Source organism: Meleagris gallopavo, chromosome 7 (genome assembly GCF_905368555.1).
Source record: "Meleagris gallopavo chromosome 7, MGAL_WU_HG_1.1, whole genome shotgun sequence".
Lineage (NCBI taxonomy): Eukaryota > Metazoa > Chordata > Aves > Galliformes > Phasianidae > Meleagris > Meleagris gallopavo.
The window spans coordinates 28,387,419-28,531,597 of record NC_139410.1 but is presented as its reverse complement, the minus strand read 5'-3'; the positions used below and the strand labels follow the sequence as shown (position 1 = coordinate 28,531,597).

The following is a 144,179-nucleotide window of genomic DNA, read 5'->3' as shown; positions in this document are numbered from 1 at the left end:
AGACTATAAAAATCACTTGTTTTGTTCATGCTCCAAGCACCGACATGAGCCTCAAGCAAAAGAAGGAACAAGGGAATAAAATTCCAGATACTTCTGTTGAATTTACGAAAAATATTGCTCATTCATATCCTTCCTGCTTTCACAATAATACTTTTACGGACTATAAGGTTTTCGTTTATCTTCATTTCATGAAATAAGCTGTACTTCATTGAAAAAAGGTGTGCACATACAGGCTAAAATCCAGCATGGAAAGACATGTTCTAAAGCACCAAGTAAACGTCTTCAAGCTTTCTCAAAACCCATTTTACCTTAAATGAACATTTAACTTTCTTTCAGTTCCAAAGAAAAAAGAGGACCTGTAAAGACGACTTCAAGAATACAGATGAGTGAGAGTCCCAGCGTATCTTTTAGATTGGCATATGAACTGCATATTAATACATGAAGATTTGACAAGGGTGCAGTTTTCACAGTACCTCAATGGGCATTTTTGCTTTCTTTTACCTGCTATTTTGATGTCTTCAGAGGATTTCAACAAATAGCATTTTCAGATTTGAACTACAGACAATGAAAAGAACAGTAAACAAAATGGATGACTATTCTGTAGGAGAAAAAAATATCCTATTTTTACTCTGCAAGCAATTCATGCCAAGACTTTTTTTTTTTTTAAATGTACTTCTCACTGTTTAAAAAATAACAAAATTAACTACTGCTTCAGTAAAACAACAAAAACAGCTTTGGATATAAATCTTATTCACAGATGTATGCAATTTTCAGGCACAGCCACTTGTGCGCTCTGTTTCACCAGTCTGTGAGTAAAATCAATTTATTGCTTCTTTTATGAAGGAAGTCAAGTATTACCTCCCTGTAGCTTTCAGTTTGGAAAGCTTGAAAGAAAAGTTTTTCCCACTTGGTTTAATTCCTAATCTATAGCAGACACAGCCTACTCACGCAAACAGAAGCCTAGTCATGCAATCTCACATTATTGAACATCATGTAATGAGTCAAAATCCCAGTTGTTTTCCTATTAGGAAGGGATTCTATATGTACTCTAGAATTATTTTTCATGGTGATTGAATCTTCCCACCTATTTCCTTTCTTGCTACAGGAAGGTAACTGCTAGGTAGAGTGAGGTTATTTGCTCTTACCTCCAAAATTGCTGACTTAACCCAAAAGCTCAGCAAGTACAGAAAACATAGCTTGAAGTTTCCATTAAGGAAGGCATGATATTTTATCTTTTCTGTTTGGCTCTCTATTCAGAAGCACCATCTCCTTAAAAAAGGGGAAAGACTCTGGATTGCAGTTGCTAGAGGAAAACTCTGGCTTCAGCTAACTTATTCCCATTAAGCTATGTCTTTAAATCGGATGAAACTCAATGAAATTGACAGAATGTCTTTAAGAAGTGACTCAACTGAAATGTTCATTGCGAAATTTGAATTCAGATTCATAAATTTGTTAAGTGCTAACATTTAAAACAGAATAAGCAATACAGTTGAGCAGGCTTGAAAAAGAAAATCCACCAAACAACACTATGAGCCAAAGACAAATATTCCAATACAGCAATCCTCATTTTCAACCAGCTTTATTCATTAACTGCATCTTTTATTACAGTTGTTAAGACCACACCAGCTTCAGAAATAACTCCCGTTCCCAACTACAGCAGCTGTGAAGGCAGATACAAAATGGAATAAGAAAGGAGATATTATATATACTTGATGGAAATACACCATTTTGCAGGCTATATCTGACTAAACAGTGCGAGACAGGTAATCAAATAATATAGTCACATGACAAATAAAATGCATCACAAAACATAAGATTATATTGCACATATTTAATAAACAGCTCTACATGCTCACACTACATACAGCTACCACAGTATTGCTCTGGAACAGACTGACAGGGAAAACAAAGCAGGCTATAGTCAACCCCTGCCTTTTATTCTTGAAACTGTCACAAAAGGTGGGAAAAGCCTGAAGCTTAAAAGATAAGAATCACAAAACAACTTTACTTAAAATGATCGCCTGATTCATCCAATGGCATTTCTACAATCCTCCATGTAATTGAAAAGCTTTTCTTCCACCAGTCTCACAACAAGCCTTTAATTGTAACACTAAAAGGAAATAAATTTCTGGCTGCTTTTTACAAAATGCATTATGTTGCAGCAACCTACTGCCATTTAACTCCGCAATGCAGCTGTAAAATGGCTGGTTTGGTTTAGTGCCTTATTTCTGCAATACCTCACAAACTGAACACAGGACAGACCACAAGAGTGGTCCATACTGCAGGAAGAAGGCAGTCTCAAATAAGCTGCCTGTAATGAGAAGTTGAGGAACTTTGCTGCTGTTGTTTTGGGAATAGGAGGCAAAGTCACTTTGCGAACCCACAGAGAAGTTTGCTTTTCACTAGTCCTAAGTGCAGTCAGCACCACTTTAGCAAGCCATCAATGCACAAACTGGAAGATGCTGAAATACCAGTGATTTTTATATTTTCTCACCTCAGTCTTTTCCAAGGGATGGTTTTTCTTTCCACTTTTCACCCCAAAACATTCAGAGCCAGACAAAGCATTCAGAGCCAGGAGACTCTTCTCCTCACAGTTCAGCCACGTGCCTGCTGGATTGCATTCTTAAGAAGGGCTCATCCCTGTTTCCCTTCTGCACAGTTCTCTGCAAACTGACCATTGCCATCATAGAACTGCCTGCGTTGAAAAGGACCTCAAGTATCATCTAGTTTCAACCCCACTGCCATGGATTGCCAACCACCAGGCCAGGTTGCCCAGAGCCACATCCAGAGAGGCCTTGAATGCATCCAGGCTTGGGGCACCGACAGCCTCCTTAGGCAACCTGCTCCAGTGTGCTACTGCCCTCAGTCATCTTCACAGAACATCCCACTTCAGCTACCCAACAACTACAACAGGCTGGGGGATTCACCCATACAACTGTTCCCTTATTGACTCACTCCACACAAGTTGATGACCTAGATGCTCATTTACATTGAAGCTAATTGGTCTGAAATTTCATTTACTCTAAAACCCACATCCTGGCAGCATAAAGAGCCTTTAAAATGAGTTACAGCCTAATTCATTCCCCCTTTTCAACGCCAAAGTAGCTTAAAGCAGCCTAAGCATAGAAAAGACCACAGCCAAATCATTTCTGCCATTGATTACATCAGAGTAGAATTCAACTTGTTTTTAGCATTTACTGAACTGAGCTTGAAATCTATCTCAGCTGTGCTGGCAGTGAAATTGCATTCATCTTAGCTAGGAATGAACTCCAGAATATGCAATCATTTCCAATTGTTTCATGGACGGCATAACAGAGAAGGGAGCCAATTCAGGGCAGGCACTGAATGTGTTGTAACTTGAGCCCTCATAAGATGAATACCAGAAGAAGATGACTCAAAGAAGTTCATTTGTTCCTGACCTAATTCCTCTGCAAATTTCCAGTTACCATTATTACGCAATATTAGACAGCTAAACATTTGTCTTGGTACCACAATACTATGTTATGGAGTTGCACAGAAATGAGAAATACACGTCAGATGCATTTCTGTAGCTATAATGTCACATATAATAACATTTGTCTCTCAGTTACAGGTAGGTATATTACAAATAGATTACACCAAATGATTTAAATGAGAGTAACTCTATTTTTAGCACAGATTACTTGCAATGCAGCATCTAAGACACTGCTAAATAAATAACTTTTCAGGCATTCATCTCCCAGACAGTAATGAGAAGTGTTATCTTCATTTTCAGCATGTATTCATATCATTTGTATTTTCTATGCAGCAATTACTGTTGACATATAACATGAAATCACTATTGCTATCACCACACAGAATTAGTAGAATATGTGCAACATCTGGCTAGACTAGCATACAAACTTTGGAAGGCATTCAATTGATGTCAAGCTCAACTTCATTAGAGGATGCATAAAATTCTCAAAAAATGTTTGTTGTACTACTGGCAAACAGAAATCAGTGTCTGAAGTAGTCTTTTTTCTCTAACAGTAAGATAAAAACACCAATAAGGAAAAAGTCTGATATTTATATATATTCTAATCTACTTTCCAAAAGTAGAACTGTTCCTTCATTAGGAACAAGGTGTTCTATGTAGTACTCAAGGGAAGCTTTTTTTGTTTGTTTAGAGTAATGTTTTTTTATGTTAAAATGTTAACACTTCCCAACTAGTACAAGGGCATAAAATATTAGCAATAGGAATAAAGAAATGAAAAGTCTCATATCCATTCAATCTCTAAAGTCATCATCAACCTACACTGCTCTCCTTCCGAATGCCATTTTTGCCTTCAGCTTTTCTTCACTTATTTCTTCACTGCAGTCACTTAGAATCAACATACATGTTTTAATCTCTTCCTACACAAATATGCCCATTAACTGACTCAATCAAACACAAGCTACATGGGCCAGCTCACTCTGCTCCTGCCAATATCACATAGACCCCTTTATAACCTCTAATTTTAGCTCCCAGTTCTCCTATCTGAAAACATTTCAAAAGCCATTTTTCTCAATCTCATTTTAAAACCTACCCACATGTACTCCCAGCTATTTTAGAACTTCATTCAGTATTTTAGTTACCCATTAATAATTTCGCATCCATTTGTACCTTAGTTTTGTTCTATAAGCAGCAGTGAAAATACGTATTTAGGCACACAAATAAGTTTGTCTTGGATACATGGGAAACAGTGGATTCTCAAAGGCAAGTTACATATGTTCTTGCAGCAGTCCCACACTGGTCATCAGGTACCAGGATGTCTCCAACCCTCATGGAAACACCTGTTCTAATTAATTACATCCAGTTAAGTTTACCAGCATCCATCGGTGCCTAGTTGTTGTACTGGAGCCTCTAACTCAAAACAGCAATTTTTTCTTCTAATAATGCAGTACATACAGCTTTGCATTTGATATTGCTGAATTCAATCCCATTCTTACTGCTCTATTCTCAGTAAGTTCAGTCATTTTTCTGCGTGAGATAATCTTCTCTATTTAATTCCTTTACCTTTTCATCTGCCAGGAGTTTTCATTAAGCCAAGATCCCTTTCTTGGTGCCAAGTTCATTTCACTAGATATGCTATGCAACCAAAGGGTTACTTCCATATCTATCACAGTTTTGTACAAAAAAGAAAAAAATTGAGCCCTGGATAGCCAGGTTCACATACAAAGTTACACTGACTGTTAGGATAGTTCCTCCAAGTCATACAGCACGCCATTCAGTCCTTAAAAAGATCAAAATATGCACCACCTGCACATACATTTAGATAACTGACAGAAAGGTTATATCACAAAGGGCAAACCCAATATCTAAGAATCAAAATAATTAGTGGCCTCCCATTGGCAGAGAACTCATTATATACACTACTAATAAAGGACAAATTACAAGGCATATTTTACATGCCCCATTAAACTGGTGGGACTAAGTTTGCACAAAATGTAATTGCCTTTTGAGGTGAATAAAGCAAGAAAAGTCCAATCAGATGCAGCACAACCTAACTTATGACACAACGCTAGAATTTTTTGGTGATTAGTGTCACAGCATCACAGGTTAAATTTATTACAGTGTTAAGAGGTACACAGCCAAGCTGTAAGTTATTTCCTTTTCTCTCCTGTACATCTGTGGTGACAGGACGAAGGTAAATTTCTCCCTGTTTAGACAGCTCATTATTTCCCCAGAAAATTCCTGTGCCATCACTAATCTCTGCACTGGGTCATCATTCATTTAAAATACCAATTCACCAAAACCAATGCTAAACAGAATATTTTTGTTTCCTGGTTTTTCACTATTTTCAAGGACAAGGTTTTGTCTGAATTCTTCAAGAGTTGTCTAGTTGGAAGCTCTCCAAAATATGAGAATAAGACCCCTGTATGGGGGGGGGGGGGGATTTCCACTGGCTTACTGCAGTACAGGTGATAACTCCACAGGGACGCAGACATATTTAGTATGCATTTTTATAAGCAACAACTAATAATAAACTGTAGTTTTAATGAGGCCAACAAGAAGCCATAGAGAGAGAATAAGTAATCAGGGTCAGAGCAACTGAGACCTTCCAGGAGTCCTAGGAAGTGGGAATGTTATGCAAGAGAAATACCAAATAGAATGTCCTCTAATAACCTTTTTGTTAATTTAAGTAAAAATATTAACATGAGAATACAGCCCTGCCTGGAAATGCCATCACTACACTGTGTCACACTGAATAGAAGAGAGGAAATAATGGAAGTTAGCAGTACAATTGTTCCTGATGAGCTTGTCTAATAGACTTCAGTTACTTCAGCCAGATAAAGGTTCCCGAAACACTTATGAAGTAGGCATAGCAGTGCACATAGAAATGAAATATGTCCCTCTAATCTGAATAAATATTAAGTATTTGAAGAGCAGGAGTTGAACTGCAATGATGCAAATCAAATATAACTACTTATGAATTAAAAAGATCTTGAAGAACTCAGCTTGCATTTGAACTTCAGGACAGAATAAACAAGTAACAAACCACAGTGAAAACCTTAACAAAAGATACATACATATTTAACAATGGAACAATGAAATCCGTCAGGTCAAGCTATAATTGATGGAGGCTGTCAGATGTTTTGGCACTATAGGCATAATAGAATAACAAACTGCAGAGAAACGTACTTGAGGCCTGAAATACAATAGAGCTGGGTCAAGGAACAACATTGTTGGGCAAACCCAACTGATCAGCAGCATGCCCAATAGAAGGATTGCTTCTGCAACAATCTGTTACGTCACCTGGAAAAACATCAAGTTACGTCTAGAGTGGACTTGGTGCAAACAAGGGTAGCTTGGGGACTTTTCCTGCAACCTGTCTAATTCAGTGGAAACCAGAGCAGTTTTTCCACACCAGTGACACTTAAGAGCGTTCTTTCCTCTAAGGAACTCTACACAAGGAAATTTGGTTTTAATCTTTTCTTTTTGATGAAGAGACATTAAAAAAAATAGAAAAGCTGCCAGCTCACAAACATCAAACACTCCTGTTCCAGCACAGAGCATTCACAGTTGTCAGATTCTGGTCAGCATAAGAGTTATGCCTCCTGACTGCTTTCAAATTGGATTCATAATTCCCCTGCAAGAGACATTACATGTTTCTCAATAGTGGATATGGCAGATAAAGTGGAAACATTCTGCAAAACCGAACTTTTTTCCTTCTGGCACAGTATAATCAGGCTGCTCGCACATCAGACTGAACTTCCATTGCATTTCAGACTTCCAAAACATCTTCAGAAAAGAAAAATGTTTATCGAGAGCAGCAATAACATATGTCTGCTCTAAGCCACAAAGCCCCAGAAGAGTTCAGCTGATACAAAGGCACATAGCACCACCTGCTAGACAATGCAGTAGTGCAGGATTCCTGCTCCAAGCTGAGGCAATAAAGGGTTTTTTGCATGGCCTGAGTGTAGCACTGAAAAAGAGGACTGAATTCCAGCTTAAAATATATTCCTGGTCCTTGTGTAAATTCAGCCCATATGCTTGTGTTGCAACTCTTACACATCTAAAGTTACACAAGAGAGATTAATTTCAGCACTCATAGGTTTTAATTCCTTACTGTAAATAAGCCATGAACAGCATCACTGGTGCTCCTACTCAACAGGAAGGATAAAGGCATTCACCAAGCTATCAAAGTCATGCTTTTAGACTTGTGAAGGAATTATTTGATTACTAGAGCACAGAATTAGGTTTTCTACTCGGGAACTACCCATAAGGCTTAAGTTCACTGGGATATAAAAGTGAGCAAGTTAGATTTTAACAGAAACAGACTGCATTTAAGCTGAAAAGAACAAACAGCAAGTCACAGCAGGAAGTGAAGGAAGCAGCCTAGGAAGCCTCAGGGCAGGGCTTGTAACCATGATGTTGACAAGCCCTCAGGAAAAGTAGCATCAATAAAGGCTTGATATTGCATCCTTGCAAAACCAATCCTCCTCTAAAGGCACATTTTACTAGTAGAGCCAAGGTCTCTTGGATATTTTGCTATGACAGCCATATAAGCATATAGATAGCATTTAAGCAAGCACACTGAAAGGAAAAAGAATGACCAAGTTAGAAATGTTTCCTCTGAAGAAAATACAGGTTCACTAGATATCAGAGCATACTAGCAGCACACCCAGACTGAGATGTTAGACCCTTGTTCTGCTCAAATTAGTTTGCTCCACGAGTCAGTGCAGAGTTCTTAAAAAACTGTCTACAGGAGTAGAAAGATAATCCCTTAAGATAACAGTTTGAATTAAATTGATATGTGCTTTTTACCTATGCTTCTAAGAACGGTAAATACTTGGTATCTTGCACACTACTGAAGTTTCGTTCTGCAGCTTGAATTGCAAGAACTGAGCACTACCTACAAGCTACTGCTTAGCAATTAGCACTCCTGTGCTCAATTAATCTCCTGGCACTTGAACAAAAGGGAAGGTGGGAGCATTCTATGTTTATGGAGGGGAACAGCATACAATGAAGGCTGTTCAGAACAGGCTCTAGTCATTGCCAGACTTGACCTTCTCGTCAACTACTACAGTAAGCAATAAATGCTACTTCAAATTTCATTCCTCGTGCATGTCATAGCTCTCTACAGCCCTTAAGCACATACAATGGGATCTAGAAATATCAAGGCCATGTAGTGTCCAGCTCAGTTGATTGTCCTTTGAGTTGTGGCCCTCACATAGAGCCATAAAAATCCTTAGTGTTGAAAAGGACCTCTAAAGGTCATCTGGTCCAACTCCCCATAAATAGGGACATCTACAGCAAGATCAGATTGCCCAGGCCCTCACCCACACTGGCCACGAAAACCTCCAGACACAGGGCTTCCTCCACATCTCTATGCCCTTTTCTCCAAAGCTGCACAGCTGAAGAACGTACACACTACACCAGTCTAACACTTCAGTTCCAAGAAGAAATACTCATTTTGGGTTTAGTGAGTCCTAGAAATGGTAAGTAACCTAAGGCCCACAGTTTTCTGAAGGACAGATGGGAAAAATGCATTTTGTCACATCTAGCAATCAATTCTTCGCATTGCTGTATTTGGTACTCAGTCAGGTCAGTGGAGAAAACGCAAGAGAGATTCATTGGCACCTTAATACTTAGCACAAATTAGCTCCTGCACTGACAGCATACAGTAATAATACAGATTTGATTTAAACAATTGCACACAAAGCAATTCAATCAATAGCATTTACTCACTGTCAGTTCATGATTACACCAGCAGCTGCATAGGCAGCAGCTCAGGTCTGCAGTGTTAGAAATAGGAGTCAGACTTGCGAGTCCCTTCCAACTCAAGATATTCTATGATTCTATAAAATGCCAGCCTACCTCTGACATGACAACACTCTGCAAGCTGGTTCCCTTTTTTGCATCTCTCTGAAGAGGTGAAACTCAACACACTAGTTACAAGACAATTTCTGGGGGCAGAGGCCCTACAAAGTCCTAGAAGGCCCTCAGCAGCCTGCAGTACAGTGGTGCCCAGAAGGAACACAGGAGCTGCAGAGAACCCAGCTCTAAATGCTTTGCCATGGCTTTGGCTAGAGCCTATCCCCTAACGCAGGAGGGGGCACAGGAAAGTTCCCTCCCTCCTTACCAGTGATGTTTCAGATGCTAAATCCCACATTACATCACATTTTTTCTTAGTTGAAGTTGAACAATGGTTCAAGTGAAATCACCTTAGAAAGGACCTGAATAAAGAAAGCCCATAGTGAGTTACATGAGAGTTGGAAGTTGTTTTCATGTGCTGCAGTGTGAAAATTACACTTTCAGCAACAAATTCACTACAAGAAAAGGTTAGATGTAATTTTAGGCAATTTCTTTCACAATGTCTCAGAAAATGCCAAAAAACCTCAACACAAGTCTTCGCTTAAGCAAAGACAACATAACTGTTTAAAAAGAAAAGAAATCTAGCCTCAGGTTTTTTTTTACAGTTTCTATCAATAGAAGCAAGAAATCCTGTGAGAGGACAAATAAGCAATAGGTGATTTAAGAGGTGTAACACCTCTTATTTCAACCAAGAAAAGCATTTTATTAGTTTCACTATTGAGCAATTTTTAGAGGCAAGAGGAAAGAACCAGAAACGAACCAGAGTAATATTTTTGAAAGAAAAGTCAAGTTCAATAACATAACGTGATATAGAACAGACAGAAGAAAAGCATTCAAGACCATAGGCCCACATCCATTTTTGACAAGACAAGGTGGGAAGATTACACGTTGCGTTTTGCTTCTGTTTCTGTTAAGTGGCTCAAATGAAATTGTGTTGTTTCCTACTGCCTCTTTTTAGTGTGCCTTTAGATGGCAGCAACTGTTTTTACTCAACAAACAGTGCTATAAAGTAACATTATAACATGGGCAACAGATATTCCTCCACTAATCTGGTTACAGGGTCCAAAGAGAGAAGCACATTTTAAGACACACCAAAAGAAAGAACTGTTTGCACAAAGCAGCTGTATTTCCACATGAGACTTAATGCATTGTAGTATGTTAGCAAGGTATTGCTACGTGCAAATCAGTGGAAGGATTTAAATGGTACTTCTCCAAGTCACCTGCCAAGTAACAGCCCCCTTATTGCCCTTATTTCCTTGCTCTCATCTGGTCCCTTGGTGCACCAAGTACAACTTGGACTCTGTTTCGGTATTAGTGCCCAAATAAGTAGCTATATGGGAGGAAAAAAACAAACAAAGTGCAACATGAACCGAGGCTATACCTCTAAACCAGCAATTCAAAAATCCACAAAGATGCTCTCAAGTTTCATTCCATCAGATCAAGTCTAAAGCTTTTAGATTTTCCTATCCTACTTATCTTAACTCAATCTGAATCCCCACCCTACTGCCTAAAAGCCACCCACCACCTGAGCCTTCATTCACCAGCTTATTATATAATTGTGAACCACGCTGGCTTTCCTGATAAAGCACTCAGTTCCAGTATTGTAAGCTTTGTATCTCACGTCTGCACATGCAAGCTTTTAGCTCCCTTCAGATAAACTCCGCACACTCATACAAGTAAATCACTAACAAATACACAACCTACTTTAATCCCCTTTAAGGTGCAAAAATACAAATAAGTACCAAGAAAGACTTTTACAAATAGACAAGGTACCTCAGCATAAGCCTGCAACATCCAGAAGAAGGCACATCCCTTCATCATCTCACAGCTCAGCAAAAGTTATCTCCTCTCACCCGGGAGAATTGTTGAAGAGTACAGTTTATACAGAACACTGTAGGTTTGATCCTTTTCATACTCCCAGTCCCTCCTTCTGCATTAAACATTCTCCACCTGCTCCACCCCACCCTCCAAAGTACAGGTGGCACCAATTATCTCTGGGGGCCTCTGGGGTTGGTCCTGAGAGCCGCTCACGTGCCCATATTATAGATATAAAAAATTCCACATTTATTTAGGAGTGCTATATATTCTATGCTTAGGAAATACATAAAGGAGCAGATGTAAGCCACAAGAATAAAGTTTACCTACTTGCAAAAAGAGATTCTTTGTATAATAGGTAAGAACCATCTCACTGAAAGGCTATAGATGGACAGCAAGTCCACCGATAACCGGCTACTCCATCCTTTTTCTGTTTCACAGTTGTGTGCTGGTTAGCACACTACCTAGCAACAGACTATCTCTGTACCTGTACCTAACACACAGAAAGGTTGAGAAATTTACTGATTGGTTAAAACAGGAGTTTAAATTCAACTTCTGCAACAGGCGAAGGGCAGCAGATCCTTTCTCTTTTTTCTTCCATATGCTTGGATATAATTTAATTTCATCCACTTTGGGAAGGAAAAAAAGTAATTAATATCTAGTCTGTAGATAGTTTGTATTTTGAAACCTGTAAAATGTCTAAAGATGCTGCTCTGGCTATTCTTGTGGGACAAGCATTAATTCAGCTCGAGTAACATGCTGGTATTGCCAGTGCAAAGGGTTCAACTACACTGAGATGGAAGTTCAGAACCATAAGTTTTACAAACAGAAACATCAGCACAGTGGAATGGAGATGCAAGAGATGTAATGACAAAAGGACTAGCAAAATAGAAAGGTGTTAAAAAAGAAAAGGTGCTCACCAGTCTCTGAAGATATACTCTCACAGGGAAAACTCCACCAGGAAAGGATCTCCAACCAGAGATCCTTCCCCAGTGGCAGGCAGCCCTTAAATGAGGTCTAAGAGAGGCGCAGCCAGGCTCCACCCCCTCCGGCTGCACACATCAATTGCCTTCACCTGTGCTCCCAGGGCTGATTGGGTCCTTTCCCCAGGTGCTCAATCAGTGGTTTAGGCCATGATTCAGCAGTTCCCATACACATGAGACTTCAATTAAAAACCGCAATCATTTTTTTTTTACTCTTTGCTTTCTGATTCTTGTTCTCATATTCATACTTCAGTCAACACCTCTTTTCAGGTTTCTTCTCCACAAGGCCAAGAGCTCTGCTGAAACTGAAATCTTCTTACAATTGCTAAGAGCTGGAAATGGAGACTCTAAGCAGAACATTAAATACTGTTGCAAAGACTAAAGAGACTTGTGAAGTCTAACAATTCAAACTTTCAAAACAAGATTGTGGTTACGCTTTCAGAATATCTTAATAATTCTAAGTTCAAACTCTCATAGGTGTCCCAGAACTATTCTTAAGCTTACTGCTCTCTGCAGACTTTAAGATCCACACTTAATGTAACTGGGAACTCCTGGAGTGGCTTCAGTGGAGCCGTGCTAATTAATAACAGAAGTCGGTCTCAAAGTTCACCAGAAAGAGAGATTATCTTCAGCAAAGCTTCTCTTCAGAGCTAATAAGAAACCTTGAAGTTCTCATTTTTACCCATAAAGCAGAATCTAGATACACCTGATTCTGTTTGCCTCAGAATATTTATGCTTCATTTGATAGTATTAAGTTCCAGTACTTCAGAAATACATTTCTCAATCTTTCTGGGATCCTACTTTGGTGACAAGATTTTTCCTTTGATCTCAGTATAAGAATTTTCTCCGGCATGTTCTTTGCTCCCATCTTTTTCTGATCTGCTTCCAAGAACTCAACATTTTTAGTTCTCACATTAGATTTTAGCTTTGGTGTATTTTGTTTTATTAGAGCTGGCACCAGGGTGCTATTTAAACACTGCTCCATCTGTCTGAATCAAGTCCTGCAGGTAGGGTGTCATGTTTGATTTCATGTTATCATTTCTTGTGCAGTCAGAGCTAAAGAAAAAACTGATTATTATAAAAGCTACTTTTGTAAATTCCTTTGCAAGATCTTTTGCTGTTGCTGTAGGACTACTTGTGTACTTATAAGTACAAACCCTTTCTACACTGCCAAAAGGAATATAATTGGGGTGCAAGACAGCCTGGCCTTGGTCATGGCATTTCCCTCCTCTGCTGTTCACGGTGACTGCATGTCAGCATTACAGTGAATGAAATATACCGTAGGCCTAAATTAACACTGACGTTTTGGAGACTGAGTTTTCAGGTTTGGAAATGGATGTTGTATAGCATGAGGCTCCATCTGACGCTGGGATAAGAGAAATGCTGAACTATTACACCAGCATGATAACACTTCACAGACAGCACTTCCCAGCCAGCAAATGATAAAACATAGAGAAATGACTAATAAACAACATTTACAGAGGCCTTTCTGGTGGGCATATCAAATACTTGCAGATCTGTTGAACGTAACTATTTCCTTCTCGCACATTGTTTCTTCTGTTCTTTTTTATTCTCAAAAAGATATTTCCTCTGAAAACCTCAAAATTATGAAGCTGACAGAGAAATGGAGATATTCACGTCACTATATGTAGAAATACTTACAGACCATTAGAGTACTTGTCTTCTCTTGTTCCTCTCATGGACAACATGCACATCTCATCTCATGGGTATTACTGATTGCATTTAATCGGGAAAAAGCATTACATACGTGTTTTATTTTTGTTTTATCTTTGGTACTGCATTAGCAGTGCTTTTCTGCAGCCATCCAGAAAAGGCCATTCAGGTATGAAATATTTCCTGAATTTCTTCCTTCTCCCTTAGGTGGGGAAGCAGGCTCAGCTGGAGGAATCAGAGAGCTGAACCTCAGTCTTGTAGTGACCCTGGGGTCTGGTCATGCCCCTCAAACACTGGGGAAAGGACACATACTGTCAGAGCGTCCCTGCTCCGTAAATGTAAGCCATAAATTTGAGGGCTGACAATGACACCAGCATAGCTGACCAGTGCTATTGTGAGTCCAGTGCTTTTAGTGCAAATAAAGCGTCATGTCAGGGTGAAGAATCAGTGAATTCCTCTGCCGTTAGCTCTGTAGTCATTGTAAGCACTTGGAGTTTGTGCTTCTGAAAGCAGCTATTTCAGTTCATTCCAGATTTTTTTCTAGAGATGTGGCCTATTGTCCCCTCTTGATGGAGCATAGCCCACCAAAGCACCCATATCACAAGACATATACAGAATCTCTCATTAATGGCTGCACTGAATGTGAGATTTGGAGACATTGATGTCCTAGACAAAAAAAATATATTTTCACAGTATAAAACAAGGAAAAATTACAAACGGGCAGCTTGCATCTTCAAGAAAAGTGTTCGTGTTCCAGCCTGAGCAGTGTTACACCACAGTACAGGCTGTGTCCAGGAGGGCAGCTGGGCTTCCAGAAACCATTGTCTAGGACACTAATTTTCTGTCTAGGAAAATAATCTACAGGAGCCTTCCTTCTAAGGCAGTTAGCAGCTGTTCTGTACACACACAAGGAATTGCAGACAGCTAGAAAGCCCTCACCCTGCAATACACTACCAGAGCCACAACAGTCCTAGCCTGCAATAGCTCCGTAGCCCAAACCTGATCTGAATTTCCCACTTCTGAAAACAAAAAGAGATGGCAGCACACTGAGTGTTGTACAGCCCATGCAACAAGCACTCAAGCTGACTGCACGGCCATGGAATCAAAGCAATCTTATGTTGACCTTCCTCTCTTTCACATCTGCAAACACCAAAGGCTGATTCACATATAGACCAACATTTACCTACCAAGGTATGCTAGAACATCTGCTGCCTGAATAGAAGAACCATCCTTTAGGGCTATTGTTATTAAAAATTCTGTAATTTATATTGATGGTCATTCAGGGGAATCGTCTAGCTGTTGTTCAGGATGGTACTCTTCAGCTGGACAGCTCTTCTGTGCCCAGGAGTTCTATGTATCCCCCTCCAGCTTAGGGAAGGATGAAGAAAAAAAATGGAAAGTGACATCTGGAAAACAGCTGGGATTGCTGTGGTGACAGTAGAAACAGAATTTGGTCTGAAACATTTGTCTGTAATGGCTTGTGAACTGGTGCATCCAATGTCGCTGACAAATGCTGTAACATACATGGGAATAGGCCCCAAATGGCCTGAGTATCCTCATCACCACGTGTGGGTCTGTGTGCAGAGGTATATCTGCAGACTGTGGCTCTCACTGGGGAAGTAATTTCCACTGTGGAGTGTACCAAGTACTAAAAGTTTCCTTTTAAGAATTTCTGATGTTCACCTTTGCGTTTCTCTTGCTCAGTCTTATCTTGTTTTCACTGTCACTTTTTCCCATATTAGCATTTATAACTTCTATTATTTTAGACACACGCTTGTTTCCAGACTGTGATGAACACCATCTCATTGGCACCCTACTCAAGTGGCAAGTCTAAGCTTTTCTGAACGCATTCCTCTTACTTTCTTGCATACAATAAAACAGACAACTACTTGCATTCTCATCAGCGTGAATCTTTAATTCTTCTGTCATCAGTTTTGAACACCTGGGTATGATTTTGATGTGATAAAGTTCTGGAATCATAATATATAGATCTGTTTGTGATTTGTAAATGTCACTGCATGAGGTACTCAGGCATTTGATTACTGAATGCCTTAAGCATACAGACGAGTATTTTAAAACCTTAGCATTCTTTCAGAATTAACTAATCTTAATGCTTCTAAAAACATCCCTCCCATGCAGGAGTAATTTATTTCAGGACTTATTTATTTCAGGACTTCTAAAATATTCTTTCATTTAAGCTACTCCCCTTATCCCTGTAAATGCCAGAACTTGTTTCAGTTGACAATACACTCACATCCTCAAAGTAACTCACTTCTGCCATATTCAGGGACAAATAGCATAGAATCTCAGAACCGTTTGATTTGAAAGGGGCCTTTAAAGGCCATTTATTCCAACCTGCCTCCCCCTCCTCCCCCCCCCCCCCCCCCCCCCCACACACACACACACAAAAACAGGACATCTACAGCTCCATCATGTGCTCACATCCCCATCCAACCTGACCTCAGGTGTCTCCTTCAGGGATGGGGCATCCACACCTCTCTGGGCAACTTCTGCCACTGCCTCACCACCCTTTTTATAAAGACACATTCTTTATATACAATATAAGAAATAAACAGAAACCCGAAACAAGCAGAAGTCTAAAAATCTTCCCCCCAAAAATCCAGTCACAGTTACATACAGCATTGAATCCAGCTCACACATCTTTGGATATAAATAGATATTCAGGATGAAGCTGTGAAAGAAAAAGTGAACTTCTCTTCTTCACATGTGACAAAATTTCAAGTCTTCACAGAAACCTAACAAATAAATATCATCTAGTCTCTGCTGGCAAAAGAACATGCTCTCTGCTAAGGTCATCCATTCTTGTTCATCTTGTCATCTGTTGGAGCCCTCCTCATTCTTCCTACTGAGGTTTTTCTTAGTGGAATTCACCTTTTCCTCCTTGCTGCTATCACTGAATGTCTTCTCTAGCAAATCTTTTTATTTCAGTTCAGGCAGAAAATAAACATCTTCAAATCCCCAAGCTTGCAATTCAAAATAACCTCAATGCAATTTTAGTTCTTTCCATTCTGTACGTTCAAAAAAAATGACACTTCCACTAAGAGTTGCAGAGCACTGCAAATTTCATTCCCCATTTCACAGAAGTGCAACCTGGGAGGAACAGTTCAAGCAACTTCCCACCTCCCTGTGTTCCCATCTGTTCTCTCTTACCATACTTTGCATTGAAAAACATAAACACAGGTATGTACTATACTTTCAAGCAGGCTTGATTTATCTTTTCTTGTCTCAACGGGACTACATGATTAGAGTTGAATATTTTTCCCAAGGCTAACCTAGTTGTAGCACCGCAAAGCTGAAAGCAGATTTGTTGACACTAGATAACAGCATCTCCAGTAAAACAAGTCACTCTTGGATGAATGCAGAAGAATTATTTAACAAACTGTATTAAAAGCTGGGGGGAAAAAGAAAACACTCCTATAATTCCCAGGAAAAATCTCATTTTTATTTTGTATTTCCTTTTTTCTTTTTCCCCCTTTGTTCCTAAATTTTTAGTTTGAGCAGTAGCAAAGTATTCCCTTTTTCATCTAATCTGTAACTGACAGCATGACACCTCTCTGGAGAAACCTGGCTACTGAATATTCTCCTTCACTTTAAGAGGATTTTGGGATAGCTAAGCATATTACATTGCATTAAAATTGTCTCAATTTCTGCAATTCTGCCTTCACTGGAACCCAAAAGATGAATAGTAACAGTCCCTCATACTCACATACAATTAAATGAGAAAAAACACAGGAATACTACAGTTCTGCAACAGTATCATGGAAGGCTTCCATGGTCAGTGCCATATGTAATTAGTGAAAAGCATTACACTGAAGTACATTGTCAGCACCCTGTAGGGAATTAGATGTTCACAGCTGCCAGTATGCTTAGTTTCTCATGTGCTGTTTGTAAAGTTTGCTCCACTGCAGCTTGAGAAAGAACAATGAATAAGAGTGAATTTACATGTGCATATTTTTATTCTGTTTTTCTGATGGCATTGCAGCACAATGCAGTGTTAACAGAAAAAAATCTGTCTCTGTTTCAATAGAATGGATATAATATATCCATATAAAGCATGACATCCTTGGTCTCCAGGGCCCACAGAGCAGCGCGGTATCTCCACGGCTACAATGCTCTCTTCCAGAGTGAGGGAGAAAACGTTTCCTACTTAGCAAATATATCTCAGAGTGCTGAGACCTCTGCATACTGTGACACAACCCTCTTGTATTATCTCCTTCCTTGGCTGTCGTAGCACAAGCTCAGCTTGGACAAACTGGCCCCAAGTAGAAGGAATAGGTGGGACAGTGAGGTGGCTGTTCTGAACATTCATGTTGAAGCAATGAGAAGCCAGCTAAGGAAAAATAGTGATGTTTCATTACTGCTCTGTGGATGTAACTAGTGCATGGTAAATCCAACCTGGATGAGCATTAAACACCCACAGAGTCTTGGATTCAGTCCTCACACTTGGACATATTTTTATATCTAAAGGAACAGGAAATCCTCACAAAAAATAAAAGGAGTTGGAGTACATTTCTATAACCTAGATGCATTTGGTAACATAAATCTGACTGCATTCAGCAGACAGTCTTGCTCATTTGGTAAGGAAGTATTGATTCTTTTATTTCCCTTTTTTCCTTCTGCCATAAGACATACCCATGCTGGGATGAAATAACCAGAAACTTTTCCTCTCAAATTCAGAAAGATTATTTAAAAGAAACCAGTTATCAGCTATTTTCTATTTTTGAAAAATAAAAATGATCAAAAGTAAAGAAACAAACTTTTACACTTAATGGCTACTTCTACAGTATCCATTTATGATTCAGTTGTCATTACATAACAAAATGAGTTGTTCAACCTCACTAGTGAAATCCTACGTTAGTGCATCCTGTAATTATGGCTACCTTAAATTAATGGCATCCAGATTCCTGATTATTAACAATTTAACAGCCATTTGATTAGCATTTTCAATTAAATTCATTAATCTGATCAAGGCAGCAACCCTCTCTGTTATGCACATGCTGTATCTATGAGCTTGTGTAATTACCTGTTATACAGAAGAAGGACTTACTGGATAAGGAATTAGCCTCTGCCCCTTGCCTCAGGTATGTAATTGAAGCCACACACTAGACTTCTCTGTGAATACTTTTTAAAATTGCTGCAGATAGATAATAAATGGATTCCTAGTTATTACAGGTTGATGCACATTCAGCACAAAAAAAAACCCCACCCTCCTAACACTGCACTGAAAATGCTTAGAAACTGAATATCAGCCATTGGCCAACATTTTAAATCCCTTAAAATCCATGTAGCCTCAGGGGGCTCGGTCTGGTCTTGTATTATGGAAAGCCCACAGATCTGTTTTAGGTTACATGTTCTTTGTAGTTCATTAAGAGATAACAAGCTTTGTGCTTCCAATAATAAATCTGCAGGTTTAGTCTTCATACTTCATATGAGTTTGAATGACAGTAACTTCTCTTTAAACATCACAGATAGTGAAACTCCCCAAAATGAATATTTCACTTCAATACTGAGGACTGAATTTCCTGGACTTTACAAATCCACAATCCATCATCGATTTATGTATTTTCTTACTGCCCTCATACTGTATCAAAGATAATTTTGATGACCTGCATGCCATAAACTTCCACTGGACTCTGATGACATCAACCATTTTTTTTGGACAGCCAAAATCAGCTGAAGACATGCTAACTGCTTCCTATACTAGATAGAGATTGTACTAAAAAAAAAAAAACACACAAAATGGAAGCACTCTCTGACAGGACATCTAATCAAAATGAGTTCCTACCTGTTTTTTTAGCCTTCATCTGTGATCTTTCTCTTTTTTACATCAGAATTGACTTACCCATTATTTGCACAAGTAGAACCAGCACAAGCAAGGTCTATTCAGATGAAATATGAGCATTTCACCATAAACATCAGGAACATTCACAGAGATTACTGATCTTTGATTTAGCCCTGCCCCCATGTGGACTCTTGCTTAGTTTTCTTTTAATAGAAGCAAGCTGCCAAACTCTGCCAACTTCTATCCTTATTTTACAGTTTCAGACTTGGTCTGACTATCTGATCCATTCTTGCTTATTTCTCATTGTTTCATTCTGGCAAATTCTAATTAGATGCGTACAAATCTTCCCATGAGTTATGACTGAGACTGCCTTTTGGTAAGATTCAGGTTTGTAATTCAGTGGAAATGTATCACAGTCATAGTGTGGGACTGCCACTAGAGATAGGATGAATTCTAGATACTTCCCTTTCCAATCCATGTGTAATTTAAGTCAGAAAGGCCTGCTCATACCAGTACTGAACAGGGAGTCCAAGGGATTCCCAACAGAGGAGAGAAAGGTAATTGCACGTAGTTCAGAAAGCGCAAGTAAATGCTATTTTGCCTGTCCTATATTCCAACACACATACACATCCTCCAATGAAAATCACTGTATTTCATATTGGAATAGGACAATTGTTCAAGTACATACATATATACGTATTTATGTATGGAGTGTATACAAATATACGTATGAAATTAAAATTGAAAGTTGAGGTAAGACTATGCAATGATTGCTCTTCTAGTAGAATATACAGACTCTGAATCAGAGTTTCATAGTGCCAGGTGAACATCTGCAGAAGACAAGTAAAGCAATGGGACAAGGCAATACTATTTATATAAGTATGGACAGGTTGTATGTCATGAAAGTTCATCTATGATTTTTTAGATTAGCTCCCAAGTGCAATATTATGTTGTACCTGGGAAGAAAAAAAAAAAGATGTCATTCACTAAAAAATTGTATGGATTTGTAAATGCCAAGTTACAATCAAAAATCAATATCTGAAGATACTTTTTATCCCCTGCTGTCACACCAGATTTTCCAGATAACACTCAACCTTGACTAACTATAACTACACATCCTAACAGCTCACTTTTCAAAAGGCACGTTTTGAAATGAGGCTTTCCACATCTGTTTCAACATGAAGCCCTCTATTATATTACTGCATTCAGAAACAACTGTGAGAGGAACTCCAAAGCTGTAGGTATAACACTGAAGGCTCTGACAGCCAGGAGCACAATGCTGGAGGGATCCCACTTTGTATTTTTGTAGAAAGATTCTGTTGCCCATATTTTGGTTCAGCTACATAACGCTGGTCCATCTCCAGAGGACTCTTATAGCCAAAGATCCATGAATATCCTTCAGAGTCCATTTCTTCATACTATGAACAGAAAATCTCCGTGATGTCTTGAAATAAGCGAAGCAGAAAATTTTCCCATCCAAAATAGAGATTATTGCTTTTCCCTTCAAGAAGCTGCTGATGTTATGCCCCGGAGTAACCTTAGTACTAATCAAAGCTAGTTATGACTACAGATGCTGACTTCTGGTAATAAATCATGATCTAATGGTCTCTTACAGTCAGCTCTACCAGTGCCAGTCTGCTGGCTCAAGCTGCCCTATATGCCCTTGTGTTAATTACTTTGACTAACTACAGGAGAGACTTATTCAATTTACTGATTGCTGTGTCCATAAACCAATATTTTCTAAGAATTCTGCATCAATAAGCAAAGTATTGGTCTCTTTAGCACTGATTATTTTATATTGGCTTATATTGTCTTTATGCAAACTCTGTAAAATTATCCTTTGTTTACAGGACTAACACAGGGCACACAAAGATTCAGTGGTTACAGTTTCTGTGCACTTTTTATGGCCCTCACCAGGGGGTAGTTTTTCTTTCAACTTCAAAGTTTTAACATTTTGCCATCAATAAAATAGGTAAATACTAGATAGTTTCAACATCCAAATGTATTGAACCACTAAAATATCTATACCGTTTCATTTACATGTTCTTCCAACATCACTGAACTATTCTTACAACCTAGAGATGCTGTAACACTTCAGACATTATTTAGTAATACCACTTTCTATTACTGGGTATCAGTATCCCTTTGAACTCTTAATTTTAGAGAGAACATTAGTAAATCAGATATATCTTCAGTATTTTAATACCAGTGTACCTGTTATTTGGCAGGCGTAAACCAGGAAAGAAATTCTTTCACTCTGCTTCTTCCTTATTATGCTTTCTATCTTCTCCTGTCACTGATTAATTTCTGAAATTCCTGCCTTTACTCTTCAATTAACCATAAGTGATTGCGTTTTGGTCTTCTAAGAGCACAACTTCAGACATCCTCTTTACTTTGCTTATCTAGAAGCATACTCCTAATGTCATCCTTCCTCTAGGTGCATTAAACTTTGGTCTCTGAGGTCCAGAGTTAGTGACTGCTTTTCTCTACTTTTAATTAGTATAATTACTTATTTCTGTGCTTCACCAGATACTGCTGGCAGAATCCAGAGAAGGGAGCTTTATGGCACCTCTTTCATTACCACAAGGAAACAAACCCAAGGTTTCACATTTATTTGAAAGACAGTGTAACAGAACTCTAATTTCTGTGCTTCTAATGCATTATCTTCCATTCATGTAATTCCCTACAGCTCTTGAGATAGTTATCTTGAATACGAGTCTGTGCTGTGCTACCACACAGACTGCTCAGTACAGGAGTATTAAGAGGTCATTAAATACATTGGTAGTCAATCAGAGGGGAAACACAGCATAATTAGGTTAAGGACCCAATGCTTCCTATGGTTCACTAAGTTCCCCAGGCTGCTTTATAACATTACAGCCTTGCCCTGAATTTTAGCAGAGCTCCATCCCCATCTCTAACTACCTTTTGCAATTCAACTCCTTCTGTGCAGTATGATTAAAGGTTAGATTAAATGATACATTTTAGAAGTTATATAATATATAATATATATATTTTCAGTATAAAACTGAAGATATTTGCAACGTATTCCAAACATGAAGCTGTTTTAGAAGAACAAATTGAGAGCAAAATTACTGCACTACATTTTTGTTACTGAGCTGCTATTGTAGCAGGTGCAGGAATATGATAGTTACCTTGTCTATCATCACACAGCACAGAGTTTTGTGGGCCCCTAGTGTTTTGGAAGTAAGTCAGGCAATAAAATAATGAGGGATTTGGACATGAGTCAGGAATAAATTATTCAGAATATTAAGAAGAATGATAGTTGGCAAAATATACATGTATGTAAATATAATTGGCCATGCTAGAAAAAAAAGTAGTTTTACAAATGACTGGTCAGATACAATCAGCTCTCAGTTTTATTAGCTTAATTTCCCTGAACTCCACATTAAAATGCTTGCAAGTATCCCATGATTTTCAGCTCCTTAGCTGTTCTTTTACTGTTGACAAATCATGTTCAAATAGAGGTATGGATTAGTCACATCATTGAAATAGCACAAGAACAGGACAACATTATTACTACAAAATTATTATGTATATATTTATCAATTAAAAAAAACACAGAGGAAAAAGAAATGCAAGTCTCTCCATAAATGAAAATTCTAATAGGAAGAGCTGTGGCAAAACATTCTTCACCACTTAAATGCAGAATTTTAATGAGGTTAACTCAAAACTGAAGTGAAAATTATGAAACGTTTTAGCTACAAACACAAGTAGAAGATATGACCCATGCCCTCAACTCATCCATTCATACTTAATACCCCCAGCATGTTTACACTCCCAAAATTCAAATTTTGAGTCCTAGGTAGGAAAAGCTCTCCAGATCAGAGTTCTGGAAATCACACACACACACAAAAAAAAAAAGCAGCTAAACTTTCGAATTCTGAGCAGGAACTTCTATGTCTACGGGATATCTACCTCTGAAAGTCTAACTTACGTAAGTAATCCCCTACCTATTCTGTAATCTACCTTGGCCAAAAGAAGGAAAAAATCCACGTCCTAACTTCCAGACATTTTGCTTTACTCACTTTGCTTTACACCAACCACCATCTCCTCAACTATCCAATTAAAATCATTTGCTCAAAAGACAACTCAGAGGTTATTGACTTCTGAAACCTTTCCTCTAAAAGTGGATCAATAAAGTCACCGTTGGCCAAGAAAATCACTCATTCTTTTCACTACTTTTAGATTTACATCCATCAAGACAGATGAAAGAAACAGACACCCTGCTGATCTAGTAAGTTTCCCAGGACATGTGCTAGAAGGAACAGCACAGGCATAGATTTATACCTGCACCTCAGACATCTCCAGAAGTATGACAAAAAAACTCTAATAGATGCCAAAGTAGGAGAGATAGTCCTTTTTTTTTTTTTTTTTTTTTTTTTTTACATAAATTTAAGCCATAAGGATGAATTTCTAGATGTTGCTTAAAATGTTATCTGTGGCTTTCCTTCTTCTGCTTTTCAGTAGTCAGCATTGATTGGTTGGGCTTAATATAGCCCTGTGCATGCAAAACTAAGTACAAAATCTTTGTTAGCACTAGAAAATCACCTGCTGTTAAACTGCATGCTATGGTTGCAAATTTAGCATGCTCACAAATGGAAAGCTTGGGAGGAGTACAGAATATCTCCAGAACTACAGCACAGAATATTAGTAAGCTTTAAAAATACGTAGACTGAATGAGATGGGATTAATAATGTCCCCAGGTTAAGCAATGTTTTTTTTCTTTAGATGATCAATCAAGGTTTTACTTTATTACTGTTTTATAGGCGTCTGGGGGACCACCTGAAAGAAATGGGCAGTTCTAAAGTTTCCTAGCAAGCAGTTTTGCCCATATTTCAAGATATTTCATCTCAAGCAGTTTTTGTAGCTGTTTCAGCTGAGCAGCAAAGGACTGAATGGGCCAAAGCAGTTCAGGGTGTGATTTCCAAAAGCTGGCTCGTGACATTTTCTCGGACTCTGAAAGACCCTTTAAAGGCCCATTAAAAGCTGGAGGTCTCCTTACTGACTAAACAAGGATAGGTCTTCCTCACCAGCACTGCCAAATTCTCTACTGCATAATGACATGGCTCCTAAAGGAGAGGTTGAGAGGAAGGGTACCACCAGAGCCCAGAGGTAACAGTGCTATCCTGGAATATGGAGATACAGATTTAAAATATTTCTTCGTGTGTGAAGTACAATTTACTAAGCCATCTTCCCTGATGCATGCAGCCTGTGCTAGAGGTCAGTGGGATCATATCCTCTTCTTTCTGGAAAATAAGTACTAAAATGAGGTCAAAGGAAGTGCAAAACATAATGCAGTACTATTGCTGTGAATCAACCTGAACTAAGAACTTCTTGCATCAAAAGGCTAAAATCCAGCTCTGTCATCTCCCATATGTTGACTATACACTTCACATGCTCTGGCTCTAACACTCAGTCCTCAGAAAACCAGGGCAACTGGTTGAATACGAATGGACAGAGTGGGAATTCTGTCGGTTTAGTATGCAAAATGGTCTCAGTAATGGGGACTAGATGATCACCACAGACAGCAAAAGGGAAGCATGGGAAGATAAATTTTGGACTAAGAGGCAAATGGGACATCTCCTCTAGGCACCAAGTCAGTTTAGCAATTTCATGAAACCTTCCCTAAGATCCTTTTAAAAGTCTGAGTCCAAAATAAAAAATACTGCATTTTAAGTGTTCATCTAGACTTAAGAAACTCTCTGAATATAATCTTTATGTTTTCTCCTTCATGTGCTTAAATCAGCATTCATGAGTCCCCCACAGGCACCAAATTACATGTTTTAAAAGCAGCTTTGCTGTACCTGAGACTCAGATCTCTAAGGACATTTAAATGGATGCTTCCCACTGGTTTAATTTAAGTAGTCAGGAGCATAAAAATTTGAGCAAGTCCTCTTTCTGCAGCCTCAGCCTTTAAGGTTTTAGTTCCTATGCTAGGGACTATCATTGTAGTTACAAAAGGCTTATATTCAGACTCTACCAGTGGCATAAATACAAGACTTCAGTTCCTGAAGTGATTTTGAAATGAGATAAATATGCCACAGTTCCTATGCAGCAGTTTCCAACTTATTTTACTGCTGACTATCATCCTAAAATGAGATTTTATACAACTCAACCTAAAAATGTAAGCTTATCACAGGACTGCTGATAGACTCTTTATAGCATGTTATATGCTAATGCCTTTAAAAGTCCTTATTACCAGTCAAATTTAAAAAATAAAGGAGAAACAGAAGAATGAAAAGCGACCACTAATACTGTATTTTCACTTGGAAAGATCTTACTGTATCTCCACTTAAATACATTACCTGAAGGTAATTCACCTTTCTTTTACCAGTAAAAAAAAAAAAATTATGTCCTTAAAAGAAATGCCTCAGGGAACGTGACAAAAGTTGATTGAAAGTACTAATTAGATTTTTAATGAGCTACCCAGTGAAGATGACAGAATTACACCAGGACTACTATTTTTCCCTTTACAACTACTGTTGAATCACAATGGGCTACACACACTTCCACAAGTGTATCTGTATTTCTTCACGGTTTTACAGTATGGCTTAGTTAGGCCTAATACTTTTGTTGGAATTCTTCGGTATTAATTAAAAAAAAAAACAACTTTCTTCTTTCCTCTCAAGAGGAATAATTGTCACCGAGAACACCGAGTCAACAAAGAGAATGCATCCTACAGGTTCCAGGTGTCAGTACTGTTGACAAAAACTTCAGATTCTCTGTCCTCAAAAAAAAATCAAGGCAATGCACAGCTTTGCATTTAGTTACAATACAGCCTTTCTCCCCAAAAAGTGAAAGGGATCAGCTTCTCACCTCTTCTCACCATTCTATCCCAAGCTCTCAGCATATTTTGTCAGTTTGCTCTTCTGAGGCTAGACATTGGTAGATGCAGCACATTAAGCAATCAGAGATAGCATGAAGAATCATAGAATGGCTTAGGTTGGATGAGAGCTTAAAGATCATCCAGTTCCAACACCATGGGCAGGGCCACCAGCCACTCACTCAGGCTGCTCAGGACCCCATCCAGCCTGGCCTCGATGCCTCCAGAGATGGGTCATCCACAACCTGTCTGGGCAACCTATTCTAGTGCCTCACCACACTAAGTAAAAAATTTCTTCCTCACATCTAACATAAATATTCCTTCTTTTAGTTTAAAGCCACTCTCCCTTATCCTATCACTGTTAAACTGTGTAAAATGACAGCATCTCTCCTGCCAGTAAGCTCCCTTCAAGTACTGGAACACAGCAGTGAGGTCTCCCCAGAGCCTTCTCTTCTCCAAGAGAAGCAATCCCTGGGGCCCAGACCTGGATACAGTACTCCACCTGGGACTTCATGAGGGCAGAGCAGAGGGTGACAATCACCTCCCTCTCCCTTATACCACCCTCTGTTGATGTAGTCTAAGATACTGTTGGCCTTCTGGGCTGCAAAAGAATTCTGCTGGCTTGTGTGCAGCTTTTCATCCACCAGCACTCCTAAATCCTTCTCCTGCTCTAGATGAATTCTTCTCCCAGTCTGTATTCACATCTGAATTACCCCCAACCCAAGTGCAACACCTTGCATTTGGCCTTGTTAAATCTCATTAGATCCTCGTGTGCCCACTTTTCAAGGGTCCTCTGGATTGCATCCCTTTTTTCTACGATATTGACTGCACCGCTCAGCTCACTTGGTCAATGTGTCTCATAATCAGGATTATGTTTATACAGATTTGGATTCAGAAAGAAATTTTATTTGGCAAGGACTGACAAGGATCTCAGAATTCTAAGGGAAGAAAGAAAAAGAAAAATTCCCCCCAGTGCAAGTATTTAAATCATTCACATTTATTTACTGGAGATCTCTGCTCCCTGCCTTATAGAAGCATTACATACATAAAATTTTTCTCACTCCATCTAAAGCCTTTGGGTTTAGGAAGGGGGTCAACAACCCTGTGAAGCAAGTAAAAAAAATTTCATTTGGTGCTCTAATGGGCTCTTTTGAGTTCCTGTGAGAGCTGGACTTGAAACATCTAACCTTGACCTTATCACATGGCACCAAGCACAACACTTGCTAACTGTTCTGTAAATGTTACTGTATTGTATTTGACTTGATGTCTCAAAGCTTTGTTCCTTCTTGCTAGAACTCAACCAACATTTTTCAGTAATGAACAGTAGCACTGAACATCTCTGAACAGGGAAAATAATTCTTTTCCTCTTTATTCATGTTTTTGATAAAGCTCATTTTTCTTAGCTACATTTACTAAGATTACACAAATAATAACACTACTGAGAATGGAAACGAACAGCAATGAATACCCTTAGTTTAAGGCAATTTTAGATATGCAGTATTAATCAGCTCCACAATTTCATACATTTAAAATATTATTTTCCTTCAAAAAAATGTTTGTCACTTCCTGTTAAACATTAATATTTGTATTATGAAATATTTTTTAAGAAAAATCTGGGTATAAATAGAAACAGGCATATTGTGATATTGTGATATCTCTGGAAATTCCCAAGTACCTGTTTCTTAAAATAGGTATTTAACTTGTGTCTTTTCTAAGGAAATTTTTTTTTTTTTTTTTTTAATTATCAGTTGGTATCAGCCAGAGTACTGACTGAATATCATAGGCACATAAATCAATAAGCACAGATGTATAGAAGCAAAGTAATGCATTTTCCAGAGATATTTGAAAGTGAAAAAATCCATCAATACCCTGAAGGCATCTGGAAAATCCAGAAATATCAACATAATGCATTCAACAACAACAACAAGAAAACCACATTTGGATAGAAAGCAGAACAAGCAAAAAGTTTTAAATTGTCCCCTTCCCTCTACTGTTAGCACAGCTGTTTCACGAGCATATCTTGATCCAGCGTTATTTCTCATTCAAGTTTTCTACACTACAACATCAATAAAAAAGTGATTCTCCCTGCTAATAACATGATTTGAAGTTTAGAAGACCTTTGTGTATCATTGATATTGATGCCTGTAGTATCTCAGAGGGCAATGGGATGAACAACTGTTTTTTGTAACTTCTCAGGAGAGTGCACCAGGCTTTACTTCTAGAAAGTGTTAAACATATACTTAAATGTGTTGATATCAGTGAGAACTGAATAGCTAAAGTCAATTTAATGGTAATTTACCAGTTCTTGCTTTCTGCCAGTAAGCTTGTGGTGGGCAAGATACCAACACAGCCAATATCTGTTTTACATCATCCTCTATCCATCTCAAATGAAAAAAATTAAATAGACAGACATAAATATGTAGATAGATCAACAACCAGTGCCATTTGTCACCCTCCATTCCACTTCCTAGAGCAGTAATTTAAAATATCTTCAAAGGACTGAAAATATTTCAGCTAGTACCCAGGATCTAGATCTTATGTTATCTTGATTTGTTGCCTATTAACTCACATACAAACTCCACTGGGTGCTTTATTCCAGACTTATTCTGCACCATGCAGGTCTCATTACTACGTTACCCTCAGACTTCCCCATATGCCAAGTGCGGTTATTAGCATTCCTTGTCTGCAGTTTGTTCTCTTCACATCCTCTCCCCAGGAAGGAAGATGGGTGCATAGGGGGAATGGCCTGATGTGGATACCCACACTGACAGTAGGTGGCACAGACACAAGTAATTCTTACCCAGGACTTACTACATTTCCCCTAAAAACAATAGGAATCTCACTTTTCACTCCAATAGGATAGAAAAATATGTAGTTTTTAAATATATTTAAATATCAAGGGAAAAGAAGAAAGCAACATTTCTTTAATCTACGGTACTTTTAGTCATCTACGGCTTTCACGTACTTTTAATCTGAGATCCTCTTTTCTCCCATGATTTTTTAAAATAAATATTAACAAGAGTTAAAAAATAAAAGCCATGTATTAGTCACATACACATAATTCAGAAGGAAATTGAATTACTATGATCAATTACGTGGAAAAATATGCAATGTAGTATTTCTTCAGAATATTAAAGTAAAAGCCATGAACAAACAAAAGGAATATTTGTTTGAACTCATGCGTTGCCTGCCTTTAATTAGAAACTAACAGGCAGGCAAACTCAGCTGACCATATCAAATAGATCAGAAAGGATTTTCTTCAGGTCTCTTCAGAGAATATTTACAACAGCAAATCTGACTTAGGACCACACACTGGAGTAACAGTAGTCTCCTCCAGTCTGAATGAAATCCAGCTCTATGACAGTATTGAAGTTATTCTAGGTATTTTGATTTAGTACCCCTTCTCACAGCAAAATCAGCAGAAAATGTGATTTAGGTATTCATTTCTGCTAAATGTCTTAACATGCCATTTTCAAGGACGCTTAGAAATAATCTGTTATTTCCATCTTTTTGCAGAAGGTGACAGCACAGATAGATGTGGTGTTACCCAAGGTCAGGAAGGTTGGCAGCAGAGCTGGAACAACATCCAGCAGAGCATCAGTGGTCCCCTAATCCACAGGGGATCAAGACACAGAGGCCCCACTGCCCACTGAGAACTAGTTTGCCCTGAAGAGAGAATTCATACATCTGAAAATACCCTTGATCAGCTCATCCGGATGCCAGGCAGTGAGGAATCAGAGCCAAACATTTAAAATTCTTATCCTGAGCATCTAAGTAAACAATAAACCTGTTCCTCTGCACATTTGTTTTCCTCTACACTCATCCGTAGATGCACCTTCACCATTCTCCATCTCAGTCATTGCATACGTATTATTCAGAAAAAAAAAAATCCACCAAGACCACAAACAGTAAAATCCATGAGTGGAAATAACTTTTCATAAACTACACAAAAAAATCAACCCCTCTTTAAGATGACACTGTGTTCCCAGTGTTTGTCTTCTTCACTTTCACACACATTATATATAGCCCTAAATGACACAGGGACTCTGTTGGATATGATTTATTGCCTTGATTTATTGAACTGAGTAACGACAGAGCTCCTGCTTGACAAGTTTCCATTTCTTCATGGCAAGTAATTAGCCTTCATATTGCCAAAGGGCTCTTCAACTGCCCTGTCAGTGCTGTTCCAACCTAATGAAAATACAGCATCTTATCATAGGAAGACATTTACGTCATTCACATATTGCTTTCTAGTTGCCTCTCATTAGCTCCAGACAGCCTAACTTCGGTGGCTGCAACAGAACAGAAAAATGCAATGCTCAGGAAGAAGTAGCATCACCTTGCCTTGCTGCTGGGTTAAAACAAGGTCTTCTGACACTAGCCAATGTTTTTAAATAGACTGTGTGAGCATACGTAGCCTAGAACACTATTTTGGGCTATATATTTACTATTCAGCTTTCACTTATCACAGTATCTTGCCATTCAGCACAGCCTCCAATAGCAGGCATTGTAATAATCCACACCTTATCAGAGTCATCAGCTCACTCTAATTTATCCTCCTGATGGGCAGTTCACAGCTATCTGATCCCACACCTTAATTCCCCTCCTGCCAAGCTGCCAACTCTCTAGCCAACAGGCAACACAGCGCTATGGTTATAGGTTTTCATTTCAGCCCACCACAAGAGAGGAGCAAAAAAAAAAAAAAAGGGATGAATCCTTCTAGGAAGCCAGCACCCGGCAAGTACACTGCTAAGGAAGCTATTTCCTTTTTAGAAAGTCTTTGTTATTGGCCAGTTGAGCAAGCATTCCAGGTGTTGAAATTCATGACACTAACTTGCATCTGGTGTATTGGAGACTTACTTAGTTTATGCCACAAAAGAGACCTACAGAAGTTCAATGCAAAAGGGTAAAATGAGGAAAAAGGCCCTCACAAATGTGTTACTTGTTGGCCTTCCTCAGTTCCTGCTTATCACAGGAGGAATGAGGAGTTGAAAGAAAATATCACTGCTCCCTGCTTAATCCTAGCAGAAAAGACAGCAGGAAGCAAAATAGACTTTGTCTCCTCTATCCCTCTGGATCACACAACTGAGAAATACAGATGACAATATTCATGAACTGGGCATAAGACTCCCAGCACATTCCCCAACACAAAATGAGAGATAATGGAAAATATTGCTCCCTAAATCTCGTATTCTTCCCCACAGCTCAACTGGGGATGCTAAAGTCACACGTAACTCCTATTTTTTGTCTATCAAAGGGTCTTTACTTCTGCCTTTCACCACTGATGGTAGGAGTGTCTCATCATTAGCCTGCCTGTTGTACCATTCCAGCTTTCAAAAAATGCTGTGAGGCAAAACTATTGCCCAGAAGTGAAGCACAAGATGGATACAGTCTTCTTTCTGCCTGGGTTTATTTTTACTGGTATTGACTTTGATTCTAACACTGTTCCATCCTTTCAATCTGAAAAGCACCTAAAATATTTTCTACTGCACACTTAAATAAAATGTTCCTTGAGAAACAGTGAACAAAAACCAGCACTGTCCTACAGCCATATATTCCTATAAAAAAAAGTGTTCTGTGATTAAATTCCTACTACGCTGCTCTGACTTGTGAGCAACTAGATGCTACATATTGAGCGTGCTTTTCAGTGCTGTACTAATGCCTTAGGAGGGTCTTTAGTCATAGTTCTTTGCTTATTTCAGAAATTTCCTCATGCTGTGCTGTCATGCATAGAGAAACTGGAAACTGTCAGAAAGCAGATATTGGGCATCTAATGCTCAGGCCAAAGCCTGCAGATAATTAAGGTTGAGATTACTCAAGTGAACATGCTATACTTGCTTTCCTCATTTTCCACCTGAATATTTAGCAACAAAATGCCTACTGAAATTTCAGGGTAGGGGAAGGAGGAAGGATAACAATAGATAGGTAATCACCTCCCATTGCCTTTTCCAAGTAAGCTTAAGTGCTAAGGCAGATTCAGAGGCAACGTCTTGGAAAATAAAAAAACATAGGTCCTGCTTCTCCATCTGAAAGATGGACTAGGAAAACATAAATACGCTAAGCTTGCCAATACTTAAATCCTTAATACAAAAAAAGCACTCTTCTTGGGATATGATAAAGATGAGGGTGTATCCTGTGTGCTCTCTTATTAATCTGCTGAGCTTTGCTAGGAAATATCTGGCTTCCTCCAAGCTTTTGATGGGGTCGGTAGATGCCTAGTGTAGCTTAGGTCACAATGTCCTGGATGAAGCTGTTAGTAGGAATTTCAAAGCTGCTACAAATCAACTGCAAAGCTAAGCTAAACATAATAGTGTATGTCCAACCAGACAAATGTTACTCAGGACAAAACAAGTGAATACACATACGTAATTCTAGAAATTGTTCTTAGAATTATATTGATTTCCTATGCTACTCACGCAACAGCTAACTGTAGCACAGCTAATGCATTCATACGTGGTAATAACTAAAGAAGTATTAAAAAAATACCTTAAATCATAGAAAGTTTAGGAATACAAACAAGTGCATCCATGCAGGGAGAAAATGGTCAGTAGTTATATTAGTTTATTATATGGGAACCTATAATATGAGGTTCTGAATGAGGGAATGAAGAAAGAGTTGCTGCCTTATTACCCTACTCCATGTAGGCGTTCATGTCAAGATAGCCAGTTTGGTGCTTTTACCAACTAAAACACAGTTTAAAACAGTGTAGAAAACACTGCTAGCAAGTGAGAAGCAAATTGCTCAGAAAAAAAAAAGGTTGAACAATCATCTTGAACCTTCACTCAGCTCCAGCTATCATCTCTTTTAAGTGAACTGCAAGTTATATGTGAATTATTGACATACAATAAGAGAAGAATATGTTTACAAGCAGGTAACATGGAAGAACTTAGTTTACAACAACATGGTTTATGAAAATCTTTAAAGAATAGAACAAAAAGACTCATGGAATAAGAACACAAAACACTGTAGGAAGAGAGAGGGAGAAGGAAAAATACAGAAATCTTAATGATAGAACTCCATATAAAAACTTTAACTCCAACAAAGGGAAAAAGTACTTTAAATAAAATTTTAAAAAGAAAAAAAATGATATTTTCATCTCCAGATAAAAGCTACTAAAGGAAAAAGAAAATATGAAATGAGAAAGGATATTTTCTTTAAAAAAAAAAGTACTTCACACATTTGTTAGTTCTTGTATTTCCCTTGGGGTTTGCATATTTCTGTCACAGTTATCCCAATTAAAATGAAAAGTCTGCATTATCCTTTAGGCGAGGATAGCTGCCAACTGCTAAGTTTTATAAAGTCTTTATTCTTGTCCATAAATATTTAAAAAGAATTGGTTGGTACACAAGCCAAAGTAAAGTAAGAAATCAAATGCATGAACTCCACAGTAACCTCTGAATTGTCTGAACAGAGATGAAATACTAGAATAAAGTTATGACTTTGTTCATGTTAAAATTATGGTTAAAATATATGCAGGTAACTTTTCTGATCCTTTTCCCATTTTCTTCTCATGGAGAGTAGTGAAGAGAAACAAAGAACTGAAAAGACTTGAAAACTATGATAACTTTTCGAGACCAATTTTACAGCACAGCAAAGAAATAATCTTTGCCACCTTATTCTATGCTTTGGATTTTAATCAGTTGCTTTTAAAGCACAGCCTTCAGTAAAAATTAATATCTTTTCACAATACACTGGGTGTATAGAGACTGCGTGCTCAGTATCCATAGGCATAAATATACTTCAACATGTAATGACATCAACATCCTGACATGATATGCCACTTAAAGGCATATCTTCTCATTTAGATCAACAGGAGTTTGACAACAGAGTTGGCAGCCTAAATCACAACCAGGAGCAAGGAGGAGTCTTATGATGTGGTCTGTTTCTGCAGGCTACGTGCACAGGAACATATCTAGGAAAAGGCAACATTCAAACACATCTGAGGAAAACACTGATGCAAAAGCTCCACATCCCATCAGAGAAAACTGGCAGCTCTTGCTTGGATATAGGATATTCTGGCTGATGCTCAACTGAAAAACTTGTAGACCTATATGTAGATTGCTCTGAAAGTAATATCTCCTATTTGTTTCTGTGGAAACTACAACAGATACAAAGACCACACTGACAGTTTTTAATAGAGCAAATTCTTAGCTACAGAATAATATTTTTTCAATATAGTCACTGCTATCAACATGCTCATGCTTTAGAAACTCAGGATTGAAAGCAGTGATCACCGTCAGTCTCATGAACAATCACACAACGGCAAGGATTGCTCTTAATCCTGCCAGCTTCTCTTTAAGTATTATACCATCTAAATGGATAGAATACTGAATAATGTAAGTACAAATTCTCTAGGCACAGGGACTGCACGAGGATAGGATCAGCTAGGTACTGCAGCAAAAGTAGGAACCTTTGTCAGCTGAAACCAGCTCAAGTGAGCTCCTTTTGAAGTGGTTTTCACTAGGTCATCTCATACAGAAACAAACTTCGATTTTCAGAATTTTCAGAATTTTAGCATCACTAATAAATATATAAAATAAACATGTAAGGATGCCAACTTAGATGTAAAAAGACATACTAAAGCTGCACTTAGTAAGCTGAAGTTGCATATACTATAGACTGGTTATAATGAACAAGCACATACTAGAGCTTAATCCACCTGCTTTCTAAAATCAATAGAAATATTCTTTGCAATTTAACAGGGTAGGATGAAAACACTAGAATCAGATTCAGAGAAGTGGCAGGTTAATTGTGAGAGATGCTGGAGATGATCAGCAGATCTAATCAAAGAGGTTTTTTTTATCAGGGCCATTTTGAGCAGCAAGTGGTTTTCAGAACTTCTCAGCTGTGATCTGAAACCCAGGAATATAGGAATCTGACTTTTTGAAGGAAGAACTTTAGCAACATCTTTAAGGCAAGGGGTTGGGGGTGGGGAAAGAATCAAAGGAAGAGAGTTCTTGTGAGATTTTTTGAAATTAAAGCCTTAACATATTCAAAATTGCTTGTCATTAGTGAAGCCAAGGCTCTTCCTCCCAGTCCTGTAATAAGTGAGTTAAGTAAAACGTGGTTAAGTCAGTGTGGCTGCAAGCCCCTCCAAAGTTAATGAAAGCTGCAGACATTGAGCACTTTCAGAAAGGTCACATTATTAATACCTCTGCACAAAAGTTTCATACGTTTAAGTGTAACTCCGAAGCAGTATTGGCTCCTCTTTCTCTTCTTTAAGAAAATATGGTCTCCAAATATACCCATGACAAAAAAAAACATTGGTTCAAATTACTCTGAAGTAAGATTCCCGAGTCGGAGCCAAACACATTCCACCCAGTTCCTGACTGAATACTAAATTCATATAGCACCTCAGACTGAAGAGGAATTTGTCCTGAGTTCTGTTAGCTCTAATAGATTATAGCGTAATCCTTTACAGGACTGTGAATAATTGAACAAAGGAATTCATTGACAAGTTGAATTTGATAAATAATTTTATGGAAGAACTCATAAGACAATATTGTAGCATAGATTCATCTCTGAGATGTATTCATTATAGATGAGGGAGTTCAGTGCAAAGGTAAGTCATGATAGGTGCTATGAGAGCCTCAGAAAGTCTGCATTTAGCATGTCCAGCAAGGCCACTTGTGTCAAAGAACTTCTCATGCCTCTAGGGCAGAGCTAATTAAAGTTCAGAAGGATAAGGAAGAATTTATGAGCATGGCAATTCCTCCGCTAGAGAAAATAATCCAGGAGAAACTTGTGGGAGACTGAGAACAACCACCTTACAGTGAAATGTGTCAAAATTAAGGAAGGCCAAATGAAAACTAGTGATATATGGGAGAGAAGAGCTGAAGTAAGCAGCAGTATCTTGGAGTGCAGAGGATAAATGATACAGGAGCAGTGATACATTTTTTCTGATTGATACAAACAACTTTTTTCCAACAGAAACAAAAACTGGGTGTGCTGAAGGACACAGTGACTGAGACCAAATTATGGTCTCAACTATTTCCAAATACTTAGTGCTTGAGCCAGAATTAGCTGTACTTAGTGATATATAATTCTACTTGGATAAGGCCATGCCCACTGCCAGCAATTCTGCGAGCAAATAAAAACATGTAATTCAGCTGTGCAGATTGCAGGGACACACGGCTTCTATGAACAGAATCATGGCCCACAACCACAGTTGGACAGGAAGGCAAAGGAGAGCACCTCATCTCACATAATGCCCAAAGTAGCAAATTTGTCAGCACTGCGGTATTAAGAAACTCTGGTGAGAGCCACAGACAACATCACTCTCCCATTTTATGTCTCAGTAGTGGAAAGTACACATAAGATGTAGCAGAAGACACATAAACAACTCAAAGGGCAGAACATATTGCAGATCTACTTTCACCTGATGTGGTACCAGAAGACATTGCTGTTACACTACTAGAAACTTCTAAAATACCAACTGCCTTTAACAGATACTATTACTGTAACTGATTTCTTCAGCAAATAGTAATAGCCTTTATTTCTTAGATTACTTCCCCACAACAGTAATCGAATTCTTGTTAGCAATTTTCAGCTGTGAAGGAAATCTGAGCAAACTAATCTCTGATAAAGCACCTCTGTTCACAGCTGTGCAATGTGAAGTATTTCTGAAGGAGAGACATATTGAGCCTTGAAATTATCCTATTTATTACCCTCATGCCAATGAGAAAATGGAGCATTTTAATTGAGTTTTGAAAGACTGTTTGTAAACTGCTGACCTAGAGAAAAAGCCCTCCAAATCATTTGCCATAGATCTCTTGCTGAACTATTAAGAATCTTGACATGAAGCAAAAACAGCTGTCTGTCACTGTACTGGTGAGCAGAGCATACAGATCAAGTACTGGTTTTTGTTTTTTTTTTTTTACAGGCCTCAGCCAGAGCTACATGAAGCTTTGATTCAGAAGCACAAATATATCATCTGTACCATTTCAAGTCTCTTAAATGTAAAAAAAAAAAAAAAAAAACTTAAGAAAATAGGAAAATATAAGCAAATACAGATTCTCTGGTTGATATTGCCAAATGCATTAATATCTGCAAAGATCCACTAGAGACCCTCATGAAGTTTGTGACAGAACATGCAGCTCAAGCTGAAACCTGTGCTGCTACCTACATTAATTCCAGCTACCGCAAATAGGCTTGCTTTCATGCACTTCAAGCACACCTCCAACAACGGAGTACACACACCATTGATCTCTGCTGAAAAAAATACTACAGTCCTAATGAAGCCTTTTTTTTTTTTTAAAGTACTTAGTATACATTTGTTATTAAAATAGCCTCCAGTTCTAAATTCATGTAATTACATGTGGCAGTAAAGCCACATTTGTTCAAGAGTCGTGAGGTTTTTCCCCCCACCCAAAAGTCACTACTTCCATTCTTCTAACTTGGGCCAAGCGAAATCTTAGTTATGCCTCTTATCAAAGTAAGCATTTTCAAGGAAAAATTCTTTTTGCTAAGTGTGTTGTTTGAACTGTCTCTGTGCACTTTCCCTAAAAGGCAGAGTCACCCCCTCTTGCCATACTCTTCTGCAATTGCCATCACCCCAAGCTCCCCTCCAGCCTTACACTGAATAGCTACATGGAGTCCTGGGCACAATGCAATCACAGATCTAGTTTCATCTGCATAAACTCACACAAAATTTGTGAGATAGGAGGGAGAAGAATTTTTTTTTTTTTTAACACCACATGCATGCATTGCAGTAGAAAAGAATCTGTAATGAAGATACAAGTTTAGACTTTAGTTTCACATAGTGTTATCATGAAAAGTCTCTTCCACTTCAGACTCCTTTCCTGATAATATTGCTGGATATGTCAACAGATATCACTTTGAAAATTCTCTTAGTAATATGTACACAGACATACAGCTGTTTGACTCATTCCATTCTTTTTTTCCAGAGTTCCTATCTGAAATTCTAAAACTGTCATAAAATATAAACTCAGCAGTTTGCAGCAGACCTATTGAAAGTGACTGTAGATTTGACTTCCATTTGTATTGGAAATTAAAAGCAATAATCCAGGCATAAGACAAGAGAAAGATTTGGTATTCACATTGAAGCTCAGTAGCTTATATATCGATCATTTTTCTGGTTTGAACCTTGGATGTCTATAGATCTGATCAAGTCATTTCATATTTGTGTATCTATTCTCCATAAAATGAAGTATTCAATTTGAATAAGACTTGCAAATGCAAGGTAACATTTATAAAAAACTTGATTTCTTTAGGAGGAAGTGCAGTCTGGTATCACTAAGTTGATGGCAAGATATCCATTATGGTTAATAGAAACTGAGTTAAATAAGAGCTATTAAAACAAAGGCAAGTACACAGCAATAAGTCAAAGCCAGCTCAGTTGCCCCAGTTCCCCTCCTTTTGTACACTGAGGAAAGAGAACTCTGTTGAGATGTAGAATACTGTAATTTAAGACATTGGATGTATAGTTAATGTTCTATGGTCAACCATAAAGCTGGCATTTTTCAGCCTCAAAATATCTAAATTTGCAATCTAAGAAACTTCTTAATGTACTGCATTGCCTGGAATAAGCAGCAGACTGTTAATCTGGACAAGCATCACTTTGAAGGGGGAATAAATGCAAATTACACAGCTTTATGTAGTTTTTACTTGATCCTGCAACTTTTGCCCTCACAGTAAATTTTTCATTTAGGCTGTAAACACAACTGCTAATCAAATAGCCCCTATCCATGGAAGCCTTGTTGCATTTGCCTTTAGCCACTACTGGATTCAGAGGGTACTACAGAGCCCTTTGAACTCTCAGTCTCGTGAACAAGAAAGCTAGAATGGATATCACAGTTGTTGTCCTTTACTGTGTGCTGTCTCTGCACCATCCCTGACTTTGTTTTTTTCCCTGAAAGGAGTGCTGGAATGCATATGCTGGCATCTACAACCTCTATCACACAACAGCTGTTAACACCTAAAAAAGTCACAGCCACTTCATCCAGCCACTTTGACTCTTATTTGAACCAAATCACATCTTTCTGTGAAAGAATATTTTTACTACCTAGAAAAGCAGCAAGATCTAAGCCTTATACTGTCTTTTTATTTCTTGTACATTATCAAGAAGGAAGGCTGTGTAGGTCAGATGAGGTGCCCAGTTTCACCTGTGTAGCACCTTCACTGTCAGTGTGTTTGCACAAGAGCAACTTAGCTAATGGGCCTAGTGCTGAAGACAGACAAGGAAATAAGTATTTTCCTTTGTGCTTCTGGCCGAGCAAACCTTGCAGGTGCTCCGCTAACATGGGAAAAATCATTCAAAGCTGCCTCTTGTCACACTAGTAAGCAAGTATCATTCCCTGAAAGCGGCTTTGTTGAAGGAAGAGGCTATCCTTACACAGATACCTGATCTACAAATGCAATTTAAGGTTGAGGTATATATGCTTTTAAGGAAGAACACAGGCACCAGTTGGAGAAAAATGAAAATGCAGCACATACTAAAATGGAACAAAAAAATGGCAAAACAGACAGGATTACAATTACACAATATTTCAGCATGCCCTTCATAAAACCTTGTGGGTTGACGCACTCTGTTGAAATGAACTGCAGACATCCACACAGAGTATTTCTAGTTGTAATCTGACTAGACTGCAGATAATACATTTCTTGCAAAAGGCACAGTATTCTGTACCCACTGATTATCAGCCACCAGCATCGCCCAAGCTGTGGGTGACTGACTGCTTATCTATTACACATATAGAAGAGGTAGAACTAACTAGGCTGTGACATGGCTGCTTTGACATACCTGCTTATCTTTGCAACAGTGCTGCACGACTGACATCTGAAAAATGGGAAGGATCCTACCCTCAAGACTGCTTTTGTCATGGTCTCTGTTATAATTATGCAGCTCTTGCAGGTAACGAGAAAACACAGGCAGGAATATCCCTGCTGGTCCCTAGAATGGGTTATACCTACACTTGTCCTTTAGTTTCTCTTTTACAGCTAGTAAAAAGAGCATTTAAGCTTCTTATTCTATAAGAGTCACAGGAATCAGATAGGCAACACTCCATTGGCAGTAGCAGTGAGTGATAGAAAACCTTTTAAACCTATTTTAGTTTTAAGCTTCCTCAATTTAAATATGAAAACTGAAAAAGTAGCTGGAAAAGTATATATGAACCAGGCAAAAGATTGATCTTCAATTCACAGAGCCATGTTCTCATCTCAGTCCAGCTCAGCCTTATCTTGTTAAGAGTCACCACAGTGTCAAGGATAAAAAGATCACTGGAGTTCCAATCTGCAATATGCAATTTCATATTGCAACAAAAGCAATTTTGAACTTCATACGTGAAAAACAAACAAACCAAAAGAAGCAGTGTACTCGCTTTTCCAGAAGAATCAATTCATTTGTGCCAGAATTTCTATGCTAGTAGAGATAGCACATGCATTAATTTGGGGGTATTCATCTTTTAACACTTCAATAAAACTCAATTCATTTCCAGGCAAATATTGCTGTCAATGGGACACACCAATCAAGGCACCAGCTAACTCCTTGTTTTGGAAACTATGACTCATGAGCATTTTTTGGTCAGACATGACTTACAGGAAAATATCAGTTTCTCCCCTCTAGACACAAAAAAACCCAACGCCCTGTCTGATAAGGTAGTATGAAGGGTGACAGTACAGAAAGGGAAGAGGTGTGCATCTAGTGTCATCTCCACACCAATGGGCAACAGAAGTGTTCAGGCCCCCCTCCTCTCTATACACTCTGTGATGAGTTAAAACACCGTGATACAACTCAAGATGTCTGTAAAGTCTTCAACAAAAATTACTTCTTAAGCTTGCTTATGAAATTACAGCCAAATCCAAAATGGACTACTAAGCATCATTTTCCATATTTTAAAAGAAATACACATACAAAACAAATACAAAGCCAGAGGGTGCTCTTTTAATTTACAACCCCTCCTGGTTAGGGTGGTTTCTATGGCAACAAAATCAGTAGGTTCTTGTTATTTCCCATTGTATAATCAATGAATATACAATGTTATAATTAAGAAATACACAAGAAAGTTGACTAAACAGGTGATCACACTAAAGAAGAATGGATGGAAAGCTTACCCTTGTCCTAGGCTCACTGAGAAGACTAAGAGAAACCATATCCAAAAGAGATCCTTCCCCACTGGTAGTCAGCTCATAAATGGGGTCTAGGAGAGGTGGAGCCAGGCTCCACCCTTTCCAGTAGCACAGGAGAATTGCCTTCACCTGTGATCCCAGGGCTGACTCATCATTCACCTCAAGTGGTCAATCAGAGGTTCAGGCCATGATTCAGCAGTTCCCATACACCCATACACACATTCCAGAGGAGCAGGTCATCTATTGAATTCAGGAAGATTTAACTAAGCATTTTCTTTGATGATAAGCCAGAAGTAATAGAAGATCAGCTACTTACATCACATCTCAGTTAAAATATTTCCTTGTGTCTATCTAAAACTATTTACTCACTGGTGTCGTGTGTTAAAAGAGCATCTAGACAGACAGCAAGAGCATTTGATTATTCAGCACCAGATGAAATGGTAAAAATCACACTGACTAATGGCATTTAGCTGATGACAGTCACAAAATTAGTAAAAGTCTGATATGAAGTTATTACAAAGAGGTAGCATTCAAAAGAATTATATTTCAAATAAACAGCTATATGATTGATGATAAATATATATACTTTGCATACAAGGAATTAAGTCTTTCTCGTTTTGTTTCTGACTGCAAAAGCTAGAATTACTGATGCATGGTACAGATATGGAAAGTTTTGTTCTAAGATGATTGGGTTAAGTAAAACATTGGGTGAAAAAGAAGGACAAACCATCTTAACTTACCACCTGAAAGCCTGGCATTAGTCATCAACTAATGGTCTCTTCAGATTGCATATGAACGAACAGCATAGTCTCAAATGGTACAATGTGTAGACCCATGGTTATTAAAAAAACCACACAGCCTATAACTCAACAGTGGCAAAAAACTGCAAGTACAAATTAAGGACAGGATCATTTAGGCTGTTATGCTCTTGAGATAGATCTTATTCCACTGAAGTAAAAAAAAAAATAAAAAAAAAATCACACTCCTGCTCACATCTATGGCAGATATTTGAAACTTCCACTAAATAGTTTCCCTGTTGCTTCATAGGTTTTTTTTTTTTAAATGATAAAACATGTCAAGCTGCACTGTTTGCCAGCATCAGAGAAGTCTATATAACCAGCATTCAATAAAAATTTTGTTCAGTCTTAATTACTACCATGTCCACATCATGTAGACAAAATTATGGCATAAAACCTCCACGTACATGCAGTACAATATGCAGTTCAGCTGCTCACATACCTAAATATTTGTGGGCACAAAGTCTGAGTGTTTACAAAAGCTATTTAAATTGGGACACTCTTTATCGCACCATTGCATGCAACATGTAGCATTTCTTTTTATTCCAAAGCGCCTTATTGTTGAAACACATTCCATGTTTGTTTCGATAACCCAAAACCGAGAGGTAGGGTTTTCATCTGGATCACCAGCAAAGACCTTCAGATATAACTAATTCAGTGGAAGGTTCTTCAGACACAAAGAAGAGTGACAGCTTGCTCCCCTTGACAGCAGTATGAATTACATTTCATTCCTTTGCAAATTTCACTCCTCCCTCATTCAAATGGAAACTGATCAGTTTCTAAAGGAGTGAGGAAAATAAAGAAACATTTAAAAAAGCTAGGAAGTGTTAATGATAGCCTTTTCCCTTTTCTAGTGAATACTGTCCCTAAAAAGTTCTACTCGAGTCAGATGAAACTTAACATATTCTAATATCACTGCAAGCTAAGTTTGACCTTTAAATATTAACATTTAAATATCAATGAAATAGCAGTAGAAACAGAGACTGACAGATGTAATACAAGTCAGACTAAATAGCACAGTAAAATTATATGCTACTTGGAAATTCTCGTTAGCAATAATAAGATACGCACATATAATCCATGATCTAAAAATGTACTCCTGAAAATCCAGGTAGAATAAATAATCAGAAAATCTCACTAATAGTAATTATTCTTACTTTATAACTTCAGGGGAAAATCTTTGAGAGGAAAAGCCAGATATCTGCACTTATGCATGTAATTGGACTTTTTTCCCCCCTAATTGGTCTCTAACTGGATTTGTTACCTAAAATATTTTACCTAGAAGTCTATTTCCATTCTACCAGTGTAGGAAAACCTTAATCTTCACACAGTTCTTCATTGCACTTCAGCAGCCTGTTCCTTATTAGAACCATAGAATCATTAATCACAGTGTCTCTCTCAAATGTACCCTGAATACTTCTTATACTATTAAAACTGTCAAAGAATAGTAAAAAAAAAAAATACATGCTGAAATAGTAAAAATTTCCCCCCCAAAATGCATTATAACAAGGTAGAGATACATTTTTGAAGTAGGATCAGTTGTTCCTTCAGTACCTTCACTGCAATATAAAAAGGCAAAATCACAGAAGTCAGGTAGGGATCCTGGGAGCTTTCAAATCATCTGCACTTAAAAATCATGTGTATAAATGGTTTTGAAAATGTGATGAGAATCAAAGAATCTTAAAGCCAATTCAAAAAAGAAATTAATAATGGAGAGCTTCACAGATCCACAGCTGCCACATCACATCTATACGTTCCTGATCAAACTGCATTGTTAAATGGAAAAATAAAATGTTAGAAATTGTGTAATGAGAAATCATTTACAATTCATTTGTTTATCATTTTTTTCAAGGTTTAATCTTCCTGAAAGTAGTAAATATTCAACATTACTACCAGGCTGGTAAATTCATCATCACCTACAGGGCCAAACTTATTCAACATTTTTCTTCTATCAGGAAAAAAAAGTGACTAATTCTATGGCACAGCACAAATGCCTTCATTTTGGCAGGTAAATGTTTAGATCAATCAGACACTAGTATAAGTCCCACAGCGACTGACATATAGCTCTACAACATCAGACGATATGAGAGAACGGCTAGATTTTCAAAGCAGAAAACAACTGGGTGTTACATCCACTGTGGAGGACAGAATCTGTGCGCGTCCTAAATCAGAGCTGCCAGCAAAACAAGTTTCATTTTAAATAAATGGAGAATAGAAAGACATTTGTTTGTGAAGCATCAAGCTCTCCTTAAAGAGGAACAGAATTATGATCAACTCTCTCTTAGGAAACTAATAACATAATTAAAATTATGAAACCTTAATGTTGTCTCTTTATGCCTGACTATTTCAGAATGTAGTAAGATGTCAGAGTGTGGAGGAGTGTCAAAACTTCACTGTTTGCAACGGCTGAATACTGTTTTACTCCCTGTGCACTGTTTTTCCTTCCTTTTCTGAGACACATCATATGAAGTTCTGATAATTCTCTTCAGCGGAATTCCAGTTATCCAATATACTGGTGGATGCTTGGCAAATTACTGGTGTTTTACAGTCATTAAGTAGAGATGGAACACCTCTCTTTGCATAACTCAATGATTTAGTAATTATTAGTGAGACGTTACGCATTTAAACATTTCTGGCAGATGATGAAGAGCACTTTCAATGTTTAACAAACCTTTTAGAGGCTTGTGTTATGCTGTTGCATAGCAACTGAAACTTCTTATGTGCAGGTGAGATAAATCCCATTGTAGTTACCTGGAATTGTTGCTGAGGCTTTGTGAAGCAAACATAATAAGCAGCTTCGGTTAATTTATTCAGTGTCATCATATCAAGGAGTTTGGCCACACTGAGGGGTTTTGCATTTTCTGTGTATCCATATTCCAAGCCTACACCCAAACACACATTACCTAATAAATGATTCTCTCTGGCAAAATCCTGGAACACAAATCCAAAATGTTTGTTTTCTAGGTATGAACACCTACCCTACATGCATGCCAGGGAAAGATGAGTGCTCCACTGTAAGAACTAGTTCTCTCCAGTACATCACAGGCATAAAAGCCCAAGAAAGCAACACCAAGACATTGAGTAACATGCATCAATTAGAGCTGCAGAAAACAGTTTGAGTACCTCTAAACACAAAGGTGACAATGAGATCTGTTACAACAGTGTCCAGGAGAATAAATATACAGATCAATAACACGTGAATCATGTTTTTTTTTCCCCAAGACAATTAACCCTGAAATTGTCTTACTAATAACCCCTGAGTTTTACCAAGGGAACTGACTTGACTTAACAGCATTAGGAGAGAAGAAATAATTGTAGTTCAAGTATGCTCAAACAGGAAGGTAACACTTCAGGCTGCACAGAAGTCAGCCTGCAGGCTGGAAAAATCATAAATACACCAAGACGTGATGCCCAAAAGAACAGGCACTGGAAGATACCATAGGAATCATAGGTACAATGACTTGTGCTGGCAAAACAAGAGATGAGTCTTTTCACTTCTTCTCACACTTTTGCCTGCTTTAAGGTACAAGAGCAGAAACTGTAATTGCCAGTAGAATTTAGCTCCAGTATGTTAAGAAAGACTGCCATCTTCTGGTTTCTTCAATAACAGTATTCCATAAGAACAAATAATAAAACAGGTTTAGTTAAAGCTTAGAATTGATCATAAAGTCACGCTTGCTCTGAACCTTTAAAGGAAAATGTCACTGATAATAAAGGACAGGCAAGGGAAAGTTAGAAAGGCTAATGTATTATGACTACACTGTATAGGTTAAATCAACATGTGCAATAATTATAACTATCACAGCTTGACACAGTTTATAAAGGTCTGGACCATAAAAACTCTCATCTTTTTAAGACACGCACTCTCTTGTGCGGTGCTGACTGTTCTAACTCCTACGGAGTTTCAGTCAAAAAGTACAGCATTATATAACAGACTAGAAACTAATTACCCTCAATCTCAGAAACAGAAAAACTCCTTTTAGCGATGGAGGAATTGGACAGATCAGTATGATGAGAAAAGCATCACAGCAAAGGAGTGATAACTGAAGAACTAGACCAATAGAACCGTGCTATAAAGGAAGAGAAGAAGACTGCTCACCTGTATCAGAAAATGCTAGGTTTGGAAAAGAAAGATTCAACAAAGAAGGATCTCCAGAAAGAAATCCTCCCCCAGTGGCAGTCAGCCCTTAAATGAGGTCTAAGAGAAGTGCAGCCTCTCTTTCTGGTATTACAGGTGAATTGCCTGCAGCTGTGCTCCCAGGGCTGACCCGGTCCTTTCCCCAGGTGCTCAATCAGTGGTTCAGGCCGTGACTCAACAGTTCCATACAAATGGGAATCTGAAATGGTCTTAAAAGTAAAAGTAGCTTACGCAGATTCTAAGGACACGCCACTGCCTCTTTCTGTAACCTTATAGAATACAAGGTACATGTATAAACATTAATCAGACTGAAGATAACTCAAAAATATTGTACTCTTTTCCATCATCTTTTTCACTAACAGGTACAATAAACATAGGGTTACTGTTCAGTGAAGTAAAATTTTATTTCAAATTTCAGGTACTTACTCTAAAGTAAAAACTAACAAAGGAACTCATGAACAGCATGATAGCATTGAATTAGAAACATTCAGTGATTTGTGGATTTTTTGGTTGTTCTGAAATAGCGTTCTGTATTAGTTGAATGATTTTACCAATTTAGATTTCCTGTAAGTGAAGGAATGTGATGATCATCTTGTAAAAAATAACCTCAATCCTTCATTTGCTTTCCTCTTCAGCTAATGACTTTTTTTGTGTTGGAGAAATCTCACAGCTAGGGTGACATCTTGTGTTCTTTGCACTACAAAATGCCACATCTCTATCTCCATCCAGCTGCCAAGCACACGGAATGTCCTGAAATCTATCTCACCAACTCAAATTTTATCTTCAAGGTAGTTGCAAAGAATCTTGGCTGACCCTATGTATATATGTAAAAGACAAAGTAACGTAAAAGGCACACCACCCCTTCTGAAAGTTAAACTTTTACTAAGACTCTTCACATTAACAAGGGCAGCGTAAAAGGAAAGTACCCGAGGAAAGAATTGTTTTAAAGATATAAATCTGTCATTCTGTAAGCTATAAATCAGTGGCTACAAATGCATTTTGATAAGTTTGTTAATAACTCCTCTGATCCCGCTTGTAGTCTTCACAGTATTTTGAAGAACCTTCAATGAGTTGGGGCTTTTTTGAACAGAAAGTGCTAAAAAATAATAGATCTTCAAATATAAGAAATAATAAAATGAGTTCAAATGCTATGTTATTAAAAGTGGCTAACTACAAAAAGTGAAAAGATGTTTTTGCACTGCCATGGGCAGAAGAGGCTACTTATCAACATTTAATGTATGTATAAATACTCAATGAGAAAAAGAAAAGATGATGAAGTCAGACTCTTCTCAATGACAGAACAGGAGGCAACAAACACAAGATGAAAAGCAGCAAATTCCATATAAACGCAGAAAAAAAGCTTTTTCACTGCAAGAGTAGTCAAACATTGAAACATGTTGTCCCAGTAGGTTGCACATCTCCATCCATGGAAATACTAGAAATCTGACAGGACAGAGAGTCAAGCAATCTGCTCTAGCTAATCCTACTTGAGCACGTGTATGGGAACTGTTCAGCCACCGCCTGAACTACTGATTGAGCACCTGGGGAAAGGATCCGGTCAGCCCTGGGAGCACAGGTGAAGGCAATTCAGGTGTGTGATGGGAAGGGGTGCAGCCTGGCTCCGCCTCTCTTAGACCTCATTTAAGAGCTGACTGCCTTAGGGTGAGGTTCTTTTTCTGAGCATCCCTTTTTTGTGGAGCTTTCTCCTGTGAGTCTAGATCTTCAGAGTTTGGTGAGCAGTCCTTTTTTTCCTTCCTTTGTAACATTTTTCTTTTGTGTTAGTCTCTTTATGATTATGCTTTTGTATCACTATTTTAGCACTTTGGTCTTTGAGATTGTTATAGTAGGTGGCTTGGAAAAGGCAATTTTTAGAGGTGCTTTCCATACTAGCTGCCCTGAGATTTTATGATTCCAACTGCTTTTTTTCTCATTTCAGAGGTTTAAGTGATGTTTTAAAGAAGCTGGACTTTAGTCATGGTGTATTTTAGAGAGGAGATCCAAAATATTGACATTAGCTTAAGTTTCTGAGGGAAGCTAATGCATGAATCCTGTTAGTGCAGGAAATAACTTAGTTTTTAATACAAGATAATGCTTCCTAAGCATTGGAGGTGTTTTTTACCCAGAAGCATCACGAAGGTTAACTTGCCTTTTTATAATTAAGCTCGTATCGCACAATTAGCTACAGTGGAGTTGATGATGCACAGAGAATAACAAATATACATAGGTATTACCTGCAAATTGCTAATATCTGAGTCTGATTTTCCTTGCTGGAAGAAGAGACAAGAGGAAACTGATTCTGTGAATTTCCAGTAGCTAAGGTTAAAATAGGTAGGCATACAGCTGGTTGCTGTTATCAGTTGTGTGCACCATTTCAATAAGGGCCCAGACCAGTACAGTAACCTGGACTCCTGTAACCTGGACTCCTGCTATCCAGATCATGTGAGACAGCAGGATTCCATGCACAGCCATGCTAAAATCTGCAAGGATGAGATCAGACCTTGATCTTCTGTGTATGGAAAAAGAGAATTCATTAGAAGAATTATTTCAGTTTCTCATCTTTGTGTGATCCATATTACTATAACTCTAAAATATTGTCTTCCTTTTAATCAACTAATAACACTAATCATTCTGGCCTAACATTCTGAAATACTAAATTGCTTCTCAGAAGTGCTTGAGCAGTTTTAAGTTCCAGAAAATCCATGAGAGCTATGTAAAAATTTACAAGCTATTTTATGAAATACAATACGATCCATCTCCATTTTTCACTCTCACTGTAGGTTTGTTCTGGTTTGGAACATATTCAGGGCCATGCCAGTCTGCACTTACAACTGATGCACAGCACAGCTCAAGTTCTAAAATATGGGATAAATGAGAAATTTCTCCCATTAAAAATAAAAAAAACTCTCAAATTTGGTATGGACCCAATTGTATGCTTTGTGCTGCACTGTGCTGATGATGTCAGTTAAAATTGAGACAATAACTCCATATACGAACCATGAGGGAGACATTATTTGGAAGCAATACTAAACTAAAATCCTAAAAAAAGTTACTTGACTGCCAATTCTGCTTTTTATGAACACAGATATGCTAATTCTGTCTTAAATTCAGAGGTGTGTTTTAAGTTTCCTCCCAAATTCAGTGATATTCAATGATAACCTATAGAAATGTAGTTTGCATTAGAAACTTCTAACCAGCAATTTTCAAGCTCTCACTACCATTCTGTTAATCATGACATCTATTTCTTATATAAAGTATCTTTATATACCCTGATATACCTCTATCAAAACAATTTAGATCAGTTCCAGTGGGTAACTTTTCCAAAGCTCAGGTTTTAGAATTAAATGTGTTAAGTGGGAAACTGATAATTTCTGGAGACACACTTGCATACTTATGTTATGCAGATTTCCATGCAAAACAGACACATTTGCAGAAAATACAACCTTCTACCTGTTCTATGATGCTTGATTTTAAACTCAGTGCCTATCCAGAACTTATTAGTCTGAAAGATAAATTTGATCTCAGAGCAGAAACTATCATTTGTAAAAAAAGAAACAATGCTTCTGAAAGGTTTTTCATTTTATGGGTGCAGAACATAGAAGAACTGATTTTCTAGTTCAACTCTTCTAGCTTAATGGTGCAGATGTTCACAAACGCCATTGCTGATGGTTTTTTCATAGCTAACTAGACAATAAAAAGATTCTTTTCAGAAATATTTTTGAAAACTGACCCTGTTTGCCATATTTAAGCAATAAGAACTACATGCTTTTGTTTTGTGATCTTTCCTGCATGAGATTGATACCTTTCACATGCGTCATGATGATTTATATGGGATGATACAGCTTAACTCAGTGATCACTTTCATGTTGCACTTTCAACTAGCATAAGTAACTTAAGAGTGAGAATAAACATTCCAAATCTGCCTTCAAAATAGTGCCATTGACAACACAGTAGGATACTGAAAACATTTGTCTTCAGAGATCCAGAGTCTCTAATTTGGAATTCTTCAGCTTCACAAAGCTTAGGTAAACAAAGCATGATCTCCTACAATTCTGCCTGCAAGATCATGTGTAGAAAATCTGATGTGTTCTGACAGCAACTCAATAACCATTTTAAAAAATCCTATTGTTAGTAAGGACTGCCTGGTAAGCCAAGCAGTTATTAACGAATCTACTGGGCAGAAATGAAACTTACGTACCACAGGGAATTCATGCTAAATCTAGGAAATGCCAAACTTCAGAAAATAGTAAGATAAATTAATCATTTCAAGTATTGTCTGGACTTGTCCCTATGAAATGTACATTATTGCCTTCTGACTTTTTTTGTGGTTTTCCACAGTTTCTGCTTAAAGGACAGAGCTCAAAACAAGTTTTGAACTCTCTAATGAAGTATAGTAAACTCTAAGCAATATCTTTTACAAGATATGGTGACAATGCTGTGTTGGAGCACATGATACTTAGCCACCTACTGGAATCTAATTTCCAAAGTCCCATATCCCGTACATAATGCCACGATATCTGTCTACACAGATGCAAAACTATCATTCCCCTGCAAATGCATCAAAGTTTTCCTTCTGCTTCCTGCCAACTAAAGTAAATTTGTAAAATTGCGTTGACACATGATTGGTGTACATCCCATATATCCTGCTCAGAGGGATCTAACATACCTCTCAGAAGCACTTGTCAGTTTGGGCCTTGTGCCACACTAATGTACTTTCACAAACTCTTGCCAAGTCAGCCTGCACCCAGTGGGGACACTGAGATGTGTTCCTCATACAGGGTTTTAACAGAACATGTTTTCCAAGTCTCAAATCTTGGCAGATCTGAGAGTGTGGTGATGTGGATGAAAGCTAAATGGTGATGACCCTGGCAGTGCTGGTTGAGATAGGAACACGTGGATCATTCTGTTCTTGAAGGAGATAATTTTCTCTGCCCTCAGTGTAAGTATTGGTGTCAGCTCTCTCCTGCCCAGATTTTTAATTCACTCTATTTGCCCAGTGAGCATATTTCAGAAGGATCCAAATAGTGAATTTAACCACGTAACTATAAATCAGCACAGTGTAGAAAGAACAAATATTTAGCTAATTAAAAGTATATTCTGTAGGCACAATGTAAGGTAGACAGGGAGGAATTATAGAAATATATTTCCAGAACCTAAACTACACTGACTTTGCAGCAAGGAGCTGCTTAAAATTCAGCCTTGGCATGACTTTCCCTAGAGTTTTGTACTAAAAGCCTTTCTTGATGAGTGAGGATGGCTCAATAATATTTTCAAAACACATCTGATGGAGACTGATGTGCTTTCACAGAGATATCCTCATTATTTAATAAGCCAGTGGCCAGTTTGGACCTGGTCACCTTTTCTGCTTTGCAGTTTCAGTGTTGCATCTGTAAGCAGAGCAGTTCAACAGCCAAGTTAGAGGCCGTGCTTTTCAAACTGCCGAGAATGTTCACAGTGAATGCCCGTGAAGTCTGCTGCAAGTGAGGTGCACTGCATTCTGCCCCACAGCAACTACTTGCATTTATGAAATTGAGTTCTGAAAGTAATTAAGTGAGAGATGGACTAAAACAGCGAAAATGTGCTGCTATAGGGTTCCTGGAGTCCAGGTTACTATTCAGCATTGCTTAATGAGAGCCTGGGAAAGAAAATAACTTGCAGCAAGAATTAGCCAAGGGGATCTGCTGTTTCAGTTTCTGTTTAAACTGAAAAACAAAAGATTGGTAGTTTTGTTTCTTTGTTTCTTGTGAAGCCTTTGTTCACCTGCAAGGTTCCATTTTCAAGTATAAAGCATAAAGGTGTTAAAATATCAATTTGGTTCAGTCTTAGTGATGTACAAATAGGGACATTTTTTCTTGCTACAGCAATACCTGCTGAGATTAAACTATCTTCAGTGTTAATTCTTCCTCCTCTTTCCATATGCTTTTCATAAACAATATTTTTTGGAATTGTCTTAATTTCTTATGATTGTTGAAGAACTGTGGCATCTCCTGTCTTTCTCTTGTACATGTCTAGTAGATATTGCTAATTTGAATGTATGTATATATAATGCAATGGAAAGTACAGCAATGACAACGGAGCAGCAAGGTCTCAGGCTGCAGCAAGTGAGAGCTTGCACAAACACAACAGCAGTAGGCACAGAAATAAAGACACTACTTACCTTCAGAAGACCTCAAGTATAAGGGACCTCCCAGAAAACACATTCACCTCTGCTGCCAGCCCTTAAATGAGATTTGGGAAGGGATGGATCCTGGCTCCTTCTCTTCTAGTCACTCAGGTACATTGTGTGCACCTGAACTCCTCTGAGTTGGCCCTGTCTTCCCATCACATGCTCAATAACTGGTTCAGACAGTGGCCTAACATTTCCACTATAGTGTATTAATAAATGAAAGAAATTTTAAAATGTTATTTATCTTTCAGCAGTTTGAAATTCTGGTAAAAAAAAAAAGTCTCATCTGGATAATGTGTGTGAAAGCTGCACACCAACAATTACAGATGATGAAAAGCAAGACAGCATCCTGAGATGCTGGAGGATTTCATTCTGAGGCACATGGCTGGATTTGGAGATGGGACCAGCAGTTAATCTTGATGCCCCTTGGCTGCTCTGCAGCTTCTCTCCTCCTCCTATCCTGTGAGTTTCATGGTCCAACATGGACCACGTGGGGACACACAGAGGCAGCAGTGCTGCTAGGAGGTGTGGGCATCAGCAGCACTGGGGGCAATTCAGAGTCTTTCAGGGGCTGCTATTCCCCCTTTGCTCTTTGCCAAGACCAGAGGCACAACAAGAAGTGATGGCCTTGAGCTGTCCTAGGGTGATGTTCAGCTTGCAAATCGGGAACAAGTTCTTCTCCAAAAGAGTGAGGCAGTGGCACAGGCTGCCCAGGGAGGTGGTGGAATCACCATCCATGGGGGTCTTCAAGAACCATGGAGATGTGGCACTGGAAGACATGGTTAGTGGGTGTGGTGTGGGTGGGTTGGGGCGGGTGATCTTAGAGGTCTTTTCTAACCTAAATAGTTCTATGATTATATTAATGAATTTTGTTTCATTTTTGGTGTATCTTTCTAAAAAAAAAAAGTTATATGCAATGAACACTTTGAAGTTAGTAGAGTCATAATTCTGAGCTTAATGTGCCTTGCAGCAGGTAATTGTGGCTGAGCGTTACCCAATTCGTAGCAATTCATATTTCTAGAAGACTGCATTTCCTGGTTTAAGAAACCCAAGCAAATTACTGTAAATTCTTTTGCTATTTCTGCCACCTGCTGGTCGAGAGAGATCTAAAGGAGACTGCAGGAACCACTCTAGATGAGGATGAAGAGGCAAGAAAGAGGACACGAGGAGGAAAGGCTATCCTGCCTCTCGCTGAGCTGAGGAGCAGCTGGGAACAAAGCTCTAAGAAGCCATGCCCTGGAGCCGGCGTCCATCGATAGCACGGCTGGGCTGTGCTATAGCGGGAGCCCCGCACTGCCTCCGCCGCGCCACTGGGGGGCGCCAGCCGAGCGGCGAGGTTCCGGCGCGGCCCGGATGCGCGTCGCTGGGTTGGGGCCGCCGTCCCCACGTGTGATCGAGGGAGGCAGGCAGCGCGCAGCCGGGATGTCGGTGTCGGTGGCTGCGGGCAACCTGCCCATGCGGCTGCTCCGCAAGAAGATCCACAAGAGGAATCTGAAGCTGCGGCAGCGCAATCTGAAGCTGCGGGTTGCGGAGCAGGAAGGTACGGCGGGGCCGGGGCGGGCGGGCGGTCCCGGAGCCTCTGAGTGCCGCGTCTTACGGCTCTTCTTCATCTTCCCTCTCCGTGCCCAGGCCGGGCCTCGCTGGGCCCCCCGGAGGAGGACGAGGAGGTGAAGGAGGCGGCGGCCCCCGAGGCGGAGGCAGAGACAGAGGCGGGTGAGCGGGCAGCGCCGGGCCTTGAGGCCGCTGGGGCGAAGAGGAGGAAGAAGAAGAAGAGGAAAGCTGCGGCTGGCCCCGAGGGAGGTACGTTTGGAACGTGCGTTTGTGCTGTCTGCGTCTGAAAGCTGCACAGAAACCTTGTCTCCCCTTCTCCTGATCCCTCCCAGCACGCAATAGGGTCACAGCTTTGGATGAGAAACGTATTTCTTGTACTTCTCACTGAGAATGGCTTGTCTTCTGTAAAACACTGTCCTAGGTACAGAAACTAAGAAAGCAAAGGCTGAAGAAGACGTATCTGTGGAGGCAGGAGGTGAAGATGGGCAGGATTCTGAAGAGAAAGAAGCAGAAGAGGAGGATGAAGTGCCCAGTTTACCTCTGGGTCTAACAGGTATATTGTGTTCTCTTTTTTCATAGGTGTACAAGAATCCCAGTTCTTAAGCTTTCTTCCAGAGCAAGTTCTCAAGTTTGCATTAAAAACCTGGTGTTTGAACATAGGTGACGTGATATTGGCAGCTGCAGTGTTATAATTCAGTTACTGTTCTTTGAAATTTGCATTATACGTACATGACTTTTGGTCTTAAAATGACTTTTGAAAAACAGTTTTGAAATGTATGTGCACATGTTTAAATATGGGGGAAAAAAAGGCCAGTTAAATAGAGTTGTATTGCTGATTGGCATGAGAAGCAGTGTAATCGTTCGTTTTTAACAGGTCTCTGTGGCATCCTTGGGAATACATTCATGCAGAGTATATTTTTTAGCATCTTAAAATTTTACAGTAGGAAGGACTGTGAGAAGTTGTTTGTAAGGTAAATTTCTTACTGGGCAGTCTTGGGATGGACAGAGTTGAAGATAGTGAATGTTTTTCTCCCTCTCTCTCTTCAGGTGCCTTTGAAGACAATTCTTTTACTTCCCTTGCTGGTCTTGTAAGTGAGAATACATTGAAAGGCATCAGTGATATGGGTTTTACACACATGACAGAAATTCAGCATAAAAGTATTAAACCTCTTCTGGAAGGCAGGTAAGAAATATATCTTTTTAATTACTTTACTGACCTCAAATGTTGTGTAAGTGTTGGTAACAAATTAGGTACAAGAAATGTGGCTTTTTGGAGCTATGCTCTTTTTGAAACATTATTTTGTAATTTAAATATTTCGTTTGTAGTTGTAAATACAAATTAGTGAAGAGTATATGTTATGTGTGAACAAATACTTAGGGTAAGTTGTATGGGAACTGTTGAGTCATGGCTTGAACCACTGATTGAGCACCTGGAGAAAGGACCCAGTCACCCCTGGGAGCACAGGTGAAGGCAATTCAAGTGTGGGATGGAGTACAGCCTGGCTCCACCTCTCTTAGACCTCATTTAAGGGCTGCCTGCCACTGGGGAAGGATCTCCTTCTGGAGATCTTTGGTGGAAATTGTCCATCTTTCACCAAATCTTTGGTGAAATTGTCCACTGTGAGCCTAGGTCTTTGGGGAGTGAGCAGTTCTTTTTTCTTCCCTTATAATATCTTTGTACTGCGTTAGTCACTGGGTCATTACACCTCTTGTATCACCTTTCCATTGTGTTGATCTTTCCAATTATTACAGTAAGTTAATGGAAATTGTTTTCATTTGGCTTTGAAAGCAGCACAGTCAGTGTATCAGTGTGTTTTGTTAGATACTCAAGAGAAATAAGAGACCAAGCTGTGAACAGTATCTGTCAAGGGGCACTTAATTTTAGTTAGGTTAAAACCATGTTACATTTGCACATAGTCAACATCATTCAGAATAGGATTTATTTTTTTCTCTGTAGGATGATCTTAACGCTACTTTTTGTAACTTTGCTTTTTGCAGGGATATTTTAGCAGCTGCCAAAACAGGCAGTGGCAAAACACTTGCATTTCTCATTCCTGCAGTAGAGCTCATCTACAAATTAAAATTCATGCCTAGAAATGGTAAGCATTTCCTTCATTTTGTAGTGACCCAAATGTTGAGGGATGTGACTGTGAAAGGGACTGGAGGAACTGTAACTTAACCTGGGTCAACTGATGTGTGTTTTAGGGACAGGTGTTATTATTCTTTCACCTACTCGAGAGCTTGCCATGCAAACCTATGGAGTTCTTAAAGAAGTTATGAATCATCATGTTCACACCTATGGTCTGATCATGGGGGGCAGTAACAGGTCAGCAGAAGCTCAGAAACTTGGAAATGGAATCAACATAATTGTAGCAACACCGGGAAGACTTCTGGATCATATGCAGGTATACAAAAATAACGGTGCTTCTTACTTTAATAGAAGGTAATGAGACCTTTGTCCCCATCTGACTTTAAATTTGTTATTCTTTTAGAACACTCCAGGTTTCATGTACAAGAACTTGCAGTGTTTGGTGATTGATGAGGCAGATCGAATCTTAGAGGTTGGATTTGAGGAAGAAATGAAACAGATCATAAAACTTCTACCAAGTAAGGAGAAAAAAACTCTTTCCTAGAAATTACTTGACATTATGTTGTCTTTATAACTGAATTATTATAAGAGAAGTCATTAATTCTTATAATTCTGTAAATGTACCTTGGAGTGTCTGAACTCCGTCCATTTTTTCTGGTAGCTAAAATATGTTGTTTAGCATCGTTTATCTGAAGGACCTGGTTTTCTGCGTCCTTATGCACTTTAGGAATATGATTTTGTTCATATAAAAACATTTTAGCTTAATGCCTACAGTATTTCGTTCATTTTTCTTTACTTGTTTATTTCCTGCTATTTGTTATTTCCTAATTAGACTTAAATAAGGAAGTAATAAGAAAAACATCTGTCTATTCAGTTGGATTTTTTTAATGTGTTCTGGAGAGATGAATGAATACCCTACTTTTCTTTACTTTTGTTTAATTATTCTTTGTAACTAACAACATATGAAAAATGTAAGTGATCTTCACTAAAACTAAGTGAAGAAAGAGTGGGGAAAATGACTTTGGGAAGTGATAGATGAAAGATTTCTATCTTGCTTGATTTTAGTTTGTTTTCCTTCCCTGAGAAGGAATTTATTTTAAAACACTCAAAATAACCAAAATCTTTCTGAAAATGGTGTCACCAGTTATTCCACGAGACCAATTGGTGCTGTTCTTGTAGATGTAAAATTGAACAGGCTAAGTGCATTTTTGCTCTTATACTTATGCTCTTTTACTCTTGTAATGTTATGGTATCAGGGTATATAATTATGTTGGGATATAATAGGCAGACGGTTGAGTACACCTGCTTGAAGACCCATTGAACATGCACAGCCACATTCCAAACATGCAAAAGTGTGTATGTTATAGATTGTCTAAGGAAAGTTTAGCAAAGCTGAAATGCATTAAGATTTTGGAGATGGTGGCAGCCAAAGTAAATATCGTGCAATGCAACACACAATGTAACTATACCTGCCTTTGTTTATCAGTAGCAGTGTATTTTAAATTAATGGAAAAAAGGTGAAGAATAGTTCCAGGGGAGTTTGCAATTAAAGATTAAGTATAAGATTAAGAATAAGTATCTGCTATTTGAATTCTCATTTAAAAAATTAAGCATTCTTATAAACCATCTTCAGAGCGCAGGCAGACGATGCTGTTTTCTGCTACGCAAACCAGGAAGGTGGAAGATCTAGCCAGGATCTCTCTGAAGAAAGAACCACTGTATGTAGGAGTTGATGATAACAAGGAGACAGCAACGGTAGATGGTCTTGAACAGGTAAAACATAAATGTTACTTAAAGGGTTATGAGCTGAGAAAAACCAACAGACCCTACGTTCTTTTTAGATGGGTTGTATGAATGCCCATCCCTTGAAGTGTTTAACATCCTAATGGGCCAAAGTTAACAGTTACCTAAAGGGTTTTATTCACTCCATCTAAAAGGTCATGTAAAAAATTCATGAAGTAAAAATATAGACAGTAGTTAGAAAGTGTAACTAACTATATGACATACCTATCTATATTATGTAGATAAGCAGTGTGTTACTGACTAGAGAACACTTGAGATTTTGTTTTTTCTACTTAAGATGATGGCTAAATGGAGTTGCAGCTTAGTTTCTAGGTGCAGTTGATAAAATAATTGTTTTAAAATACCAGTAAATAGATGTTACCTTTAAAGAGTCAACTAGTAGCAGAATTCAATAAAATTCTTTTGTAATTTGTAGAGTAAGTTTTTGCTGTCATCAGTATTTAAGGAGTTTCATATAACAAAGTGAGAAGCAGACAGTAAATCAGATGGCTTTATTCTGTATAGCTTAAAATTAACTTTTGCCAAGAGTCCCCTGCAAAAAATGTGTTCTGTACTGTTTAATTTAACAATATTTCAACAATTTCCAGGGCTATGTAGTATGTCCATCTGAGAAAAGATTCCTTTTGCTCTTCACGTTCCTGAAGAAGAACCGGAAGAAGAAACTAATGGTATTTTTTTCTTCGTGTATGTCAGTGAAGTACCACTATGAATTACTCAACTACATTGATTTGCCTGTTTTGGCCATTCATGTAAGTATTTTTATGTGTTGATTTATTTTTAATGAATCTGATAATGCCTGTTTCTAAACATCAGGTTTTTATGCAGTCCCTCTGAAAGTAATGCTTAAGTAATTTGAGTTTTTAGTGCCTTGAATATACAGTGTAACCTCTGAAGTTACCAGTTTACTGTGATAGCATTGCTTCTTCACGGTGAAATTGTTCTGCTTGGTCTGTGCAAATCCACAAGGTAGAAAGATGCCCTAAAGTTTTTGTTTTTTTTTGGCAGTGATATAATATGACAAATTACATTTAAGCTTAAAAACTGGCAAGGTTTTTTTTTTTTTAGTGGACATCCTTTATGTGTTCTTTGGGTTATTTTCTTGTTTTGTTTGATTTGTTTTTTTTGTTTTAGGGCAAGCAGAAACAAACAAAACGTACTACAACATTTTTCCAGTTCTGTAATGCAGAATCTGGAATTCTGTTGTGCACTGATGTAGCTGCCAGAGGACTGGATATTCCTGAGGTGGACTGGATTGTCCAGTATGACCCCCCAGATGATCCAAAAGTAAGTTGTGAAAATAAAAATACCTTCAAATCCTAGCTGTGAGTGTCACTGCAGAGAGAACCTGAATCTTCTGCTCGACAGAGGTCAGAATTCAGCTGTGTTCACTTCTAGCAGCTGCTTTCATCCACTGATCTCCACCAGGTCCTGGGAAATGCTGCAGCTAGTGAAGACATAGAACATAACTCTTCATGGTATCAAAGTAATTTAAAATCTAATCAGCTAAACAAAATACTTCTTAGGAGTATGAATTTATATATGCATGCTTGGGTCTCATAACAGCTTTTCTATTAAAAACTCGATTATTTAAAAACTAGAATTCTCATTTGAAGAAATGTCCAATGCAAACAAGAAAGACTTAAAAACTTGGATACCTTGACAAACATAGCAAGTAAAGTTAAATTTTCAGTGACATTAGGCTAAGGTTCTTTTTTCTTCAGTAGAAGGTAAGATGCTTCTAGTCAGGGATTTCTGTCTCAACTAGTTATGTGCTTTGCTTCTTCAGCACTTGGTTTGCCTCCTCTGTATGTCAGTGCTAAGAAAGTTTTGAAACAAAACTGATGTTGCGTGACACTGTTAATGTTAAATGCTTTTTCCATAAAAACTGTTCGTATTGCTGCTTATATGAAAGACTGCCTGGACTTAACTGTTTTTTTTCCTCTCTGCAAAAGGAGTATATTCATCGTGTTGGTAGAACTGCCAGAGGTATAAATGGTAGAGGACATGCTCTGCTCATTTTACGTCCAGAAGAACTGGGCTTTCTTCGTTACCTGAAACAAGCCAGGGTAAACTTACATCTTGAATTCTTTTGTTTTTTTTTGTTTTTACTGTGCAGTCACGATTTTAAAGGCAAAAACCTTAGTGATTAACAGAACATTTTAATTTCTGAGCATAAATAATTCTGTTACTTAGAAACTACGTAACTGAACATCTGACTCTGTTCTGCTGACTGTTAGACTCAAAGGTGACTGCGTGTATTAACAGTTGCTTTGCAGCTGTGCAATGTGCATTATTAAAACATAATTTTCCTATGACCTCTTCATGAAAAGATACTGGGAGCTGGCTAGTGCAGTTCTTACTTTTCTGTTAAAATAATGGCACTCTTCTCAATTCCAAAAGACAGGTAGCCTTCTTTCAAATGTAACCATTTTAATAAGAGAGAACTTATAGCTCATAGGCTCATAGGGATTTTCCTTATGGGGATGTTCACAGTCCAGATTTTTGTCATTTGTAATTAATGTAGTGAAAGGGTCATAAAGAGTATCTTTATTACCCTAATTTAAAGTAAATACAATGCTGGCCTATTTATGCAGAGGCAATTTCAGTGAATATATTTCAGGTAAGGATTACTAATATCGTTGTCATTGTTTTAAGTAGAAGATGTCAAAAACCTAAAAACATGTAAGGTATACTTTAAGTTAAAGTGCCCTTGGGCTTTAGATTTATTGACAAATAAAGCTGTGTTATTTAAAAAAAAGAGTCATCTTTCTGTCAGGTCTGTTCTAATTTGTCTTACATCTTACTGTTTGTACAATAGAAATAGTCCAGATTATGCATTTATTGATTTGTTCTTCTAAGGTACCACTCAGTGAATTTGAGTTTTCCTGGTCGAAGATTTCAGATATCCAGTCTCAGGTATGAAATGAAGAATTTTAATATCCAGTACTAAAGTGCTGGTATCACACCATATGCATTTGCTTGTAAAGATTGTTTTTTTCCACAGTACATTGCAAAATCATAGTGGTGTAAATATGCTTTCAGCTTTTGAATAGAATATTGTCTAGATAGCAAACAGTGCTTCCAGTAGCTTTTAATGAATGGTTATGCATGCTTACATTAATTCTGAGTATCTAATCTTTTACAAGAAAATTTGCTCAGCCTTCAGCATACAGAAAGAAATCCAGTACCAACACCTAGAAATGCCAGCATTTGTTCCAAGTATATTTTTATCAAGCTGGTATTAATGAAGCCGTGTGTCAGCCAAACTTGGCACATGCTTCTATCCAACAAAAATAACGATGGAGGACAAAGTAGAAGAGAATAGCACAGATAGTTCTGTAGATGTGAATTTTTATTTTTATTCAGTTCTGTGAATCATTTTCTTAAAAGCTGTGTGAAGTTACTTCGTAATAACTTAAATTTGACATAGTAAATACCAGAAGCAGTGAGGACAGTTCTTACAGAATCTGTTAGTGATTAAGAATAGTTAGGAAGTACTAATACCTAATTCGTAACTTAACATTAGTTTGCCAAACTAATGCATGCTAGCATCAAATGAGACACTCAGATCTAAGCTTTGGGAACTTAGCTCTCAACAAATAAAGTACTTCAGTCTACACTGGTGCATCTTCATTTTTGTCTTAAAATAATACTGTGCATTTTACAGTGAATTTCCAGCATTTTAGATAGAGCTATAAGCAAAATTATATGGAATGGTATAGTTTAGATGTCTGAATTAAGTGTATTGTCATTGTCTGTTAATTCTCAGTGCACTTAACTGTGGCTGAAGTTATTTACTCATAGAATTATACGATTCTCCTCTCAGTAATCTTCATCAGGACAACCTAATTTAATGTTATTGTAAAGTTTCTCATTGCTAAAGATTTGTACTACAGTTCAGCTTCAGGCTTCAGTGCCTGGTTGTAAAAGCACTGTAGATGTGTGCTCTGCTGTCACAGTACGGTCTTATTAAAGTGAGTAATGAATGGCACTGCAGTGCACATAGTAAATAATTGGCTTGCATGTAACTTATTGTTATAGCCATAATTCCATAATGTATTGTCTTTTTTTTTTCTTCCTCATCAGCTGGAGAAACTGATTGAGAAGAACTACTTCCTTCACAAGTCAGCCCAGGAAGCATACAAAGCTTACATCAGAGCTTATGATTCCCATTCTCTGAAGCAGATCTATAATGTGGGTAACTTGGATCTTAACAAAGTCAGCCTCTCTTTTGGCTTTAAAGTCCCTCCATACGTTGACCTCAGTATCCTTTTACTGCTGTGTTTCAAAGCTGAATTTCTGCTTTAAAAATGTTAAATTTAGGTTTGTAGGAGGTAGGTATGCAGTTTCAAATTGTTTTCTTTGTTGGGTTTTATTTAGTAGTGCTAATAGTCACATACGTGCATCGTGTCCAAATAATGACAAAGAAAATGTCAAATGTCAATTTTTCCAGTTTTAATAATTGCTTACAAGTATCTGCTTTAATATAGATATGGACTTCAGTTGCTGCAGCCTTGTAGGTACGGGAATATTGCATACATGTTCTAGAGGCCTGTCCTGAAATAGAGGGGTATGGGCCCGTCTTCTCAAACGTGCCAGTGGAGGGAGAGAAGTTGGAGCAGTCGTTCTTCAGCTGAATTAGTTGGACAGCTGGAAGAATAAAAATGCTCAGTAGAATGACAGGTCCACCCATAACACAACTTTGTGTGTTCTGTGTAATAATTGTCATCTTAATAATGCTCGCAGTACCCAATAAGCAACACTTCAGTTAAGGCTTTTGTTATGCTCTTTAACCCATAAAATTCCAGATGTGAACAGCAACCAAGGCAGAAGACTACAGAAAAGAGGTGGAGGTGGAGGATTTGGTTACCAGAAACCAAAGAGCGTCCACAAAGCTAAAATCTTCAAACACATCAGCAAGAAATCAGACAATCGACAATTTTCTCGTTAATTGTGCATTCATTACAGTGGCTTTTTGCTTTGGTGCAGACTGCCTTGATCGAAACTGTCTGGCAGTTAATTCCATTTTCAACTTCTCTGCTGGCATTTTAGGGAAAGAAAAGTTTTTGTTTCAGAGCTTCTTAATGTTTCATTTCAGGAAGGCTCTTTGGAAAAGAGAGATAGTCAAACTTCTTGTAAAGAAGAAGGTGGATGAGTGTAATTATTTCAACTCAATGATTTATTAAAGAAAGAATATTTACAACTTTTTATAGACAAATTTGCTGTATGTATACCCTTTTTACAGGCACCACTGGAAGTTGTCAAAGTAGGCAGAATGCAGGGACAGGTTCCAATGCGAGTTGACTTGCATAGCAGGGCACTTGAGAATTATGCTAAGAAATTCAGTTCATAGGTATCTGAAAATATTTTTACAGTGTAAAAAAAAAAAAAATAATAATAAAGGGTTTTTGTTCACAAGGATCATTGCAGGGTATTTTAGTGGTGCAGAATTTGTTGTCCATCGTACATGGTGAAGAATGTGTTCTTTTTCAAAAGAATAATTGTATATTGTTGAATCTAATTATGACTGAGCTCATAGTTATTTTAATTCATAGCATCTGGATAGCAAATACAGTGTCTTAAGATTTAAAAAAAAAACCTCTTATACTACATCTGAGTCATGCTTAGAATTACTACTTTAATATTATGATAAAACAGTAACATTCCAGTGAATTACTTGTTTTTCCTTTGTGGTCTGTTTAAATCTGTTAACGTCTGGTGTATTATCTTATGAATAGGCAAAGAAAGTTAAGAAAAGCACATTGCATGATTTGAAAGACTTTGCCCAGATATGTTGGGAGGGATTGGGGGCTTTTTTTGTTTGTTTACATTATTTTGAGGTCTCTACCCTTGTAGAAGTAAATAATTTATGAGGCTTTGGTAGTGGTGGGGATAGTATTTAAAAAACGTACATCTGTTGGTGCAAGGAAGGACTTGTCTCAGTCTGGATGTTTAGGAATCAGGGCCCCACATGATTGCAGTAAAACAAGTTTTATTACTTTATTCTGTATCATCTAAAAGGCAAGCCAGGACTACTTTGAATAATTAAAAAAAAAAAAATTGTAGTTATTCCAATATGAAGTGAACCCTTAGATCTTTTGAAGTAGTATATCAGATTTAAGTTAATGCGTGCATTGAAGTGTAGTAGAAACAAGTGGCAGCCTCTCTTACCCATAGAGAAACCAGGTCATTGGAAAGGGGAGGAGCAGTGTGACGTTATGTCAGTAGTCCTTACAGCACTCAGACCTCGGTGTTGCCTCTTTTTTTTTTTCCCCCTTTTACCTGAAAAAGCTTTTAGCCCTACTTGAGAAATTTTCAAGGGCTATTAATATTGATTGGATACTAAGAACTTCCAAATACTGAAATTTTTGTAACTACATGTTTGCATGTCTCATGCTTCCAGAATTGTAATGAAAACAAAAAAATCTCTACTGTAGGGTAAGCAATTATAGTTGGGCATGTGATGCCTGGCTCATTGAGATCTAGTCTTTGATTCTGATTTTGCTAACAATGTTTGTAACTAATAGATGTCAAGAAAGCTCTCCATGTCTGTTTTTTAATAACATATTTTAAGAGAGATAATACATTTTACAAGGGAAATAGCACATTTTTACATGTACAGCATCATACAGTTGAAGAGTTCTGTCTACATCCATGCTCTTTGCAATTGCAGTATGGGAATTAACATACAGTGACATTAACTCTGAGGGACTCAGATTAACTGCAACATTAATTACTTCGGGAAGAGATGTGAGCAAAGTTGCAGAAAACCCATATAAAGAGTGAAGTGCTTGTGGCTCACACAAGTAGTGTGAATGAAATATGGAGTATTATTTAGAAACAGAAAAAAAGAGTCAGAACTGACTGGGCTTGAAGTACATCAGAATTCCTATCACTCTTGAAATAGGCAAAGAACTACTTTGCAGAGATCTGCCTTTTTCTGTTGTTCCTAGCCATTTTGGGAGCAGAAAGCTGCCTTTCCAGACACCTCTACCTCTACATACCTCTTTATCTGAATGTGTTGAGACACTGTCACTTTCTGAAGTCTGACATTAAAACTGAAAGAATGGGTTTGGCATGAGATTGCCCAACTTCTCCCAGGTATTTTTCCTATGTTTTCTTATATGTTGCAATACAAATAAATTTTCAAATAATTTCCACTGGGAGATTAAAATATTGGATGGTATTGCTCCAGCTTACCCCAATTAAGTTTTTTCTTTTATTAATGCATTCTAGGTGCATGATGACTGCACAGACTGAAAGTCTGTTATTTCTCACTGTAATTTCCCAATTAAGCCAAAGCAAACATTCTGAGCTGAGACTAAGTAATGGATGAAAGTGCAGATGCAGTTACCTTTCTCTTCATTTATGGAATTACAAATGAAAAATAGTTTCTGACTAAAAATCTGTGTGCATCAAGCAACGTCTGTTCTGCTGTAGTATTGCTAGAAGTTTTAAGAGATTGTCAAATTGGATATCTAACGTTTCCTTTGCAACTTAGCCTGTTATCAATCTTGTGAGCAGTTAATAGACCTCAGCCATCAGACTCTCAAGGCTTGCCTCATAACAGTGACTGATAGGCTGGGGACTAATATTGCGAGCCCTGAGAAATTGCCCTCGTTCTCTGAGAACCTTGACAAAGAAATTGGACTCTCTAAACCACTTTAAAAGGGTGATCAAAACTGTCCTGCTTGAACTGTAAGATCTTTTTGACAATTCTCAAAAGTGGCACTTAAAGGAGAATTCCACTGTCAAGCTACTGCTCATAATCATGAAAAATCTTGTCATGTTACAGGTTTCTTATTCCATAATGCTACTAGTTATATGAGAGGCACAAGACCAATCAGAAAGTGTTGCCAATCGGATGTTTTGGAGTGAATATCACACTCAAAGGATGTGTTCTCGTTCTTCATTATCAATAAACACTTGAGAACTGGTTATTATCTACTTATACCTGCTGTTAGTAAGAAGTATGTTCACATATTGGCAGTAATTAACCTTTTTGTTTCATGTATCAGGGCAATCAATGCTTTAGCTACCCTGATCATTTGTTTTTAAGCTAGTAATGGAAACTCTCACAAGATGGGTAAAAAGAGCAACATGTAATTATACAATAATATTTGAGTAGAAGCCTCCAACTTCTGGCCACAGTGGAAAAAAATGCAGGGTACAGACAAGCTACAGCTTGTACTTAGGTTTTAGTTCCATTGTTGTCCTGTTTATGAGATATTTATTTAGTTTATTCAACTTGTAGGGGACTTTACAGAAATCTAAAATCCTAATAACTAGAAGAGAGCCTATTATTTGTCATTCGGCAGTGTTTTCTCAAACTGAAAGAACTGAAATAATAATAAAAAGAAGAAAAACAGATCCTGAAAAGTCTTGCATAATTTTTTCCAAGTGCTCATCTTTATTTTGACTGACTTCTGAGGATACTTAATTGTGTGGTTTTCTGAGCTCCTCTGTAATTGGTTGCAGTTAGCTATGAGCATGGAGTCTCAGTAATATTGTCTAATGTTACAATGTATAACTGAAACTGTAAGTCACTCAAATAGACCATATGAGTTTGTATGAGTTATTGAATCTTCCTTTTAACACTGAATAAGTGTTCATGGTTCAGATTCACTCTTAATAAAGGAAAGCTTTTCTGTGAGGAAAGGGCAAACAAACTGACTATCTTAGCTTGTCCCACTGTACATGCTGGTCCAGGGTCAGCTGCCCTTCCTGCTTTCAATTCAATGAGGACAGAGCCCAGGATTTCTTACGGTGCTCGTTTGGAGGCTATTTTACTTTGTTACGAGACACAATTTAAAACTAAGGACAAAATGGGCAAAAAATTAGTGCACAGATTAGGAGTTTGCTAGAGTGAGAATCAAAAAGGCATTTGAACAATGAGTTTATCAGCAAACCAGTCAATTAGAAATCAATGGCTATGAATTCCTTAAAAAAAAAACAACAACAAAAAAAACTGAACATAGCATTTAACATTAAAATTCACAGGTGGAGAGTCCATACCAGCTATATAGACAAAATAATAGTAAAAAGCTCTTGCTCCTCTGCAGGATTATCAGTGGTAGGAGAAACAAGAAGTAAAATTCAAACAAATTTGACTTATTAAATCATAGATTACCAGTTGAAGTTTTCTGCAGATCTGGTGTGTGTGTTTTAATTGGCTGCTGTAACAGGAGAGAAGTGTACATTAATTGAAATTCTGTTATATAGATAAATAATCATCATTCTCCAAGGCTGTTCCTAGGCAGCATGGTCTTGAAAATGCTAGAAAACAGCAATAATGAAGTTGGTCTGCATGACCATTGTATGGGAACTGCTGAGTCACGGTCTCATCCACTGATTGAGCACCTGGGGAAAGGACCCAGTCAACCCTGGAAGCGCAGGTGAAGGCAATTCAGGTGTGTGACTGGAATGGGTGGAGCTTGGCTGCACTTCTCTTAGACTTCATTTAAGGTCTGACTGCCACTGGGGAAGGATTTCTGGTTGGAAATCCCTCTCTTGTGGAGTTTCCCTTGTGAGCCTGGATCTTCAAAGATGAGCTCTTCCTTTTGTAACGCCTTTGCGTTGCACTAGTCCCTTCGTCATTACACCTGTTTTGCCATTCCATCATGTTGATCTTTCTTATTGTTACAACCATACGAAAGGGAGTTTGGACAGGAAACGTGAGGGTGCAGGGAGGATTAAGCTGTTTTTGGAACACTCAGACTAACAAAAAAGGGAAGCTTAATTATGATAAGATTGCAACAGAGGAGATTAATTTCAATGTCAGCAACCTAAAGTGTGTTTTGAAGGCAGCATTTGGTAAAGTGATAAGGACTGGGAAGTATATTCTGTAACTTGTTAAATTGCTTAACTCTACTTCGCCATAAGTCTCTCTTTGCCATTTTCAGGGTACCAGAGTAAAGTGAGAAAAAAAAAACACAAAGAAAATGTAACATATTTCTATACTGAGCAGATTACTGTTCCCATCTTTTGCATTTCTTACTCCCCAGGCTTCCCGGCCCACGAAAGAACCCAGTAAGAATGATGATACTTTGTATTTGCTGTCACTTCTATTACTTGTCTCCAAGTCCTTAGCTACATATTTGCTCACTTTAAGCACAGTTCATGACACAAGTTATCTTCTAAGGATATGTATATCCTGGCTCAGAGAAGGTTCTGAAGCCATTGGAAAGAATCAGAGAATGAAGCAAAGGATATTTGTTGCTTTCATTGGACTTAGACACCATAGTTATTGCAATACTGTAACTATACAGAAATTTAAACTGTGTGGTCCTGTAGGTTCACTAGAAGAAAAAAAAAAAGTATTTTGGATTTTTTTTTTCTTTTGTGGTGGGATTTTTTATTCTTGCTCTTTTATGTAGCATTTGTTTTCTGTTACTTGGAATACATACATACCTGTAAGTACAGGTTTTTTTTAAAGTTCCCTCTCAACTTTCTTGTAGCATACCCTGTTCCTGAGACATTGCAATGGTTTACCACAGCACAGTCTTAGAGGAGCAGTCAGCCTTTGTACTCAAAGGACAAGTCAGCAATGGGGGTAATTATAAAAAAAAAAAAAAAATCCTTTAGAGGCTTTATTCAGAGCTCTGTATTATAGAATTAGGTTATTCCAGCCAAGGGGGAAGAAAAAGTGGGAGATTCCAGTGAAGTTCATGTGTGGAGTGGAAAGTGACTGCCCATGTGTGGCACATGAACTGCATGTAATAAATGGGGGGGTGGGGAGGGAACGCCACCAGAAGTTAAAGGGCCTTTTCATCTGCTTGTTTCCTTTATTTCTGAGTGACTTTTACAAAAAAAAACAAAACATTGTTTGAAGATTCTTTAGCTGGCATTTAAGAAGCAACATTAATTACAATCGTAATGAACAAAAGCAGGCACAAATTAGAAAGGAATGATGCAAAAAGCGTGGAAAGGCACCTGTGAAGCAGTCACGGGCTGATAACGCTCACCATCGCCTGATTGTTTCAGGTGCTGCTCGTCTATTGCTCATGTGGGGAGCAGAGAGATGATGCAAGCGTGAGAGCCTCATATTTGCAAGGAAATGTGCTTCACTGACCTTCTCTCATCCTGTTTCCACTGCGAACAGCGTTCGGGAGCCCTCGGCAGCAGCGAGTAGCTCAGTGATGGGAAAAGAGCCTGTGTTGTGTTTTGCGAGTAACTTCCACTGAAACGCACTGAAAATGTGGGGAAACGGGACGGAAGCGCACGTTCGGGGTTATAAAGGACTTCAGAATTTGGGACACAAGGTACCTGCGGGACCAAAACCACCCCCAACGCTGCGGGAGGGGGCTGGGCTGTGAGGAGAGGGGCATCCCGCAGCCTTTCAGGGCAGCGAGGAGCCGAGGGCGGATCGCTCTCCTCAGAGGCTACCGTGCCGCGGGGCGGGAATGGCGGAGCCGCCTCCCAGTGCCTCCCGCGAGCCGTCCGCCGCGCGGCTGCAGCCCGGTAGGGCTGCGGGGAGGGGCCGACGTGGAGCTCACGGCACGGAACACGCGCCGCTTTCCCGCCGCAGCTCCTCCAGCGTCATGACGGCACTCACCCGGCCCCGCTCTCTGGCTGCGGGCAGAGCTGCAGCTCTAAGCAAGAGCTTTGCCCGGGCAGCCAGCAGGCTTCCTACACTGTCGTCCCCAACCTGCGCGGCGTTCTACCTGTCCCGTCCGTGCGGTCCTCTTCTACTGGAAGACCTACAAGGCGGCAAAGCCGTGCACGGGGACCACAGGAGGAACGCGCAGCCCAGGTAAGGGGGAGAGGTGGGGATGTGCACCGCGTCCCCCAGGTGCCTGTCTCCTGCATCGGTGATTTCAGCACGGTCCGAGACGTGCCCTGGGGCTCTCAGGAGAATTTAGCTCAATTACGGGGCTGTAATCAGCCAGTCAGAAAGTGTCACTCCTGGAGAAGAGTTTTATTCTCTTTTTATTTTTCTAAGCGAGCTGGGAGAATAAATGATAGGTGCACGCACTGCAAGACTGGGACCCATGTAAAACTTCTCCCCTTAATTTGTACGCTCGGGCTGGTTTACTGTGAGCAGTGGGAACATCCTGCTCACTGCACAGTACCAAAGCAATGAGTTATATACAAGAATACTGGTAATCTAAAATGACGGAGAGCTAATAGAGCTGAGGCATTGTTGCTTAAGTTTTAGCCCATACAGATGCACTTTGTTGGTACGTCACAAATGGACACAGCTTGGCTGGCAGCACCTTGTGCTGCTGCAGTGCCAGAAGCTGCTTTGAGCTGTACTGACAGAAGAGCTGAAGAGCCAGGTTTGAGGGGTTTGCCAGTATAGTTATGACTGCAATCTCAGCAAATGCTCAAGCTGGAAATTTTTCACTTTATATTCACTGTGCTTGACAGCAAGTTCTTCTATAGAAGCGCTTATTGAATCTGCAGTTGGTCTATGCTGCCAACCTGCCCCATTCCCATCAGCCTGCACACGTTCATATATGAACCCTGTGGATCAAGGGAGCTGATGTAAAGGATAAGCTTCTCAGTTTCATTTCTAAGAGACTGAGACTTGTCCCTTATAGGAGCAGGATCCACTGTGCCCACCAGAACAGTAGCAGCTCCCCAAGGAATGCTGGAGAAGAACCTTCAGATGCATCATTACTGTTCCTTTAGCGAAACGAATTCATTTTTTTAAAAACACATTCACAAAGATAACATTGCCATGGTAGGTGCAAACCTAGTGAGGTGTTGGGCTTTGCCTCTCCTCCTCTGGGAGGAATTAGGCTGTCAGCATCAGCACCGTCCCTCTCTCTGATGGGACAAATTTTATTTCACCTCTCTTGCTTTGCCCAACAGCTTTTAATTTTTCACTTTTTTCTTCTCCAGTATCTCTCCTATTTCTGCTTTCTTTCACCACATCCTTCCATGATCCTGTCATCCTCACCCTGCAACACTATTCTTTGTCACTCTGTTACTCCAGGAGTGCAGTGCAGTCTGTTTATGGCAGTTCTCACCTCTCACCAGGCAACTCTCACCTGGTGTCCAGCAGTGGTTGTTCTGAGGAGCACCATGGGGCTTTGAGCTGTCGCTGCCAAAGGCAGCACTTCTCAGCCTGAAGGTGACAGCAATAGCAGCGATCCCTGCTGGGAGAGGTGTCCGTGCTGTGCTCAGGAGGCAGCTGTCAGGTACTGCTGGGCTGGAGCTATATGCCAGAGCTGCCATTGATGGCCTGAGGCATGCCAGCAGCATGGCTGGTTAATTCTAGCAAGTTAATTTTAAAAAGATTTGAGGTCATAGTACTCATATGCCAGTAGAAATGCCTGAAAAAAACAAGTGGAATGATTCTGATGATAGCAGGATGTTTTCAAACACAGCTTTTCAGCTGACAGAACCAGGCACAGGTGTATGGACACAGGGAAAGGGCATCTCTCTGAACTGAGAGTTGGCGTACACAGAATGTCTTTCTATACTCACACAAACCAACTGTTTTGAGTCTTTCTTGGTTATGATTTTACTTGAGGAAAAACAGTTATGACAGTCTTCTAAAAAAAAAAAAGAGATGGATATGCAATAGCTCTTAGTTTTAATATAGTATATATAGTGACATGGTGCAATGAAGTCCTCTTTCCTCTTTGAAAATGAGAGGTTTTGGTTTTTTACTTTCCCTTGAAACAAACAACAACAAAAATTGCAGGTTCGGGAGCCTAAATCAGTCTGATGCTTTGTAATCATTTGCTCACTTGTCATAAAACTCCTTAAGAAGTGAATTATACAGTCAGTACTGACATAAATGAACCTCATGTTAAAAAAAAAAAAAAGCTGTTACTGACAGCTGCAGCCTGTCATATCTTGTTGACAGTAGGTAATAATTCCATCTGTAAAAAGTTCAATTGAAATAAATGAGAGAGTTGAAGGACAGCAGAAACTGCTGGATAATGCCCTTTTGATCAATCAAGTCACAAATACAAGGCTTGGCAGAATCTAAATGTCAGGATTGCTTATGTGTAGCAATTACAGGGTCAGTATTACATTTCAGCATACGGAATTAGCAGTCAAGTTTTGTTGATGTGCTGTTGTTGTTTTCCCTCTTTCAAAGTAGTTTGTACACTAGGTGTGTAATTAGAGCCTGACCAAAGCCTATCAGTTTTGTGGGAGTCCTTCCCACTCCTTTGATGGAAACTGGGCAAGGTCCCACAGCTGCTAAAGGCACAGTGCTGTCCAGCAATTTGCTCTATGCAGCCTCTCCAGCCCGTGGAACTTGTTAGGACAGTATAGGAGCAAGAGAAGATTCTCCTTCTCTGAAGGAGTTAAACAAGGTTAAGGTTAAATGTAGTACCAAACTGCCATGTGCTAGTGACAAAGTCCTTAGGATGGCTCTTCCCAGGAGCACACTGATGTAGCTGTTCCTCAGGGCTAACACATAATCTTTCAGGGTTGCGTGTCACGAAGTTGTCCTCGTGTCATACACGCATCCCTTTTTGCAGAGAGTGATGAAAGATGTGCAGAGCAAGTCCTTCCAAAGACAAATGATGTGATCGTTGCTACGTGAGGGGTGTCCCATTTTAATTGTCAGGACAGATGTGGTTTTCATTTTCCTCTATTATTTGCCTGCACTCGTAATCTGCTGCTCACGCATTCTGCAGTCACGTCTCGCGTTTGAGGGTGAAGACAGGGCTATCTATCTTGTAGAGTGATGGTCTAGCCCTTGCCAATGCTTCCTTTGCTAAGTTGCTCTCCTCATATTAAACAGAAACCCTCCATGTATTCTGAAGCTCACACAAAGGGTCGTGCATGTAAAATACATGGCTAATTTAGTAACAGGCAAGGAGTACTGCTGGCAGCAGGAGTAGCTGACTCTTTCCCCTCTTGTGTACCTCCTGTGGAAGCCAGAGTATGAACAGGAGGCTGACTGAAATGGTGCTTTTCTGGCAGCAAAGTACTTGTGGCAGTACTGAGTTGGTGTGAGTGAAATGCAACACACCTGGCATCACACGACTCCTTATTCACTGTAGTTTGTCAGTCACACTCAGCAGCTTTTCCACCATAATGAGAAGCCTGGTAAATTTGGCAGTCTGGAACACTTTCTTTCTTTTAGCATGGAAAGAATGGAGTTGGGGCCTTTTGTGGTAGGAACACAGATGTCACGTTGTCAGTTAAAAATACTTCCCTCAGATAAATTGCCTTGCTAAGAATCCATGTTTTCTTTTGTTTTGAGGTGAAGGAAGCTTAGCACAGATGGTGTTTACAGCTCGTCATGCAGCTACCACTTTCAGATAGATGGAGAAACATAGAAGGAACAGAAAAAAGCTGCTTTGATAGTTGGCATCTCAGTTGGAGTTCTTGTATTGTGCTGGATCTCCTTCATCACGGAATTACTAAGTCCCCTCTGTTCCTGCAACATGCCACGCATCTGGAAAAGCATTTTGCTTTGGCTTGGCTACTCCAATTTTTCCTTTAATCCTTTCATTTATACGGCATTTAACAAATATTACAACCATGCCTTCAAGAATCTTTTCCTGAAGCAGAGATAAAGGGGGACAGAGAAGGAAATGATTCCTTTATTGCATCATACAGAGATTTCTGGAGGGAAACGTGCCAGTGATACATGCAGACTTCAAGCACAAGATCTCGTTAAGGGGATTTAGCAGCAAAGAAAACTGAAGATGATTGCATATTGACCTACAGTCAGCTTACAGTTCCCCCTTGGAAATACAGATATGCTACTCCAGAGTGTGACAAAGAAAGAAGCAGTGAATATCTCCCTTCTTTGAACTGTTGTCTGTTCAAGTCTGCAAGCAAAGCACTGTATCTATCTAATACCAAGAATGTCAAGTCTAAGCTAAGTCATCTCATCCAGCCAACTACAGGTGCCATCCTGCAGCTTGCTCATCATCAGCAAGGGCACCAAGGGGAACTGTGGATTGAGTAACACTGAAACGTTTGTGATGTGCACAGGATGCTGGTTTTATTTTGGGGACTTTTTTGGAAAGGAGAGAATAGAAAGAATGAACATGCTGCATTCAGTTCATTGCTGACTTTCTCTTGATATTAAGAGGGGTGACTAAGCAGCCTCAAAGCCACACCTTAGTCTGGCTGAGGGGCTGTGTTCATCATGAAGATGAACAATAAAGTATCTTGAATAAAAAACAATAATAAATGATTTTTAAGAAGGTATTCTAAAGAAAGATCATTTAGCAGTACTTAGACATATGTTTGTTTATTTTTCTAAATATGAGTTGCCAGTTTGGAATAAACCAGTTATTTCTGCCTAAACACACTGGCCTCATTTCATTTCTTAATGCTGATTTTACTCCACCTAGAACTTGGTGGAGATGACTGCTCAGCAGAAAGGCACTACTGCCTCTTACAGCAAGGTTCCAAGAACCCTGCAGTGCCATATGAATTAAGGCGTAGGGGGCTTTGTGCTCTTGGAATCCACAGATTGTGCAAAAATCCAAAGGCTTTAAAAAAAGGGAAGTGAACATACAATGTTAATAGCTTCCTATGTTCTGTGTCCAGCTCCTACAATATAAGCCTCAATTTCTCTTTCTAAAAACCTGTTTTACCTGAGAATTGCCAAGCCATTTCTTCATGAAGAGTGATGCAGGCAGAAACTAAGGATTTAGCCATGAAAATACAGGCTGACAAATTCCCCTGGCACCAGTAACTTCTAAGCTAGTCAGCACCACAGTCATCAAGAAACCAGGTACTGGCAGCCTATGGCAACATGCTGCTGAACACCTACGGGCACCAAATCTGCCTGAAGAGCTGGATGGGATGTAGTTCCTGCCTGGAAAATCATGGAGACCAGCCCACCACCCAGCTCTGGTGGCTGCTGAATAAACAAGACAGTGTTTAGAAACTTCAGATAAAAGACTATCCTAAGCGTATGTCAGCCACCATCCAAACAAGTAAGATTTGTGTACTGTCTCATACGTGTGTCCTACTTACATGCCTGATTTAAGCAAAGTTGGCTCTAAGAAGCAAATAGCAATTCCCCACCTCTCTGGTGTGCATGAATACTGGCAGTTACACAAAGTGGGACCTAAGATTGTGTTTCAATGAGCTGATTTTTCAGGAAATAGGCTTACAGAGGAAGAAACCTTTAAAAAAAAAAAAAAAAGAAAGAAAGAAAAGAAAAAGAAAAAAAAAGAAAAGAAAAGAAAGAAACTGATCACATTTTAACTTGCCTTGAGAGATCTTCCATATCAATAGTGTCTTGTCTGCAAATCTGTCCAGTCTGTTATGAGTGCCGAGGGCATCAAATGCTTGTGTACTGGTTAGCTTTGAGAGCATCTTAGCTCTGATGCACATCAAAACATTATGAATACTTCAGAGTACAAATGCTTTTTAGTTTGTGCAAAAACTTCTGCAGTTACATGCAGCTAAGTAAAAGAAAGTAACCAGCAAACTCAGCAGTCCTTTCCATACATGCACTTCAGAATTCATTGCCTCAGCCACACAGCTCCACTAAGCTGTGTCCAATAAAAGTATTTTAAATTCTACAGATCAAGAAGTAACACCACAATTCTATTAAAAGACCATATAAACTTATGGCATACATGGAAGCCTACTCATTAAAGTAAAACTATAACCATTTCAGGACTGCTCTCTGGTCTTTGAAAACTCCACTTAGAAATTAGATTACAATAAGAACACTGCCCCTCACTTTTAAAAATAGCTATCAGCATTTTAGTGGAAGCTAGAATTAATTTACTTTGGTCTAGTTAGCAGGATTGTCATATTTATAGTGTTAAAGCACCACAGATACCATTCCCAAAAAGCATCTTCTCATGAGTATTCAGAGCATGATGTGTACTTGTTCCTCCACTGTGAAACTTATTTTTGTCCAGTGGAGGGTCACAAAGATGGTGAAGGGCCTGAAGCATTTCCCCTATGAAGACAGGCTAAGTGAACTGGGTCTGCTTAGCCTTGAGAAAAGAAGACTGAGAGGGGACCTGATCTAGGTCTATAAATATCTAGAGTGTGGGGGGCAGAGTGGTGAGGCCAGACTGTTTTCAGCAGTGTGTGGAGACAGGACAAGGGGAAACAGCCAGAAACTGCAGCATAGGAAGTTCTGCACAAATGTGTGCAAGAACTTCTTCACGGTGAGGGTGACTGAGCACTGGAACAGGCTGCCCAGGGAGGTTGTGGAGTCTCCTTCTTTGGAGATATTCAAGACCTGCCTGGACACCTATTTGTATAACCTGGTGTAGGGAACCTGCTTTGGCAGGGGGGTTGGACTCGATCTCTGGAGGTCCCTTCCAACCCCTATGATTCTGTGATTCTGTGATCAGGAACAGTCAACAGTCATCAAGGAGACACAAAGTTTGCCAAAACACTTGCAAAACTGCCATGCTATTAATTGACTTTTCCCCAAGTATCAGAAGAAAAACCATCTCCAATGTGTAAATTAGAAAGATAATCGCAGTTTTTATAGAGTTTGTAGACACTATTTATCCACTGCTATCAAAGCCAACCAGAGAATGTCTACAACTAGCACACAATCCTGATTTCCTTCTTTAGATACTCTAAATTCAGTTTTGCCTAGATTTTCTAAGTAAGTACAAGAGAAGCACCCTTATACTCAGCCATTGTAGGGGAGTAAGGCATAATCTGGCTCAGTATAAAGATTCTTCCTATTTGTACTGAAGGAACAGGAAATTTCAGGTTATCACAAAATCATGAGAAGCCATGTCACATTGAATCTAGCCTACCAGAGTTGAGGTAGCTTGCTGCATTTTATCCAGATAGAATCAGAATGCCCAATCTCCTTATCAAAAGCTTAATGAATGCATATGCTTTTCCATTTAATGCTACAGAGTCTGCATAAGGTCACATACAACCTTCCACTGCTCTCAAAAGTAGTGGAACGAGGTGCAGTGTGATGAACTTGTACCATCTCCGTTGAGAATTCTGTACCACAAGCAAATGTTTATGCAAAACAAATCTTACCCTTCTGTGGATCAGCTCTGCATACAGCACATTTGATAGTTTGTTCCAGACACCTAAACATCAAGCTTAACAAAAGCAGCAAGAGATAACACGTTACCAAGTGCTATGTGACACATGAAAGCATTTCTACTAGTGAATATCAAGACACCTCATTTACAGAATTCATCTTTTAATGCACTTGTAATTCAAAATCATGTTAAGGCTTCTACATCAACCTTAAGCGTGGAACCTTGAAGTGCCATCCTAAAAACACAAAAGCAAAAGTTCACTGAATTCTAAACACCTTTTTATTTTGTATTTGCTGCCATAGAAAAGTAATCTATCAGCAGTCATCAGTGTTACTGGGGAAAAATAACGTGGTTTTCCTTTTCCTAAAGAAAAGATGTGATGTACATTAAGTCAGTCCAAAATCCTGATGTTAAGTACAAAAAGCAACTGTTTGAATTATAAAATACCATACATACAGATATAAAAATGTTTCAGAAAGTGTTCCACAAAGTTTCTAAACTTTCGAGGACAAATCTTCAGTAAGGTAGATAGGCTGTTGTCTTCAAAAGGTGAGCATCAGGTCATTTGAGTAGAAAGTCTGAATCTTTATCTTCCTATTTACAGCTGACACAGACTTAGATTTTCATCCCAGCCAGGGATAACATGATGGCTCTAGTGATTAAGGTGTTTTTCCTGGAGTTATTAATTTAACAAGTGCATACTCTATATATAAAAAGGAAATTTCAAACAAAATTATACAACTGCTAGACTTTATAAAAATATAGATCTATATTTTTACATGAGAATTATCCAAGGTAAGTTTCCATTTTCTTTTGTCTTAACCATTAGAAATTAATTTTTTATTCCTCTGGGATCTTATCTAGAGTTTAAATTAAAATGATGTGAAGTTATTAGCTGGTGGAAAGTTTTGGGAACTATTTTCTGTGTTTATGTTTGGCCAAAATTAACAAGCTCCTGCACCTTGCAGTGCTCATCTTAAAGTACTGGACATACTACACAGTCGATATCTACTTACTGTAGAATTTTGTAGTTCTTCAGTGTCAAAACCCAAATAAAAACCATCTTTGTTGTTCTTACCATGAAGAAAAAAAATAAACCACCAACAAAAATAAATAAAATTAGACAGTATTTCTGTTTTGCTGTACTGCATTAACTCTTTACTGTGTAGTGGAGGCAATAATGAATAATACAGCCATTTGATGAAGGAATGTAGAAGAGTACATACTGGAAAAAATCCCAGACTTTACAGCTGTGTGTATGTGTATATACACACACGTATGTCTACAATTGCAGCTGTAACTTTCACTTCACAAAAAAGATTTAATGTATAGACTGAACAATCATACAGATCAACTTCACCAGCTGGAGATCTTCAGGAAGAACTACTAGCTTTCAACTTGGACAGCAGCATTTCGTTCTTACGACATTCCTGTTAACAGAAAACAAACAGATAAGGTAGTTATTCTTAACCCTACTGCATGTATCTGCACATCAGCCAACCAAAGCCTCATCTTTGAAAGACCTCCGAAGTACAAAGTAGTCTGGAATGAGTATGAATTGAAGTTAACTCTTGATTCATCCACAGCATTATTCCGACAGAAAATTCATTAAGCTTCATGACATACACACCAAAAGGAACGATGCTTGACCATTAGTCTAAAATTGTTAGAAGTGGATAGAGCATATCCACGTATTTATTTCTAAATTGAAAAAAATCTGAAATTGAGATTACTTTTTGAACATCTGAAAATCCAGAAGACAGTCTGCAAAATATCAGTGTCCTGGAAATTATTCTTGGTCAAGAAATGTGTGAACACAGGCATACACCATGTTTTCAGCAGCGCAACCACAATTTTATTTTTTAATTTCATTATTTTTAAAAATAGCAAGATTGAATAGAAGTTATCTCACAGGGCAGTGGAAGAAAAATAGCTTTATTTCTGCTTCAAAAAAAAAAAACAACCCAAAATAACAACTCCCCCCCACAAGCACCAATCTCTTCAAAGAGGATGCAAAACACTGTCAGAAAAGTAGAACAGCGCATCTCCCAGAGCACATAATCCAAAACAGGCGGGGGCTACCCCAGAATAAACCAGAAAGACTTTTTTTTTTTTACCCCAAAAAACATCTGATGCCAAATGACAATTTTACCTGGCAGCACTACTTTCTTTATCATGGTAACAATTAAGAGAAGTACACATTATGATGATAAACTCAAGAAAAGTGAAATGAATGAAGGGTTAAACAGTCCTTCCACTGCAAGTAAAATACAAGGCTGGCTACTAAAGTATTTATGACTGCAAAGACACTAGATTGCCTCTCTTACTCACACATTTCCACAACTCTCTTTGCTCCAACGCCTAACTGCTGCTCAAAGATTTCCAGGAGATTCCATCCTGAAACCTAAATATACAGCTTGCTCAGTAACAAATTAATACTTCCCTTTTAACGTGGAGGGGTGCCAGCCAATCAGTGTCAAAAGAATTTTCAGAATAAAATCCAGAGTTTAAAAATAATGTGGAAACATCCACAAAGAGACAATGTTAACATGTAATGAAGTATAAGGAACACCTGTGCACAACTTGAAAGTCCTGATTGCTTTGGCTTGTTTCTGTTGTAATTAGAATTTTGAATATGACAACACAAAATTAACAACATAAAAACAATACCATTTGTTGCCATCTAAATTCCCATTGAGTAGAATGCAGTAAGGATCTATATTGTACGCCTTGCAAAAATAAAAAAAATTCATTAGTTCTGCTAGTGATAAGAGTACATTTCATCCACTCACACAATATGAATACTGCTTATTTCTAGGCAGTGATATAAAATTCATTCCAAAGATGAGATTGCCAGCTTCCTCATAAGGCAATTCTAACTCTTTGTGATTTAAAACCACTAACTCACCAGAAAATAAATGTAGAAAGTAAGACAAAGTCCAGACAAACTCATATATTTAGAAACGTGCTCTTAACCAAAAGCAAAGTTTATAATTTGCTTCAAAGCAATCAGTGTATCTGTGCAGAACTTCTTAAACTACTCCTGATCAGTTCAAGTATTTGCCAACTTATACTAGCAAAAAAATCTTACCTCTTTAAATTCTTTCACTGTTTTAAAGTAAAGCCTCTGTTTCTCTAGAAGCTCTAAGTATTCATCATTCAATTGATCTCTTCGCATTTTATTTTCTTGCTTCTTCTTTTCCATCTGTTGGTATACAGGAAGGATTAAAGGTCATTTACTGTATAAGAAACACACATATAAGCACACAAAGTGTAAGAAATAATTTTCTATAATGAGAAAGATGCTTCACAAATGACATCCCTGCCTTGTGCTTTAAGCACAGCCAACATTTAGGCCAACTCTTAAGAAAAATTAAAAAGCTAAAACATCTCAGTATCAGTAACACTGTAAGTAGCATCCAGAATTGAACTAAGGTTCATGTTTCTGCAAGCCCAGAATTTTGCTCACCAAACAGTTCTACATCAACAATGACATGGTGAAATTAACAGGAAACTGCAAGATCTTGATTTGGTTGTTTACGCTAGTTGTACCAAACAGAGCAAGACACATCTTAAATTTTTCTATTTAAATTTCACTTGCTCAAGACCCACACATGAAAATTCTCTTTTGTCTTTGTGCCAAAGTTGTGACAAACACAACTCAAGTCTCTAAATGGAAAGATCAGCTCTTATATAGAGCTGGCTGCCTTCTTCTCAGGAATAGAAGCTACTGACAAGCACTACTTAAAGCTATTCCACTGCATGCAAATACATCCATGGACACCTTTAGTTGGAGTAACTTTTGGCTCATGTGTGCACATCGGCCCAAGACCACTTAACACAAAGTCCACTGAGGCTGAACTTTCACAGAGCAGCCACTCAGTGTTACCAGAAGCAATTCTGTCTTCTCTGCAGTAACTCTTAGGCTCTGCACACCCACAAAACCCTTTCACTTGATCCATGGGCACAACACACTTTTCTAAATCTACCTAACACCAGAAAGTGAGTCTAACATAGGCACAGCTGTACTTGTGCATTTTCCAAATGGAGAAAAATTCCCATGGACCTCAGGGACATCAGTGAGACTTTGGGCACATACAGTGATTTCAAGCATCTACATCACTACACGGCCAGTAACAAGGAATATAAAATTCCCACCAGCAGAGAAGCGTTAACAGTACCTCTCTCCTACTCTATTCATTTACATTTCAGCAGTGAGCAGTTTCTGATGGATGGGAAAAAAATAATACTTGTTATATGCTTGCTTAATTTGCACCTCACATACTGAATTCTGCCATGCATAGTTATTATCCAAGAGACTTTTCTGAAATAATTATCAGGTTCTATTAGCATAAGTGAGAAGTGTCTCAGACCTTCATTCGATTCTGTTTGATGCCTTCCACGATCTGCTCCATCTGTCGTAAGAACTGCTCACGAGAACCAGAAGATGCCATTGCTCTGGAGAAAACAAACAAACAAATAAAAAAAAACAAACTGATACGCATGTGGGACAATGCATCTCACCTCCAATTACCCTGTGTATTCACTGATGTCCGAGTGTTTGCATTACTTAGAATTTTATGTAAAAAAATAATCTTTTTAATCTCTGATTTCAAGTAAAAGCGCAGATATTCAGCTGATATAAACTATCAGATGGGAACAGAGACTACAGAGCTCATCACCAGAGTTCTCTCTGACAGTTCAACTCTCTCATGTGTTTTCAAGAAATAAATTGCTACTAACTGACCAAGAGCACAAACTTGTAAGAAAAGCAGCTGATTCAAATACAAAGAGGGTGATTGGAGAACCAGGAGAACAGTTAATATTCTAAACCAGTATTTTGTGTCCTGACAGGAAAAGCCCTGAAGAAATTTTGGGCTTGTAACTTATCTTGAACAGGTAAAGGGAAACAAAAAAAATACCACGCCCTACCCATCAATACAGCCAACCAAATCCCAGCTGTCAATTGCAGTACTGGGTTGTACTGACTGGACTCAAAAGGATGTCATCACTGAGCAGAACAGATCTAAAATTCCTGCTGCAATGGAAAACACTTGAAATATCTGATTGTTTGGGCTTGTTTCTATTGTAGTTAGTAGTAGTTCTGAATATGACATTAACAAAATAAAAACTTACAAATTTCTGAGTCAACATAAAAACAGCACATATGTGTATGTTTGTGGAGGTGTACAAGAAATGTTTAGGTGCTGTGCTGAGGCACATGGTTTAGTGGCAAATATTGGTGATGAGTGGACAGTTGGATTGGATGATCTTGGAGGTCTTTTCAACCCTGGTGAATCTATATTATAGAGATCATTACTTACTCAGGAGGAAAAAACAAATCACAGCAGAATTATGAAAAGACATAATAAGAAGAATTATTTAAAAATTAAGAGATCATCTCCTTTCCTATGACTCTACTGTACTGCTGTGACAAAATTCACACTGGAATTTTTTCCCTTAAAGTCAAAAAAGCACCATAGAGAAATAAACGTTGGCTGCATCACAGATGGTACTTTGACCTGAAGTGTCCAAATGAACTACGATTTGACTTCACGCTTCATCAAAACTTTTAAGTACTGAGTTAGTCTATAAAAAACATCTGAAATATATCTGAATCTAGTGTTTTGTACATAATATAACTACAGCTACACAAAATGGAGAAAGATATTTAAATTAATGCCAGGAAAACTAAGACTGAATTTCTTTACACAACCACAACTGAACAGCCAGATATTAAAAACATACGTTGACTATAAAAGTTAAGTAATTCCAAGTCTGAAATTCCCCAAACATTGGCTTAAACAGAATTAATAAACTATTTTGTTAAATAGTTTAAGTTAATAAAATATTGTAACGCATTTTTAGAGTCCATTACTCATTCCCCCTCCTATTTTTCCAACCAGCCATACTACTATCAAGAGAAAAATGACCATTACTTACTGATGAAAGTTGTCATGGATAGAATTCAGCAAATTGACCTGTGAATTAAGGAAAAAGAAGAAAAAAAGAAAAAGAAAATAGGTGATATTCTGATCTCACTATGAGTAGCTCCTGCTACAAGATATGGGCACTGTACTTAAATAAGACAAAGAAAAACCTGTAACAACATTAACAGGAGTTATTTTGTTGCTCTTGGGATAGCTCGCCCAGCTGATTAAACTGCCTATTTTTTTCTTACTATCTAAAGATTGCTAAGAGCACTAAAATTCACTAATTAGCAATGAATGAGATTCCTCATGGCTTTCAATACCTCTTCAAGTCTCCTGCAGTTAAACCTTCCAAGCAGTTTCTCCTTATGATGAATACTTGGGAATGTACTGAACAAAATCTAAGCACTGCAAACTGAACCATTTGCTTTAATTGCTACAGAAAGCTGAACTGACCTCCCTCAAATCGACAGTCTTCCATATAAATGCGACAGCAATAGGCATGTGCATTGCAGAACCTGCAGCTGTTCCTGACTTTACTATGAAACAAATCCTGAGCAGATTTCAAAGCTACAAAAGGAAAGAGATCACTGCATGACTCATCAATTACTTGCCAAATCTACATCCCGGCCCTGAAATATTTCCAATAAGCTTGTGTTTAGGAATGCAGTTCTACCACTTTTTATACCACAAAACAGTCAAATAATGAAAAGTAACGTTGCAAAACTGTTGCACAGTAAGAATGCTGATGTGTTACCCTGCACAACAATGAAAGCCAGACTATAAACAAAGCAAAGATAATAGAAAGTTCAATTTAAAAGCATTTTAAGTTATGACTGCTCAAGAAATCATGTAAACATCTCTCTCATGATTGACATCAAGCTAAATGAAATGCTTGAACAGTTTATTTGCCTTTTGAAATTATATCCACGGAAGTGAAGCTTGGAACTTGGAAGTTACATGCAGCGTAAGTTAATCGCTGAAGAACATTTCTGCTTTTAGACCTACTCCATCAGTTGTTCACATGCCCTCAAAAGAAGTCATATAAACTACTGATTTTCTAAACTGAAAACCATCTAGCACACATATTAGAATTCACCATTGAAGGGATGGAAATGGTCATTCAGTAACTTCAAAAACAGGTATCTTTTTGTTGTCATAAACTTGACAACCACTTGGTCTCACAAACTAAGCAGAGAGAGATTTGCTCATCAAATGTTGTGTTTTGTTCACAAAGAGCAGTTTAAACATGCTTTACTAACAAGCCTTTTGCAACACAGAACATTTCCACCTCAACATCAAAAATATTCGTATGGACCAACTCAATTTTACTTTCAAAGACTGATAACTTAGCTCTGACAGGGCTAAATAGAGAGTTTTTACTTAGCTTTCACTTTCTCCTGCACAGACTGAATATTTAGAAAACAAGAGTAACACTTTCTTACCTCCTTTTCCAAATATACTTTTTTATCATCCAGTGTATTATAAAGAGTAAAGAACTGCTTTGTTTCTTTGTGAGTTGCTGAGACTGCAAAGAAAAAAAAAAAAAGTAGAATAAAAGAGCATGAGTGAAATGGAACCTATACAAATATTCCACAGGCTTTGTATAATACATTGCTATTAATAATGGAATGCATCTTTAATACACTCTGGAAGAATATTTCCTCTGCATTTGAACCTCCAGCAGGGTTTGGAGCTACTAGATTTTATGAGAACTGAACTCCAAAACAACACAGTTCAATGTTTAACCCAGCTACTGATAGTCCTTTCTGTACATTATGCAAATGTACTGCTGTGCTTCTTTACGTTCATTCTTCCTTCACAATCTTTACCCTTAGACAATACAAACTGCTGTGCTGCTAACAATTACCCTAGATAACTTGTACACTGGTGGGTCACAGAGTGCAGGGGTATAGATTTTCTGACAGTACCGTATGTAAGAAACCAGAATACATTAAACTGCATCTTCCAAGCTATGAATGTGCAAGATGCCCAAGGAGGCTTTAAAACAGTAAAAGCTTTCTTTCCCTCTTTACAATACATTTAAGCTGATAGCATTACATACTACTCTCTTTTCAAAAAAAATGCTATTTGTTGTAGGTGAGCATAGCAAAAGCTGGTCACAGCTCAATGGGGAAAGTAAGGCTCAGACACACCTTTCATTTGGGCCTACAAGATAATGATTCATACTTAAGTCTCTGAAACGTTCACCTCTTCTTAAGATCTCCACTGACTAAGAAAACCTAAGATGGTGGGAAAAAGCTCAACTGAGAGAAACAACTGGCAAAAATTATTTCAGTTAACATATCAAGCACTGTCTAGAATTCTGAACCAAGAAAACAAGTAGGGGTTTAAAAAGATCAAATGACTTAATGATAAAAATTTTTCCAAAAGTCATGAGTAAGCTAAATTAGACTGAAATCATCATATTAAGCTCTAACAGCTAACAAGTTGTCATCTTTAAACAAGATCTTTTTTTGAATATATTGATTAAGGTTTTGTATAGAGTCACTAACAGACAGCACAACTCTCCTGCCACGTCATAACACCATTAAAAAATCCAGTTTCTTAAAGGAAGTCCTACTGCTTGATGACATTTTCCAGCTGAAGCCAAACAGCCGTTCACATCCCAGAGTTGAATGTTTTGGAGACAGAAAACCAACACTGACTACTTCTGCAGCATGAGTTGTGAGCAAAGAGCTTTTCCACTGCTGCAACTGACCCTGTATTCTAAAAAGCATACTGAGCACTCAGAGCCTGCAAGCATCAAGGAATTCAGGAAAGGCTGGGATAGGCTGGAAAATCAGTAAGGGCTGTTGAGTATGCTCCACAAAGAGACTTTCCAACTGCTGCTGCTTTGAAATCAGGCTGTTGCTTGAAGAACTGCATGAACAGAAGGACCTCCAACAGGCTTATACTGTCTTGATTAGTTCTGTTTTTGCAGGACATTCCGCCAAATTGAAGTGTTTCCCAAACCTCTCCTTTCCTGCAGCTCTTCCTTATCTTGTAGCAGCACTGGCGGTGATAATAATATACATATATACACACACCCACATTTATATTTAATAGCATGGAATATTGAAACTTAGTAGCATTCCAGTACAGAACCACTGAGGTTGGAAGGTACCTGCGAGGTTGCCCTGTCCAAAATACCTTGGACCCAGAAGTCCAAAAACCTGTTTTTGGCAACTCTAAAGATCTCCTGAATCTGGCCAAATGAAAAAATCTCCTAAGAAAAAAAAACAAACCCACAACTCTCAGGAAGATTTGCTACAAGTTCTCAGCTCTATTTTATAAAACATTAGCCTGGATAGAGCAGGTTCCTGGCCAGAAGATTGAGTACAGCATTATTCTAAGTTACTGCATTTATTTTGTGCTACAGAAAACAAAGTTCCAGGAAATTCAAAGCAACCTAAATCTACTTCATTTGTATACAGTGAATTAAGGACTTTCTAAACACACTGGTCATTGATCTATATCAATGTTACAACCAGAATTTACTCCAAAAATCTTGTACACCAAGTTTTGCCCACAAGAGAATTCTTACAGCCAGCTTATAAAATGTTGAAAGTAGGGTCTATAATGTGAATATCAAACAACCCCTAAAATCCACAGAATTAGCAACTGCTCTTGTTACAAACCAGAAGTTTAAAATGCAATTGCCCTCCTTCTGGGACTTTAGCCTTCAGTAGAACGTTCCTGCTTGATATACATACCCTGACTGTAAAGTTCAATAAATCTCTTCTGATACTGTGTTAGCTCAGCTCGGCTGGGTACTTCATCAATCTTGCGCTGTAAAATCGCTATTTCTCTGTTTCTTCGTGCCTGAATAGAAAGTTAGGAGGGGAGAAAACAAAGCCTCTTCTTGTTCTCTTCTTAAAATGGATGAAGCCCCCCACGCAGTACTTTGTTACTAAACAATTTTTTTATTTATTTATTTTTTTAAGTGTTGGCTGAGGCACAATATTATTTTGTAAATGATTTGTGATTTTTAATTTTTTTTTTTCAATTACAACAAAAAGTAAAATTAATATTAAAAGTGACAGAGTAAGAAAAACTTGAATCATTTTGTCCAAGTAAGTTCATAGACTTACCAACAATAGCCGGATCTTCTGAAGTTTTTCTTTCTCAGTTTTGTACTGCTGGTCTATGAGCTTATTCGGCTCCTAGAATTTGAGAACCCAAAACAATTGTGGATTACAGTGACTAATGAGAGATGCAATTACGAAAATGTGCAAGTTGAGTTTTGGCTGTATTTGTATCACTGAATGGCTCCCACTAGAACACCATCATCGCTTGCTATTTCTTTAAACGATGATCCATAATCCACATTTAAAAATTTGACAACTTTCATCTTTCACTGCACACAAACTAACACTTTTAGATTTTAGTTTTTAACATTTGTCAGTTGTTTTTCCACTGCTTTCAGTAGTTAAGCAAAATGAAGTGTATCCAAAGACACTCTGCAACCACTGTGCAAACGTTTAGTGTACACTTAGTGTACGCTTTGATTCACCAGCAGAGTTCAGAGAATCATAGAATGGTTTGGGTTGGAATGGACCCGAAGGATCATCAAGTTCTAACCCCCCTCTGCCACAGCCAAGGCCACCAACCTCCAGAAGGGTAAGGCCCAGGACAGAACAGAACTGGTGCATTCTACACTTCCTGCAATGAGCATGGATCACTTTCTCTTCTTTAAATATTTAAGTTACATTTTCATTGTTTCATGCTGTGTTCAGACGGACAGCAGCATCACTGAACCCATAATCTACCTGATTTCTGGCACATAAATATATCAAATGTTTACTCATCGAAACAATTAAGTTGAGTGTTTCATTTTCTGTTCATTCATTATTCATTGCCATCAGTTTGCTTGCACTGGTGTTAAACCTAATTTCAGATAGCTGCTAATGTATGCAGTGTTCTGAGCCACTGAAAACTTGTGCTTCCATCCTTCAAACATATCCACCTGAAGGGGAAAAAAAAAAGAGCTCCAGAACAAATATTTTCTGAGGAGGATCTGTTTATGCCATAAATATGCACTGCTCGTAATACAACATCCAGAGATTCTTCTCTGATACTACAAAGAAAAAAGTAAAAGGGACAAAAATACTCATGAGTTTGCCCCATGCGTTCTAGCAAGAAGAATGAAAAATACTGTGGTGATTCTTCATTGTTTATCAGCCTGAACTGTGGCTTTACCAGTGGTGGAGAACAGAATTCTTCAGAAATTGCAACTGATCTTTTTATCCAAACTAGAATGTGCCCAAGTCAGAAAGACATAAAACAACATTTTAAAACACAAATTGAAAATAAGCTCTTCACACATTTGTTATTTACCTCTTCCTCCCCGCTTTCTGCTGCCTCAGCTTTCAAATTCTCAATATCTTGTTGAAGCCGCTCCATTTCTTCCTATTTAAAAAAAGGAGTTCATATTGCTTTTAATTGAGACCTACTCTCTAAAAAAGGGAATGGAGGCTTGATATCATACAAGTGTAACAAACGTGGTGCTGACAATACGCTTTAAAATTTTTAAAGACCCAAAAGCAACCCCTGTCCCCAGGGCTAAGCATGCTTTCAGCTCATTACATAAAAATGAATATCTACTTTTATCAAACACAGGAAAAGATTTATTTCTTACTTGTAAATATACTGGCAAATATACTCTGCTAAGTATAACATTCAGTGAGCGACATAGAAAACGAAAAGCTAAGGAAACAATGAAATACTACAACAGCAACAGCATGACACAACTGCAATGCATGGTATTCCTAACAATGAATGAACCTAAAGTTAGCTGCAAGGTCATTTCCATCAGAATTCTTCAGAGTTTTCCAAAATGTTCATATAGGAAAACTGTGCTCAGTATCTACCAGAGTGCAGTATGCCTGTTCACTTCTTTTTATCCCATTAAATTCCATCCCCTACTGTTTAAATAGATGAGAATGAAAACAAATCTCTCTGATCATATTTCTAGGCAGCCCATAAACACAGCAGTAATACACTACAATTAAACAGCCAAGCTGAAATGCTACTCTGCAAAGTGTAACAGATTTATCTCAGTTTTCCTATCTCCAGTGGTTTGCTCCAAAGCTAGGGGCTTTCAACAAGATTTCCACTTTGACACTGGGCTCCTCAGCTCATTGCTGGCTCATCTAAGAAGATGGCATGGGGGAAATGGGAAGAAAGGACAAAATGGGAAGAAGTATCATGCTTGCTTACCGAGTTGTAAATGAATTGTCATCTAAGAAACTAAAACTTACCCTACAATGTGCTTTAAATTCTTGCTCCTGGCTTTTGAGGTTTTCATTCATGGCTACCAGTGTTCGCAGATTCTGTAACACACTAAATTTGAAGACCAAGCAGAACTGCATTAGTCTTTTCGTTTCTAACTGAAGCAGACAGAGAACTAAAAGACATTGGAACAGGCTTAGTTCTACAGAACTTTACAATAAAGTCTATGTAAATTAAAAATCCAAGTATCGTGACAGTATAAAGAAAAATCTGATACTACCTCAGAATTTTGACGTTTTGTGATATTCTGACCTCATTATTGTGGAAATTTTGAGAGCACCCTATTTAATATATGCAAGATTAAGGTTTCAAATATAAAGAATATCAAAATAGGAAGGCCTCAAATGTATGTTTAGTGTTACTTGTGCTTCTACTTTATTTGAATATCTACAATTACTTTCAACTACAGATTGAGATTTTTCCACTCTGAATTAATTACTTGCTAATCTTCTGACTAGTGGAAGAAAGCTAGAGAATTTATTTTTCTAAACAATAATTCTTTGCTTAGGTTGAAAAAGCAAGACATAACGAATGACTTATTTTAAAACCATCATTTTTTATAACTTCAAAAGCTACAAAGGAGAACAAACATGCAGACTTACCTAGAATCTGCTTGGGATTCTATTGTTTCTAAGGCTGCTAGTTCTTTGTCCAGCTTTTCACTGTAACTCTTGACCTAAGAAATGTAATTAATAGTAATCCTCATAACCGTATCACAAAAAGGTCTCCCCTTCTAGGTAATGTAATAAATAAAATCTATCAGTTTCTTTGGGAACAGAAAAATAGAAATTTACAAACTCAAAACTTTCTTAACATAAAAGTTATCAATCAGCTTCCCCATTTAATAAATCCCTCCATATAAAACTTCTTAAAAGAATTCTCAGAAACAATTCTGCTAGAGTAAATACACAGAAAAACAAAAAAAGATTACCTCACTTAATGTCTTTTTTGCTTCGGTACATTTTGCCTGTAGATCAGCACATTTAGCTTGCAGCTATTATGAAGAGAAAGAACAGAGTATGATTCTAAATTCATGCTAATTACATCTGTAACAGAGAGTAACAGTATTTGACATCTTGATAATGGCTATCTGTTAAACAACAGGCAAATCATTACAATCAAAGTATTCTCTTGTCTGAGTCCATTTTATTCTAAGTAATCTGAACAATTACTAGTAGCAAATACTTTCCACCTGTCCTTCTTGATGTATTAGGTCCTAGAATGAACAGCAGCTTTTACTTTTCTGCTGGAATCCCTTTTGTAACTTATTGGACTGAATCTCTGCTGAAGTTATTTAGCCTGGCTATGATAGCCAAGTTCCAGGCAAAAAAGAGAGTCCCATTTTTTACTTCTCCAAATAAGCTAGGATAATTCAAGACTTACATAAAAACATCATGAGACCATAGAATTGTCCATACCAATAAAACAAGTAGTTATTTGATTTTATTTTGGGAAACTATGGAAAATCTATTAAGTAGGGAGTTACCAAAATGCCACAGACTACTTCACTGTCAGATAGCTTAGTATCACAGAGAATCACACACACACACACACACACACACACACACACACACACACACACACACACAGAATGGCCAGGGTTGGAAGGGACCTCAAGGATCATGAATCTCCAACCCCCTGCCACATGCAGGGCCACCAACCTCCATTTAATACTAGACCAGGCTGCCCAGGGCCCCATCCAATCTGGCCTTGAACACTTCCAGGGACAGGGTATCCACAACCTCTCTGGGCAGCCTGTTCCAGCACCACCACTCTCATAGTAAAGAACTTCCCCTTGACATCCAACCCAAATCTTCCCTCCATCAACTTGAAACCATTTTTCCTTGTCCTGCAGTTATCGACCCTTTAAAAGAGTTGATTCCCCTCCTGTTTGTAGGTTCCCCTTTCTCTAAAGTACTTACAGTTTAATGTAACATCACAAGCAGAAACAGTAGAAATAGGACAAGGGTTAGAAAAGATAAGCAGAAGCGCTGCAAATAAAGAAATGCACGTTTGGCTTTCTGATTCACTTCTTTTCCTGATGTTTTAGGTTGCCATTCACAACGTGGAGCTGTGACCGAACACCTCACTCATTCTTATCCATGGGGAAACTTACAACAATTTTTTTTTTTATTACAATTTTTATATTTCTCACCAATAGGCCAAATTTGAGTTAGTTGAAAAAAAACCCTAATTTAAGCCCAAAGTCCACATTTCATGAAAACTGACACAAAAATTAAAGAACTATTTGATAGAACTCTTGCCAGAACTTACTGCAGTACTGAAATGAGAATTTCACAATCACATTTTAAGAGGAAGTCTTGACTACCACTGATTTCAGCTTCTTCTATCCTACCCCACAAAAGCTGCCTTTGGCAAACGATAAGAAGATCTGCTAGGAAATTTTTACTTTAGTACAGTGATGAAAGAATTATATTTGGCTTACAGCTGCCAGTACTTCCTTCTCTATAAAAACATAACACAGACTGCTATGTACTGAAAATAACCAACACAGAACTCAATGGCCCTCAACTGTTAAAATGGCAAAGAACATTGCAGAACTAAGAAAATATTCATTCAATATTCCTGTGGATACAAAGTTCATCTGGAAACTAAAAGTAGGTTTGTAATTAAGAACTCCACTGTTTCATCTGTGATTTACAATCTTATTTTCTCTCCACTGCAAACTGCAGCCTTCTCAGCAGTATGTGGAAAGGAAGCAAATACATTTATGCATAAACCAAGAAAATGAGTAAAGGAAATGACTTGCACCAGAAATTAAAAGGTAATCCACTCAGCATACACCAAGTTACAAGAATATTCTGTGTTACTAATTCAGCAGCTACACTATGCTACAATTTTGCAGAAGGCCAAAAATATCTGCTCCAGAAAAAAAAAATGATTTTGAACATCTCAGACACTGGGGATCCGTCCTGCTTTTAAGATTATAAGAATACAGCACAAAACAGCTGCAAGACTCACCCACAACTGCCAAGCTCACTTACCAGTCTCTCCTGCCATGCCCCACATTTATCAGTGTTTTCTTCTTTGATCCCCCCACGCAATTCTTACCTCTTCCAGGAGTTTGGTTTTCTGCAAAATCTGCTTATTCAGAGATGCCACCTTCCTTCTGTGCTGTTGAGCAGCTCCAAGCCTTTCTGGTCGCTCCTCAGCAGAAAGCTCAGACTGCTAAAATAAAGAACAGTAACAGACTGTTGAACATCATGTCAATGTTTTTTGCCTCTACCATAGCTAAGGAGATGCCAAACTGGAGCACACTCGGGATATTCCTCATCGAGAACTGTGTACCCCACAGTAACTTATCAATTTAACTTATGCCAAGGAAAGAAAGCAGTCAAATAACTAAATTACATCCCAAAAGATTAGGTAAAATAAGTTAGTGAGGTGCTGTACGAATGGATAAGAATACTGCAACAATTGATTAATTGTAGTATACTGCATCAGCATCACAGTTAAACCTATTAAGGTTTTTAAACAAGAACAGCAGCACCACAAACAAAACCAAACGTGTTGAAAATCCTCTTACGCAGCAGCATTACTTCAGTATAAGCATGCTTCAGTATGGTATTTCCTCAACTTCTTGAACAGGAGATTATCCATACCTCAATACGTAAATCCAGAACTCTCAAAAGCATCCAACGGTTGTCTTTAGATACTGAAACACTGGCATAGATGCAGCAAGCTGAATGACAATGATATACTCAATGAGGTAATTACGTTTACCTCTCTAAGCTTTTATTTAATTTTATTCTACTTTTGTGAAGTAATTCTGACATCTATCCTAACAATTCGTGTACTTTCTTTCCACCTAATTAGGAGAAGAAATAATGCCTCCAAACAACACCTGCAACACTATATTAAAAAGATACACATCAAGATTTACTTCTTGTATTACCAGGGATTTGATCAATCCCTTGCACTTAGCTCTCATGAGGCCACATGTGTGCACAAAACTTGCACAATGTGCTCAGTTTTGGGCCCCTACAAGAAATACACTGAGGCCCTGAAGCGCATCCAGAGAATGGCAACGAAGCTGTGAGGGTCTGCAGCACAAGTCTTAAGAGGAATGGCTGAGGGAACTGAGATTGTTCAGTCTGGAGAAGAGAAGGTTCAGGGGTGACCTTATCATTCTCTACAACTCCCTGAAAGGAGGTTGCTGTGAGGTGGAGGTCAGCCTCATCTCCTGCCCAACTAGCAATAGGACAATAGGGAATGGCCTCAAGTTATGCCAGGAGAGGTTCAGACTGGATATAAGAAAAATTTCTTCTCTGAAAGAGTGATCAGGTGCTGGAATGGGCACTACACACATTACATGCAAACCAAGAAAACTGGAAATGTGAGAGAAAGAAATGTTAGCTAAACCAATCTGAGATTGATCTCGCAAAAAAAAAAATAATAATATGAATCCATATAGAACATTCTTGGCAACAAATAGTTCCAGTTAAATTCATTAAAGTCTTCTGAGGAAGTGTATGAAGTGCGGCCATACTCCATTTCTCCTCGTTTCTACCATGCACATATTCATTTTAATTATTATGCCTGAGAATAGAAATCTATAGCATTAATAAAATATTTAGGTTTTCTCTACTAGAAATAACTTCTCACATGGCATTAGTTGTAATGTAAAAATTGTTGTGATGAAAACATAGAAGGAACAGCTTTTTCTCACTGTACTTTCTATGTCCTCCTAGAAGGATTCAATCTGATTCAACTGTTTTTCCAATGTTTTATAAACATGATCAGAAGAAAAACGGGAAAGCAATTGAGATTAGTGTCAAATCTACAAAGAATGTAGATCAGTATGTTTTGCGTTCCTCTCTATGAACTTGCACTGAAGGTCTCAAAGCTTCCACTATGAATGGGAATATCTGTAAATGATCAGAGGGATAATCCCTCTAATACAGTAAAATTCAAAGCTGCTTCGAATAATTATCCTTTAAAAAGCTGCAATGGATGGGCTAATAAAAAGCTATCATTCCATTGAATTTACAAAGTTAATGGGGTGAGCAGAAAGCTGCGTCCATTGATCTTCAGCAAAAATACGATCTTGTAAGAACAGTCTTAACAAATGGCAAAATCAGATCTAGATTTCCGCCTGCCAGCTTTCCTCACGGGAAATGCACCTGTGGATTCTATTAAAACTCTGACAGACAAATAAGCACTTCTTCCGTTCTTCAGACTAGGAATAGTTACAAGGGGTTAAAATTATTAGAGCATTATATGAGTGCTCTTGTTGCTTTAATAAGCTGTTTGGTAACATCCTTAGTTCTCTTTTCCTGGTGTATGCATGCACACACCCTTTTTTTTTTTTTTTTTTTCTTTTTCTTTTCAAATCCAGTAGATTTGAAAAGCCATATGTTTTTGGCTTGACTTGAATCAGTTCTTACTTCCCAGAGTATTAATCATTGTTGTACTGTAATAGTCAAGGTCTTGCTGCCTTCTCTCAGAGCAGAAGAAATGTAACATTGAAATATGACCCCTGGACTTCTGTTCTTCCAATCTTTTACAATAAAGAAAGGCCAAGAATTTGATATAGACTCCGTTGAGTTATAGGGTTTATCTCCCAAATGGGAAAGCTCCATACCTCATAAGTGTCAACAAAAAAGAAGAAATATGAGAAGACTATTGGACAAATAAGAGCAACCTATAACTCATAACTGGCAGTGATGTATTATATGTATTAATTGCTTGAAGAGCTAGATTTTCTTCTCACATTACTGTAAAGAAAACAATCACAGTGAACACAATGAACAGAGCTAATATACACCCCCGACTTTTAAAGCAATAAAAATTTGGGTTTTTTTTTTATAATACTAGATTGAGAATGACAGATCCAGAACAAGTGATAATTGGAAACGAGCGCAAGTAAGATCCCTGTGTCCGTATTTCTGTACTTAACGTTATAAAAAGCACTGAGTTTACATCTCTGACTTCAACAGATATGGGCACAGGCCCTTTATCCCGAAAGAAGTTTAAGAAGCTGCTTAACACCCAAGATGCTCATGAACATAATTAAAAATGAATGCTCTGCCAGAAGGTTATGCATGTTTAAGTCTCATTGAAATAGTTCTCTAAATCCTAACTGTACTATCACCCACAGCATATATAAAACAGTATTGTTTTAAGACAATCACAGCAATTGATGTGAAAGCTTTAATTAATAAACTATCAATCATGACTTGGTAAATCTTAATCAGGAAACACACTTACCTTTTCAGCATATTCTGACACTATTTGCTTGATCTCATCCGACTGGAGTCCAACTATCTGTCCTACTGTGCTTGCTGTCAACTTGCCCTGCAATTGTATCAAAGCAACATAACATTGAGAGTTTTGGAACTGCCTGTTCTTTTCACAGGGCAATTTCACCATGCTCTTCACATTTCAATCAACATTGAGATCAGACAAAATAATGCCTTTTCTTCTGAGTATCAAAATAAACTGAAACAATTCTTAAATGTGAATTTCTTCCCATTCCTCTCACCCAAAGAAATTTCAAGATTACTGCAGTCTAGAAGTTCCATTACATATAGATTTACTGCAGGCAACTATGAATTTTAACTGAAAACACAAAGTCAGTTGTTTTTTTTCCAAATGTCTTATACTAATGGTATTATTTCTAATATTTATCAGCACTTTGAAAAACACCATGAAATGCATACAATTTTAAAATGAAATTTTAAATGATTATTCAGCTGGCTATCTTCATAAGATAGCACTGTGACATCTTTCCCCTTAAATTCTCCTTGTAAATAACATTTGAAAGAGGCACTTGTTTACATTATTTTACCAGGATTAAGTTATCAGCCTCGTTAAGAATTACTGTCTTCCTAATATAACCATCTTTTCATGCACTCTCTTCATGAACACTTAAATGCATAATCATTCCAAGACTTCAGACTCACAAATAGCTTGATTTTAGGAATAATTACCATAAAGAGTGAATGACAACTAGAAAACAAGTGCCAAAATGATAATGTTGTGCTGCTCTATTTTCCAAGAATGAAAACAATTCAAGACTGGAGAAGACTGTACTAAAATTTGCATGAGTATCCTCACCCCTGTATCATAACGTACTACGGAGCCCGACAAAGTAGAAACACTGATGATGAATACGAACTGTGACTGCTAAAACATAACCAACCACAATTTAAACAAAGCTGTATCAATTTTAGGCGTTGTTTACCTCTTCTGTTGCCATTGCAGCCATTCCAGTCATCAGAGTTTTAATGCGAAGCTAGGATAAAATAACAGGTATTACACAAATCTTCTATTACCTAACTTATCTCTGGCTATTGACAGTGGCATATATATACAACTAATATAACGTAACGTGTATTTTAATGCAAGTAAAGGGACAGTAGATCTGCTAAAGTTAACTCAGAGGTGGCTGAAACTACCAAATACAGAAAAGAGTACAGACTGTAAGTTAGCCTGAAGCTCCCCGTATCAAATCAAACCCTGACCTCCTAAATACGCTCAGAGTCCAAAATAGAATTTAATTTTTTGTTACTAAATACCAGTAAACATTTAATTTTGGCACACTGACTTCAAGTTCCATATTCTCTTCAGGAAAGTAAGCACAGAAATCTTCCTTCCTGAAGCAAATGACAATGATAGAGGAGAGCAGTGATAGCTGTTTCCTTCCCCACAAGTTAGTTTCATCTATGCCTATTTAGACAGATGACACACCTCTTCAGCTGCCCGAAGGTCATCTTCATCACAAGGCTCAGCTTTTCCTGCTGCTGTAAGCCCTGAGGGCAGCATAATTTTCTTATCTTCAGTCTTTTGAAGAGAAATTAAGAAAATATTAAATCTAGTTCCAGTAATCTAAAGTATTAATACAGACAGCAATAACAACAACAAAAAAAACCAGATATAAACCATGTTCCAGTTATGGAAACATTTCAGCTACTGGAACAGGCTCACACATCATTTCATTTTCATGACAGCCTTTTCACACTTCATAATTATTCTAGCTCTTCAAGACAGTGTCCCTGGCTGGCTAGACACATCTTTGGCACAGATCCATTATTCCATAGTCTTCTGAGAACTACCAACCCCACAAGTCAATTGTGTAACCCAAAATATGATGTTGTGTATCTTTAAGATCTTACAGCAACCAATGCTCCAACAAAAGCAATGCAATTCTTCCAAAAATTTGAGTATGTTTTAAAAGTTCGAAAGTTCTTCACCTGTTCTGTTTTTCCTGCTTGTCTGCTAAATCCATACCTCCTAAAAGAATAACAGTAACATGAAATAAACACATTGTTGTCTCCAACTTCCACAAACAAATTAAGTTTCTATCAGTTTTTACTGATCAGATCCGCTAAAAAGTGATTCATTAAACAGAAACTAACATCCAAAGCCAGGTTCATGTTAGTTTTGGAATCCTTTAAATAAATGAAATAAGCAGGTACTACAGCATATTTACAGAACAATTCCACCTCAGTCCACTCTTTCCAGTATGATTTGTACATCTAGACTCTTCTTACAATGTTGTGACATAAAGGGCAAAAGAGCTGTTCTCCTTCCAGTCAGAATTTAATCCTGAACAATTAGCTTCTGAATTCTAGAAAGGCCTTAGGAAACTGTAAGTACAATCTGTACTCCTCAGAAAAACAGTCTTACGTGCTTTGATGAAACTGTAATTTCTTTGTGAAGCTCAATGTTCAGAGTCTCAAAGATATACTCACAATTTTCTACCTCTTTTTCTAGACAGGCAAAAATTGATATTTGAATTATATTGTTAGTTTAGAAATACTATCTTAAAGAAAAATCAGGTAGAAAGAAATTTTAGAGATGAGCAACTCAGACACACTTAGGAAGCACTAAACCTGCAGCATATCCAGTCACAAAGAGTGATGTTTTCTATATGACTAGATCACAGCTACAACTCCTTAATTCCTTAACTAGTGCATAAGCATGACTATTTATGCCTTTAATAGCTTGAAGTTAAAAGTGTAACTGTCACTTGTTCTCCATTTATTCAACACTCATGCTTAAGGGGTAAGTTTAAGTTCAGTCCTATTTTATGACAGCATAACTCCAAGTTTTCAAGAATTCACCAACATTAATTTCTCTCTGCATTTTAAAGCTTAGCAGCGTAGGCAAAGTGATAGAGCATCACCTCCGACAGAATATGTATAAAGCTGTTTTAATATAGAAGCATTAACAGTATTGCCATCATTGCATAAGCCATTTTTAAGAAGCAAAGAATAAGTACATTCAATAAACATAACTCACTAAAGGGGTAAAGTCAGAAAATGGGTTCCCAATGGTGGTACAATGGCTCATTGTCCATATATATAAATATGGAGAGAGAGAGAGAGAGAGAGAGAGAGAGAGTATAGAGTTCACAAGAGAACAGGATGAGTAAAGTAAGCCTGAAACCTGACTGGAGTAAATCTGAAAGTTTGATTCTCAAATAGAATTAAAAACAAAACACGATCAATTTTTAAACGTACACGACATAAAACCCTCAAACAAAACAAGTCTTTCACCTGCCGTATTCCAGAAGTGTAGCGTGAACCTTTGATTCCTCATCTAGTAGTTCTTCAGCTCCCTTCTGACGTTTGTATTTTCTCTGGGGTTTGTAAACTTCCTGTCAGACAAGACAATGAATGAAGTCAGAGCTTGCATTTTTTTACTGAATAAATAAATATGCAAAGCATTACTACTTACAGTGGCATTTTAACACTGCTTGCTTTTAAACTCAATGTACTTCAACACCTGATACTTCATTTTTTTTGGAATTACACAAAATTTTACACTAAATTCATTTCCTTTGCTGCAGGATCTGTTTTTCCACATTTTAAAGAAACTAGAACGAGTTATTTGACAAGAAATATTATTTCTTCAACCTTCTTCTTAATCAGATTTTAAAGAAAAATGAGAAACAACACAACAAATATCTACTGAAAAAAGTAATGAAGGTTCTACAATTAACCTGATAATGCCAAGGTATAGAATATTTCCTCTTTTACTAGTTAATTCTACTTGTAATGATATTAATTAAATATAACCATTATCTACCCAGTCACCACAGGTTTACCTAGTCACAAGAACTAAAGCAGATCCTACTGCTACTTAAGGAACAAAAATATCTTAATAAATCTTTTGCTAAAATCTCACGCTATTATCCCAAGGTGATCTTAGAGCTGGATGACAATCCACCAACAAAACAAGGATTCATGGGACACCACAAGTTGACATTTACTCTGATCCATTTTTTTTTTTTTTCCTGAGAGGGAGTTCCAACCTTCATCACAGCAGAGAAGAACTTCCTCATCATCACCAAACAGTCCACAACAAAAAGCAACGGCTTTATTTCCTTTGGTTCGTTTTACATTGGAATAATTTAAAACCCCTCAAGAGCCAGGCTCAGAATGGTTAAAACAGACACAGAACTAAAATAAAAGATGAAGTTGAAGCGTGTGCTTTTTACATAGGCTTTTTTAATATGCTTAACTTCAAACAATCCTACTCACGCAGGACAAATGATTCAACGTAAGAAGTTGCAAAGGAAAATAAAAGTGATTATGCTTGATATAATCTCTTATATAACACAAACTATGATTTTCTACAGTTCTTGAACTTTAACCTTGCTAAACCAGCTTTCAATCTCTTTCAAACACACATAATCCCAAAGTAGAGATTTTAGACAAGTGACAATAGAATTCCTCAGCAAATTTCTCCTGAATTTGGAAGTTACTCTTTGCAATTTTTCACTTGTTTCCAATCTGAATTTCTGTCATCCTTGTTTCAAACCTTGTTACATTTTTACCAGTTACATCAACAAGCCTTTTGCCATCAAGAAACTCCCACAACATGCATTTGCACACCCACAGAAAAGCAATGAAAGTCATAGCTTTTACGGTTATACAGTACATTATATATTAAGCATAGCCATTGTGCCATTAACATTAGCCTTGGCATTAGCCAATCAAGTACTTGAACAAAGGCACTGTAAGAGAATTTCCATTTAATAAGACACTCACTTTTCAGTGGAAGTACTTATTCTAATAACCATTACTGATATTTAATATTCCCTTTTCTAACCTTGGGACCATAAATCACACTGTACTGTCCCTCTGAGTAAAGAAGGGCAGGTCCTTAGAGCACAGGTCTAATGATGAATTCAGACAACAGCCTAATCTTTCACACTTGGTGATTCTCTTTTAGGAAAGTTGATTTCTCTTCCAATTCCATTGTAAGGCAATTTAAAGGTGACCTGCAGAAGTCTTGAAATTATACCCTTCCTTCCAGTTTCTACAGACAGGAAAGCTTGTGTGCTTTTTCCCCTTAAAATTCACTCTGCACATTCCTCTGGACTGCACTCGTGTTGACACCTTAAGAGATCTCATGAATTAAATCTTCTGTTCCCTCCATTTAGAAGGTTATACTGGTGAACAAATAAAACAATAATACCCATTTACGATGGAGATTAAGTCCAGTTGCTGGTGGCTTCAGACAAACAGCCCAGTGAAGGCTGAATGACCTGTAAGCAACCTTGTGATTTGTTTGATAGCATGGAACACCATGCACTGTGTTGGTGGTTCACCTACATATAATAATGTACACCTAAAAGGTTTCCAACATCAAGTGTTGTCTTTTGTAGCCCTTCCTGAGAATGATATTCAGCATAGGACCTTCTCAGGAAAAAATCCAGAAGCAGATGCTTCAAGCAGAATTAAACCAAACACTATCATTCATTACTAAAATTGCTTGCTTCTTGATCATTAGAAAATAATAATAATTTACTTACAAAGATATCAGTAACTGTTTTGATAGCCTTCTCTTTTCTTTGCATAAATTCATCATCCTGCAAGACATCAGAGGTGATTAAAAATACCAGGAATGAAGACTTAATCTCAACCACTGTAATAAGTTTAGCAAACAAATTTGTCAAATACTTTCCAACTGAGTTGACCAATTGTTTGGTGAAATGCTAGTGATTTCCTATAGCAGAAAAATATTTGTTCCTCACATCTGCTAGGTATGGCAGTCTTTCTGGTCTCTGCTTATACAGTATCTGATGTTTATGCAAGCCCAGTCCTTCTAGGGGATCTCATTACTACACTACAGAGAAAGAAAGTTGGGATGAACAATTCACAGAGCTGTGAAGCTGATATTGCACCCAGGCATTCTACATACTGTAACAGAAAAGCAAACTATTTTCTGTCTTACCTCTGGAAGTCTATGAGTTTTTTGAAACTGTGATATAGAGTAAGAACGGATATAGTCCCCCATTTCTTCCCTTGTTTCTATTGCACGTTTCACCAGCCACTGAAAAAGAAATCTGCATCAGTGGGAAAAGGAAGGAAGACAACAACAGCCGACACTGAACTGCTGCATCACTGTTTTTAATACAATAAAGAAAAAACACAAACAAGACAATTATTTGTGAAGATGGTAAGTGAAGGACCTACTCCTAATAAAATGACTGTGCATTAGCTATTGCATAAGCATCGTGTTGGCCATTCCTCTATGAATTAAAAAGACGAATGAAAGGTTGAATCACACAACTATTAAGAAATTATAAGAAATCACATGGCTACCCTTGCAGTTGTATTTTCACATGTGAACACCTAAACAACATTCATTCTGCTGAATTTCTTATACTGAACACCACAAACCACTTCTGAGTCACTCTGTTCACATTACAGAGTGATTTAGACTGAACTGACTCCCCTTCCACGCTTCTTAGAACGGGGCCTGATATCCCCCCCAAAAAACACTTCTATGTATGTGATTTTAAACAGTACTGCAGAATTAGTTGTGCTCCTTCATGATTTCCCTTATAGTTAGCTTGCAGTGCAACTTCTCATATACTTAATTGCTTTTATATTTTAATTAATTTCTTACAACAAGTATGGAAAGTATTGAAGCTTCAACTACTAGGAATTCTCAGCTGTCAAACTGATTTATAAACACCATGAAATCTTCACAACCACAAGTAAAGTTCATCTGAATTCTACCAATATCGATTTGCGTGATCCAAATATTAGCATCTCAATTAAATGTATTCCAAAAAGTAAAATGACGAGTCTCTGAAATGCAAATAATTGTGTATCACTTTTAGCATTATTTATTTAGCTTGCAATTTTAAGGAAGAAAAAAATAAATCAATAATTGACTTCCCCCAAAAGATCTACAGCCCTCCCCTACCCCTTCTAATAATGAGTTGGAGAAACTTCATATCTTAGCAGGAGGAAGCTGCTACTTCACAGTAGCACACTCTTAGCTAGTAACACACTTTTACAATGTACGTGTGACCAGAATACTAAGTAATTAGATTTTCAATAGTATTCATCATTACTACTTGTTAAACATTATCAACACTGTACTTGTAAAACATAGAGCAAAAACACAGTAGTACACAAAACAGTGGAACTTCGGTTTTCTGGCATTTCTGTTTACACCATGGAACAGTCAGCGTAGCTCAAACTCACCAGACCATGACATCCATTCTATCAGCCAGCAAAAATTATATCACATTCTATACTCAAAACACTACTACGCTATATGAGCCATCAGGGTTGTCTCTCTGCTTCACTACTTATGGCACAGGCCTTTGGTTCCAGAAAGTATTGTGCTTACAGCACAGACACAAAAACATGACTATACTCTGCATGCAGTCAGGTATACTTCTATTTACTCCAAAGATGCCCTCGGGAGCACACTTTAAAACAAACAGATAGTCCAGGTAGCTTCTACATAGTCTGTGAACATTCTTCTACAAAGCAAGCTTGAACTGTTCACAGTCCAGGTGAGCAGTCAGAGTGGGGGCAAATGGGCTGGAATTGGACACAATCACAAGCTGAACAGATAATGTTCCAGGCTCAGCGTATATTCTAATGTTCTCAGTGCTACGACCCAGCACAGAATCTGTCTTTTCTCATTAGTCCATAGCACTGACATAGCACACCACTAGGATGTGACCTCATGAGTATTGGCTCTGCCCCAGGTAGAAGCCATTACATCTAGGCTCTACACATTTCAACTATTTTTTCCTGTTACAGATCATTGATCTTTTTCACAAACTACAGCCCCACCATGAAACAGTGCATCTTTGAGCCTATGAAGTTTTCAAGAACCACATGCCTTTGCAAGACAAAAACATTTCTTGAGATATTTATAAGACCACACAAAAAGCCACAGGAGATTCAAGTATACTTTGTCAGAGAAGATAAATCTTGTGAGCTGTTGACAGCCTGTGCAGCAGGTCACATCAGAGATCAGATCCAACTTGGGATTCAAGTTTGAGCCAAAATGAGTTTTCTGCGCTATAAACATCCCTGGAAATCCCTGGAAAGTGAAGGGAGTATGCTGACAACAAGAGAGCTCAAAATATAAGCTATAAATTGCAAAGCACACTTCAACACAAGATTGTGTACATACTTTTCCTCTGTAAACACAAGCAGAATTCACGCGGAAGAACTGCACCATATCTGCTCACTGGGTTCTGACTTTTTAAGTCTTTTTTTCCCCCATTTTTTTTTAAAAAGAAAAAATTTTTACAGCCTGTGGCACTAAGCCAGGACAATTTAATTCTTCCTATTCAGAAGGATTCAGCTAAATTCATGCCATTGAGTTCACTGGACTAGCTTGCACAGTGCAAAAGCTTTTGGAACACAACTCTAAGCAGAGGAAAGAGCTTCTGTATCACCTGGGGACTGCCTTGTGATTTATAACTAGTAAGTGAATCTTGAATTCAGCTATGAATTGAGTGAAGTGTCATTATCAAATACACAATTCCTATAAGCCCTGGCATGTTAGGCCTGTTAAGATCCTGCAGCCTTCCAGAAAATGACAGAAAGCCACGTTTCCAGAAAATGATCTTTTACATACCAACAACTTACATTCACCAAGAAAGACTTTCTTGAACAAGCATGGGTTAGCTATACCCCTCACTGCCTAGCAATTAAGATCAAGTGTCCAGAAGTAACATCCTAAATCAAATTTTGGACAAAGGAGGTTAAGAGAAAAGAATATGTGGTGCTACATTTTTTAGAGCAGGAGTAATAATCTACATTTTCACTTTAGGATAGGAATTATTCTTCCTGTGAGAGATGTCGTTTACACGATATATGTAGCCAATTATTATCATTTCAAATTGATCAGGGCGAGAAATTAATCTGAGGTAGGTTTTCTTCACTAGTAGGATACAAGTTCAGAAGCAAAAACTCACATTGACAAAATACAAGCTTTCCTCTGTAAGCAGGAGGATTACAGCTTGAAAGCTGTGTACTAGTAGCATGCACTGGGGGAAAGAGAGTTAAGAGTGGTTTCCCTCAAGAGCCTCTCATTAGAAGATAAGAAAACCAGGAAGTTCTCCTTGCTTCTTATAAACTGGAATTTATATGAAGCTCTTGCTTGCTACACTCTTTCACAGGAAGGAAGAAAGGAGATAAAGAAAAAGCCTGCTGGACTGCCTCAATTTTCCCTGTTTATGAGAAATACATTTTTGTGTGCAGATGAAGTTAAAGTCTGAAGAATGATAATAACATACCAAGCATTCTTAAGATACCACACGTAAATGGAACTTATCACATGTCAGCCTGAATCTTAATAAAATGGAGAACTACGAGCATGCACGTGGTCAGTGCTGCTCAGCAAACACACAGCAATAGGGTCACAACAGAGGAATTTATTTTTCCACCCATACAGTCTTTCAGTCCTTTTAAGCAGACAAATATCACAAGAGACAGATCGTGACTCCTCCTCAAAGAATTCAGTACCTGTGTTTTTCTTAAACACGGATCATCTATAATGCCATTCAGCTCTTCAAAAGCATTCATCTGAACTACTTTTCTGTCGTTATTCATTTCAAAGTTAAATAAAGAGACAAACAGTACTATGGTATGGATCCTTGTTAAAGTCTGCACGCAAATTTTATGGCCTTTTTCAGCAAAGTACTGATACACAGCACAATTATTACCTGTACAACAGGAAATATATGAATGAAATCCAGACCCTGGATCTGATGTGGTTCCAAACGATGAGGACACTTCATTTTTGGTAATACTGACACAATTTTTTCAGTTAAGGCACTATTAGGAGAAAAAAAAAAGTAACCAAACAAAACCAGATGAACACAAGTGCACGCATATCCCAGTTTCCACTTGAAAATTTCCAATTATTTTTGCAAACACAATTAGCAGTTAGAAAGTTCCCTCTAGTGGCTTCCACTGCATACAGCTGTAACTTTCAGTTACAGAATAACTTTTACATTGCACTATATATTCCCCAGCAATGATTAAATAGCCCGTCACTTCAGATGAAATGCTCAACTGTGATACAAAATGCAAAGGTGTCTGTAGATACAGTGTTTATTTCTATGTGTGTATTCTATCTTTTAGTAATACTACGTAAAAGATATGCATTCAAAGACTAACACGTCCCATCTAAGGACTTAAAAATTTGTTTAATAAAACTGCCAAATTATCCCAGTGTCATTACTGAAAGTTTAGGAGTACAAATATGAACTACACCTAACTGCTAAGCACGGTACAGTTCATATGGTTGTGGTTTGAAGTGGGTAAAACTGAATTTACCAGCAACTATCTCACTCCAATCTGGTGAAATGAAAGGGTTAATCTAACAAAGCATCCACCTACAAGAACACCATTCTGCTTCCAACAAATCCCTCATTGTAGAGCGAGGCCTTTTTTGCTGTCCATACTCTACACTGCATTTTAAAGCAGGTGTCAGCATCAAGAACGAACATGGAGAAATCAGATTTTCCCATGAAGGAAAACAATTAAGTGGCCCAGTACTGACTTCAGTGATATCCTGTACTGCTCAGATCAGATGGACAACTGATACTCTGACAGAAATGAAGGGGAACAAGAGGGATGAGACAGACCAGAGTCTTGGAATAGTGCCTTTACAAAATACAAATAAATCATTACTGCTGCTGTGGGAGTTAAGCTTGGTTTTTGTTTCGCCAATTTTACACGCAGTCAGTTGGAGAGAGAAAAGAACATTTTAAGAACAACTTAATTATTTCCTGTTCTTAAGGATAAGAAACATTTTCTTGGCAGCTAACAACAAAAAAAAATCCCAGAACAAGAAAACCCACCGCTACCATCTTCATTGCTAGTCTAAATCTGTGTGTTTTTACCAATGCTTTATGTAGCTATGATGATCGAGTAGTTCTAAATTTAATGGAGTAAAAACAAATCTTTGTTTCTAAATGGATTAAAGTCTTGCCAATGCTAAATGATTTTTGAGAAAACAGTACAGATGGATGCTCTTTCCAACTACATGGAGAAAGTAAGTCTCTTCATGTAACTATAACTTGAGAGGCTACTTTCACTTTCTGCAAACTTTAACTATGGCTCTTATCACAGAAACACAAAGAAATAATGCAATTCAGAATTGATTCTCTCTCTCATAATTTTTCTCATAAATGATTTTCACAGCCTTTCTGAATACTCCTAAGCCAGCTAATTCCTGTAAATTCCTTGCATGAGAAATTATACTGAAACCAAATGGTCTCATTAGGTCATAATAAGGATAGGTAACTGTTTTAGCAACAATGTCATGCTTTAGATTCTTTCTGCTGATGCCTATAGTTCCAACCCAGAATCAGACAGAGGAATAAGAGGTTATTTCTGCAGACAGAGGGAACTCAAGGATGGTCTTCTACTGTTGCATTCCACAGTTTCCAGCAGCGTGGTCTCTCTCTGTCATTTGTTTTGGCCTCTGCATCATCCCCTTCTGCCAGCACAAGCATCTGTACAGCTGCACAGAAACCTGGAGCCAGTAACTGATTCATTTTAAAACTATTTTTCTTTTTTTTTTTTTTTTTTTTTGGTAGGCTTTAAGCTGGATCAGTTCTCAATCCAGTTTCTTGTTCAGCCACATAAATGCTTTTGCTGCATAGCAGGGATACGTAAGAGCACAGCAGCGCACAGGGGGTAACAGTGCCTTTTTTTTAGAATAAGCTTCTTTTTGGTTTTACAGTTCATAGAACTACAGCCTGAGTATCCCAGAAACCCACAGAATGTTTTGAAAGTTAGTGATCTTGAAAACAAAGAAACTTTAACTGAAAATCCTCGTTACAAACAGGCAAATAACAGATAATTCTTCCTATCTTCTTTCCTAAGACAAAAAAAAGAAAACAACAACAACAAAAAAAACCCCACACTGTTGCCATTTCAACAACTTACATTTTCTGACCAATAGTAGAGTTCTCCTGAAACAATAAATCAACGTCGATATCAAAGTTGCAGGTAGTGATGCACCACGTCATGCCGCCTACAACCTATCAAGGGAGCAACAGCATGGTTATGCCAAGGGAACCTGAAGAGATAGAAACAAATATATCCTACATTCCTAAATGCTGACATTTGTAACACCAAGCGCTAGGTGTGCAGGATAAAAATGGTCATGTACATCCCTAACTCTGTAGAGATCATTTTCAGACCCTGTTCCTAGAGCTACTTAGACATATTTAAACTCCTCAGCTATTTCATCAACTTTTCATTAAACACCAAAGTACTGAAAGACAATCTCGTGCAAACATATCCAATATAACCTAAATGTATGCAAATATGATGAGCATACGGAACAGTTTAAAATGTAGAAAAACTTAACATCATACTCCAAATAAAGATGTTACAAGGTTTTCTAAGACCAATTAGCCTCTTGACAAACCCATCTAAAACACTTAACCAGTATTCTTTCTATCTTAGCAGCCAGCTTGTTTTCAATAGCAATGCTTGCTTTGTAAAAGTTGGGCACTGTCAATTGCAATTGTATTCAGGCATGTATAAACCTGATGCATACACTTCTATGCAGGAAGGCAACATTACACCCCAAGGCTGTCTCCTTGGAACTACTTTGTGTGTGCGTGCACAGCCTCGTAACACCTAAGATCAGTAATGCCATGCAGTTTTCAGAAACTGAAGCTGGAAAATATAGCTGTGCTATGGCCAAAGGAAGAGCAGAAAACAGAAGTGTCCATTTAAAAAACTCCTCTCAAACCTCTGTGCAGGAACTTCTCACAGTGTCAGCACTAAAACAATTCAGAAGTCTCTTTTCAGCTTGAACTTTGCTCACTGTCACTACCACATACTTCCTGCCTAGGACAATGAATGGTTGACACACATGACATTTTACAGATATATAAAACAGCCCCAAAATAATTTCACTAAGATAACTATTCTGTTCTCTTGCCAATTCTCTCACTACAAATCTCTCTCTTTTAAAAATTATTGTGCTCTTTATAAAAAAAAAACAAGCGTTTATCTCCAAACATCAGATATTCCTAGTAGTTTTAGTTGACAGAGGTGCAGAATTCCCTATATATGACTCAAACTTAAGCCGTACCATGCACAGAAAAGCATATCAGCATTAGTTTGAATCCAGCTGTCTCTTTTAAGACAGACTTCGTCGCATAAAAATGTTTTAGAAAACATAAGAGGTGCAAACTGTCTGAAAAGGGCTCATGTGCAGACACACTTAAATGGCAAAGCCAATGCTGCAAATGTCTTTTATTTTTTTTTAAGAAGAGTCATCTAGACTTGCTAAACTAACTCGAAATAAAAATGTAATCCACATATACTTAAAAAAGGATTTTATAAAATAATGCATTAGTCTCACCTTGTCAAAGGGTGATAACCCTTTGATTCTTGCTCGGAAATACCCAGCAGCCACCAATAGTTCCAAAATTTCTGTCAGCTTGATGTTTTGTTCCTCATCTTCCCTTGTTTCAACCTGACAAATGAGCAACAGAACACTCATTCAACATTTCTCCCCTCATTCTTGTTACGAATGTTTTCCAGACTTAAATATCTTAACATAGGACAAGTTAGAGAAACCAAGGGCTGCCATTAACTCGGTTGTTTCAGTGAAAAATAGTAAAGAAATATTGAATGCGTGGATTAAATGCCACTTCTTCTTCCCCACCCATTTAAATACTACAATCTGCCTCTCCTATCCAAACTCCCAGTCTGCAGCCTGTCCCAATGGCCATAACACAGTTCATTTATTCTCAGTTAGGTACATTTCCTTCAATTTCAGCCTTCACATGACAGCGTAATCCACATTAACACATCTATTTATTTGTTTATTCATTCATTCTTAGAGAGAAACAAGCAGAAAATTTGTTGTGGCTTTCCCACAGTTCAGACAAGGCAATTTTAGACCAAGTACGGCTTTAAAAAAAAAAAAAAAAATCAGCTAGTTTTTGGTAGGGGAAATTGGATTGGGTTGGGTGCTCCTTACCAAAGCAGCGCTCCCCTAAAACTGTTTTGTTTTGTTTTTTAATTTGTTTTCTATGGTAAGGGACGGTGACCCACAGAACCGTGACCCAGCGGCGGCAGGGAGCACGCAGGGCTCATGGGCAGGCCGGTAAACCGCGACACGAGGCAGCGGGCCCTCCTTCGGGCACCGCACGCTGCAGACACCCCTCACCCCACCCAACCCCCCCATTCCCCACCGGCTCTCCCAGAACCTTCCCCCGACTCTCCGGCACGAAAGGCCGAGCGATGTCACGGCGCACGGCTGACCCACGGGAGCCCCGGCCGCCGGGCCCGGCTCCCCCCGGCCCCATAGCACAACGCAACGCCGCACGGAGCCCCGGGCGCGGCCCCACAGCGCGGGGCCGGGGGAAGCCGGGCCTCTCCGCCCGGGAGAAGCGGGGAGAGACGCGGCCGCAGTACCTCCTGCGGGGCCCGATGCTCCTGTCCCCGGGGAAGCACCATCGCCCTCCGCCTGTCACGTCCGCTCCCCCCGCCGCAGCGCAGCGCAGCGCCCGGCCGAAGGGCTGTTCCCGGCCGGCGGCTGCCGGGTTCCCCCACCCCCGCTCAATGGTTCGCCCGCACCCTCCTTGCGTACAAGCGCATCCGGGCCGTGCCATTCGCGGCAAGGGGGTGCGGGGGAAGGAGGGCGGGGGCTCCTCATGTGACCGCTCGCTCGGAGCGCGGCCGCCAGGGATCGCCTCTTCCACCCGTTGGAGGGCAGCAAAGCAAAGCCGAGGCCGGCCGTGCTGATCGGAACGATCATAATAAAAGCAAAAATATGCCGGGCTCGCTCGGTCCGCATCCTGGTGTAACCACGGTCATGTCTTAATTAGAGTTGCAGAAAACTGTCGCGCAGCCCAAGAGACCGACGTGAGCAATGCACGCTTTCGTATCTGCTTTCTGCTCACGGAGAGCTGCGAGGCTCTGATTTGTCATGCAGAGAGAGATTGAAGCAAACACACGGGAAAGGGGGGGCAAGAAGTGCTGACCTAGAGGCAGTGGCCCGCACCGGTTGTAACGAAGCTATTGAAAGGAAATACTAGCTTAGAAACAAGATTCCTGAGCCACGATATTGCTGTAAAATTCCCTTTTGAAGAAGCATTTTAAAGGATTAATAAGAAGTAGGAGACACTGTCAACTAGAGGCTAACTGCATGGAAGGCAAGGGAGGGATGAAACTTGCTCTGGAAACAGCCCCTCTCTTCAAGAGAACTGAAAACATTTTCCTCCTTGCAGTGAAAGCTTCAACCTTCACAATTCACAATTCGTGCACCTGACATGTGGCTAGGAAATCAAAAGGAGGGCATGAAAATACAAAATTCTGTCTCTATTGTCATTACAACTCATCTTTGATTACTCAGACCTCAATAAAATGCTCCACAAAGCTTTGCTTTCCAATACCTAATTGTGATGCAAATCTACCCGATTATTCAGAGTCCTTGTCCCCTATGACATTCAGATAATCAATCTTCTAAATACCAATTAGGTTTTAAAAAGTCCCAAGAGGGACACAGTGTAAAAAAGAAAAACCTCACTTTCCTCAGATCTCTAGATTTAATACTTACAAACCTCTAGAAGGTTCAGGTTTAGTTTTAGTTTTCCCCTTCCCTGCTCTATTCTGATCTGTGAAGGTTAGCCACGTTCTGCCTTTTAGCGTGGTTGCTTTGAACAATACTGTCTTGATTTTTTTGATTTTATTAATCTTGACCCCATGAAGCTGAACTAAACAGGTTGGTTTGTTTTTCCATTTTATAACCACAAAACTTTTTTTGCTGTTGAGCCTGGACTCCTGACAGTATCAGAGTGGGTCAGCACCAAATGTAGCCATGAAGTTTCACTGTATATTTTAGTACATACTTGTTCCTTCTCATAGGAAGAGTTAAAACATGAGACGGAGTTCTATCAGCAATAGCACAAGCTCCACTCATTATGCAGACACTTTAGGTAGGTTTAGGTACTTTTCCAATTGCCTCTATGTTGAGGAGGCCTAAAGGACAATGTTTTCTATCCATAAATTCTGCATGATAGATGAAGGCTAGTCCCTGCATCACTTTCCTTTGAACATGGTCTTTTTGATAAGGGCTGTGTGCCTCCATAATGCCATGACTGTGTCTTAGTCATGTTCCTGATTCCCAGAGAAGCCAGAGCCAAGTACAGGGGACTGAACCCAAGCCTCCTGAAGTTACTATCTTTTTTTTTTTTGCACTGTTTTCTGTGGATCATTTCTTGGATGAACCCTGTTTGCAGCTCATCTTGTTGCCTGGCAGCTCCAGCACACAGATGACTTCCATCCTGATTTATAACAACATGATTCCTGCCATGAAGGTTTTCATCTAGGTTTCTGGAATCAGCAAGACTGCCAGGCACAGCAGCAGTGTCTTCCTCTTTGTGCATTTACGCTTTTTGTCGTCTTTGTTGTCTTGGTTGTAAACCAGCTCTTTATAGATACTGAATCCCCCTTCCTCTGTTGTTTAAATGTAGTAGGCATAAGAAGCCATTTGCTAGGCAATTGCAAATTTCCAGTTATCACTTGTGGAAGTAAGACTCTGTGAAATGAAAAAGTCACAGACCTGTTACAGTAGCCATTGTGTTAGGAGCTGCAGCAGACCATTGCATCCCATCAGACAGGCTGATATGTTTTGCAAGGTATAGTGCCCTTTTAACACAGACGACTTTACACAATGATATTTTAAACATGCCTACTATCACATCCATTGGTGACATTTAGGAATTCTTTACTTGGGTGGTGATGAGGCACTGGAACAAATTGCCCAGAAAAGTTGTACATGTCCCATGCCTGGAGGTGCTCAAGGCCAGGTTGGATAGGACCCTGGGTAGCCAGATCTGGTGGGTGGCAACCAGCCCATGGCAGGGGGTTGGAAATGGATGCTTGTTAAGGCCCTTTACAACCCAAGCCATTCTATGATTCTACGATTCTGAGATTCGGGAACCTTTGATTTTGGAGAAACGTTACAAGAAGTTTGATTTTGAGAGTTCCTACCATGCCCACTTTGAATCTCAGGCTACCAAGGAGATCCCTTCCCTGGACACCATCCTCATGGAGACCAAAGCTAGTTTGTTTTCATGATTGGTACACAATGGCTATAATTTTGGCACAAGGGAAATAAACAAGTTCAGAAGCCTCCTATGTAGCCCTAATAATTTCTTTCTTCTAATGTTCATTAGACTGGCATTATTAAGAATTCATAACAGTTCTGAATATAACACACCTCAAGCAACCATCACAGTTCTGGATCATTTTTGACTGTGGAGTAAGAGCTGCCAAGAAAAAAATGAAGTTAATGATGGAGAATCATGGAGATTCATGATAAAAGCCTAGAACACATGCGAGCAGTTAGAAAAGCTGCACTGAAAAGCAGCAAATTATCTGCTTTAAACCTTTCACCTTCATCTCTGCCCTGCCAGCGTCTGGAGTTCTGATTGCTTTGCAGCTGTTCTGGCTGGTGGGAAGGATGGAGACCTCAAGGACAGCTCTGTTTCCATGTAGGTACACACTGCAAGGTCCAAACAAGGACAGGCAGAGCACAAGCTAACACAGAGCAATTATTCACAGTGGAATTTGTTCAGGACAGTGCTATTACACATCTTTTCTTTTGAAAGTCTCGGGGCATTTGTAGCTCTTACAGCCAGGAGAAATTAATCTCTGGGAGAATGAAGTGGGCTTTTTCTGACTCAGGTATCATCTGTGGAACAGCTAATTAAGTCTGAGTCTTTGAGTCTTCACCAGAGAAAGTACAAAGAAAAAGAGAACAATTGCACTGTAAGTGCGTCACGCAGGCCTCGATTTGGCCAGGGTATTAAATTTCAGTTAGATCACAGGTGTCTGTGAAGCTGGCACTGGAGAGAAATTTTTTGTCTTGTTTATATTTAGACTGAGCAAATCTGATTTGGAATTGTTGAAAAACAAAAAGCACAAGAACTTAACTTATACTTTTGAAAGGTAAAACTTTTCCAAATAGAATCAAGCTCTCAGATTTATTTGGTGTTGAAAGAAGAAAACAATACAGGCTGTTGGATTACTGTCTGTCTTGGAACAAACCCTTACACAGGGCAGAGTGGTGTATATTTTCACCTTCGATTTTTTTTTTTAGGCAAACTATATGGATTTAGACTTTACCTTCTACGTGTCATAACAGTATGGCACATCCTTCACTTGAAATAGTCATAAAAAGGAACAATTAAGTTCTCCTGTAGAGCCAGATAATCTGGAACAATAACAGACTTCTCACTGGTACACTTCACTCTCAGGAGAAAAACTGTCTGAGGTAGAGGAGTTTCTCTGCCTTTTCTTTTTCCATGTCAATTTTTGTGAAAGACAATTGAAAAGACAGCTAAGTAGTAAAAGGAGCAAAAGAAAATACCAGTGATGAAGCAGGAAAAAAGACAGAAAGGTACAAATGCAAGGTAAGCACTTGAGCTGAAAGCTTGAACAGAGCTAAGCAAAAAGGAAAATAGGCTGAAGACTGAGTGGGAAGGTATGTGAAGTGCTGAACAAAGACATTCCCATTTCTTACCTGATTCCTGCATTATTCAAGTAAATAGGACTTTTCTGTGAATTACAAGCATCAAGAATGATTGTGTCAAGAATTATTTCACTTCGTTGACTTCTAGAACAGCCTCCCCTGATGAAAAAAAAAAAAAGGAAAAAAAAAAGGATCAAAACCATTAACAAATCTTCTTCTGCTACTATTACCTCATTATGACACTAGTAGCACACCCTTAAGACGTTCTGAACTATCTAAAAGCTGCTTTAGAATGCAGCTATTAGCTATATAGTGCCTGAGTAGACATAAACTGATTTATTGATACATTAATGCATTCTGAAATGGAAGATGCCCAAAGAGCCTATTAGGAATTTTAGCCTGCCAGCAACTTAACCCTAAATGGAAAGCAAACTTTGCTATTTTCTTTCTTTCTACTCCCTCCATCATCAAATTACTTCCAGGCAGATTCTCACATAATCCAAACTAACACTAGAACAACATCTTTCTAAGTGTCAAAACTTGCTTATAGTAAGGCAAACGTTTGACAATTTGTGGAAGAGCACCATCTGGTGACATCAGCCACAGCTCAGTGCTATTCTGCTATTCGTATTGTTTGGGTAGAGGATGTATTTTGGAAAGCCTGTTCTAATATGCTTTAATACGTCATTCAATTAGACATAAGGAAAACAAGAGTGAGTGTGCTTAAAAAAATCTGAGCTGATGGTGGCTGTATTTCTTCTGTCCCTTGAGTCATCAAAAAGTTCTCATAATTTAAATCAAGCATTCTCTGAGTTGTTCTCAGCCATTTTTAGGCAGCTTTGGAGCAGATTTTATGGGCCCCATGAAATGCAAGTTTTATTGCACTGGACATTTCAAGGATTTCTATGTGTGATCTGAGTATTTTTATATTTCTTTTCAGTGTTCAAGGAGCTTGGCTTAACTGTCTTTTCAAAGATTTTCTTTTCCCATAGAAATGATTATTAAGAAAAATGAATTATCTTCTGTATATCCAGAGGTAGGGGGAAAGAATGGATTATAACCTTGTCTATCATTTGTTAATCATAACTAATTTCAGCACAAACTGAACCTGAATATGCAAATAAAATATATTTCTTTTTTTTCTGAATAGATTCTTTTTCACAGTGGTGATGGCATCTATTTCATTCCAGTTCAAAGGGAAATTAATGTAAGTACAGATAGAAATTGATAAGAGCAATTAGTAATTACAGTAGACTAATTACTTAGGCACTTTCTAAAATTTTAGTTTTCAAAGAACAAGTTTTGCAAGGCTTTGGTTTGTGCAGACCTACTGTCTTGTACTTCAGAAGCCATGCAAAACCCCTAAAGATCAGGGAACCTTGCCAAAAATTAGATAAAGATCAAGAATTTGGAAACCATGGAAGTTCTTAACTGTTACATAAGTCTCTTAAGTATATAGTTTGTGAAAATTTCATGGTCACATAATTACCAAGTTATTTTTTAACTTACCACACAATCACAGTTCACATAATATTAATTTCGGTAGTTGATGAGTTGAAGAAAAATCACTTATGCTAAATTAGAAATAAGGTCCATCAGAGAGGGTGAGGGAGAAAAAAGTTACATCTCCAGAAGTCTTAGCTTCCAACTTATAGGGTTCTAAGGCTTCTCAGAAGGCAAAATACAAAAATAGGAAGCAAGAGAGACCCAAATCCAGAAGGCTCAATAGTTAAAAGCCCACCTGGTAAGGTTCCATTAACAGTGAAAATTCATTAATTTCAGCTGTCTCTGAAGCTGACTGTGCAGAGACAATAAGCAAGTCTGCATCCACTCACAACCTCACCTAGTGGCAAGAGTGGATGTACATTGCATTGCTTGCAACTGTTTCTACATCACTGGAGGTTCTTTCTTTTAGAATCGGGTATCTGTGATTCAGCTGTACCAAAGATCACTTGCCAGAAAGGGAAGATCCTTCTTCAGCAGCTCTGCAAATGTTCCACACACAGTTGTTTTGTTTCCTGCATGCCATGGATATGGACATCGTGCTGTGCATCTAATGGTGGCCTTGGATGCATGCTCTGTATTCTACATTTCCTGCTAAGTCCCAGTCACGCAGGTAAGCACATTGCTGCTATTTTTCTCTCACCGCCTTCATCAGAAATGAATCTACTGACCTGAGCCTGCATCCCTCTGAAACTGTTCTGTTGCTGATTAAAGGATGGGATGTTTAGTAAACAAATCAGACACACCTCTTGGATATGGCATCGCCAGTGTTTCTAGACAATGGACATTAAAAATTCAATCTCCATAAATAACGTAATCAACTTAAATGAGATGATATAATATATCTAAATTATATATCAATACAAAGCTTTTTTTCTATCTGCTTTTGGCTTTTGAGCCCTTGGAGTGCTTCTCCCCACCCCCAGTAAAATGAAGAAATGTTTGTTTCTTAATTAAAACAGAGACTTTCACCTAATCTCTCGATTCCAGGAGCTGGGCTTTAAACAAACACTGAATATTGCAAGGGCCCATAATATAAATAGGGAGAACTAGCAGTACCTTATTACACAGCCTCACATCCTCTAAGCAGGGCCACCTAGGATAAAAATTCACCTCCAAGAATGTTAGCATTTTTCTTATCAGTCAACCCATAAGCAGCAGTTTGGTTGACTCCAGTGACTGTGTTGGATTTTTTTTATAGTTCAAAGCTAATGAGGTCTTTTTGTTGTAGAATTCTCCTAGCAATTTCTCTGCTGTCTCCAGCAGTTCATATTCTTGTGAGTTTGAAAAGCTTGAAGTAATGTTTGGAATTATACTGTGTATCCCCAAAGCATGCCCTCTTATCAGTGACTATTCCTTCTAGAAATGGTTGGAAAAGGATGCCGAGTAACTTCCACAACTTTTACAATGAGGTAAAACATTCCTACAGACAGGCTAACAGTTGGGTTATGTTGGAGGCTGTCCAGACTAGTTTGGTTCAAATGGCAATTAAAATCACAGCTCATTCACAAAGCAATCATTAAAGCTGCCTCCAGCAAGCTCTGCTTCCCATTACTGCTGCTCTCTTACTTAGTGTCTGTGTTACTTTTGCATAGTATGAGAAACAAATGTGAAGCTACATCTTATCTCCTAGATCTGCCTCTGTGCAGGGAATATAATCACCTGCCAGCTTTCTATGTCTTGGCAATGCTCTTAGGACTTGATGGGACTCTTTTAGCACCACACCCTTGGTTAGTATTAGCTATGGCTGCAGATATGCATTGCTTCTCTTATTTAGGCTTTTTGCAAAATAGAAACCCATCCACTGCTGTAGATGGATTCAGCAGAAATGATTTCCTTTTGCTGATGGGAAGCTGAGCAGCAAGCTCTGTATGGTCGGTGTGGGGCAGAAGCACTGAGTGGCAGCACTGAGTAATTCTTCCACTGGGAAGTGCAGCTGCCAGGTTTACTTCAGGCACAATTCCACAGGGAGAATAATTAACCTTTCACCAAGATCTTAAAGCCACTTCTCTCTCTAATCTCTTCTGGCAAGGCTCTCTCCCAAATCTCTTTCTACTGAAGTTTTTTAAAATACCAGACAATGCCTTTTCTCTTTTGTCAATCTATGCTTTCCTAGCTGTCTGCCTTGTAGTCAGTCCTTCTGCTGTTCTCTCCCTTAGTATAGCAGAAAATATCCTGTATTTTTTTATTCAGAAAGCAAGCTGAAATGAACTGCGAGTGCTGTATCAGAGCATCACATCAGGACTTACCTGCCTTTATCTCTGCAGGTGTATGAAGCAAGGCAGCGTGCTGTGGAACAGAGACGTGGTGCAATCAGCTTAAGCAGGAGAATAGTTGAGCTGCTCTTAGCAACAGTCAGAGTGCTGAGCTGCAAGAGAGGGAAAAAAAAAGTCTGCTTTCAGTACAGTGAAGTGAATTCAGGGGTCCAAAATCAGATGGTAAGCAGGACTATTGTGCCTTGCAGTGTCAGAATGCCAGTTATGAGCTACAGACTTGGTAGCAGAATCAGAATTTCCAAGGCTAAACCAGTTCTCAAGAGACTCTGGAATACTGAAAAGCTGCTGCACACATGCTGGATGGTTGTGCAAAGAACTGGCTGCTCACACAGAAGAAACTACAGAAAAGAAGAAAGGTGTTGTGAAAAGGTTAAAGTTAGGACTATTACTTTAAACATTTTATAGAGAAATAGTTACTGAGAAATAAAAGGCAAAGAACAAGTCGCTACCCTTTGACCTTATTCAGCTCTAGACTGACCTCTTTATGAAGTTTTTCCCTTATCTTTCATTTAAGAGGTGGAAGATGAGTATTTTGTTCCATGGTCTATGCAGGGGAGAGACATGGACATGAGTCTATCCACCAGAACACACTCTGGCGCTAACAGGGAGCCCAGTGCTGGATAATACAAGTCTGTATCATGCTTCAGGGCATGTTGCTCTACTTGGGAACTGGTGTGCTTGTGTTCCATTTTGAAGCTTTTCCACTGAATTCCATAACAAATTCACTCAATTTCTAAGGCAAAATAAGATTTTTCTAACTGCTAACTCTGCACTTAGGGTATCTGAAAATTGAGTTACATTTTTTTATGCCTTGTAGTTCATAACACAGCTTTGATAGCAACTGATAATCTGAGATCAGGACTGAACTGCAATTTTATTGCTAAGGCATAAGGGGAGATAGACTGCATCTTGCTTTTTCTGCAGCTATATTGATTATCAAGCTTTTTAGTAATTAAAAAAAAAAAAAACAGCAAAGAAGCAAGGAGATAGTAGGTGTTGCCATGGGGAAAGAGTTAATACTGGTGTAGTAACTGCTTCAGCAAGAGCATACCCCAGGCACTGCAGAGGAAAACAACTAATTGCAGTAAATGTAATATCATCATTTGATTTTCAAGGCCATCAGATTAACTATCTAAACAGAGTATTTAGGTTAATTTTAAAAGATCTCTTTAGCTTGCACAGCAGTATTACTGAGTCTCATCCAAATCCTGCTGAGGTCAAAGTAAAGATTTCTGTTGCTTTGTCTTACACCAAGGCAAAGAATTAAGTCATTTTCTTTTACAGACCTGTTATCTCTAACTATACCCAGCAGCGATGAAATATTTTGTACTGTTAACATGTTTTTCATAATATAACTCTATTGTTTGAATTCATAGTCTTTATATACAGTCCTCATTTCCTATCCTTTCCTCATTCTCTTCTCCTTGATGTGGTATACTTCTGGTTGTTAAACACAATGAAAATGCCAGCATCAGGTAATAATAATAGGACTGGAAGAAAACTACCTGACATACTGAATGATGTGAGCTATGATGCATCTAATCTGGTTATCTCTGCCTAATATAGTGCTGGTATTTCCATTGCACTGAATGAGAGATATTATAATTACTGGTTACTTTTCATGCTGTTCCTCTAGGTTCTTTTAAACTAGTTGGAAAAGATGGGATTTTTCAGGGTCTGTTGGAGGCAAGACAGGGCAATAATGCTGGAAAGAGAACATGAGCAAGGCTTATTCTCTAGGGAGGAAAGTGCAAGAAGAGGCAAAGAATGGCATCACTTAGGCTGGTGTTCTGGAGTTGTGACAAGACATGGCTGGGAAAAAAGCTCCCTTGAGTGAAGTATGAGCCTGCACAAGGGCAGGATTGCTTCTGCTTTCATAATCACTGGCCACTTGAACACTTTGGTAGGAACACAGCATCTTTTGGTCTATGAGAATATCCCCTGACATTATGTCCCATGGGACACCAACCCTATTAGCAAACATTTTTCTCTTGCCCTTTACAGCACTTTCAGACCTCGAAGCTGGAATTGATGTGACACTGCCCATGCACCTTTCCCAGCCTGAGGTCCGAGTTCTCTTCCAGCAGCAGATGGCAGTGAAGTTCAACAAATAGGCGAAATAATCTCAGCGTATGTTTTTCCGGCTGGCTGGTACTGCTGCAGTTCATTCCTGGAGCTCAGTGCATATTCACAGCCTGCAAGGTTCATTTCCAGAGCATGGAGCACCCGTGGGATGACTAAGGCACATTGAGGGAGAAATATTCATTCATTAGTTGCTGATGTAATCCAAGTCATGTTTATTTCTTTGTGATGATTTTGATCATAGAAACAGTAGAACATAGAGGCTCTGCTAGCATTTCTTAAGTCTGTATTTAAAACCTATGTGCATCTTCACAGATGAGGATGAAGCTCAGTTGCAAGTGAGTAAACTTTCATTCTTTATTATTATATGTTTAGTATCTTGTGCTACATTTGAGAGAATTTGGATATATCACCATGGGTGGCTTTAAAACTTGTGATGCCATTTCTTTCAGCACCACAAAAGCCACGTGAAAGGGTTAATGATGACTTGGTTTAAAGCCACGAGAACAAAATAATGAAGAGAAAAACTTTTGGAGCTTTGCCTCGCACTTTAAATTAATCTTCCTGCTGATGGAAGGATGGTAGGAGGGGATGTTTGTTTTCTAATTTCCAGCAGGCAAATGATGGAGATGTCAGTGGAGATATTTGATTGCAGCTTTTAAAATCCTTGCCTAAAGTGAAAAAAGGATGAAGAAATAGTAGTGATGTCTGCTTAATGCTTTCAACATGTTAGATCTGTAGCAGTATCATGACAGATCATGCTTCCAGGCTTTGGGCTTTCTTACATCATCACGTACAACACCTATCTCTCACATTCACTGCTCAGCATGTGATCCACCTGAGGAACCCACCATGACTCCCCTCCGTCACAGCCCATGGCATTACACTGAGGGGCACAGGGCAGCCAAGGCCCAGATCTCTATTTCAAAACCTGTCCAAGAAATTAGCAAGCCCTGGCTGAAACTCAGCTACTAACAGTGCTGGCTCAAACATAAATGCAGTGGCAGCAGAACAAGTGGATCCTTCTTCATCTCTCCTTTTGGGCCATTAACACAGCATGGAGTCAGACTCTGTAGCCCTAAGAGTGGAAGAGTGGGACTACCTGGAGAAGAGAGAGCTTCCAGATTGCTCTCAGTTCTCCATCACCCTTATTGTAGAAACATAACTACATATTTGCTTTTCAAGCTCACATTTGCACATATCATAGCCTGAATATGCTTTTAATCTTCCAGCTATATTAGAATTTTTGTTTAAAAAATGCACATGACATCCCACTAGACATATTTATAACAAGGAAGGGCACAGGTTTCAATCATGGGTGAAGGAGCAGTGTTGTTCAGCTGTCAATCAGTCTATGCTCAAAATACGCTGAGCATCAATTGCTTTTTAAGTTATTTACTGTGACTTATGTATCTGCCAATAAATCTAAAATACAAATCAAAGAATATGCAGTTCAAGTATATCCATAAGTGTAGCAGAAAAGATTGCTAACTAGCTTTGATTGCCAAAGCTGATGTCATTTCCTTGTTGAGAAAAATACTGAGGTCCATAAATTATTTTTATCACCTCTGGGGCAATGCAAACAGTTTCCTACAGACGCTGAAAGTATTATATGTTTTTTATTTAATATCAGAGCACTACTTTTACACAGCTCTTAAAATATGAGGACCGAGGTACTGCTTGTGTTTTAAGGCCCCAATTCAGCAACATATTAAAACAGATACCTCAGGACCTGACATTAAACACGTGCCAAAGTGCTTTGTTGCATAGTCATAGATTGCTGAACTGGAGCCTAAAGCCTACATCTTTTCCCCATGAAATTCAGAATTTACCTTCCAATTTCTTACAGGGTAAACAAGGCACTTATTCAAACATAATATCAATAAACATTTGGAAACATTTTAAGAGGCCTGTCTTCAGGAGATCAGGAGTGAGCAAAAGCTCTGGAGGTAAACCCTGATGGAGATGAAAGGTGACGAAACATCTTCTTGCAACAGCCTAAGTGGTGTTTATTTAAGGCTTTAGTTAGCACAGCTTTCACGAGGAAAATAAAAATACATTGAACACGTTGAGAACATAAGTATGAGTGGTGAACCTCCTACAGAGAACTTTGGAGAAAACACTGAATTAACTTACAGTACATTTGTTAAACATGAGCAGCTCTAATAATGACATTTCATTTAACAATGCCCTTTGTCTTTTCAGTTCATCAGTTACCTATTTCAGTAATGAACTGCAGTCATACCATTCTGATTTTCTCCTAATGTAAAGGCTGAGATCACTTCACTTGCAGTGGAGCATGATGCTATTATTCAGTTTGTGGCTTAGGAAAAAAGCTATAGAATATATCACAATTGTAATTGGCCAACAAATATTAAAGTCTGTGATTGGTAAGGACACCTATAATTTAATTTAGGTTTTAATAGGAACAAGTAATTTTTTTTTTTTTAATTTTTTTAAGAAAGAAAGAAAAAGAGAAGAAAAAGAAAGAAATGGTTGACACTGCCCAGGATATCTATTTCATGAGCAGAGCAGTAGGTGTTCAGCTGGGAAAAAAAAATGAGCCATGTGTTAAACGTTATTTTAATTTTTTATCAGCAGTCCATGCATAGAACTTAACAGCAACATCTAGTTAGGATTCATAGTCTCAAAATGGACTTACCTGCACTGTTTAAGGAGGATTTTTTACAGGACTGGAGGAAGTCAGATAAAGTGGGCAACAGCCCACCCTGTACTGTGTAAACATGAAGCAGATAAAAATACCACAGGTCTACATTGTGTGATCCATAATTGTCACAAGGGGCAATGGGGCCTACTTACACACATTTGCCTACCTCTCTTTTGGGGTTTCTTAAATTTCAAAAGCTTTTTATTGCCTTTCCAGATGCAGGGGAGACATTTGAAGCAGACTGCTATTTTCACTGCCCTATTTGCTGTGATCCACTCAAAATATTTCCAGAGCTCCCCAAAAAATTTAATTAGCAAAAGCTGATGTTCAGCACTTCATAATTTTTCCCCAGCTGAACCAAATCTGCACAATTTACAATAGATCTCTGGAAAGCCGCTTTTTTACCACATGCTGCATCTATAGATCTCTCTCAATTACCCACAGTAAATTTAGGCATTGTACAAGAGCAAATTTTACAGTCCATGAAGAGATGAAGTGAAATCTAGATGAAATTCATTGTGACAGATTCTCAGTTAGTGCCCTGATGTGTCTGTATTACAGAAGATAGACATTCTATTAGCATGGAAGCTCCCATAATGGACTGTGAATCATTTCAGGTAATAGAGATGCCAACTGGAATGACTGAAAAGCACTATTGAATTCCATTAGAGCTCTTTGTTTTTAAATCAGTCATTTCTCTGAGAATATCCAACTATATACTTCTTGACCCTAGCTGAGAGTAATAATTGTGAACTAATATTACAAAACATTAATCTGAGTTACTGTTCAATTAGTGTTTCTGTTAGAGGGTTATTTTTATGCTGCAGACGTGAAGCAGACTGGCTTGTATTACAAATATGTATTTGGACTCAAGCAAGTGCAGAATGCAATTTTCAGTTATATTTCTATCCCCACTGTATTCAGTCTCATCTCATTAGCTGTAAAAAGACTTGGGTATTGGCTTTTCTTTTTCCGAAGTCATCCTACCAGGGTTAAATAACTATAATCAACAAATCTATAAAGGTAAACATTTTTATAAAGGACGCCACAAATAGTCTTCTTTCATTTAGGTGCTCGGTTAATTACGAGCAAAATAACGAACACCATATCCTGCTACCCAAACAGCTCCACCTTATCTATCAATCACGTATGATTTATCAGACTTGATAATTGCTTGGATAATTAACACAGAACTTGGTTTACTTAGTGTGCTGAAACCTCAGAAATGCCTGCATAATTGCCATTTGTGTAGTAGATGAAGTTATGAATAATTCTTTCTCACATAAATATGAAGGCTGTGCAGGCAGTGCACATTTCCTCACCCGTCGCCATTAATGCAGATATCATGTCATACAAGTGGTACGGCATTGTCACATGCCTTCTGCTGACTACACACATAGTTATAGCAATTAAAATACGTATTTATAAATATAAGGCAAAAAATCTTCCCTCTGTAAGTAATATGAGCTTCCTTCATGAGGAAGTACAGAAGGAAGACTGAAGGAAAATTAGTCTATTCAGTACGGTGGCAACAGGATCTGAATCTCTGTAATATTCTCACATAAATCCTTTGGGAAGACTTTAAAAAGAGTAGGCTCTATATCTTCTGTCCACGATCATCTATTTTCCCATCAGAATGAGCAACATTATCCTTACATGCAGAGTATCTGTGTCTACAGCTTGAAAATGAGACTCTCCTTAATGTTGTAATGACAGGTGTAAGATTAACTTTGTTAGGTGTCTAGCCACTCATGCAAACTAAATTAAATTAATGGAACAAATTTCTCTCATAATTAAGATAAAAATTCATGTCAGCTGTAACCTTGCTGTACACTAATTATATACAAATGATTTATCATCTGCTTCGCCCAGAATATTAATCCTCAACTCATTGATAACTGCAGCCAGTGTTAAGAGATGAGAGTTGATTAACTATGACAGATTGGGCAACCACAGCTCCAAGTGCCTGAACAACCAGTAAAACCAATAATATTCAAATAGCATTTCTTATTTAAAAATGCATTCCCGTGGAAACTGATGCATGTTTAATGAGGGATATGGAGATTATTTCCGTAACGACTGATATTGGAGCAGTGGGAAGAATTAATCGATAACAATTAAGCCCGTGGCCTGGTTAAGCTATGGTTCTATAAAGTGGGTTGTATACACATTAGTGAGATACCAGTTTGGGCTCTGTTACACATAATATCTTCATGCAAGACTCTTTTTTTTTTCCTACTGCAGAAAGTATCGCATCGTTTACGTGTTACGTGTTCTTTAACAAAAAGAAGATGAAATGATGCTGCCAACATTCCTTTGAAAGCCCAAATGGGAACTCTAGTGATAATTAAGCTATGGAAAATGGTACCTTGTTATGAAAAGAAAAAAAAAGAGAGAGAGAGAGAGAGAGAGAAAGAAAGAAAAAACAACTCTTGAAGCATCATATGTGAAAGAGGATAATCTTTGATCTCCTGAAATATGACATAATACTTCTAATTTAAATGACAATTATTAAAATTAACTTGTGAAACCTTCAAGGAAAAGCTCTTACTGAATAGCTGACATATTTTGGAGAAAATTCATGGTTAATAATGTATCTTTTAATGAATTAAAAAAAAAATGTAAAGTTGCAGACATTAAAGATTTACAGGTTTGGGCTTGGATATTTTTGGTATTAATTCTATCTCCTCATGACAGCTCTTTTCTTTTATACTAATTGCTCATTGAGACTGCAAGAATTCCTGTCAGAATGAAGGAAAAAAAGTCTTCTGTACCTAGGCATTAATAAGACATAGCAAGCAGCCGGATGAACTAAGTAATATTGCTGTAAATTAATTATCTCCCTGAAAAGTTGGTGTGTCTGAAGCTGAGCTAAGTGTGGAAAAGAAAACTAATTGCTACCATGAAGCTGAAGGTAATTATGAAGTTAGCACAGAGTGGGAATTTCTCTCCCGCCTGGTAAGCTGGACGAGCCATGTGGAATCCCGGTGGGCTTTGGGTGTTGGGGTGAGCAGAGTGAATTTGGTGTGAGTCGCACCAAAGTGGTGTGAATCTGACAGAAAGGAAGAAAATCAAGATGTTGGCTTGTCTCCTATGGCTGCTCAGTGGCTGGATGTTAGAGCCACCCTCTTTAGGCTGCTAACGTAGTGGGGTGACTCCTATTCCTTGGCACGTTTCACATGTAAGTTTGAACCTTTTCTTGAGCTCACATTTTCCTTAGAATCCACTCACAGTGTTCTCAGACAATGTCTGAACCACCGTTCTCACAAGTAAATATTCTTTTTCTTGATCATGGTCCTTTGCAGCCTCCAGTGCCATGAGGGAATTTTTTGTTTTAGACATTTTTCTTCTGTCCCTCAAGAGAAATTACAGTTCCATTTAAATGAAAAAGAAAATAGTAACTTTATGGGAAATAAAAATTCAAACATTTCTTTTTCTACATTTCTAGAAATCTCAGGGCTAATTGCCTTTGAATCTGTAAGTACAGATAATGAGAAGAATCATATGTATATGGAATTGAAGAGAATAGGTGCAGAGCAAGTCAAGCATATCATGATATCCAACATCAGAATTAATTTGGAGTTGGATATCAACTTTAAATAAGTAAAAATTCCATAATTTTTTTCATCAACTTATTCTTTGGGGATACACATCTGCTACAAGACTAATCAACTGTAGGACATTGCTGGTCCTCTATGCCACTGCTAGTGAAATAACACGTACATGGCAGAGCAGAGGTGCATTATCAGCACTGGAGGCCAGACAATGCTCTATGCTTTGCTATCAAGGTTCAGGGCAAAAGGACTTGTGGAAAATGACCATCAGGTCTTTAAGATTATAATAAGAATACATACAAAGAAAGCATGAAAGATTAAAGTAGTGCACCAGGAGGCTGTACTGAAGCAGCCATGGAACAGCCGCCACAGAATCGGCTCTATTCAATTTTCAGGAACATGGTTTCAAGCGAAGCAAGGACCAGTTCCCATTGGCAAGACGGTCCCATTCAACACCGTGGCCCTGTTGCACATGGGATTATGTGGCTGCTCTAGCAGTTGGCACATGTTGCAGTTCATCAGTAGTTACTATTTTATTTTATTTGCACTCTTCAGATAAATAAATCCCAGCGTGCAAATAGATGCTCATCTTTCTAGAGCATGTAAGAGTCAATGCACTGATTTCAGAGCATATACTGCAGAAGGCTGTGGCACACTCCACTTTGCATTGGAAAAGAAGTGAGTTAAAAAGAAAGCAGCACTAGTTAGAGATGCAGTCCTTGAGCACATCTTTTCTAGCAGGAGTTCAGCACAAGCATTTGACAGCCATCTTGTCTAAAGCCACGCGCACATTAATTAAAGCTAATTTGGCTAATGGCTCCTCAGTAGGAATTGGGTGCACTGCTCCCTCACTTCCACCAGCTGCAGCCACGTGATACATCTAGATTTACTCTCAGAAGGAAAACACACCACTTTTGACAGAGTTCCTCCTGTTTAACAGGCAAAAGGAAAATCAGATGCCCAAAATGGGTGTTCATGTCCCAAATCTCTTCAGCACAGTGCCTTATTTCGAGCACCTTCTGCCCACTCTGCTCAGCAGGACTTCACGCTGTCTCCGACTGGTTCCTTGCACTGATCAGGCTCTGCAAACAATGCAATTATTTCAGAGAAGAAAGTAGTGAGCTCAGCTTTTGCTGCTTCCACTTATTACTGAGGAACATCAAGCCACACAGCCGTTTTCCTGCAGCCATCTTTAAAAAAGGCAATGATCTCCATGTGCTGTTAACCTAATGAGGGCTGCGTGTGACAGAGTCATAGGTATATTTTCTCAGTAGCCTAATGAGGAAAGTGACAGACAGTGAAACAGTTCACACTTGAGTAATTTTCTAGTCATCAGCAACTGCAGTGCTCGTGGTAGCAGAAGCCAGAGAAGGGACACAGATATACAATAAATACGCACTGGCTCCATTGGCCAGAATAAGTTATCACTAGGATAGAGGTCTTGGGGCAAAATCCCTTAGGAAATTTAAACAAAAAGAGTCAATTTAAGGCATCTCTAGCAGTGCATTCAATTAAAATTAAATTTAAAAAGTAGGATCAGCTGCTGGGCTGTTAGGCCACCTGCCCAAAGGAGGAAAAAAATTAGAGATGTAACGAACCTTTACTCTGATATCTGCAAGCTGCTCACAAATGGCTGCATTGACCCGCTTTGCACAAGCACCCATTCAGCATAAAGCCAGTTCTCCTTCTTTACCTCCTACCCAAGAAAAGAGAAAACTAGCAGCAGATAGCTCATTATCCACATTCACAGCAACTGCTTGCATGAAAAATGCTGCCCTTACATTTTTTAACATGCTGCCACCTTCTTCCAGAGAAATCACTGTTTCTTGAAGGAACATGGCTATAATCTCAGCCTTGGTCCTTCCACTGGTGTAGACCCAAGGGTTGATGCCACAGCTGTGGAAAGCCACTCAATTCTCCAGTGTTCCTGCATCGCATCTCCTCTCAACTCCACCACAGAAGTGGGAAGGAGACACAGACAGGGAAGGTTTTCTACAATTAGAGTGGTGAAGCACTGGCACAGGTTGCCCAGAGAGGCGATGGATGCCCCATTCACACAGACATTCAAGATCAGGCTGGATGGGGCTCTGAGTACCTTGACTGAGCTGTGGATGTCCCTGTTCATTGCAGGGGGGTTGGACCAGATGCCTTTAGGGATCCCTTCCTACTCAAACGATTCTGTGATTCTATGATAACCAGCATGTGTGATAGGGACAGGTTCCATTAGTTTCCAAGGTGGAATGCCTTCATGGTAAGCTGAGGATATGCTCTGGAGGAGCAGCTATTAGACACAGCAAAGCTCACAGCTGCTTTGCCAGGTCTTCAGGCAGAAGTGATCTCCCTGCCTGCTCCACCACAGCTCTGTAGTGTTCCACTAAGCTGTTCTGTAGGATCTGGATGGTGTCCAAATGCCAACTCTTGCTGCACCTTTAGTACCTTTGCTCAATGCTGCTGCCAGGGCAAATATGTGGGCTATGGGTGGATCACAATTTCTCACGGTGATCACATCGGCAATAGATGAGCCCTTGCACAATTAACCCTATCCTGCAAAAGCAGCCTGTAACCCCTGCACAGAGCTTGCATTGCAATCTGTTCTCCTGAAGGCAGAGCTCCTGACAGAGCTTTTGCCAGGTGTTCATTAGGGAATTTTGACACTTCTGCCCCTGTTGCAGCCTGATGGGGATGTGAAGGGCTCTTTGGAGCCAGCTGCAGCTCAATAGGCTCTCAATGGGCTTAACTTGCAGCTGGGTAAGCCAGTACATGCTAGATATTTCTACTAGACACAAGGGAACCAGTTGCTCATCTTTCTCTGACCTTCTTTGGGGCTCAGATTCAGTTCCTTTAAAATATTTTAAGGATCCAGAAAAAGAAACTTTTATGGGCATAGCACAAACATGAAACTACTTTGAATAGCTAACTCTCCACGTGGAACTGCTCATGTGCAATAAAGATGGCAGGGCTTCCCAGTATAAATAATCATTCACTTTTTGAAATCATAAATCATTCACTTCTTGAATTATTTGGGTGTCAGGGGACAAACTGTTAAATCTATATTTAGCATCTAGCTTCAAGTTCTGCCTGATTTTCAGAAGTGCTGCACTTTTCAGCTAGGAAACCTCATACATCAGATCCCTCAAATAAAGTGCTTCATCTGTGCTTACACCCAAAAAACTCTACCAGCACTTAAGGGTTATCTGCAAAGGAAGACAAAAATTAATTACAAACTGCATTGAGAGTTTTAAGTATATATATGTGTACAGTGGAAGGTATGACATTTAGAAATGTATTTTTTGCTAATTTTTCAAAAAGGCACTTGTAAAATTCTGCCTGGTTTATGGCAGCTGTGCTGGAAGATCGCAGTTCTGTGTCCACCACATGGGGTCACAGGTGGACATGGATTTTGCCAGAAAAACCAGTCCAGCTAGCTGGGAAGCATCAACAGGATCTTATACAAAGAAAAAGATTTGAAAAAATATAGTAGTTAGATCAACATTCATTTTATCTTGTAACTTACTTGGATTGGTCCTATCTGAGAGCCCAAACATCCGAGGAAGGAAATGTTAATGCTAAAGATGCAGACCTGTGACATGGTGGGACACATAACTTCTGCTCCTCCAGCAAAATAATGCAGCAACTGCTTGCAGAAAGGACCCACGCGCTGAATCTGTAAATACGCTCTACCTCTTTTTATGCTGCTGCTGTAATTAATCTAAGAACCTTTAAAATAGCTATCTGATAGTTAGACTTGTTATAGCAACGTATTTAATTCCAGAGCTACATCTTTCAGCAGATACTTTTACTTCATTCAAATTACTAATCGTTTAGATTCTCTCTGAAAGTCTTTCCTCCCTCGCTCCCCATGCATGCTTAACCTAATTAACTATAAATGAGAAAAAATGCTATTCACATAAAAAGAAAATGTTAACCTATAAATTATCCAGTGCTCCCTCCCGAGGCTGCAACGCCTCTTGTAGAAAAGCTCAGATGTTGGTGCAGTATTCTTGGCTTGCTCTCCAGTTTCTGCCACCCAAAATCATTTTATGCAACACATTACTCTGCCATTTTGTACATCTGGCAACATTTGCTGATACTAAGTCCTCTCCGGTGTTTTCAAGATTACACGAAGGAGGATTTCCAGGATGATTAATTGGAGAGATAAAATCATTCCTTTACATTTCAAGGAACATTTGCAGAAGACTAATGGTCATTTATGGAAATATGGCCTCTTTATACCCATTAATGTCCTCCAGTGCTCCCTGTAGGTCACACAATTAACCACTCATTTGTGTTTCCTTGCTGCTGTCATTCCAAGTCCTCTCGGTTGTCATCAGCAGTGAAAAACCTTCTGTTTCTCCTCAGCCAGACCAGAGCCCATTCAGGTCTGTAGGACTGAGCCACCTACACGTCAGATTCCTCGCTCTGTAGGTTTCTCCTCAAAATCCACTTTTTTTTGCATAGGTTTTCAAATGCACTCAGCCAAATTTCACCTTGAAAACTTCTTCCAATCCTTTATTTTTCATTCTTTTGTGATTTTATTCATCTTACTTTGTACACATACCTACCAGCCATCTTGAGGTGGGGATTCTGCACACACCACCATTGTACTGGGTTGGAAAAACTGACCATACAAAACAGCAGCAACAACTATTAATTGATTTGTTCCCATCTTAAAAGGAGTGAGGAATTCAGAACAAGGTCTTAAAGGAAGTCCGAATCTCTTCCATGCTTACGCATTCCCTTCAACTACCTCTGTTTTTCTAGGCACAACTTGGTCTCTTGCATCTGTGAAACAAAGCCAAATCCATTTTAGGAGATACGTGGTGGACACAAAGGATGCTGCACTTAACAGATCATCTCAGAGAAATGCAATGTTTTTTGTGGCTCATCAGTGAGGTGCTCGCAGAGATTCTGATCCACAGCTTGATCCACCCAACTCAAATGTCAAAATGTTATTATTTGCTGTTTTTCAGGGGCAAAGACATCCAAAAGAGATACATCCCAGAATATTAAGAAATGAAGAGAGAAAAAATGTAGAAATGAGAGCAACACAGACAAAAACAAAGAGTAAATCCTATATCAAACACAGTAAATTAAACAAGAGACAAGCTGCTTATCTGCTCCTTCTGAATTCCCTGAAATTTTCCACATTTTGATGCTGCTCGGTCACGAGCTGAGAGGAGCTGGGCCTCCAACAGTGAGCAGACAGCCTCAGACTGCAGCAGGAAATAGAAGCATAATTTACTTGCCATACTTGAGCACAGTAAAAAGAAATGGAGAGAGAAAAACTCAGGAAAAAAACTATTGGCATTCAGCTTTGGCTTTCTAGATAACGAAATCATTGAGACATGGATTTAGTGAATGTGTGTGTATTATATGGTTCAGGAAACATTGCTGTTACACAAGTTAGTTGAATTAATTATGAGTCTACAAGTTTTCTAGAATGTTCTTCTTAAATGTATATATAAAGTTGATGAGGACATACTGTTATCCAATCTTATTTCAACATTGCCTAAGGATGATTTACAGCACTTCAGCAGAAAATGCAAAAGCCATCCTATGTACTTTCATTCTGACTTACATTAATTGCTCTCGTGGACACTGGCTTCATTGGTGGGTTTGCAGGAATACAGCCACTAAGAATTTTAGTTAATTGGGGCTAATTATTGTTAACAGTCATTAGAGTCACATTCACAAGGGGAGGTAGGGATGAGGGAGAGGAAATATAAATCAGCCCACTCATACCTCTGTACGCACACCTAAGTGAGCAGGGTTAATGAGAGTACCAGCAAGATGCCCAAGCACACAAGAGTAGATTAGTTACATAAATAGAAGCCATTTTTCATGTTTCACTCTGCAGAGTAGTTTTACCCTGGCCCATTTTAGAAGTGAAATGAATGTGTCACAGAAAAAGCCAGGAGCTTGACCAGGGTTCTACAGTAATACTGTGCCAACAGAGAGCTCAGGAGTAATGCCTTTCCAATCCACATCAAACTTTATCAGAATAAAACCTTGCATTATTGTTTATTATTATCATTATTGCTGCGTAATAGCTACCGTCATCTCCGGCACCAGAAATTTTAGACTGAACTGTGTCACAGCTGCACAATTTAATTTGAATTAATCAACCCCTAACCCCTGATTAGCAGAACATGGCAAGAAGGAAATAGCTGAAAAAAAAGCAAATCTCTGTCAGAAACAAGAATATTACTTAACATCTTGCCTGAATTGACAGCAAACAAGCTTCAGTAAGCAGCAGTGGAAAATAGGAGAAAGTCTATTAGCAGACACCTAGGTGAACATTGTTTTTCAACCCTTGAAACCCAAGCTCTTGTTTAAGATTGTAGCTATTTTTTTTGCACCACAACAACAAAAACAACAAAAAAATAAAATTGAAAGGAAGGACTATTAAGCAGTGATAAAGGTTGAGTCATAAGCTAAAGTCATGTTATAGATTTACCTACCAACAAGAAGCCAGCAAGGTTCGGGTTGGAGGTTAATGAAAGACATCCAAAGGTCATCCAGTGATTATGTGCGAGCATGAGTTTAATAGGGCACGGATACGACAGACACTGACAGAAGATTTATACCAGAGGTGATGACACTGCTAGGAATACTGCTGATAAAAAGAGCCCCAATATCGGACGGAGCAGGATGATGAATGGCACACATGTCTACTCACACTTCTCATTATAAGCTCCTTCACTCATGGTGGCACTTAGCAGCATTTATTTACTGTGCTTTGAAGGTACCGAGCAGAAGCACAGTATATCTAATACTTTAAATGTAGGCTTGCCATATAAAAATGAAACAAGAGATAAGATTAGACCACTGAATAATTGCCCAGCTTTCCTGCAGAGATTATATTCACTAGTGCTAACATTATTTTTTCCCTAATGTTCTAGCGTACGAACAGCTCAAGTGAATTAATTTTCTGAGGCAGAAGGTCAAAGGAAAATAACTGATAAGCGTTGTGCCTGCTATAGAATATCACTTTACAATATTCTTTCCTCCTCATTTGTCAGATAGAGAATAAGAGATAATATAATAAAGGTATATAAACATATTTTTTGTCACGCCATATTTAGTTTTAGTAGTCCCAAGTGCTATTTTTCCTTGTAGATTCTGGTAGGAAGAGGATCAGAGAAGTCAGACAAAAATGTCAAATAAAATAATAATAATAATAAAAGAATAAACCTTAGAACCCAAACCGAGGAAAACTAAGACCTGATGAATAACATGCACTGCACCAAGAAACTCCTTTTCAGACTGTTATATATTTATCAAACCACTGGAGTGTGAATTCTATGAATAAGTCTTATCATCTTTCAAGCAGCAGGCACAATAAAAATTAGAACTACAGAAAATTGTGGGTATTACAAAAGGTTATTTCTATCAATTCACACCTATCTGTAGATGGGAATGTCACAAAAGAAAGTTCTGCATGTCTTGCCACTTGTAACTTCAAGCAGAGATGGAGCAATGCGCCATGACGTCATATTTAACATTTATCTGGACATGCAGCAACATAAATAAATCCCCATTCGACCAAGAGGTGTTGTAAATAGTCTGTAATTTTAGGAGAGATGTAACATTCTGAGCACACGCTACCATCATTCCTCAGGATGGTTCACTTACAGCTACCTTGCGTGTGCTGCCATTACGAGCACTTCCAAGCACAATACATCTGTATTATATCCTTTATCCATCTTGAGGTACTTGAATCTCTCTCATGGAATAGGAAAGGGAGGCAGCCAAGAAAATGCATTGTCTTTATTTGTTGTTATTGTTTATAGTTTGTATTGCAGGAGAGGTCATTTGGATAAGCAATGGCTTATTACCACAGCTAAGAGATACACAGCTTGATCCTATGAATGTAGCCATAGCTTCTAGATATGGTGTTGATGCTTGCACATAGAGAAAAGATGCTGTCTCTCTCAAAGAGCTGTCTCATTGATATGATCTGCCCAAGGCAGAGGCTGATCACAAAGCAGACATCATCAGAGTATGAGGGATGTGTTGGCTGGAGCGCTATATATTCTATAACAATGTTGTGTTAAGTCCTCTGCCATAAAAAACACTAAAACCTTCTTAGCAAACTGCTCGTGGCCAACTCTTCATGGACCAATTTCTGTAATGAATGCCACTGTATCCAACCCAAAGCTTCTCATCACTTTCTGACTCTCTAATTAAGGAATAAAATGTAGGTACTCAGAAAGGGAGGGAGTGCTTTAATTACACTTGAAATTGACTTCTTCTCCATAGAACATACATCATCTCACTAATTTATACCATAATCTGAGCCACAGACTGGCCATTTTTAGTCTCGGCACTGATTCTCAATCACCTCTTCCATCTATGCTCAGTGCAGCAATATATTTTTTCTTAAGAACTCACCCAGTTTTCCAATACTTTTGAAGTGCAGCAAAATGATTCACCAAAAACACATTTCATCAACATTTTCTAGCAGCTGGGTTCTAATCCTTGAGATCCTGGTACCCACTTTCCCCTTTGAAAAGATTATATAATGAGTGTTATCTGATAGGGCTTTTCACTGGGCTAATCACTGAAAAGTAATAGGAATACATCAAAAGAGCCGTGCCTCCATTAAAATACATAGGGGTAGGGTACACTCGGATATAGGAAAACCCCTGAAGAGGCAACAGACGGAATGGCTTCTTTCTCTAAAGCTCTGTAGCCAACAGTGTCACCCTGTCATTCGGCGTTTTTATTGTCCACTTGAGCCAAACTAATACAATGATCTAATGGAAGCCACAGTTTCCAAATAGACAGCACATTTGTTAGTGAGGCAGATGATAAAATGTTCATAAAGCATCTGAAACATCTCTCTGCCAAATGAGGATGAGATTTCTTATTTATGAAGAGGAAAAATAAAATTTGAGCATAGTATTTATTTACTAAGCAGCAAAAGAGAAAGCCAGGGCAACCAAAATTCTGCTTAGAGAGCAAGTATTATACTGTGCATTAAAAAGAGCGTGTCCAGCAGTCGAGGGAGGTGATCCTCCCCCTCTACTCTGCCCTGGTAAAGCCTCATCTGGAGTACTGTGTCCAGTTCTGGGCTCCCCAGTACAAAAAAGACAGGGATCTCTTGGAAAGAGTCCAGCGGAGGGTCACAAAGATGGTGAAGGGCCTGGAGCATCTCCCCTATGAAGAAAGGCTAAGTGAACTGGGTCTGTTTAGCCTTGAGAAAAGAAGACTGAGAGGGGACCTGATCCAGGTTTATAAATATCTGAGGTGTGGAGGGCAGAGTGGTGAGGCCAGTCTATTTTCAGTGGTACGTGGAGACAGGACGAGGGGAAACAGACATAAACTGCAGCATAGGAAGTTTCGCACGAATGTGCGTAAGAACTTCTTCACGGTGAGGGTGACGGAGCACTGGAACAGGCTGCCCAGGGAGGTTGTGGAGTCTCCTTCTCTGGAGATATTCAAGACCCGCCTGGACACCTACTTGTGTAACATGGTGTAGGGAACCTGCTTTGGCAGGGGGGTTGGACTCGATGATCTCTGGAGGTCCCTTCCAACCCCTACAATTCTGTGATTCTGTGATTAAATGTAGCACTTCTCTGGCATGGCCACGAGTAACCAAGTTTCATCCAAAGATACAAGACGTAAGACCAGTATTGGCTATGAAGGTGAGATCACTTCTTCTGGAGCAGCAGAAATGATCTGATGATGAAACATTACTCATTTTGGCCCACATACTGATTTCAAGCACGTCAAATTAGTACTGAGCTGTCTAGTATACATAGCTAAAATTTAATAACTTGACTAAAACATGACCATTATTCTGTTGCACCACAAATGTTGGAAATACTGAGCTAGGAATCAACAAACTGCATAAGCAGGTTACTCTCAAAAAGACTGGTGCATGAAATTCCCTTCGTTTTACACTATCTTTGGCAGCTGACACACGGCTTTGAATTTATTGGGAAAGGAAAATCTTCACAAGATTCTCAGGAAGAACATTTCAGAAAATGATAGGGAGCAGCTGAGAAGCTGATGCACTTCTGCATGCTGCTGGCTTTTTTTGGAATCCAGCCTCTATTCCAGAGATTCAAACACAAAACTAAATGTCAAATAACCTAATCTGATAGAATTAGATCAAATCTCTATAAGAATTGACTAGTAATCATATATACATGCATCTAGCTGAGCATATCTGTGTATCTGTATGGAAAATATTTTAACTTCAATACTTCCAGTGATTTTAATTCGCTTAGTTCTTGAAAAAGCTTTCTTCTGAGAAAAGCCAGAGGAGAAAGTATTGTGACAACATTCATAAATCCACAGCAGGTCTACTAGGTAAGTAGCATGGGACACAAGTTCTAATATTTTTCTGTACTTAAAGTACTTGTGTTCACTTTGGGTACGTGTGTTTATCTTTATGCAAGTCCTGGCCTGCTCAGAGTACTTCAATTCTTGGGTAATGGAAACACCATCAGAAGCCTGAATCTCATCATCTTTTTTCATAAATGAATCACTGGAGCAAAAAGAAAAGAAAAAAAAGAGAATAATAAAAACCCACAAGGAGTAATGCAAACACAAACATAATACTGAGGTTTTATTTATGTCTCTCTGTAATGTGAAGGCCAGATTCTTACTGGGGTAAATTTACGAAGGCAGCAGAAATTTGGGTCCAAAATTTGTAACTTAGGAAAAAAGCCAGTAAGACAAAACTCAGGACATGGTATAAGCTGATTATAGTTCAGTGATCCACATCAGTGATGTAGCTTGATAGATATAATTTTCTAAGTTCATATGAAGTCCTACGTACTTCAAGAGGACCAGTCCTGTATCTGTCTCGTAAGATTTCTACAAAAATAAATACAAATTAAAAAATCTTCCTCATTAAACCTTCTTATACCTTTTCATTAAACCTTTAAGCTAAAACACTGGATCATCCTCACAAAACATTCCACTTTGAGAAGTATGTAGGACAGAACATGGCCAGTTCTGTTATCAGCTCCATTTGCTATTACATTCAAATCAAAGTTCAGAAGGTTCATGCCCCAGCTTCTAGTTGCGACATCAAACCTTAAACAACACAGCATAATCCCAGCTTTCATCAGAAGAGGACACATTGCAGCAGAAGCAGATTCCCAGGAAGCCAGGACAGCTCAGCAACTCCTTGCTGACACTAATTGGTGGGTCTCAGTAAAGAAAGAATTTATTTTTTTTTTTTCCCCACAAATGTTATAGCCAAATGGTGAAATAAGACTGAAGGAGGAAAAGGGACTCAATTTTTCAGTCCAGAGAACTCTACAATACAAATTCCAAGTATACTATTTGCATTACTACATTCTTCTGCCTTCTTTCTTTCTCCAGTACGTGGCTTTCCAGTGTTGCCTCTGTGATACTGTGACTCAGAAAAACCCGTAGGGCTGAGTCAGATGATTATTAAACTTCTCTTTTTGTAGCTTCAGGGGGACTTACATAGAGTTGCTTGTTAACTACAGCTCCATTTATCCCAGTGTTCCTTACATAATCCTGTTATCGAACACCAGACCTGGTTGTATGCTAAAAGTGCTCCCAGATGAGCACAGCACCTTGCTGTGTGCTGGAGCACAACCTGCCCCTTGCTTCAGAGCCTGGTTCTGCTGGTTTGCAGCCAGTACAAGGATTTCTGGATGCTTCAGTGGTAACGTAACTGGGAGAGGCCAAGAGGATGGGATGAGTATGGGGTGAGACCTGAGTGTCCTATGGCACAGACCTCTCTCAGCTGGATTTTGATAGCCTGATAGAATTATGGAATCGTTTGAGATGGAAGAGATCTTTAAACCTGGTCCAACTCCCCTGCAATGAACAAGGACATCTACAGCTCCATTACTTGCTCAGAGTCCCATCCAGCCTCACCTTGGACGTTTCCAGGGACAGGGCATCCATCACATCTTAGGGCAACCTGTGCCAGTATTTTGTAAAAAACTTCCTTATATTCAGTCTAAATCTCCCCTTTTTAGTTTGAGACCATTTCCCCTTATCCTATCACAACAGATCCTGCTAGAGTCTGTCCCCTTCCTTCTTACAGCCTCCCCTTAGATATCAAAAGGCTGCTCTCAGCTCTCCCTGTAGCCTTCTCTTCTCCAGGCCGAACAGCCCCAGCTCTCAGCCTGTCCTCACAGTGAGTGTTCCATCCCTGGGATCATTTCTGTGGCCCTCTTCTGGACATGCTCCAACAGCTCCACGTCTCTCCTGTACTGAGGACTCCACTTCTGGACGCAGTGCTCCAGGTGAGCTCTCACAGCACAGAGCAGAAGGGCAGGATCCCCTCCTTCGCCCTGCTGGCCGCACTGCTTTCTGGGCTGTGAGGGCACATTCACAGAATCACAGAATGGCCAGGGTTGGAAGGGACCTCAAGGATCATCAACCTCCCTATTTAATACTAGACCAGGCTGCCCAGAGCCCCATCCAAATCTGGCCTTGAACATCTCTACGGATGGGGCATCCACAACTTCTCTAGGCAGCCTGTTCTAGCACCTCACCACTCTCTCTGTAAAGAACTTCCCCCTGACATCCAACCTAAATCTTCCCTCCCTCAACCTAAAACCATTTCCCCTTGTCCTGCTGTTATCTACCCTTTAAAAGAGTTGATTCCCCTCCTGTTTATAGGCTCCCTTTAGGTACTGAAAGGCTGCAATGAGGTCACCCCGCAGCCTTCTTTTCTCCAGACTGAACAAGCCCAGCACTCTCAGCCTGTCCTCATAGGGGAGGTGCTCCAGTCCCCTGATCATCTTTGTGGCTCTCCTCTGGACCCTCTCCAACAGCTCCCTGTCTTTCTTGTACTGGGGGCTCCAGACCTGGACACAGTACTCCAGATGGGACCTCACAAGAGCAGAGTAAAGGGGGACAATCACCTCCCCGTCCCTGTCGGCCACCTCTTTTCTGACGGAGCTCAGGATACATTGCTGGCTCATATCCAGCTGCCATTCACCAGTACCTCCAGGTCTTTTCTGCAGTGCTGTGCTCTTCCTTTCATCCCCCAGCTGATATTGATAGCGCTGGATGGAAAATGGTGTTTCAGAGCAAACTCTTGGCTCGCTTATTTTTGCATTTTGCACTCTGTGCTGTCTGAGGGAAAGGTCAAATTTCAGAGGAAGTCAAATTGCCACAAAATGGAAATGTCTGTTGGAAACAAAAACTTTTGGTATTTGAATTGTCACTGTAGATTTACAGATATCTGTTGGCTAAGAGAAACAGACACTTTTCAAACTGCTCCAAATGCGTCCTTCATAGCAGTGTCAGTGCCAGCAGTGACTGCTGCCCCATACAGCAATCCGAGGCTGGTTGCAGTATGAACATTCCTCAGCGCTGACCTAGATAACCTGTGCTGTTAAACAAATTACACAGGATAACATCATTATGTCCTTATTCTGAGGTCTAAAATTTACATGTCTAAATGAGGTTTGGCATCTTTTCTCTTTGCAACAGGTGATGGAAAGAAGCAGCTTTCTCCAGAAGATAATTTTTTTAAACTTAAAATAGACACATCAAATGAGCAGGAGAAGCCACTCCATTTTTCTCTTTACCAACTGCAGAGGAACTTGCTTCTCTCTTTAGTTTGTAAAGTGCACAGGAGTACATTGGTTCTCACAATGTATTCATACAGTAAATAGCAAAATAGGGGTGTGTGCTATTGCCCCATCTTGAAAATAGTTAAAATTACTTGCTGTCACCTTTTTGTAGGCATAAATATAAGGTCTGTATCCCTATAAATCGAATGTACATTGAAATAAGTTGAGTATTATCTGATGCAATCACCATTGCCGTTGTTTGCTAATGACTATAAGTATCACAAGTCATGTGATACTTGGAGCTTTTTAAATGCCACTGGCAGAGTCTTTTGCTTTCTTGTGGATCTGACATTCCACAAATGGGATAAGAAAGGGATAAAGAGAAAAGAGAAAGGGAAAGGACCTGAATTTCATAGCCATCGAGAAATTGTAAACCACCAAACCAAACATTAAACATATGAGTAAAGAAACTATTGTCTTCTACCTTCAGTGCCACACACATGTAAAATATTTTCCATCCAGTTCACAAAATACTTCAACCTTCTGTGCAGGACTGCTTTCATTCTCAGACATTGCACTTTCCCTGTTTGCATTTCTCATGTTACCCACTCAGACATCTATTTTTAACTTGATTTGACATGAATTTCCTTCTTGCCCCTTTTCCCATATACTAATTCATCTGCACTGACCTTATTTTCACTTTCAGCAAGTGACACACTTCTGACACATGCACACACACCTAGAGCTGGAACCCATATATATTCTATGCATACCTTCAGTTTCTGCACTTTGCTACCAACAAGAATTTTGCACTGCAAAAACAACATCCTGATAAAGTTCAGTGTCCCAGTTTTGTTTAGGCTGTCTACAGAATCTAGATGTTGTATGGCACTTGTATGGGGCTGCTGAATCACAGCCTGAACCTCTGATTAATCACCTGAGGCAAGCAATGAGTCAGCCACGGGAGCACAGGTGAAGGCAATTCACCTGTGCTGCAGGAAGGGGTGGAGCCTGGCTGCACCTCTCCTAGACCCATTTAAGAGCTGACTGCCAGTGGGGAAGGATCTCTTCTAGAGATCTGCTCCATCGGAGTCTATTTTGTGAGCCTAGGATAGAGTGAGTGTTTTTCTTTTCCTACTCGAATATAACAATAACATTAGCTAAGCTCCTGGATATATGCTATACCATCTGTATATTCATTGACTGTACACTGCTATATCATAATATCAGTATATTCATTAATTGTACAGGCACTGTAATAACATGACAGGATATCCTTAATTTCTAAATCCCCTAGCTGGATGTATTCAAATGTGATGATGCATTGCATTTTCAATATCTTATTTAAATACCATAGTCCTACAGCTGTGTGAAGCTCTTTAGCATGTGATGCAATGAGGTTATCTCAGTAAACTTCCAACTGGGCTGGGCTCCATATCGCAGCAACCATGACCATGGTTGGCAGCACGTACTCCCTTGGTATCTCTTTTAGCAAGTACTGAATGAGTGGGGAACATAGATCAGGGTAGAGCCACACTGGCACAGTGATATAGGGAAACTCATGCTGCACCTTTCAGAAGATAAACAAAGGACTTCAGCCTCTGGAGCTGACAGCCCAACGTCTTTTGCAAGAGGCTAAATAAATAAAGCAAACAAAAACATGCCTTTGATATCAGCCCTGGAATTGTGCATCCTGTTGCTAACCCAAGATAAGAGGAAGCCTTTTTCATATGTAAGAATGCACGCGATCTGATGGTTTCACATTGCTACTGTCTCCTTTTTCCTTCCCTCTCAAAAATGCCAACCCTATTGGAAAATCAATCTTATGGAAGTTCTCTGTGTGCTGTGCTCTTGCCAAGACCCTGGACGCATTCACAGTACGCTGCCCCTTTGTGCATAATGAGCCTCCCATATGCTGCAGGACTTGTCAGCCATTGAGTGGTGTCTGTGACCCAGCTGTGTGCTAACGAGGATGGCTACTATGCCTTCTTTTGGAAATAATAAAAGAGACAAGACAGCAGCCTCAGCTGGTGAAATAAAAGTCATTGGTGGAAAATGTGCCCAGTTCTATAATTCGTCATTTCTGAAGGCCTTCCAGAAGCCTTCTGTATGCATGGAGAGCTTCCAAGGAGGCTCTGAAGGAGATTTATATTCCTGAAGATATTTTGATAAATAAAAAAATCTGTAATTTACAACTTTATTTTTGCAATAGTAGCTAAAGGCCCCAAGTAACAGCAGTAATCAGTGCCACTGTCTGGAACTCAGAATAAGGAAAGGACAGGTTTTGATGTTATGACACTGCAGTTGTCAGCCATCCTGCACAGCTCACGCCCAGGCTTCTTGAAGTGTCCTGCCTGAGGTAGCCAGAGATACTCAGGATTTGTGCTTGTAGAGCTCTACCTGTTCTCTAAGTGTTTCCCAGCAATCCCCTTTCATTTACTGTCCCACACCCTCAGGTAGGCAGTCTTGTGTTGACTCATGCAACCAGCCCACAAGAGTCCTGACAAAACAAAAGTTTCTAGAAGTGGCTGTTAGGGATATGAGAGCAATTCCAATTTTCTATAGATGTGTGGCTGCTCTAGGCTCCTCTGCTTTGTATGAACTTTGTGGTGATTTTCATTGCCAGATTTATCATATCTACAAAATATTTCCCCAAACTAAATCCAGAATATTCTATATTGTTGTGCTCTCCAGCCAGTACAATGAAACAGCTCTGGTTCCAGAAAAAATGCTTTTCCCATGATATTCCATACTAATTCCAGTCAAAGGCAGAGCAAATGACACTTCTCTGCAAGTCATAAGCCTGCCTTGTTTGTTTGCAAAACTATCTATCTGCTGATGTATCTATTTTGTTCATTTCCTAGTCAGACACTTTCCTTTACTTTCCCCTCACGTTCCTTTCATTTCTGTGCAAACACTGTACCCTCTAGCATAATCAGATGAGTATAAAGACTAAGCCTTTAGCTAATTTTTAGCTTATATTGGCAATGTCAATGAATTTATTGGAGTGGCAGTGTTTTACACCAATACTGTTTTTTTTTTCACATTTAATACTTTTCTGATAATATAATTAATATTTCTTACATGATCAGCTTACATTCTATAAGAGCTATAATTTTATAGGCCTTACTATAGCTAACCTGATCTTACTGACAGACGAATCATCACATGGCTATACATACGTCAAGAGAAGGGAAAAAACAGCCATCATTATACTTACCATCCATATATGCCAAACTTTTCCTCTCTAATGCTCACAGTTCATGTCCACCAAGTTTCTGTTGTCAGGCTTTCCCACATGGACCCATAGTTTTGGTCTCCTTTGCTCTGCCTCAGGCAAGTAGCTCAGTAAGAGTTACTGAGAAAAATAAGAAAAGCAAAGTTGAACAATCTGAAAGTTCATTCATTGCTCATCTAAACCTCAATGGGTTTCTGCTGCTGTAAATATCTTCCTTTCTCATTTTTGTTATGTCTATTACAGATCCTTATGCTCTTCTTCATCTATGTTTTGGTACAGTGTTTCTCAGAACATATCAGCACAGAGAAACTATAGTTATCACTAAAGATACTGCTGTAGTAAACAGAGTAACAAACTTCATCCTATCCAAGCATTAACCCAGGACTGCACTGAAATGCTGTGAATGAGCCTGGGAATATGGAGAGCTCACCAAAGTGTTTGCAATGAAACACAAAGGCTGTGTGCAAACATTTTCAAATATATTGTACTAGATATCAGAGCAATGAGAACAGAAAAAGTTCAGAGGGAATAATAATAAATACGATACAGAAATAAATTTAATAATGAAAACAGCAGCATATGCTCCACATATACAACAAATGATGCTTTTTTAATTGTTATACCTTGTCTACTGGTGAAGAAAGGTTAAGGCAGATTGTTGCCTGCTTCGCCTTGCGCCTTCCTCCAGAGAGACCACAAATTGGCGATGAAATTTGGTTTCTGGAGTAATGAACTGTGTCTCTTTTTGGCTTAATCAATAAAGTTAAGCAGATGTGCAATTCTCTGCAGTCAGGTGCTCGAGGCAGTCGGGCTCGGGAGCAGCTTTAACTGTATTTCATCTTTCACGTTCCTTTCCTGCAGTTTGCCCTGTATCCATGTCACAGAAAACCCAAGGCCCACGTCCCTCCGTTTATTTTGGCAACCCATTCCCACACACGCAGCAGCGTTGTACAGTTTAACCACCACTGAATTTTGGATTACTTACTTCTCCCCTTACTCTGTGCGCACTTGGCTTTCTACCAGCACCTGTAAACTCTAATTTTACACTTCACATTTTCGCTAAGGAGAAGCGAAACGCCCGGGGGACGCGGGCTGCTTTCTGCGTTCTGTGCATTTTGCCCTGATACAGCAGCAGAGTGGTTGTCGTGTGACTGTGTGGAACCGGCTGCAGCACAAGACTGACGGCGAGAGGCTGCAGGGAACGCCAGCACCACGCTGCCCGGCGCCTCAGGGCCCTCCGCCCCGCGGGCCGGCACTCGGAGCACCCGGCCCGGCCCGCCCCCGCCGGCGGGAGGCTGCGGAGGCTGCGCGGGGCGGGGACTGGCGCGGGAGGAGAAGATGGCGGTGGCCGAGTGAGTGCCGG

General features: G+C 38.8%; 3 protein-coding genes across 5 annotated transcripts in view; 2 read left to right on the top strand and 1 right to left on the bottom strand.

Moving 5' to 3' along the window:
* The first annotated feature begins 53,952 nt into the window (after window positions 1–53,952).
* Window positions 53,953–66,433, top strand: DDX18 (DEAD-box helicase 18). The gene is made up of 14 exons (XM_085227680.1): window positions 53,953–54,160; window positions 54,250–54,420; window positions 54,593–54,724; window positions 55,219–55,354; window positions 56,170–56,270; window positions 56,377–56,576; window positions 56,664–56,778; window positions 57,894–58,033; window positions 58,651–58,812; window positions 59,195–59,347; window positions 60,016–60,129; window positions 60,923–60,979; window positions 62,150–62,327; window positions 62,872–66,433. Exons 1-14 carry the CDS (start codon window positions 53,974–53,976, stop codon window positions 63,012–63,014), a joined length of 1,989 nt encoding a protein of 662 aa, XP_085083806.1. The 5' UTR covers window positions 53,953–53,973; the 3' UTR covers window positions 63,015–66,433.
* A 10,814-nt stretch (window positions 66,434–77,247) lies between these two features.
* On the bottom strand, window positions 77,248–110,120 carry CCDC93 (CCC complex scaffolding subunit CCDC93). Of its 3 annotated transcripts, none has more exons than XM_085227682.1 (23): window positions 109,907–110,120; window positions 108,846–108,959; window positions 107,411–107,505; window positions 105,175–105,286; window positions 101,421–101,519; window positions 100,999–101,055; window positions 98,735–98,835; window positions 97,427–97,466; window positions 96,924–97,016; window positions 96,418–96,468; window positions 95,442–95,528; window positions 92,283–92,399; window positions 90,142–90,204; window positions 89,813–89,886; window positions 89,180–89,261; window positions 88,257–88,328; window positions 87,011–87,082; window positions 86,633–86,741; window positions 84,362–84,444; window positions 82,930–82,967; window positions 81,360–81,444; window positions 80,078–80,191; window positions 77,248–78,416 (listed from the first exon to the last, which is right to left on the bottom strand). In XM_085227682.1, the coding sequence occupies exons 1-23, from the start codon at window positions 109,946–109,948 to the stop codon at window positions 78,360–78,362; spliced, it is 1,857 nt and encodes a 618-aa protein (XP_085083808.1). In that variant the 5' UTR covers window positions 109,949–110,120; the 3' UTR covers window positions 77,248–78,359. The 3 variants fall into 3 exon arrangements, with proteins under 3 accessions (XP_085083808.1, XP_085083807.1, XP_085083809.1); XM_085227681.1 differs by lacking the exon at window positions 109,907–110,120 and adding an exon at window positions 109,684–109,812; XM_085227683.1 differs by lacking the exons at window positions 77,248–78,416; window positions 80,078–80,191; window positions 86,633–86,741; window positions 109,907–110,120 and adding an exon at window positions 109,684–109,814.
* Window positions 110,121–144,025: 33,905 nt separating this feature from the next.
* The window catches only part of INSIG2 (insulin induced gene 2), a 12,744-nt gene continuing 12,590 nt past the window's right edge, over window positions 144,026–144,179 (top strand). Inside the window, exon 1 of the mRNA XM_085227965.1 lies at window positions 144,026–144,168. The gene's annotated coding sequence lies outside the window, so the exon portion shown is untranslated. The remainder of the gene's footprint in view (window positions 144,169–144,179) is intronic.

Excerpts from the sequence above, each read along its gene's own strand:
- CCDC93 (XM_085227681.1), bottom strand. The coding sequence starts at position 109,797 with ATGGGGCCGGGGGGAGCCGGGCCCGGCGGCCGGGGCTCCCGTGGGTCA. Across the intron at positions 98,836-100,998 it reads AAACAGTTACTGATATCTTT|GAAGTTTACAAACCCCAGAG; the intron begins GTAAGTAAATTA and ends CTTGTCTGACAG. Across the intron at positions 87,083-88,256 it reads CAGAAAGCGGGGAGGAAGAG|GAGCCGAATAAGCTCATAGA; the intron begins GTAAATAACAAA and ends CTCAAATTCTAG.
- DDX18 (XM_085227680.1), top strand. The coding sequence starts at position 53,974 with ATGCGCGTCGCTGGGTTGGGGCCGCCGTCCCCACGTGTGATCGAGGGA. Across the intron at positions 54,161-54,249 it reads GCGGGTTGCGGAGCAGGAAG|GCCGGGCCTCGCTGGGCCCC; the intron begins GTACGGCGGGGC and ends CTCCGTGCCCAG. Across the intron at positions 55,355-56,169 it reads AAACCTCTTCTGGAAGGCAG|GGATATTTTAGCAGCTGCCA; the intron begins GTAAGAAATATA and ends TGCTTTTTGCAG.